The following is a 144179-nucleotide window of genomic DNA, read 5'->3' as shown; positions in this document are numbered from 1 at the left end:
CTTGCTCTCTTGCTCTTTCATTCTTTTTTCTTTCTCTTGCTTTCTTTCTTTCTCTTGCTTTCTCTCCTTCCTTCCCTCCTTCCATTTCTTTCATTCCCCCTCTCTATTTTTATTTCTCTTTCATTTTCTTTCTCTCTTTCTTGCTTTCTTTCTTGCTCTTTTTCTTTCTCTCTTTTACCTTCCCTTCCTCTATTTCTTCTTTTCTTTCTCCTTCCTACCTTCTTCCCTCCCTCCCTCCCTTCAGTCCTTCCTCTCTTACTCTCCCCTTTCATAAGTTTCCTTGCTTCCTTCCTCTGTTCCTGTTCCTTCCCTCTTTCTTTCTTTCTTTCTTTCTTTCTTTCTTTCCTTCCTTCCTTTCCTCCCTCCATTTCTTGCTTTCCTTTTCCTTCCTCCCTTCTTTCCTCCCTCACTCCCTTCTTTCACTCCTTCCTCTCTTCCTCTCCCCTTTTTGGCTCAAAATATTTTTTTTCTATTTTCCTCCTCTAAAATCTAGGTGCGTCTTATCAGCAGGTGCGTCTTATAGAGCGAAAAATACGGTACATACCAACATTGTCCAGGTAAGTGCTACCTGGTTACCTCATTTCAATATCTTAATGTAACAAAATAAGTCTAATATAGTTTTACTTGTGGCATGCCAGATTTGCTTTTGGTCATTAGCATTTTATCTTTGCACAGATACCTAACTCTAGGTATCTCTTATGTTGGATCATCTTCCAGAGGAGATGATCCACAATCACAGAGTTCACATTGGTGGAATCTCAGTGGATCTCAGTTAAATTGGATACAGAGATTTAAGAATAACAGCTATCCTTCTGAAAATCCATTGGTTTTATAAATTGCCCGAGATAAACCAGATCCCTGCAATGTTCTGATTACAACTTCAGGACCATGGAAAGAAATGAATTAACATTATCCAACCACATTGTCACTGTACCAAAATGAAAATCATATCTAGGGATGTGACCTCTGCTGTCAAATGGACCCCCAATAAGTTATACTAAATCCAGCACTGCCATGGTGCTCATATATTCTGTTTCTGGGATATAAGATAAAATGAAATAAAATTTGGATGCAACTTTTCAAATTAATGTTTTTTCTCCCAAATTTTTACCATGTATATCTGTAATCAAATGCAAGAAATGGATTATGGATTTCAAAGATAGAACATTACACATCCAAGACAAACAAGCAAAGTAAATATGTGGTAACAAAGTTCTTCTAAAACAGAATATTAAAAAGGTCAACTTACAGCAGAACAAGAGGTATCATCACTGACATTATGGAAGCCGCAGCAGTTTAGATTCCGCTGAACATCCTGCCTTGCATTGTTTGTGTTGTTCCACCCAACCTCTAGAAGTTTGCTCTATAAACACAAGAAAATTATGTAGTAGCCAAGAACCAAACTTTGCCATTAGTTTGATATAGACTTCTGCATAAAGACTCTGGTTTGCTAATTATATCTGAACTGTGAATGCAAACAGAATAATTTTCCACCATTTTCCATCATTGACCTCTCCAGATTCCTAAGAGGTCAGTAAGGGGCGTGCATAAGTTCACCAGCGTGCCTTCTGTCCCCTGTCCTATTGTCTCTCTTATTTTTCTACTACCTACGTGCATATGTATATGAACTCTATTATTCCCAAGGATTATTTCTCTCATATTATTCCTATATCTTTTCTTCTATTCTTCCATTAATATATTTTACTATTTTACTATGATTACATCCTCTGTAATCTTCATTATGTATTGGACAAAATAAATAAATAAATAAACAAACGAATAAACAAACAAACAAACAAACAAACAAATAAATAAATAAAACTTTGCTCATAGTTTTAAAGCTTTCACTGTCTTGGATTTGTCATTAGTGAATAATATCAGTATTTTTAAAAATGTAAAAATTTTACCCTGTTTCTTGCTCATAATATTTCTTGTATCTTAGATGCATTCTGCAATCCCCTTCTCCCCGATTTTTGCTTGCTCACACACAAAAAAAATGCTTACACTGCTTCTGCTTCATTTCTTTTACCACATTGGGGGAAATGAGGGAAAATGCCAGTGCAATGGTACCTCTACTTAATTAAGAACGCCTCTACTTAAGAACTTTTCTAGATAAGAACCGGGTGTTCAAGATTTTTTTGCCTCTTCTTAAGAACCATTTTCTACTTAAGAACCCAAGCCCCAAAAAATTTCCCAGGAAATTTGAGGGTGGCATGAAGGCCCAGCCAGTTTCCTGCAATTACCCCTGGGTTTCTCTTTCTGGCGCAGTGTATGGGAGGAAGCCTCGTGCCGGCTGTATTGGAGGCGTGTGCATTTTTTTAAGCTTTAAAGTTTTGGATTTTTTTGATTCCTCTCACCTCACCTTCTTCCTTCAGCAGTGACTGTCCTCCTCCTCTTCTTCCTCCTCCTCCTCCCACCCAAATTCAGAGCTTTCATTTCTTTCCTAATGGATTTGCACGCATTATTTGCTTTTACATCGATTCCTATGGGAAAAATTGCTTCTACTTACAAACTTTTCTACTTAAGAACCTGGTCAGGTACCACTGTATTTTGGTTTATGTTTGCTCATAGGCTTATTTGGCAATTTTAAGGTATATGGATTTTAGCTCTCATAATTCCTTACCCAACGTGCTTGTTTACTCCCAGCCATGAACTATAGATGTGAAGAGATTGGGGTTGCTTTAAATGTGTTAAAAGATGCTAATCAAAAGTCTGTGCAATCTGCAGCTAAATTAAAGTTGTTTACAGTATCTATTTAACTGGTATTTCTGTCACATTAAGGTGAAAGACTTCAGGCAGCAGATAATTGGTTTTTTCTATTTGGTTAATTTGTCCTTTTCCTTTTGTTTTATTTTTGGCTAACTGGAACAAGCAAAGTTTCACAAAATGGATTAACATTAGTACTTAATGTTAAAGGTATTTATGAGAGAGGGAATCAATTCCAGGGCTAACCTCCTCATTTCTCCATTATTTTTTATCAGGAAAAAAACTTAAGAGGAAAAGAACTTTACTAGCAGTACTAGTAGATTCTAGACTCCAACCATGGCTGTCAACAACCAGCTTCAATGGATCCAAAGCATAAAATGTATCCTTCATTTTTATAGCAGTATCATTTCAACCCTTCAGAACGCAATTCTATTCCAGAATGTCTCAAGTTAGGTCTTTTATATATTCAAAAAGAGTATTTAGAGTCTTTGGTCTTTTTTTAATATAAATCCTTCTTACCCTTGTTTAGCTTTGAAATGCTTCTGGGCCTGAGTATCTTGAACTGGGAACTGAATTTAAGATTGCTGGATGACCATTCGCAGCATAATTCTCTTAACCTAATTAAATATAGACCTATCCTCTGTCTCCTGTTCAACTGAGGCTTAACTGCTCTGATTTCTCCATCTAGTTTGGGTATACATGCTACATTTAGCCGCTCCGAGTCATCGGAGAGGGGTGACATACAAATCTAATAAATAAATAAATAAATAAATAAATAAATAAATAAATAAATAAATAAATAAATAAATAAATAAATAAATAAATAAATAAATAAATAAATAAATAAATAAATAAATAAATAAATAAATAAATAAATAAATAAATAAATAAATAAATTTTTATAATTGCTATTTTTTCTAATTAAAAAACAGATGCTCTTCAGTGGGCCCATCATAACTTGACTATGAATATTTTCTTTATGATCCTACTGATAAACATAATAGCTATTTGATAATGCCTCAACATTTTGACATTTTATACCCTAATTTTAAAAATCAATAAATACCTTGCATATATACTTTAATAATTTTTAGGTCCTAGGTTTGGACTTGAATTATTAAATTTTCATCAGTCTTTTATTGTGGATTTAATTGTACATCATCTGTATAATAATAATATATTTTAAATAAAGATATCTTAAGAAATGTCTTACCTGCTGCTCTTTATTCAATGTCAGACAAGCACATGAGACGGAGAACTGTATAACAAACACTAGCAAGAGTATAATCATATACTGAAATAGTTCAGTTAAAGTCATCAAAACAGCACTTACAGAAATGATACAAATTTGACATATTTGTTTAATTGATTATTCATTCATTTTATTTGTTTGTTTGACTTGCATGCCACCCAACTCAACCAAGTGACTGTGTTTCCTTTATCTTTATGTATACACTTCAAATTTAAGATTTACTCCTCCACCCTTCCCTATCCCCTCATCGTTTTAAAGTTTACATCTGGGTTTCATCATTCACTTATATTCAAACTTCTTTATATTCATTTTCTAATAATCCGTAAAACTTCCCCCTAGTCTTGTAATACAATTAATCCTCTTTATCTTCCAATTTTGATGTTAATTTGTTTATTTCAGCACTGTACAATATTTTCTTTATTATCTGCTCATTTCTAGGAATGATATCTGATTTCCAATTTTTCGCAAATAAAATCCTAGCTGCTGTTAATATATGTGTGTATCTTCATTTTTGTATTTTTCTGGTAAAATTCCTAAAAGAAAGATTTCTGATTTTAGGTCTGGCTTTTGTTGACAAGTGCAGAGTCTTTAACCACTGAATCATTGCACCCCTTTCTGAATTTAATGTACCGGTAGTTTAATTTGCATAAAATATTCTGCAGTCAAATTACATAAGATACATTAACATTTACACCTGAGTTAGCTCCTCTTTTCCTTACAGGTAATCCTCACTTTACAACAGCGGTGGGTTCCTACCGGTGTGATATGCAACTCTGTTTTGGTAGCAACTGCCGGATTGCACAATTTCCATGCAGCAACTCTGGTGCTGGTCCATCCGGCGGCACTATCTTTTTCCCTGAATTTTTTGGTGCATTTTTGCTTCCTGCACATGTGCAGAAGCAAAATTTTGTGAGCACATCCAAATCAAGAGGATGTACACATAGGAGATAGGTTTGCAGATAAGTGCAACCTGCCGCCGCTTTACAACAATTAGTTAATGATGGTACAAAATTACAAAATCCTTGGAAAAAAGTGATTTACAGTATCAGTCCCCATACTTATGACTGTTGTGCACAAACACACCTACAGTCACATGATTGCAATTTGGGAACTTTTCAGCTGGCTCACATTTATGACTGGCTGCTGCTTCCTGAGGTCATATAATTGCAATCTACAACCTTTCCAACCAGTTTCCAACAATAAATATCAATTGCAGAAAGTCATGTATATACCCCAATTTACTAGGGATAACTGTTTAGATTAGATTAGATTTATTGGATTTATATGCCGCCCCTCTCCGCAAACTCGGGGCGGCTCACAACAATAATAAAAACAGTACATAATAACAAATCCAATGCCCACCAATCTAATTACAGTTTAAAATTAATAAATTCATAAAACAATCCCAATGTATATAAAAACAGACACACAGTCAATCAATCAATGGCAAAACAACATGGGCAAGGGGGAGATGTTTAGTTCCCCCATGCCTGACGGCAGAGGTGGGTCTTAAGGAGTTTACGAAAGGCAGGGAGGGTGGGGGCAATCCTAATCTCAGGGGGGAGCTGGTTCCAGAGGGTCGGGGCCCCCACAGAGAAGGCTCTTCCCCTGGGTCCCACCAGACGGCATTGTTTGGTTGACGGGACCCGGAGAAGGCCGACTCTGTGGGACCTAACCGGTCGCTGGGATTCGTGCGGCAGGAGGCGGTCCCGAAGATATTCTGGTCCGGTGCCATGAAGGGCTTTGTAGATCATAACCAATTGTGATCATATGTCAAATACTATGCTGGAGTTTTAAATAATCCACATATGCTTTAAAAACTAGTGTTTGACTCCAAATGATGTTTTTAAAAAACACAATTCTGCCACCTAATAATACAATAAGGTTATAGTCCAGTGACGGCGAACCTATGGCGGAGCCTTATCTGCCGGCACGTGAGCCATTGCCTTGGCTCCGCTCCAGCATGCATGTGTGCATAGGCTAGCTGATTTTCAGCTTCTGCAGAGGCTCTGGGAGGGCATTTTCAGCTTCCAGAGGGCCTCTGGGAGAATGAGGAAGAGTGTTTTTACCCTCCCCCAGCTCCAGGGAGCCTGGAGAAGGTGAAAAACGGGCCTACCAGGTCCACCAGAAATTGCGAAACAGGCTCTTTCTGGCCTACAGAGGGCTTCTGGGAGGGCAGAGAAGGCAATTTTCGCCCTCCCCGGGCATTGAATTATGAGTGTGGGCACTCACACAGGCATGATAGTGCGTGTGCATATGCTTTTGGCACCCGAGGGGAAAAAGATTCGCCATCACTGTTATAGTCAATAATGTTATAGTCATTATTAGCATTTTCCCACTTTTATCTTAAAAAAAGATTTTGTGTCTATCTAAAGTCAATGCTTTTTCCCATTAAATTGACCACTATTTTATTTATTTATGTATTAGCCATTCAATTCCAATGGACTCTTATTAATTGGCTGTCAAAATAGTTTTCTCTCTTTAAATTCTGGGAGCTCAATGAACAAACAAACTCAAGATTTAATCTACAGCCATTTGAAAGAAACCAGTTATGCTACTGTAGAAAAATGTTACTATACAGTATAGCTTTAAGTGTCGTAAGAAGATAGAAGTTGAGTTGGTTAAAAAAAAGAAAAGAAACACTGCACTTAAATGATTTTAATAAAATATTATCTTCCATGAAGTAGAAGAAACTGTGAAGGTGTTATTCAAAAGCGTTACAAGGAAATAGGCAAAATGTGTTAGATTACTTTCAAGTCAAAGGATACAAAGAAAAGCAAAACCTGGTGGTGTTTGATGGCCCCAATCAGTCCCACCAAAGCAATCAGGAACAGAAAGATTCCAACTGCCACTGCTACTCCAACCACCCGGAAACTGGAGATGAGGCCAAAGCCAATGCCCCAAGCTGCAATTCCAATCAGCAACAGGCTGACCAACTGTTAAGAAAGAGAAAAAGTGAAGAAAAGTTTTGCCCATACGTTAGAGCAGTGTAGTGTTCCTTGTCTAGCCAAGTGAAAGATGAACATATCCAAATCAGTACAATAATCTTAGTCCAAATATTCCCATAAACATTTATCCTGGGTACAAAAATATATTCACAATCACTTAAAGAGTTAAATCTAGCTTAATTTTCACGATCTTAAAAATATCCTGTTCGATGTGCTACTTTAACTCTCTAAAATGCTTATGCAGTTTTTTAATTATGAAAGTTCCTTTGTGAACCAAAGACAATCATAAAGGAAATCAGTAAATGCAGGTTGGAAGTTGTCATTCCTTAATTTAAAATGTTACTTTTAATTGTTCCTTAAAAATATTGTAATATACTGTAATTCATGTTCACAAGTTTGATGAGTTTATAGCTTTTTTAAAAAAAATCAAAAGAAAAAATCAAAGAAAAAAACAATATTTTATGTTGTTTTCTACATTTTGTGGAAAACGGTATGGCAGTGGGTTTTTTTATTATTTTCTTTTCTGAAATATTTTTAGGTTATTTTTAACGCCCTGTCTAGCTTAAAGTTTTGCAGTTTTCTGGCAATCTCCCATGTGCTCATCTGGTTTGACCTGATTAGTTGCTTTTTTTTTCTTAAGATCATTCAAGGTCAGTTAGTTTCTGCCATCTAGTTCATAATTTTGAATTAATCTTTGTAACAGCAGCTCATAATCAACCTTTGGAAAAAATGCATAAAACCATGTATTCTTTAATTAATTAATAATATTCTGACATCTATGAACTGAAAGTTAATGTTTTAATCCACAATGCTAAAGCCACCCTGGAAATTAAATGGCAATTCAGCTTCAGAAAGAATACCAGAAATCTCACACTCTTGTGGCAGATGGCAGACAATAAATATATATACCATTTGCGATAGAGGAAGAGATTTATTTACTTACTTACTTACTTACTTACTTACTTACTTACTTACTTACTTACATACTTACTTACATACTTACTTACTTACTTATTTACTTATCTATCTATCTATCTATCTATCTATCTATCTATCTATCTATCTATCTATCTATCTATCTATCTATCTATTTATTTATAGAGTTGAAAGGGACCATGAAGGCCATCGAGTTCAACCCCCTGCCCAAGCAGGAACCCTATAGTACACCAGTCAAGTGGCAGTTCAATCTTCTCTTAAAAATGTCCAGAGTGTTGGAGTTCACAACATCCACTGGTAGGTTGTTCCATTGGTTGATCGCTCTGACTGTAAGGAAGTTCCTCCTTATCTCCATGTTGAATCTCTCCTTGGTCAGCTTCCAGCCGTTGTTCCTCGTCCGGCCCTCTGGTGCCCTGAAGAATAAAGTGATCCCCTCCTCTCTGTGACATCCCCTCGTATACTTGTAGACTGCTATCATGTCCGCTCTGGCCCTCCTTTTCTTTAGGCTATCCATGCCCAGTTCCCTCAGTCTCTTTTCGTAAGTCTTGGTTTCCAATCCCTTAATCATCTTGGTCGCTCTTTTTTGCACCTTCTCCAGAGTTTCAATGTCTCTTTTGAAGTGTGGTGACCAGAACTGAATACAGTACTCCAGGTGTGGTCGGACCAGGGCGTAGTAGAGTGGTATTAAGACTTCCCTGGTCTTGGAGTGTATTCCCCTGTTGATGCAGCTTAGGATTGTGTTGGCTTTTTTAGCTGCTGCTGCACATTGTTGGCTTATGTTTAATTGATTGTCCACCAAGACTCCGAGGTCTCTTTCGCAGTCGCTACTGCTAAGAGGGGTTTCTCCCAGGTTGTAGATTACCCTGTGTCATTTGTATGATGTCATATTAACATTTTTGAATGGAATACAGGTAATCTGGTTTAGTGATTGCAATTACAACAATCACAACAAAGTACCTTAAATTTAACCTAAACATAAATTCTCACATTTTTTACCTTTGCAGATCATAATGTATAAAACAAAGGAAAGTTAAAGTAGGATTACAAGCACAATTGTAATTTCATTTAGCTTTGCTTAACAACCAAGTTGCTAGTCTCACTAAACCAAAACTACTTTTAAAGGTTTTTTACTTTTGTCCAGTATTTAATTAAAATTAAGTCTGCATAGCACTTTACCTCCCTAGCACCACATTCCAAAATGAACAGCTTTGGCACAAAGAAATATGTGACAAGCCTTGTTTTAAGTGGAAGAAATAACTTTTTAAATGCAGGAAGACCCCACCTTTCCTGTTTCTGTAAAAAAGAAACATAGTGAAAAACAAAACTAAATGTAATACAGAATAGCATGTACAATCTAGTGCCATTCAGAAAATACCAAAAATAAAAACTAACATAGTTATTGGCTATACTGTGAAGAAATTCGGAAAGTTGCAATCCTAATAAATGTAGAAACTTCTAGATTGGGCAGCCTTTTGACCTTTAGGACATCACATGACAGAGTTTCCCAAAACAATGCTTCCATTCTATTTGGTATACATACTAAACAGTTAGACCACTTGTGCGCACAAGTAGTTTAAACAATTATATCACCTACTTCCAAAAAGCTGGTAAATTCATGCAATATTTAGTAATGCTTTATTTTGAGTGATCCAGAATAAAAGGGCACAAACTTTGTTGTAAATATCTGACTTTTTAAATTTTACACATTCAAAAATCCCAGGACTGTGTGAAGTTTACAAACAGCCAAATGGGATGAATTTGATATATTCACCCAACTACTATGTCTTCTCTAGTACTACAGACCCAGCCCAAAAAATTGTTGCAATCTCCATGTTTTGAGAAGTTTCAAAATTATGCCTTAATCCGGTTAGATTTATTGTGGTTAAGTATTACTTTCATTTTTTTGTATTGTAGTTTTATTAATCTAATTTAGTGTACAATTTAAGTTGTTGAAATGTATTCAATGAATTCAAAACCCAGACCAGGAAAAAAGTCTTTGATAAGCTGATAAGAAGGAAAGTAATTCAGTAACAGTTTAAACTCATTTACAACTAGCTATATGCAGTAAAAACTCAAGCACAAGATGTCAATAACAAATATTTATTTTAAAAGTTGATTCGCTGGACCATTACGGAGGAATGTGATAACACTGCTGCACAATACTGCAATTATAATAAAAGGTAAGGTATACTTTATGCAAATTAAAATACTCATTCTCAAATTCTGGAATTTTATTCAATGTAAATGTTTAGTTTCAACAGGATCCAGTAATCATTTGCAAGCTCCAATAATTGTTTGCAAGCCCTAGTAACCTTCATCACTGTAATTCCTTGTCGTCTTGCCAACTTAATCTTGTTTCCTAGGTTCTATGTTTTTTAAATATGAAGGCCTATATTGAAACTAATCTGGAACACAGGCTTTCAGTAATTAAACTTCAACCACACATGCATTATTCAGAATCCAGTATGCTTCACACATGATGTGGCAAGATACATACTTTTCCATTACTTCCCTGTTTGGGACCTGAATCACATGATTTGACTAGACATGATGTTTTTTCACTTATGTGCTGTTGTCAGAAGTTGTAATGCTTTCCAATTTATTGCAGAAATGACATGACTTAACTTTCTACTTTTAGAAACTTTATAAGTCAATGGAAACTTAAAGTATAGTAACCATGTTTCTAATGTCTGAAAATGAGAATTCTAACTTTTTAAAGTTAATTTAGGACAAAAAACATAATAAGCAAAATAAGATTGCAATAGCTGTTTGTGGGATAGTCTGTAGTTCAAAAGTCATGGATAAAATGATATCATGTAGAACAGTGGTTCTCAACCTGGGGGTCAGGATCCCTTTGAGGGTCGAATGACCATTTCACAGGGGTTCCCTAAGACCATGGGGAAAGACAAATTTCTCATGGTGTTAGGAACTAAAGCTTCTATTCTGGTGTCTTGGAACATATTTTTACAATCCGACCAATCAGGTGTTTACACTGGGGATGTCCCTCTGACCTTCCTGCCAATCAGCTTAATGGTCTGTTGGGAGAATTGGCACTAGACTTATGGTTGGGGGTCACTACAACATGAGGAACTATATTAAGGGATTGCGGCATTTAAAAGGTTGAGAACCACTGATAGAGAGCATGATCCTGAAAAATCTAGTTCCATTTCAGACTGCTTCAATGTCAACATAACTTAACTGTAGCCTTACCAAAGGGGATGTGCATGGAAAGGGATTGTCATGAAAGATATTTCCTGACATCAGAATTTACTGCTTTTAAAAAGTTTCAAACGCATCCAGAATAGATGATAAATGTTGTTTTGGTAGAACAAATCTATTACCTTGATCTACAATCTAGATTTCTGTGATACTCATCCAGCTGCTTTCATAAAAACTATAGATATAACAAGGCGAAATAGTAGTGGTAATAAATAAAGTAATCATTAGTAGTAAATAAACAATGTTCATATATGTATTAAATAAGTTTAAAATGTGAAGTGTAGATTCATCCATTTGCTTGTAAATCATGATTCAGGAACTAATGTAGAGGTGTGCATAACATTTGGTCTCACCATAGTGTATGGAAATTCTGCTTCCCAGTATTAAAAAAAATATTTCCATGTAATAGTAATTAAAATGAATTATAGTTAATAGGATTTCTTATGTATTTAAGGAAATTTGAGGCATATCCAAGGTTTTTGGGTGCAGCTGATCAGGGACTTCAGTTGTCTACATTTTGGCTTAACATATGATTTATTTAGGAAAGTGCTTAAGCAAATCTTTGCTGAGCATATTGTGTGAATTTTCTCATAGCTTCCCAATGTAAACTATTAAAAAGTGGAAATAGTAGTTCCTCTACACTTGCTCTTAAAATGTGTGAGAAGCTTTTGAGCAGTCTAAATCTGCGAAAGCAAAGAATATTATCCTATAAGATAACATAGTTAGAAATTTCAAATCCCTCTAAATATTGTGGAATTCCAGCTTCCATCAGTCTAAGCCTATAACCAGGAATATGGGAATATAGTCAGAGTTGCTTAATAGTGAAATGGACAGAGAATAAATTTAATAACAAACAAGCAAACAAAACAATTTACGTTTTCTCTAGTGGGAGAAGAGGAGTTTAAAAAAAGATAACAACCTCAACTATGCAATTGTGCAATCTTGGTTATTTGACCTCTTGTTTCAGTAAATGTCAGATGTAAGATTGTGTGGCTTCCTACTCAGTAACAGGTTATTTCCAAGTGCAAATGCACAAATGGATGTCTGAGTTTTGTAGAGTTGTAGAAGCTAAAACCTTTATGGATAATTACTCCACAATTTAAACAAATGTCATTTAAAGTTAGAATGGACATACAGGGGCTTGGATATAAAATAAAAACTCAAATTTTTAAAGATGAAAATTAATAATTATTCCAGCTAATTAGTCTTATTAGTCAAATTATTTAACTTTGCTTTTTCTACAAACAATAATCTATGGCTAACTAATACCGAATTGGAAGACGCTCCACAGGTGAAGATTTCCCCATATCTCTGTTAGGAGAGGAAGATAAGCTAAATGATCGACCTCTGGATAGTTGCTCGAGACAGATATGTCACTCCAAAGTACACACCGGTGGAGCTCCCAGCGCGTAATGAGGGGTTTAACAGAACAGCCCGTTGCCTAGGCACCGAAGAAAGCCTGCAGGAAAGGGGCTTCTACTCGATTCGAGTTCCCGCAGTCCCTCCACTTTATCACCGCGGCAGGTGCATCGCCTTTGCCAATGGGCTACAGGAGCATGCGAGAAGCGTTTTTAGCGAAGGCGACTCGCTCCGGGATATCTGGCGGTCACTACTGCCTCTCACTTCCTGCGGGGGTTCCCACAGGCCTGCCACCCTCCGCAGGAAGAAAAGATCAGTCACTTCGGGGCGGCGGCAAGATCTCCCACGCCCCCCCCCCACGCCAACTGCAGGAAGCTTCCATTCAATCGCCACCTGATTCGAGAATACGGGCGGCGGCTGGACTTACCGTGTAAAGCAGGTTGAGCGCACAGAGGCAATTCTTGGAACAAGAGAAGCCACCGCAAACCATCTCGCCCGTGATTGTGGTCGCTGCCGCAGCGTCCCCTGATCTGGATAATTCCCCTCTTCCTTCAAAGGAGGGAAAACAAACCTTTGCCTCCCGTGCCAGAAGTGTAAAAGGGCAGGTAGAACCAGAGTGACCACTGCAGGAACAGCAGTCACAAAACCTCGTTTTCCAGTTAGCTGCCAGCGCTAGCTCAGAAATCTCCGGGGGGTGGGAGGAGGACCGCAGGCAGCCAGGGCCCTCATTGGCTGATCTTCGGAAACAAAGGTAAAAATATGCAAATGCACCCGGCCCGGCGACCTGGTTTTGAACGAAGTCGTAGAAGAGTGCGTGGCGATTAGCACTTTCCAGTTGTCAGTTTACAATATTTTATGTTAGCTTTTAGAGCAAGATTTCTGCTTCCTGGGGAGACATTGGTTACCTTGAAAGCAAAATATCACTGAAGTAGTTCCATGCCCACCTAACATTGGGTTGATTTTGAGTTAAAATAAATTTAGAAAAGCTCTTTGCCCTCCACATGAGTTAAATACCATTATTCATTATTTCTTTTCATGTCTGAGTCAAAGATTGATAGGTATCGAAGTACATACAATATGTCTTTGAAGTTATCTCTTTTATACTTTCACTTTTATATACACTATGTACACTTTTCATTATCATTATACCTTTTCATTATTAGCAAAAAGATGTTACACATACAGAATATAGTTAGTTGGCTATGAAAAAAATTAATTCACTGCCTTGGATATGGTCCTGAGTTGGGCAGGGAAACATTAAGCTCCTCCCCTATTTGGGTATGCCAGAGTGATTCGACAGAAAACATATAACATGTAACATATATATATATTTGAAAAAGCAAATTTGTATGTGTGTGTGTGTGTGTGTTTGTATGAAAAAGCATATGAATATATATATGTACTGTATATGTATGTCTTGGCATATTCTGGTTTCTTCCTGTGTAAATTTTGATGAGGTCCCACTCAGCTTCAGGCTGATGCTTTCAGCTTTGTGCTTGGACGAACAAAGCGTGATCTGAGCTGCCATCCTTCTATAAATACTGGTGGATGAGTGTGGAGGGTTGGCTATAACCTTACTTTTTTTCACCATTGAGTTTCATTTTGTTAGATAGCGCCCAATGTTAAAAGTCTGTCAAGATCCTTCTATATTTTGAGCCTATCTTTTGGAGTATTGGCTATTCCTGCGAGTTTGGTGTCATCTGCAAATCTGATGAGTTTCCCATCTCTCCGCTCCTCCAATTTATTGATGAAGATGTTAAAGAGTATTGGGCCAAAAACAATGCCTGTATATTGCATGCATCCCTCCATATAGAAGCAGTTCTATTGAGCACTACATGGAAGAGCCAGGGTGGCGCAGCAGGTAGAGTGCTGTACTGCAGGCCACTGAAGCTGACTATAGATCTGCAGGTCAGAGGTTCAGATCTCATCACCGGCTCAAGGTTGACTCAGCCTTCCATCCTTCTGAGGTGGGGTAAAATGAGGACCTGGATTGTGGGGGCAATAGGCTGGCTCTGTTAAAAAGTGCTATTGCTAACATGTTGTAAGCTGCCCTAAGTCTAAGGAAAAGGGCGGCATAAAAGTCGAATGAATGAATGAATGAATGAATCAATGAATGAATCAATGAATAAATAAATAAATAAATAAAAGTTGAATGCAGTTGGTTAGCTGTCCACCCCACATTTTTCTACTTTATCTAGTAGTAGGTTATGATCCAATTTGTCAAATGCCTTACTAAAGTCCAAGTACTGTAAACTACGTTGACAGCATTCCTCTGATCTACTGATTTATGTAATTTATGCAATGATGCAAAATTGTATGATGGATATCTACTTGGGTGAGGTGAAAGGATTCCAACGACTGTATTTCAATGGTTTTATATTGTTTCTTGGTTGACAGGAAGCATTATGTTTCAAAAATCAGTTGATATTGGAAGGATGAAATGGCTGCAAGACTGCATTTGCTTTTTGCTTTCTGAATATACGATCAATATCTGATAACAGAGTGAAGCCTCCCAAGTTTTTAGCTCCAGTTTTTTTTATCTTTGAACTCTTAAGACTGCAACATTTTAGCCTTACACAAAAAAGAAAGAAAGCGTCAGGCACTAAAGATGAAAAGGTGTTATTTACACACAGAGGTTTATATGGCATCCTCTTCCTCTCATTCTCCCCATGCATGAAAATGTGACCTTTTTGGTCAGATTCAATGCCAGCACTGCCAATAGGCATAAAGCCTCAATGTGGAAAAAATAGCAAGTGCTATATACAGTGATCCCTCGAGTATCGCGAGGGTTACGTTCCAAGACCCCTCGCGATACTCGATTTTTCGCAATATAGTGGTGCGGAAGTAAAAACACCATCTGCGCATGCGCGCCCTTTTTCCATGGCCGCGCATGCGCAGATGGTGTTTTTACTTCCGCACCTGGGAAGACCCAGGGAAGGTTCCTTCCGCCGCCCAGCAGCTGATCTGCTCAGCAGCGCCGCAGCAGCGAGGAGCCAAAGATCGGGGTTTCCCCGCCGCCCACGCAAAGGGGAAACCCCGATCTTCGGCTCCTCGCTGCTGCTGCGCCTGCCGCTTGTCTGCCCGCCGCTTGTCCGCCGCCTGCCTGCCCGCCTGCTCGCCGCTTGTCCGCCCGCCGCTTGTCCGCCGCCTGCCTGCCGCTTGTCCGCCCGCCGCTTGTCCGCCGCCTGCCTGCCCGCCTGCCCGCCACTTGGTGCACGAGAGAGGGAAAGTGAGAAAAAGAGGGAGAGCAAGAGGGGGAGAGATAGAGAAAGAGAGAGAAGGAAAGAAAGAAAGAGATGAGAAAGGAAGGAAGAGAGTGAGAGAGAGGAAGAAAGAGAGAGAGAGAAGAGTGGAGTATTTTTTAATTAATATTTTCTGAAAAATCGCGATATAGCGTTTCGTGAAGATCGAGATCGCGAAACTCGAGGGATCACTGTATTGCAAGGTGAACCTTATCACTGTTGATTCACACGAAGGAAAGATGGCAGATAGTACATATGGAATGCAGAACTGGAAGAATTTTCTGAAATGGATTCCAGCCAATGGTATGCTTTTGCAGCTATATTCAGTCACAGAAGCACAGCATAAATATCTTGATTTCTGGTCCAACCATCCAGGGAAGGAGGGAACAATAAAAATAAAATGAATGAATTAGATTAATTTTTTTTAGTCCTCTCTCCATTCCTGACAAGTCTTTGCTTATTCCAAAATACACCATTCAGTAATCTAAAAGTGGGTATCTTAAATGAAATGGATTGGCTGGATCTTTCTTGGTAGACATTTTATGATGTAACTCCCATATATTTTTAAGATTCCTTGGCCAAACAATGAACAAGATTCCTTGGCCAAACAATGAATTAAAGCTTAGATCACATATGCTTATTTGATGATTTGATGTTTCTAACTATTGGAATGAATGGAGTGGAATAAATGGGGGTGGATGGGAGGGTGGTGACTGATGGAATGGAGTGGGTGGGTGGGATTATAATATGTATGAGGTGAATGGATATGGTACAAATGAAATTCTTGGCACACCTGATGCTGGAGAGGCAGGAGGGGAGGGGGCCCCTATCCCTGGGGTCATAGAGGGTCAGAATCATAGTTCCCTCTAAGCTGAGCAGTGAGCAATCGTTCACTTAAAAATCATCATCAACTCAGAGTTTTCCAAACCTGCCCAGAAGCCAATAGGGAAAGAGTGAGAGGGAAGGAGAGAGAGAGGAAGAGAGGAAGAGAGAGAAACAGATAGAAAAAAGAGAGGAAGGAAAAGAGAAAGAAAAAGAATGGGAGTGAGGAAGGGAGAAAGAAAATCAAAATCTAGTTTGAAACTAGCTCAACTATTTAAGTGGCTTTTTGATATTGATAGAGTTGCCCTATTATGAGTTCACTGTTATAGACACACAGTACAGTATTTTATTTTGAAATTCTCTGAGGCAAAAGAGGGTGGGTTTTTTATTTGTTTGTTTGTTTGTTTGTTTATTTATTATTTCTGTGCCGCCCAGTCCCAAAGGGACTGCCGCTCAGACACTATACTTTTCCGCCCACCCCCCAAAAAAATTAGAGGGAACACTGGTCAGAATATCCCGGTCCTTGCTGGGGAGAGGCAGATATGGTGGGAGCCATGGAGCTAGCCGTTCCAGGGGAAGGAGGGATCGCTGCTTAGTAGCACTTTCTTCTTCCGGCTCCATTAGCTCAACTCAAGGCACTGGTGATGAGTGTAATTCTAGCCCTGGGCTCAGGCTGCAGCTACTCAATGCCAGGTCGGTGGTAAATAAAGCTCTCCTTATCCGGGATTTGATCCTGGATGAAGAGGCCAACCTGGCATGTGTGACCGAAACCTGGCTGGGCCCAGAGGGAGGAGTTCCTCTCTCTGGTGAAGTTGGACTTAGGGGTTCAGGTGGGCTTGTTACTCACGTAGCTGCCTCCCAGCTGCGTGTCAACAGCCCTGCCTGTGCTGCTCGAGGAGGTATCCGGGCTGGCAGTAGGGTTCCCCAGATTTATTATCTTGGGGGACTTTAACCTACCATCGCTCAGTGAAACCTCTGGACAAGCGCAGGAAGAAGAGGAGGACAGTCGCTGCCGAAGGAAGAAGGTGAGGTGAGCGGCCCCTTTTGCCTTTCCGCGCCCAAATACTCCAGGAGGCAATCTCGTGTCGGGTATTTGCGAGGCAGCGTGAGGGAGTCACCATAGTGAAATGGTTTATTCCCTCTCCAAGAGCCCAGAGAAAGGAAAATGCTCTGTTTGCTGTGGGCTACCAAAGCCTCCTCAAGCACCACCAAAAGGCTCCTCTGGCAGCCCAGAAAAGCCCGAGATGGCCAGGATTAAAGGGGGAATGGCATGAAACTGGCTGCTCTCAAATTTCCTTGGAAATTTTTCCAGGCTCGGGTTCGTAAGTAGAAAATGGTTCTTAAATAGAGGCAAAGAAATCTTGAGCACTCATTTCTTATCTAGAAAAATTCTTAAGTAGAGGCGTTCTTAAGTAGAGGTACCAGTGTATATGTATTCACTGTTTTTATACTGTATCCTTTGAGCCGCCCTGAGTCTTAGGAGAGGGGTGGCATACAAATCTAATAAATTAATAACAGCAACAACAACAACAACAATAATAATAATAATAATAATAATACACATCTATACACATGCTACACACACACAATTATGCACACACACACACACAAGTATTAATCATTGTCCATTTTAAAAACTTAGTGGATAAAAGGAAACTTGAGAGTTCACAAGGTTGATGCTATATGGAACAAAATCTGTGACTGAATCCCAGCGACCGGTTAGGTCCCACAGAATTGGCCTTCTCTGGGTCCCGTCGACTAAACAATGTCATCTGGCGGGACCCAGGAGAAGAGCCTTCTCTGTGGCGGCCCCAACCCTCTGGAACTAGCTCCCCCCAGGGATCAGGACTGCCCCCACTCTCCTTGCCTTTCGTAAACTTCTTAAAACCCACCTCTGCCGTCAGGCATGGGGAACTGAGACATCCCTCCTTGCCTATGTAGCTGTATGTATGATATGTTTGTATGCATGCTTTTTTAATATACTGGGGGTTTTAGGCTTTTTAATGTAAAATTGTTATTTTAAACTTTATATTAGATTTGTTACTGTATATTGTTTTTATCATTGCTGTGAGCTGCCCCGAGTCTGCAGAGAGGGGCGGCATACAAATCTAATAAATGATGATGATGATGATGATGATGATGATGATGATGATGATGATGCATTTCTTACTCCTGAGTATCTTTAATTGTTGTTTCCACTGTGCAGGTGTTTTAAGCCCTCCCAAAAAACTCGGAAAACATTTAGATAAGGAGAAAGATTTTTAGTAACCTGGACCTAAATTATTCAATGGGGACAAAGTTAAAGGGAACATTAGTAGCCAGCATTACTAGATTTTTCTAAGCATTAGCTGGTGTCGAGTTGCAACCGACTACATTTAATATCCTTATGAACTCTGTACACTCTTCTATAAAAGATTGCGATAAGATGGCCAATGTTCATTATTTGCATACGCAAAGTGCTTTCTTGCACTAAAATAGCCAGTTTGCTATTGATGGCAAATATAAATATTTACTGCAGCAAGTACACAATTTAAAGAGCAAGCTACTGATAATAATATGTATGTCAGGAGCAAGCCATTTGTTATATATAAATATAGAAATAAAAATGCAGTAGGTATGAAAAATAGGTCAATCAAATGCAAAGGAAGGAATGCTTTTAAAGTACCCTGACATTTTTGTGGTGCTAATGTAATGTGTGAATCCAGCGGGGGCGGGGGTGAAGTATTCTCTTTCGTTTTTCCAATTTTTTTCTCCTCTACATCACAGACATATTAATATGCATATACCTTGAAATATTAAAAATAACATACATAGTTACACATTTTTATCAAATGTTCAAAAATCCATATCTTATTCTGCCCTTAGATCAACAATCATCAGTCTGGCCCTTTCCCCCCCTTTCCCTCCCCTCCCCTCCCTCCCTCCCTCTCTCTATTTATTTATTTATTTATTTATTTATTTAGTCCAATACACAATGAGGGTTTTAGTGAGTATATATCAATATACACATAGTAAAATACATGATTGAGGTTATAGAGGAGATACTCATAGTAAAATATATCTAAGAAATAATAGAAAAGAAGATATAGGAATAGAATATATAGGAATAGAATATATAGAATATATATATATAGGAAGAGAATATATCAATGAAAGAATAGAAGAAGAGATATAGGAGATATAGGAGAGTAATAGGACAGGGGACGGAAGGCACTCTAGTGCACTTGTACTCGCCCCTTACTGACCTCTTAGGAATCTGGATAGGTCAACCGTAGATAATCTAAGGGTACAGTGTTGGGGGTTTGGGGATGACACTATGGAGTCCGGTAATGAGTTCCACGCTTCGACAACTCGGTTACTGAAGTCATATTTTTTACAGTCCTCCCCCTTCTACTTCCTCTTCCATCTTCTTTACCTTTTCCAGTGTATTTTTTATTCTAACTCGTCTCATAATTACCAGACTGATAGTATATTCTCAAATTTAAGACTAACAATGGCTCTTCCGAAAATTCTTATTATTATAACTTTTATTTATTTTTAAAAAGGCTCTTTAGTCTAGGTATATGTCACCACAACAAAAAAAGCGACCTCCCAAAAATAGGCTGATTTTGTCTTCTGGGTTCTCCATCAATTAAATCTAAATTTTAACTCCAAGTTTTAATCTCTGTTGGCTTAACTTTCCAAAATAGTTATTTCTTGTGCCTCTAAATTGTAAGCCTTTTGTTTTCTTCCCTTCCTTAATCTCTTTACTCAATGTTTATTTTTCTTGTCCCCTCTTTTATCATAACTAAGTACCTCTAAAATGCATTTTGACTTATAGTTAATCATGTTATCTTATACTCATATTAATTATATATTTCAACTCTTTTAATTAATCATCAGAATTCATGTTATACCAGATCAATTAATTAATATTTCAAACTTCCATACAGTAAATTTCAAATTTTCCATTTAAACAGATCTCATATATAACTTTTACTTATATTAGATAATTAGATAATATATAATTTCTACTTCAGAAGTTATTAAATAAAAAATGCTCAACCATTATAGTCTATTCCTTCCTCTGTTATACAGTATATGTTATACTCAAGGAACAAAACTCTTAACAAAGTAATTACATTAATTATCTATATCAGGTAATTGTCATAAAAATCATTATATTATTATGTTATATTATTACCGGTATATTCATTATGTTACTTCAAATTAGTTAGTTATTTAAAATTTCAGTAAATTTTCAAATTTTTCATTTAAACAAATCTTTTATATAAAAATAACTTCTACTTGCATATTTATTTAATCAAAAAAGAGAAAAGAAAAATACTCTAATATTATCTATTTATCTCTCTAATATGCAATGTTTTATAAAAAAAATACAAAAACTCTTGATCCAATGAGTATATTAATTATGTGTAGCAAGTTCTAAGCAGATTCATCTTCTTATTGTTATTAAATCTAATAAATATGGTAAAGAAAAAACGAGAACAGTTCTATAATATTCTAACACCCATCACCCATTTCCTTTTAACTTCTCAACTCTTTCTTTTTTATATATGTATTTTCTCCATCCCCATTTCCTTAGCTTCTTTTTTTTCCTTTTACTTTCATATCGGTATCTACTCTTTTCTCCAGTTCTCTTTCTCCTTCTTAAGTGTGTTATTTGGTCATTATTAATCTCGATATAATTATCAACCCATTCATTTTTATGTCTTTTTCTTATTATAGCTGTCAATGTAATTATAATTATTAAAGTAACAGTCATAATATTCATGGTAATTTTCAATATATTCATCAGCATAGTTAAAAGTTAAAAGACCTTGGAATACTCATATCAAATGACCTACATGCCAAAGTCCACTGCAACAACATCATCAAAAAAGCTTCAAGAGTTGTTAACCTAATCCTATATAGCTTCTGCTCTGGTAGTCTCACACTACTAACCAGAGCATACAAAACTTTTGCCAGACCAATCCTTGAATACAGCTCATCTGTCTGGAACCCCACCACATTTTGGACATAAACATTCTAAAAAATATCCAGAGATACTTTACTAGAAGAGCCCTCCACTCCTCCACTCCTCCACTCAGGGCCGCCGATAGACCGGTATTACTGGGAGTGGCGTCACGGGCCCGGCCAAATTGGAAAATGGGGGGAGGGTCGGCACCCGCCAAAAACTCTCCAACCCCGATTGAGACAAACTCTGCCTCTGCGGAGCTTCTCCGACTGCGGCCCGCACCTTCTTCCCACCCCCGCGAGGAAAGAAGGCAGGGAGGCCGGCAGACAGGCAGGGAGCCCCGATGGCAGCCGCGGAAGGAGGAATGACCACAGGGTTGGCTCGGCCCTCCGGAAGCCAAGCCGTGCTGCTGGGGAAGCGGAATTGGGGAAGCCGGGAGAGGGCTGAGCCCGGCCGGCTTCTCCGCCGGCCTTGTGTCCCCCCGAGGATTGCAAGGGCAAGAGAGCCGTGCCTTTCGGCCTCCGGAAGTGCTGGGCCGGGGGTTCGGGGGGGCCATGAACATCGCCCGCTGCCCGGAGCCAATGGCTTCTTTGGGGCTTACTCGAATTCCTGCTGCTGGCGCTGGGAGCAGGTAAGCGTGCGCGGGTGGCCGGGTGGGAAGGGCGAGGGGGAGGCAAGTGGAGAAGCGGAGAGAGAGAGAAGTGGACCAAAAGAAAGAAAAGAGAAAGAGAGGGAGAGAAAGAGAAATGGAGAGGAAGGAAGGAGGGAGGGGAGAGAGAGAGAGAGGAGAGAAAGGAAGAGGAGAGATAGAAAGGAAGAGAGAGAAAGAAAGAGGGATAGAAAGAGAGAGAGAGTGAGAGATGCTCAGTGAGCCTTTCTTTGAAGTTGTCTTTCTTTCTTTCTTTCTCTCTTTCTTTCTCTTTCTCTCTTGCTCTCTTGCTCTTTCATTCTTTTTTCTTTCTCTTGCTTTCTTTCTTTCTCTTTCTTTCTCTCCTTCCTTCCCTCCTTCCATTTCTTTCATTCCCCCTCTCTATTTTTATTTCTCTTTCATTCTCTTTCTTTCTTTCTCTCTTTCTTGCTTTCTTTCTTGCTCTTTTTCTTTCTCTCTTTTACCTTCCCTTCCTCTATTTCTTCTTTTCTTTCTCCTTCCTACCTTCTTCCCTCCCTCCCTTCCTTCAGTCCTTCCTCTCTTACTCTCCCCTTTCATAAGTTTCCTTGGTTCCTTCCTCTGTTCCTGTCCCTTCCCCCTTTCTTTCTTTCTTTCTTTCCTTCCTTCCCTCCCTCCATTTCTTGCTTTCCTTCTCCTTCCTCCCTTCTTTCCTCCCTCATTCCCTTCTTTCACTCCTTCCTTTCTTACTCTCCCCTTTCACACCTTTCCTTGCTTTCTTTGCACCCTTCCTCTGTTCCTGTCCCTTCCCCCTTTCCTTCCTTCCTTCCCACCCTCCGTCCATTCATTCACCCATTCCTCTCTTGATCGCCCCTTTTACCATTCCTTCCTTCCTCCCTCCCTCCCTCCTTCCTTCATAGCTCGCCCTCGCCTTTCTTCCCTTCCTTCCAGATGGGAGTGCCCCCTCAAGACACCCGCCTGACTGCTGGTACCCTGCTTTTTCTCTCCCCTCGTCCTTTCCAGCTCCTCGCCAGTGGCTTCTCGGTGTGGGATCCCCCTCCCCTCTCCCCTCGCTAGAAAGCACATGGTTTTGTCAACAAGGCGTCTTCCAAGAAGGGAGAAGTGCCAAGGAGCCGTAAATAAGCCTCGCTCCGCCTGACCGATGCCAGGAGGATCTTTCTTTCCCTCGTCGCTCCCGCTTCTTTCTTTCTCCTGGACGAGTCCACACAATCGGCTTAACCCAGTTCCTGAAATAGCCTATGGCAGTGCTTCCCAACCTTGACAACTTGAAGATATCTGGACTTCAACTCCCAGAATTCCCCAGCCAGCGTTTGCTGGCTGGGGAATTCTGGGAGTTGAAGTCCAGATATCTTCAAGTTGCCAAGGTTGGGAAACACTGGCCTATGGGACCGCCTCGCTTGGCGTGAAGCAGGAAATGATCCCCGGGGGATGGAGTGGCTTGGTGACTTAAAATAGTTTTAAAATGGCGGGGGGGGCAGACACTTAGGCTGTATGGGGCCCCAAAATTCCTGATGGTGGCCCTGCCTCCACTCGCAACAAAATACCCCAAGCAACTAGACTTACAATCCTAGATTTAGAAAGCTTAGAACTACGTTGCCTTAAACATGACCTAAGCATAGCCCATGAATTCATCTGCCACAATGTCCTTCCTGTCAACAACTACTTCAGCTTCAACCATAACAACACACAAACACACAGCAGATACAAACTTAAAGTAAACTGCTCTAACTCAACTGCAGGAAATACAACTCTAGTAACCAACTAGTTGATGCATGGAACTCACTACCAGACCCTGTAGTATCATCACCTAACCACCTTAGACTATCCACTGTTGATCTCTCCCGATTCCTAAGAGGTCAATAAGGGACGTGCATAAGTGCACCAGAGTGCTTTCTGGCCTCTGTCCTAATGTTTCTCTTTTACTAGTATTATGTATATAAATATTATTATATCTTTGTATACCATCAATACGTACTTGACAAAACAAAACAAAACAAATAAAATAAATAAATATAAAAATATCAACTGTAGCCTTCTTGATATGCCTGAGTTTAATGAAAGAAGATTTCTACGTAATGTGGAAATAAATATCACTGGCAATTGCTCAGAGTTTGAATTTGGCATAGTTGGGAAGAACTGCAAGGAAAGAAAATGCATTGTATTGGAAATTTGATCCTATACTTCTTATAAATGAGTACAATTGATTTGGTTTTCTGGGAAACCATAGTGATTTGGTCTGCCTTAACAGATAAAAACACTTACTCTAGTGGGTTAAACTGCTAGATTGAACAACACCAAACAATGCCAGTCAGATTATATTGTACAAAGAATGTCCATGGGCCTTCTATAAATTTGCTGATTTTTTTTTCTTCATTAGAGCTTCAATGGTTTTATTCATTCTGAAGCTGGTGTCTGATCATTGATATTTTGCCAGCATTCTGTGTTCATAATAATATTTTCTGAGCTCAATTGTCATTGTAGGGCTACCTCTATTGTTAGGTACAATTTCTAAATCTGCACTGGTCATTCATGTAAAGATTAGTTTTATTAATATTTACCATTATCATAGATGTTTGACTTTTCATTTTTACTTTCCAGATGAATTCAGTCTTCTTTACTTAAGTCAATGTAATGTTGTGTACATATCTCATTTTTTTTTTAGTCTGTGTACTCCAGTTTTGATTTCACTTGATAGCATATGATTAAAACATTATTACAATTTATTTATTAACTACACTGGGGTCCTCAAACTTTTTAAACAGGGGGCCACTTCATGGTCCCTCAGACTGTTGGGGGGCTGGACTGGGTGGGTGTGATTAGGTAGTCATGTGACTGGGTGGGCATAGCTAGGTGGGCATGGCCAAGTTAGAAGTCCATTAAATAATACACAAATAAAACTTTGTTTTGTCTTTTATTTGCTGGTGGTGAGATTTGAACTGCTGAACTAAAGCTAGCAGTTAGCTGAAGTATCTTGCAGTGCTGCACTCTAACCACTGCACCACCCCGGCTCATATATTGCCTGCTATTCTTCTGTTTTTGGATTGAAGAACGCAGGAGTGGGAGATGTTTGAGTAGCAGGTTGGTGTTTGCTTCTAAGATGGCCATGGATGTCCAAGATGCCTTTGTCTTGTTGTCATTCTTCAATCACCTTCGTCGCCAAAGTTAGATTGCATGGGAATGAAGAGACGAGACGTAGGAACAGTTCGGCACCTTTGCTAAAGTTTGCTGGATTGCAAAACAACCTGCTGTATGGCTGCAGGGAAGCCGATTTTAAGGGCTTGCCTGTAACCAAGACATCTACTGACAGCAGTTTATTTCTCCTGCTCCTAGGTAAGCCAATCAGCAGTGGTTATTCAAATCCTTGCTACATATGGCCATATGTAACAGAGGAAACACACGGATGAAATGCTACCAGTTCAGATGTATTGGTAGCGGTGCCCACCAGTGGTTCAGAGAACCAGTAGCAGTATCAGCATGAGGCTCCACCCACCTGCCCAGAAGTCACCTGCCTGCATGCACAGAAGGTGAAAAAGTGTGCACTTCCGAATTGGTAGGGATGGCAAGTATATTTCACCACTGGGGAAACAGCTTTATCACTTAATAGTAAGGATTATAATCAAAAAATAGTAGCACAATTTGTAATTCCTTTCCCAAAACTTTATGTGTTGGTGGAGCCTATGCCAAAGCAAAGGTCAAATTACTGGGAGATGTTCTCTTTGTCACTGCCCTGAATTTTTCATCATTTGCCATTAGTGGTCCAGATCCTTTTACATTGTGCATTATTTAGAGGACTATTTTTTTCACCAGTGAATAGCAACATTTTTCTTTGTCCACTATGGAGGACAAAACAAGCTAATACAATAGTTTTAAACTATTGTAAATCCCATAAAGATCAAATGAAGGATTGAAGCTACTAAGAAAACATTGCCAATTTATGAATTTAAATCCACTATTAACCTGGAACTCTCTCCAGCTTTAATTGGAGATGTTATGCAACTACTACATGCATTGTAGAAACAAGAATAGAGATAATTGTTAACAAAAATGAAAAATATTTATCATAAAAGTAAGAGAAGCAGTCTTGAATAGTTATGCTTGAGACACATTTCCTCCAAGCTAATGTTCTTCAGATTTGTATTATGATTATGATAAAGTGTAGGTAGGGAATGTTATAAATAAGTCAATTATGTATCTGTCAGGCAAGTCTGAAAGGAAGGCTGTGAAAAGCTGAAACAGTATACAGTGGAACCCCGACATAAGAGCTGCTCTACTTAAGAGCAACTCGAGATAAGAGCTGGGAGGGGAGAGATATTTTTGTTCTACTTACAAGCCCAAATTCGAGATACAAGCGCCAAGGAGCTGTCTCCTGAAGCCAAACGCTAACTTCCGCGTTCGGCTTCAGGAGACAGCTGCGAAGCGGCGCGCGTGTTTTAAAAGGTTGCAGCCGGCCTGGGGGGCTCGGGGGGGTGCTTGCAGCTTTCTTTCTTGCTCTTTTTCTTTCTCTCTTTTACCTTCCCTTCCTCTATTTCTTCTTTTCCTTCTCCTTCCCACCTTCTTCCCTCCCTCCCTCCCTTCACTCATTCCTCTTACTCTCCCCTTTCATAAGTTTCCTTGCTTCCTTCCTCTGTTCCTGTCCCTTCCCCCTTTCTTTCTTTCTTTCTTTCTTTCTTTCTTTCTTTCTTGCTCTTTTTCTTTCTCTCTTTTACCTTCCCTTCCTCTATTTCTTCTTTTCTTTCTCCTTCCCACCTTCTTCCCTCCCTCCCTCCCTTCACTCATTCCTCTCTTACTCTCCCCTTTCATAAGTTTCCTTGCTTCCTTCCTCTGTTCCTGTCCCTTCCCTCTTTCCTTCCTTCCTTCCCACCCTCCGTCCATTCATTCACCCATTCCTCTCTTGATCGCTTAAAGCCGGTCCCTGGTGCAAAAAGGGTTGGGGACCTCTGTCCTACAGGATTGGGTGGCAGAGAAGTTGAACATATGTAAATTTAAAAGTTTAAGAAAGTTTACAAGTTAAGTGAAAGAAACATCATTATTCATTTATATGTACATGTACATTTCTTCATTAAAAACATGTCTTTCTGCATAATTTAGACTAACTTTGTGAGTTTTTTGAGGGCTGGAACCAATTAAAATTATTTACATTAATTCCTATGGGGAAAAGTCGTTCGAGATAAGAGCTGCTCGACTTAAGAGCCCAGGTCCGGAACGAATTAAACTCGTATCTCGAGGTACCACTGTATTGGAGAAAAAGTAGCCTCAAAGTGTAGGAATTCCTTCTGATTCCCTTAAGACACTGAAACTACAGTTCCTAGTCAGCATCACTACCGATGCATGCTGAAAAACTCTTAAAAATTGTCATCCCAACATATCTGGTGGCACCCTGCTAGAGAGGCCAAGTCAAACTTTGTGAATCTTGCTTCTACTTACAATTACAGCAATTGTACAGAATTCATTGTTTGTTGTTCCAAGTCATTTTGCAGTTATACACAGAGTTTTAGAGATGCAGATTTCAACACTTTTTATACAAAAGTGCTTTTTTTCAATGAGGGGATGTTGTGCACCAAAGGCAGTCCATTGCTTACCATCTGTTATCTGAGGTTAATGGTGTTAAAACTGGCGTACATCTATTATACCAGTGCAATGCTGTTGTTACAACTAGGCCCTTGCAGCATCTGTGGTGTTTCTGCTGCTTGTTTTGTTAGAGGCTTCACTCCATCCTCTCTGTATCCATTGTTTCTTTCAGACTATTTTATTCTTTTTCAATAGCATTGCTAGCAAGTGGCTAATGTCTAAAGACCATGGATTGTTTCTTCCATGGGAAAGGGCAGGAACTTTTCTTTTTCCATTCTGGGGTTTCTCTACATATTATTGAATAAATTGCATAATAAATGAAATGGTGAAAAGGGATTTGTCCATTCTGTAACCACTCTAGGCTTTGCCGTTTCAGTAGGAAACAATTAAATGGACAGCATCTTGAACTAGCATATTTCAGACTTTTGATAATTTTGATTAGCAAAATACAAAATCAATTGGGGGAACATTGCAAAGGGAGCCAGACACTATTCAGCTGGTTTCTGGAAAATTCTATTGCTGGTGCCTTAATATATGTTTTATCTGCAGTGCTTAGAGTTTTCTTTGGTCATGCGGCAGGCCCATCTGCAGGATACATGGCTGGGAAGGGTGATCTAGAGATTACTGAAGGGAAAATGCTGAATTACCGTATACCTGTAGATAATAGTAGCCCGAACTTTTTCCTCTCCCACCCCAGATTTAAACATTGCAAGCTTTTTACTAGCTTTCCTGACCCACTTCTTATTACATTAAATCAAAATGGACTACAAAACCGTTTTGTAGTTTGGGAAGACATAAAATTAGAACATTAAATCAAAATGGCAAAATATTCTATTACTAAATGACAAGAAATATAACAGTATATGTTAAATTAAAATATGAAGGGTTTTATAGTAATGTCACACACACACACACACACACCATTTTTAATAGAGTTAAAAATAATTATTGGTGTAGTGCTTCAAACCTTGTTTTTCTTTTCCTTTTCTTCATTATTTCTCCATTGGCTCCACTGTTATTTTGGCAATCACAAATGGCCTGTTAAATTCATCATTACTACTTATTTTGGGAGATACAAAATCTCACTATCATAGCCAATTGCACTGACTAATTGATTAAGATAGCTGTAATCATAATTTAAAGCTGGGCCTTTTTTAGTGGTAACAGCTAACATTATCTATAAATATAGCAACAGATGAGAGAAAATGAAACACGCCCAGTGTTAAATGAAACATCACAAATTGAAAACAAAGGTCGGTTAAATAAACTGACAAGCTGCTTAACAGCCCAACCAGCCACCTGCTCTGCTATCATGTTTTACAAAAACTCAGTGTCTCTGCCAATTCAAGGAAAAATGCTACCATACATAAGTGCTAGGAGAGTGTAGAATTATTGTTGAGTGCAAAAGTTTAGCACCCCTATCAATGTCCCCTCTAATTTTTTTTCGGTGTGGGTGGAAAAGCATAGTGTCTGAGCGGCAGTCCCCTTGGGACTGGGCGGCATAGAAAATAAATAAATAAATAAATAAGAAAAAATCCCTTCTTTTTTATTAAAAGAAATTAATAATTTTAAAAAACCAAAATCCATTACTATTGAAACTAAAACAGCCAGCAAAACCAAAAACATAACTATTAATAAAAACAGGTGAGGGCTGGGGTTTTTTTCTCTGTTATTATTTAAGTGCTTTTACCATATGCTTTAAATCAAGAGTCACTTCTCTCTCTGTTTCTCTCTCTTTCCTGTCATTCTCTGCCTCAATCATTTTCTCATTTCTCTTTTTTCTCCCCTTTTTTCTATCATTTCTCTCTCTCTCTCTTACTTCCACTTCTCTCTCTTGCTTTCTCTTTCTCTCTCGCTTTCTTCCTCTCTCTCACTCTCTTCCTTCTTCTCTCATCTCTCTCTCTTTTTCTTTCTCTCTCTCCCCCTCTTGCTCTCTCTCTTTTTCTCACTTTCTCTCTTGTTTGCTTTCTCTCTCTCTCTCTTGCTTTCTCTCTCTCTCTCACTCTTTCTCTCTTGTTTTCTTTCTCTCACTCTTTCTCTCTCTTGATCTCTCTCTCTTGCTATCTCTCTTTCTCTTCCCCCTCTTTCTCTCTCTCTCTCTCTTTCTCACTTTCTCTCTATCTTGCTCTGTCTGTTGCTCTCACTCTCTCTCGTTCTCTCTCCATTCTTCTCACAGTGGAGACCGGCGAAGATGATTTTCAATGTCGGGCACACGGCGCGTGCGCTCCCCACCCACTGCCAGCCCGCCCAGAACATTCAAAATAATAAAACCTTCGCCGGCGAAGGTTTTTCTTATTTTGAATGTTCCAAGTGGACTGGTAGGGGGATGGGGAGCGTGTGCGCCCGCGTGCCCTACATTGAAAATCATCTTCTCCGGTCTCCGCTGTGAGAACACCTGCCCCGCCTCTCCTGCAGCCTCCTCGCTGAGAGCACGGGATGACAAAGGGACTGCAAGATGGGTGGGGCAGGCATTCCTGCTGTGGGAGGAACCGTGCCCCAAGGCGGGAAGCAGAGGAAGAGAAAGAGAGGTGGATCGAGCGGGCAGGGGGCAGCAGTGAGAAGCCAGGGGCTCGAAGGGGCCAGAGGCATGGGGGGGCAGGGGCGGCCGTGGCTCATCGTGCACCCATGGGAAAGGGTGCGCGTGGGGGTATTTTGGGGTGTGTGCGCGCAGGCGTGTGCAGCTTACAGGGAACAGCGACCCCTAGTCAAATTATGTATTTCCCTAAGTTTCTAATTAAGGTAACCATTGTTTATCCAACACAAATGGGCATAGCAACATGTCCATTAAATGAAGATGTTGATAAGTGAAATCATGATAGTGTTTACGATTTTACTTCAGCTTTCTTTTGCATTGTGTTGTGGTTAGCTCTGGCCCAGCTCCTGCCCCAAGGAATGTGCAGGTGGATGTGGGGGAGACATCCACATACCGCAGGCCTGTTTTGTTCCCGATGGAATCTGCCGATGAAGCCTCCTCTGACCAAGGCAGCATGAGTGACAGGGAAGAGTGGAGTTTGGCAGACAGCCCAAGAGGAGATCAATCATCTGTATCATCTTTGGATTCTGAACAAGAATTAATGACACATCCATGCATGCGTAGAGTGATGCATAGGAGACAACAACCTTCTCCTTAGACTCAGGGCGGCTTACAATATGTTAGCAATAGCACTTTCCAATCTATTATAGACTACTAGAATGACGTCACATTTTGTAATGGTTTAGGGCAGTGATGGAGAACCTGCATGCATGCCACAGGTAGCATGTGGAGCCATATCTGCTGGCACACAAGCCATTATTATTATTATTATTATTATTATTATTATTATTATTATTATTAATTATTATTATTTATTAGATCTGTATGCTACCCCTCTCTGAAGACTTGGGGCGGCTCACAACCACAAAACAGTACAAATCCAATAATTAAAACAATTTAAAACCCTTAATATAAAAAACAATCATACATCTCATACAAACCATACATAAAACAAAAACGGCCCAGGGGAATCAATTTCCCCATGTCTGACAACAAAGATGGGTTTTAAGGAATTTACCAAAGGCAAGGAGGGTGGAGGCAATCTCCAGGGGAAGTTGATTCCAGAGGGTTGGGGCCGCCACAGAGAAGGCTCTTCCCCTACATCCTGCCAGACAACATTGTTTCATCGATGGGACCCAGAGAAGGCCAACTCTGTGGGACCCGGAGAAGGCCAACTCTGATTTTTTGCTTGCACAGAGGCACTGGGAGGGCGTTTTCAGCTTCCAGGGGACCTCTGGGGGGATGGGGGAGGGTATTTTTGCCCTCCTCAGGCTTCAGGAAAGCCTCTGGAACCTGGGAAGGGTGAAAAACGGGACTGACAGGCCCACCAGAAGTTGAGAAACAGGCCATTTCTGGTGCCTAGAAGGCCTCCAGAGTGGAAGGAAAGCCATTTTTGCCAAGTGTAGTGCTCAGTGGAACTGCATCTACATGGAGAGAAGTATGCACTGAAGTACCCCAAGGCTCTATTTTAGGACTAGTACGCTTCAACATCTTCATCAATGACTTGGATGAGGGAGTAGATGGGGAAGTCATCACAACTGCAGATGACACCAAACTGGCAGGAATAGCCAACTCTCCAGAAGATAGGTTCAAGATACAGAAGGATCTTGACAGACTTGAACATTTGGGTGCTATCAAACAAAATGAAATTCTACATTTAGGCAAGAAAAGCAAAATGCACAGGTACAGTATGTGTGGTTCCTTGCTCGACCGTAGTAACTGTGAGTGGGATCTAGGAGTCCTAATGCAAAAGCATTTAAATATGAGCCACAGTGTGCAGGAGCTTCCAAAAAGGCCAGCACAGTTCTAGGCTTCATTAACAGAGGAATAAAATCAAGATCACATGAAGTGTCAATACCACTTTATAATGCCTTGGTAAGGCTACACTTGGAAAATTGCATTCAGTTTTGGTTGCCACGATGCAAAAAGGATGTTGAGACTCTAGAAGAAGTGTAGAGAACAACAAAGATGATTACTGTTGCAGGAACTGGGTATGTCTAGTTAAATGAAAAGAAGGACTAGAGGAGATATAATAGCAGTGTTCCAATATCTCAGAGGTTGCCACAAAGAAGAGGGAATCAATCTATTCTCCAAAGCACCTGAGAGTGCTGGTGAGACCACATTTGGAATACTGTGTTCAGTTCTGGAGACCTCACCTACAAAAAGATATTGACAAAATTGAACGGGTCCAAAGATGGGCTACAAGAATGGTGGAAGGTCTTAAGCATAAAACCTATCAGGAAAGACTTAATGAACTCAACCTGTATAGTCTGGAGGACAGAAGGAAAAGGGGGGACATGATCGAAACATTTAAATATGTTAAAGGGTTAAATAAGGTCCAGGAGGGAAGTGTTTTTAATAGGAAAGTGAACACAAGAACAAGGGGACACAATCTGAAGTTAGTTGGGGGAAAGATCAAAAGCAACATGAGAAAATATTATTTTACTGAAAGAGTAGTAGATGCTTGGAACAAACTTCCAGCAGACGTGGTTGATAAATCCACATTCTGCCTAATCTGAAGTTTCTGAACACTTTTCAAAGGTAGCCCCATGTAGAGAGCATTGCAGTAGTCGAACCTCGAGGTGATGAGGAAAAGATGGTGCTCTAATGTTAGCTGTGGATTGAGGAGGATGCCCAAGTTGCGGACCCTCTCCGAGGGGGTCAATAATTCCCCCCCAGGGTAATCCAAATCCAAATACAGTGGCCTTTTGCAACTGACAGATTGTCATTTTGTCACAGCTTATTGTTTTGAAATGTCGGCTGATGTCTTTTTGCACTGCACCTAGTGTGCTGATTACCACTGCGACCACCTGTACTGGTTTCTGCCAGAGTCGTCATAGTTCGATTTTAAGATCCTGACATCGGTTAAGATATAATCTGTTGACATCCCCCAAGGGTGAAGTGAATCGTCATGAGTTTTCTTGTTTTTCTTTCCAAATGTCCAGTTTAGCCTGTCTCCAGTTTATTATGGCAGCAGTGTATCTTTTGACAGGTATAGCCCATATGTTTATGGCCTTGATGGTATTGCCTCCATTGAGCTTGCTTTCTAGAATTTTTCTGATTCTTTGTGTTTATTCTTTGCTGACTACATTTTTACATTTATATTATTACTATTATTGTTATTATTATTATTACTACTATTTTTAATAATATTATTAATATATTAATAATATTAATAATAATAATATATACTGTATATATTATTATTACTATTACTAATATTACTATTATTACAATAGAAACTGAGACTGATTTCTTTTGATTTTTTTAAAAATAATGTTTATTAAATATCAATATTAAAAAGAGAAAAACAAACACAACAGAGAGAATTCAATTCAATTTCAATTTATTAGATTTGTATGCCGCCCCTCTCCGAAGACTGGTATATTACACAGTATAAAGTAGTAATAATAATATATAATAACAAATATATATATAAGAAAGGTAGGATAACAAATATGGTTGGTGTGAGGTAAAAGAATAGAGAGAAGAAAAACAATAGAGGGAGAAATACGTAGAAAGATAGAAAAGAGGGGTAAAGGGTGTCTGCAATATAGCTGACACTTTGGAATTGTACGATTTCGGGGTGCAAAGGAGTATTAGGTGTACGTATACCTAGGTCTTATTTGTAGGGGTGAGCAGCTATAGTTGGTAAGAATTAATAAATATCAATGGGACTCAAGCGCTGCAAATGTTTTTTCTAATCAGAGTAAACTGAGATTTAGGTTGCAGGTTTTGATAGCTGTCTTTAAGTTGTCCTAGCCGATATCTTTTAATGCTAATCTGTTGAAGCGCATTATGTATTGTCATGTTGAACAGGGGAAGTGTTGTTGAGTTTTTTCTTCTTTTTGGAGAATAGTTAGGATTTGGGGGGGGGGGGTTGGATAACCAGTGGTATCACTTCTCTCAAGCCTCATAAAAGTCTGATTTGTCCTTATTTTGGATCTCCATTGTTATTTTAGACATCTAATTAAGACTAATTTCTGTTAGCCTATTCTATTCTGTGGATACACTAGGGGGCACTAAACCCAAAATTTAGATAAAATGTTTTCAAAAGTTTTATTTGTTGAAAACTTTGGCAAGCTGCGCAGTTTCTTAACTACCAGATTTTCTTCATATAAAACAGTTTTGCAGGTTTGTAAATGTTCAAACGCATAATGGGAAATATAAATTCATTCAACCTAATATAGAAGTGATAGCAAAACTGACGCTGCTTCTTTTGTTGATTGGTAGTAATTTGGATACATAGATGACTGTATGTGATGGGCCCTGAAAGGCCTCACCTTGATGGAAATACTGGGGTAAGATTACGAGTTTCAGGGAATTAAGAGGCAAAAGGGACACTGACCTGATAGTAAGAGACAGAGGGGCATATTAGACATGGTACAAGCTATACTGGCATAAATTTATCCAATAGTACAATTTAAGGCAAAAAACAACCTGCTTGGAATGTGATGAGCAAGATGATTTTCTTATAGATTGCTACTTCTTTGCTAGGCATTTGGCAAATTAACTCATTTATTCTCTCAGCATTAGAACTATGTTGATAGTCAATACAGATCATGAATGGACCAAGAATTGAAATCATACAAACCAATCATTTAGATCTATGCTTCTTATTTTTTATTATTATTATTATTATTATTATTATTATTATTATTATTATTATTATTATTATTATTTGGATTTATTACATTTGTATGCCGCCCTTCTCCGAAGCCTTATTCTCTAGATATTATTGGACTGTATTAAAGAAACTTCCATTAATTTCCTATCTCATTTAAACCTATTTATCTGGGTTAGTTCTGGATACAGTGTTCCCTCAATTTTCACGGGGGATGCATTCCGAGACCGCCCGCGAAAGTTGAATTTTCACGAAGTAGAGATGCGGAAGTAAATACACTATTTTTGGTTATGAATAGTATCACAAGCCTTCCATTAACACTTTAAACCCCTAAATTACAATTTCCCATTCCCTTAGCAACCATTTAGATTATTACTCACTATGTTTATTTATTAAAGTTTATTAAAAAAAACATTTATTAAAGACCGACGAAAGTTTGGCGATGACATAAGATGTCATCGGGCGGGAAAAACCGTGGTATAGGGGGGGGAAACGCAAAGCATTTTTTAATTAATATTTTTGAAAAACCGTGGTATAGACGTTTCGCGAAGTTGGAACCCGCGAAAATCGAGGGACCACTGTATTTCTAAATGCCTATTCTCCATCTTAGATAGCTATGGAAACTCTACAACCTCTATTTAATACAAATATGAAGGATAGATCTCCATTTACCTCACACCAATGGATTATTGGTACATATTTGTTGTTTCCAAGAATTTTTTTTTCTCATCAGCAGGACGTCCAAGCAATTTTAAAAATTCCTTTAATTTTTTTTCTATATACAGTATATTAAGTGGTCATTTAAAAAACATTTATCACATGTATTTTTTATTACCTTGCTAATTTAGACTTCATAGTTCAGAAACAAATTTAAAACTGATCTTAATTCTTCCTTTTGAGGTATAAAATTGAATTCATTATTTAGTTATAAATTCCAAAGGATAAACATCGTATTTCTGACACAAATCTGTTTTTATGTGGGTAACAGCATAATGCTAAAATGGTTAGGATAGCAGATTTGTTCTGTCCAATCTTTGTTCAATTTATATCAATCTAAACAGCATGTTTAACAAACAGGGATTATAGGATTAGAATCCAATAATATCTGGAGAATCAAGTTTTTCATTTTTACTTTAGAAAGAAATAATTCTTCTTACAAACAAGAAAAAGGGAATAACTTTAAAAAATATGCATTGAAATATAAAGGATTTCCTCTACTTGAGTGCAAAATATCAATTGCTAACCAGAACAGTTAAGTAAATTTTACCATTTTAAAAACTTTCTTGCTACACCTATGAAGTAAATCACTGCAGTTGTTAAACTGTTAACACGGTTGTTAAGTGAATCTGGATTCCCCTCTGACTTTGCTTGCAGAAGGTCACAAAAGATGCCCCGGAGAAGACCGAAGGCCCTGCCACCAGATTACCTTTCTCGGTATTGAATCGGATTCGGTTGCGCAGTCTTGTAGATTGCCATTAGAGAAGCTCCTTAAGATTCAATGTAGGATAGATCAGGTTCTATAGAGCCGTAAAGTCACCCTTTGCCAACTCCAGGAGTTGGACGGGTTGCTTAATTTTGCCTGTTGGGTGGTGGCCCCTGGCAGGACCTTTTCGTGTCGTTTATATACAGCGATGAAGGGGCTTCGCTTGCCCCATCATTGGACGCGTTTGTGTGCCGGGGTCAGGACATTGCATATGGCAAGGTTTTTTAGCCCACCTTAATGGTCTGTCTTTCTAGAGGCACAAGCTTCTTTTGGAAGCTGAGTTGCAATTGTGTTCGGACGCCGCAGGGACCCGCGAGTTTGGAGTTATTTTGGGTGACCAGTGGTGCTATTCTATGTGCCTCCTTAGTGGAGGGACTCTTCTATTGTTAAGGATCTTACATTTTTAGAATTCTTCCCCCTAGTGATGGCTTTAGAGCTCTGGGGGGAACAATTTCAGGACAAGACTGTGCACTTCTGGTGTGACAACCTTGCTGTTGTCCATGTTGTGAATGCCCTGTCTTCTAAGAACGACAGGGTTATGCGGCTTGTCTGCCATTTTGTGCACAGGTCTTTGTCCCTGAATGCTTTGTTTTTGGCCTGTCATGTCCCCGGGCTTGAAAACAAGATAGCTGATGCCTTGTCCCGTGGTCAGTTGTCCAGGTTCCGGATGCTGGCACCAGGGGCTTGCGCGGCACTAGAGGCTTTCACTCGCCATCTGTGGAGCCTGGGCGGGCTCCAGAGCAGTGGAGGATCGAGGCAGGCAGGGCCATGGCCTCTCAGTAGCACCCAGTACACAGAGGTCATACTAAAACTCAGGTAAGGAGTTTTGGGAATTTCGCCAGTCTAAGGGCTATTTACACATTGGGCCCATCCCTGTCAATCACCTGATAGAGTTCTGCGTCCTTCTTAAGCAGTGCAATCTATCGGTCAAAACTATTAGGAGCAGGCTCGCGGGCTTGGCATTTCTCTCCAAGGTCTCTTATTTTCCTGATTTCTCCGGAGATTTTTGCATTCAAAAAATGCTAGAAGGGTGGGTTAGAGAACAACCCGAGCCCTCAGTAGACTGCAGACAGGCACTGATTTTACAACAGCTCTTTGACATTAACAGAACTTGGATTAAGCTGTGTGCCTTTGTCTATGATGCCCGCCTTTTTCAGGCAGTGGCTAGTGTGATGTTTTTTGAGGCTTTCCAGGTTAGCGAGGCTTTGGCCTCCTCCCACGGAGATGGGTCACTTCATGCCTTACAGTTTGCGGACCTCCAGTTCGAAGGCACCGCTGTCTCTCTTTTAGAAAGGCAGTCTAAAACAAACCAATTAGGTAGGGGGTCTAGGGTAGTCTTAGCAGCTGCTGCTGACAGGTATGTCTGTCCAGTGGCTGCCCTTTCCTCATTTTGTAATCGGTGAGGAATGGGACAAGGGTATCTTTTTAGCCATCAGGATAGCTCTCCACTCACTCGGTATCAGTTTTGGGCAATTATGTCCAGGGCATTGGTTGCGATAGGCCTTGACCCTGCCTGGTACGGAATGCACTCATTCCGAATAGGGGCTGCCATTAGTGCAGCAGTTTCTGGCTTTCCGGTTTCTCAAATCCAGGAGATTGGTCACTGGAGGTCCACGGTCTATTTGACTTATGTTCGGCATGCTGGTTCTGATGAACAGGACTCCACGCACGTTTAACCTTTCTCTGCCCTCTTTTAGATAGCCCTCATGGGGAGAAATCAACGGTGTTTATGTTTTGGGCTGGCTGCTCTGCAGCAAGATCCGCCGTGGGGACCCAGCTGTCTTTGGGCTGTTGGGTTAACATCACCTGGCTCAGACAAAAAGGCCTGCGGTGGGAGGGGCTCCTCCCTTTGCTCCTGGGCTGGCGCCACAACATGGTTGCACCCAGGTGGTTGGTCTTGCACCTTGGGGGTAATGACCTTTCTGTTCTAGGAGGCCTGGCAGTGATCTGTCAGGCCCGTGAGGACCTGCAGGCTCTTTGTCTTGCTTGGCCGGCCACACAAGTGGTCTGGTCCAAAATCCTTCCTCAGATTTTTTGGAGGAATGCCATCTCCCCGAGGGCCATTCATAGGGTTAGACGTAAGGTCAATAAGGCCATTGGCAAGTTGGTTAGAGAGTTGGGTGAGGTAGTCATTTCCCATCCCACTATTACCATTGATCAGCCATAGCTTTATCATGCCGACAGCGTTCACCTGTCAGAACAGGGAAATGCAATCTTTTTACAGGACCTGCAGAGGTCCCTGCGTGAGCTGGCGCAGGTAGGGGGGGAATCAGGGGGCCAAGATAGAGATCTGGCCCCCCTCCTTGGCAGGTTAGGGGCGGAAATTGGGAGGTGGCTAGTAACTGCGTGTTCTCCGTTGGGCATCTTTGGGGATGATTGGCAGACTCTCTCCAAGGGCTCATGGTGGCTTTTAAACCGGCCTGAGAAATCGGGGAGAGGTTGCCTCTGGGTCTTGCCCATTTCAATTGCCTTTCAGGGATTGGACGGCAAGACCTCCCACATGTATTGCATGGCTGGGATCCAGGTGGGGGCGAGGTCCCCTTCACCTGGATCAGTATGGAACTACGCCCAGAGTTGCCCAGGAAGTTTTTGTTATGTCATTTCTGCCCCAAATGTTCTTAGTTGACCTCTGCGGGTCCCATTTTAGTTTTGAATTAAATAAAGTTTTATTTAATTAATAAAAATGACCCAGTTTAAATCCAGCTCTGTGTCCGCGTTGTTACTCTGCTTCCGTTGCAAAACAGGATCAAGCTTAATGTAAATATCTTAGGGCTGGATAGGTGTTACCTATACACATGGCATGCTGATTCTCCTTTGGTTTGTTTCAAGTTTTTATGTGGAATATCTCATTGGCCCAGGACATTTCTGCCCAGCATCAAATATTCCTGGAGGCATCGAATTCAAATTTGGAAACTTTTCACGTTGGTAGTATACAGAGTGAGTTATACTGAGGAAAAAGCTTGCTATATGGACAAGGTAATATTCTTTGAATAATTCTGTTGTAAAATTTCAGCAATAGTTTATTTCCATACTAACCACTTCTAAACAAAAAGTCTGGAAACATGAATATAAAAAATCCATTTAATTAAAAAAAACCCTTTAGTGATGTTGACTCACATACACAAGAAAATACCAAACTAAATATAGAAATTAAAAAAAACACCTCACCCTTATCGGCAGAAAACGAAGTACCTGAAAATATGCTAATGGAAAGTTCTTAAGCTTTTAATCACAATTTCCCTAATTGTCTCCTTACTGAATGCCATTGTTAACATGGCATACAGCTTGTAAAAGCAATAATGCTTTTTATTTATTTCCTTTATTTTTCTAAACAAACTAACAAAAAAAATCTAACCTAAAGTTTCAATATTACACTGAGGGAAGAATCTTGCTTGGATAGTACAAAATTATGAAAGAGCAGCCATCTGAAATCTTGTCTTGTTTGTGCTTTGTTTAGTTATCTTGATTTTCATCCCCTTCAGATTCAGATTCTAAAAAAAGAAAGAAAAATAATAACTTTCTTATAGCTTTAAAAATATTATATACGCACACATATATATGCTGCTCAAAAAAATAAATAAAGGGAACACTCAAATAACACATCCCAGATCTGAATGAATACTTTGATCTGAACAAAGTTGAATGTGCACAACAGCATGTGAAATTGATTGTCAATTAGTGTTGCTTCCTAAGAGGACAGTTTGATTTCACAGAAGTTTGATTTACTAGGAGTTATATTGTGTTGTTTAGGTGTTCCCTCTATTTTTTGAGCAGTGTATATACAATTCCATAAATAAATTAGCCACAAGCCAAAAGGAAGAGGTTGAAAATGAAAACATTTATTTTAATAGAGGGTAAATACCCTCTATTGTCAAGAATATGCTTCTCCAACCTGGATATTTCGTATGTTCCTCTCTTTAAGTTGTGATAATGGACATGTTGAATTTAACATCCAATGTATGTGGTTAGAATCTGGCATGGTAAAACAGACCTGCAAATACACTGATGAAGTCTGGACCATAAATTAATCATTCACAAAGATTAAAAATAAACTTCATAATAGGCATTTCCTTGAAATTATAATAGGAAAAACTGGGAAGGAGATACTACAACTGCTACATCTCATGATATACAAAGTGTACTCTCTCCTTCTCAATTTTTCCTATTAAAATGTTTTATAATTGTATCATGAGATGTAACAGTTACTATTGCTAGTGCTGCCAATCATCTCCCAAAATAAAAATAGTAATAACCCACTATACCCATTAAATATCTTTCATATTCTTTCAGGCCACAAAAATCTCCCTGTCCTTGAAAAACAAAATTGACAAGGCCATATCTCCTACTATCAACCACATAGTGCCAATGTCTGAATGTTTTACCAACCTTTCTTGAAGGAATGGGCTGTGAGCCCTATTTGTCTTTCCATAATTCTGCAATAGACCAAGGCAAGGTTTACCCAATGTGAATGACATGGACAGGTTACAACTATCTTTGGGACTCAGCTTTAAAACCTATTCCCCTTCACTAAGCCAATCCTATCTCCCTGCCTGCCACTGCTTTTCCCTTGGCATAAGGAAGGACAAAGGCTGCTGCTTCTTTCATGGCATAAATCCATCTGCTGTTGTAAAGAAACAAGGCTGTCATGAAACATAGCTTTCTTTTCGTTCATATTTCTTCTTACTTTTCAAGATCATTTTCCTTGATTTTCAGTTAAAAGACTACCTAAAATGGTGCAATTAAAGACATACAAACAAGGCAACAATAAAAAACAGGAATGCTGCTTTTCATTTGTGAAAAGCTCAACATGTGAAGTTTAGACAGTTTTACTTTAATAGCTTTTTCCATGGCTCACTTACAGTTTATCAGATTATTATATTATGTGTGAGTATATTTGTTTTAAAATTTTTATGTGATTCTTTTTGGGGATGTTACTTCAGTCAACTATTTTTTTAAAAAAATCAAGATGGAAGAATTACTAAACTGAAGAATTTATAGTAACTGAATAAAGCAGATAAATATTTTAATTCTGAAGGCAAAATAGGAATTCATGATTACAACCTATCACTCATGTGTAGATTATTGAATTAGACTTCAAGGGGATTTGTTTTAGGACTTTTCAACAGGATACAAAAACCCTTTTCTATGAGAAGCCACTATATGGAGCTGGAGAATGAAATCAACCACAATAAAAAATAATAATCTCTTATTAACTATTGGTAGAATATATATGACATCAAACATCTGTTCTTTCATTTATGGCTGTATGTAGAATGGAACTAGCCATAGCTTTTGATTTAAAAGCAGAAGTTGGCAATCTTGAAATTTTTACCACAAAATATGCAGCATTACAGCTCAAATAATATTCAGTAAATAAGGTGATAAACACTCAGTTCCGGGAAGTGATAGTGAAATAATGAAATATTATGCCGAATTTAAGCTGTCCCGTCTTCAAAAGAATTATCTAAACAAGATAAAACACTATATTATGCTTCTCCATCTTGTCACGTTGATGTACCATCTTCTTCTTCTCTCTCTCTCTCTCTCTCTCTCTCTCTCTCTCTCTGTATGTGTGTATTCACAAATACTTATAAATATGCTGTATATATTTAAGTGGATGTGCACATATGAAACACCTCTTTTAAAAAAAAATTAAGTAGCCATTCCCCCCCCCTCCGCCCCAGTTTATAGGGCAGTTTCAAAACTAATGTAAGCTGTATCCATTTGCCACTAAAATGATATGGCTGTGTATGGGTGTACATGATATGAAGATAGACAGGAACATCCTTGGAAAAGGAAATATAAATCTATAAAAAGATATCGTTGCGCAGTATGCATTTCAAATCACTTTTTGTGAAAAATTTCAGAACTCTAATATATATGCTAAAAATTCCAGTAAAGAGCATGGACAGTGTGTATTTATGTGTGAGTATATGAGAATGAGAGCGAGACAGTGAGAGTCAAAAAAGACAAATAATATCTATAAAATAAGATACACTGGCTCTCTGAACTGCAAAGAACAGCTGTCATTTTCACTTTCACAATTATCACATACAGGTTCTTACTCTTTTCTTTCACTGACTTCAGAAACTAGAAAAGGAAAAAAATAAAAGTATGGAAATGAGAAAAGTGGAAAGTAAATATTCAGGCAAGCCAAGGCAATATGAGAATAGAAAAAAATAAAAGAGAATTAAAAAAAAATCTCCTTTAGAATTCATAGGACTATGAGTAATCTATTTGCTGATCATTTGGAGGAAGAACAATAGCATGTACATCTTCTATAACAACAGTTCACCTAAACTGAACAACAACTAAATATTTTAAAATGTATTATATAATGCCACAGCAGTTATTTAAACATCTTTGGAAATGAGACTAAACTATGCCAAATATATTATAGGAAGCTCGATTCTTTTGAATTAAATTATTAATCTGACTTGCTGATATTGCTAGACAAAACTTTCTAACCCAACCCAGCAGTGAAAGAGACTGAACCCAAAATCTCCTATGTGCAAAGCAAGAGTGTCTCCCTGGATTCAATTCTCACCCAGGGACTAGCTAATGCAAAATCCAACTAGCCAATGCACAGGCCAGTGATGTCGAACCTATGGCACAGGTGCCACAGGTGGCATGCGGAGCCATATCTGCTGGCACGGTAGCCATTGCCCTAGCTCAGCTCCAACATGCATGTGTGTGCTGGCCAGCTGATTTTTGGCTCGCACAGAGGTTCTGGGACAGTGTTTTTGGCTTCCAGAGAGCCTCCAGGGGGAAGGGCATTTTTATGGCTCCAGTGAAACCTTTGAAACCTGGGGAGGGTGAAACATGAGCCTACTGGGCCCATCAGAAGTTGGGAAACAGGCTGTTTCTGGCCTCCAGAGGGCGGTAGGGGTAGAGGAAGCTGTTTTCGCCCTCTCCAGGTATTGAATTATGGGTGTGGGCACTCAGGCATGCGCGATAGTGTGCGTGCACGCACTTTCAGCACCTGAGGCAAAAAAGCTTCACCATCCCAGGCTATTTAAACCTATTCAGTTTGGGCAATGGACAATCCAAAAGATTTTGTTCTGTGGACCAAAGAATCCCAGCGCATCAAGTTAAGAACATCTCATATCATTCAAAATTTAATTAAACTTTTAATTTAAAAATTACCTTCTTCAGCATTTTGCAGCCATTCCACAAACTTCTTCATTTGATCAAGAAACACACTTTTGCCTTTAGAAAGATGTGCCTCTTTGAACCATTTCAAAATGGCTTCTTCACTTAAGACATCAGCTAAAATTCAAATTCAGAAAAATAACCATTGGTAAATATTTCTGGCCAACGGGTTGAGCTATACAAGAAATCCTCCACTAACTATGAAAATTGAACACAAAATTTCTATTGCTAAGCAAGGCATTTGTTAAATGAATTGCATACCATTTTATAATCCTTTTTCCCCCACAGTTCTTAACTGTGATTAAATGAATTATGCATTTGTTAATGAATCTGGCTAGGAAAGTTACAAATGACAATGACATGACTCTGGGACACTGCAACTGTCATAAATATGCACCCAAATTTTGATCATGTGACCATGGAGATGATGCATCAATCATAATGTGAAAAACAGTGGTAAGTTAGCTTTTTTGTACCGTTATAAGATCAAATGTTCAATAAACAAATGGTTGTAAGTCACTGACTATCTGTAAATATTATTTCTGCTTTAAAAAAATACATCCTGAAATAATTTTACTACTGGGGACAGAGACAAATAACAAGATTTCAGTTGCATATTAAGACATGAAGGAAACAAAGATTCAGATGTACAGTACTCCAGAGGAGAAAAATGAACTAGAGGGAAATATGTCTAATTAAAAGAGCATTGGAAAGATCTGTTTACAGTATATTATGTATTATTTGCTTAGAAATGAAGAGAACGGAGAGATCTTAATAGACCATAAAGGAGAACAAAAGTGAAACATGCCACCTAGAGGAATTCAAAGGCCAATTGATTTCTCTTTTTATTTGGAAAAAAAAAATCTGATTGTAACTTTTGTATGCTTTTCATACATTCCTTTTTGCAAGATAAATATTTTGTCTCAATTAAGGAATCATCTTCGAACAACTTGCCTTTTGGAATAGTAATTTAAAGATGATTACACAGATACTTTAAATGCTGCCAAATTTTTTGATGAAGTTTAACAGGACATGATGCTTCCCCAATAACTTGAGAGAGTTATCACTTGGAACAAAGTACACAAACTGATCCACTGAGAGAATGAAATTTTATAGATTACTACCGGTATATTTCCAAGGAAAAGCTAGATATGTAAGAAAAGACATATAGAAAACTAAGTTGTGAAAAATTAGCATGATTTCTGATTTGCAAATCTAAAGTGAAAGTCAACATAAATTACCGTATTTTTTGGTGTAAGACGCACCGGTATATAAGACACACCCAGATTTTAGAGGAAAACAAGGAAAAAAGTATTCTGAACCAAATGGTGTAGTATTATATTGTTTAATAAAGTATCAGTGTAGCAGAATACTTTTTATAAACTTCAAACTTGACAGCTTCAAGACTCCCAGAATTCTTCCACCAGTCATGCTACCTTATGAATGGGAGTTGAAGCCCACAAACCTTAAACTTGCCAGGTTTGAAGACCAAAGTAAAAGTTTCACCCAAACCCAGCTTATTTGACCCCTATGACAATCATTGTGTTGTACCTCATGATTCTTGACAAGTGTATCTTTTCTTTTATGGACACTGAGAGCATCTGTACCAAAGACAAATTCCTTGTATGTCCAACTACACTTGGCCAATAAAAGAATTCTATTCTATTCTATTTATTCTATCCTATTCTAAACAATGTCCCACAAAGCAGAGAAAGAAAGTAGTAAGCCTAATAAATAAAGGAAAAGAAGCACTGTTTATATGTTTCTGTCCTTAGAACAATATGTCTATCATCCAAAAGGATACTAAAACATCTAGATGAAATGCTTTACTATTAGGCAGTGAATACAGATAACAGAACACTAAAAATCAAACTTAAGAAATAGGGGGAAAATACTGCATTAATTAATAAAAATATTTTTTGCACAGAAATTGAAGTGTCAGCAGAATACTCTGGCTATTTTTATTTTTGACCCTTTTTGCAATTTGTATTAAGAATACATTTTTAGAAATAAATGTTGAAAAAATGGAACAGCTTTTAGAATGTTTCATGTAAAAGTTCATATTCTTTGTGAATCTTATCTATACGTCTTCTGATAGTATTTTTGTTCATTGGTGCATCTGAGGGGAGATCTGCTAGTAGGTCATCTTCATTTGTGTTTATTGAAATTTAGAGGGGGATGTTGAAGTGAAAGAGACCCCCAAACGCACAAAATTTCTGGTTCCTGAGGAAAACACTACAGTATATGCAAATGCTTAGGTGAAGAAACCTTGCAAACAAAATTGTAGGCCCTCAACTTCTTATTGGATATGTACATTGCGAATGGATTTTTTCAAATTTAAATTTTTATTGTTATCCATTATGTAGTCAAATGGGTCAGAAAAAGCTAGCAAAAACTATGTCCATTCTAGCAAAAATATTAGGAATTGGAACACATCTAACTAAACTGTAATGTATTTTTCCATATTGCCATTTTGTTGCTTCAAAAATAATCGTTAGATTGGCAAACGGGAGGAAGAATTTTACAATAGGTTTCTACCTTATTTTGCTCCAACTGTCACCGCCTTTCCCCTCCACTCCCTCGTCTGTGCGTGTGTGTGTGTGTGCGAGAGAGAGAGCGCTGGACGGGTGCAACTACCCGGACACAAGTGCCATCTGCACCACTTTCAAAGCCTCCTGCATGATCGATTCTCTCTCTGGGAGTCCCATTTCTCCCACTGCCCCCCCCCCGTTTCAGCCTGCGCTCCAAAAGCGCTTTTCCCACCATTTAGGACCTGACGCTCTTCTCTCGGGGTGGTGAGAATGGAGCCACAAGCGCTGCCTTCAAGCTCCATGCAGGGCGGCCACAGGCGCTTCTGGTATTCTTTGGCCAGGTAAAAGACACAGCGGTGGTGGTTCTCAGGCATCCTCCGCCGCCACTGCGTCTTTTGCCTGGCCAAAGAATACTGGAAGCACCTGTGGCCGCCCTGCATGGAGCTTGAAGGCAGCACTTGTGGCTCTGTTCTCACCACCACGAGAGAAGAGAGCCAGGTCCTAAACAGAGGGGAAAGCACTTTTGGAGTGCAGGCTAAAATGGGGGGAACACGGGGGGGGGAAATGGGGCATCCAGAGAGAGAATCGGTCATACATGAGGCTTTGAAAGTGGCGTAGACGCCACTTGTGTTCTCCCTGATGCCGAAGTGAAGGACAGAGGGAATTCCTCAGCCAGGGAGAGGTGGCCCCTGCCCAGCCACAGCCGCTTGCCCAAGCCACTTTTTGGCCTGCCAGGAGGGCTCCTTGGCCAATGCCTACTGGTCTCCCGCGGAGAGGGAAGCAAGGGAATCCCCCGTTTCCTGCAGGGAGGGAAGTGAGGCTATCCAGCAGCCAAGGGCTGCCAGACGGCCTGGGGAACAGCCGGCAAAGCATGGGAAGGCTGCTGCTGCTGACCACTACCCAACTCCCCCCACAGCATTCGATGTATAAGACGCACCCAGTTTTTGATGCACTTTTTTGAAGTAAAAAGATGCGTCTTGTACACTGAAAAATACGGTATGTTTGCTTCCATATGCCTGTAGGAAAAGAACAAATTAGTTGGCAGGATTTATCTTTTAAAATTGAATATGCAATAGTTGTGAATGAAGGACAGTAGAGAACATATTGTGGCCAAACTATAATTTACAGAAATTAGAGATCTGATGAAATTATTGAAGTCAGACTTTCAGTTAAAAAATGTGCAAGGATTTGATTTATAAAGAATAGAAATCAATAAAAATGTTTAATTTAATAGTTTAAAAAGTAATATATTCCACAAATAAATGTTTCCAATTAAGCTAATTGGAAAGAGATTTAGAAATCACATCTTCACATAGCACCATAATTTATCTGTAGAATTCATTAGTACAAGACATGTTAAGAGCTATTAACTTAATGGATTTGAAAGAACAGTGAATATATTATACGAAGGTCTGTGAAAGCCCACCAGTTTTTTAATCAGCACATTTCAATATGCATTAAAAGGGAAAATGATGAAAGAAATACATTTCTTCCTTTCCTGCTAATAAGCACCTCAGAGGTCGCCAGTTGGCCACTATGAACACAAAATGGCCAAATAAGATGGGTCTTGACTTGGCTATTATTATATTCTGAACTTCTTTCATTCTTAAGAGATTTGGGTAAAATGGGGAAGGAATATATATTAGAAGAAATGGTTTCACACTGAGTTAAATAATAAGATACTGGCTTAATAAAATATATTTTTCCAGTAAAGGAAGAATAGTCTTATTGACAACAAACAAAATATCCTTCCATTTAGTGATCATTATTCAAAACAATATAAACGCAACTACTGTATTATTAAATTGTTCTACTGAAATGGTTTTTCCCTTTCAAGTATTTATAGAAGCAATCCCAATAAGATCCAAGCATAGAATTTTGGTTTCCATGACAACTAATCTGAGATCAATGTGAACACAATCCTTAAATAAAATTGAAAATGGGGAAAGGAAAAAACCCAATAATTTAGCCAAAGAATTGACAGCTTTCATATAAGCATTTTGAACAAAAAATAAACAGCATGTTCCTTTTGGAAATTTCTTCCCCTCAATTATGTAGACTGTTTAATATTTCTAACACTTATGTTCAACTTTTAAATCTTTTTAGTTGTGCCTGAATGAAAGTTCAGATCAGCTAGCAGAAAAACAACCAAAACCGCCCACCCTGTTTTGATTTCAGTTCTAGAAACATACAACATAGAAGATTGACGGCAGAAAAAGACCTCATGGTCCATCTAGTCTGCCCTTATACTATTTCCTGTATTTTATCTTAGGATGGATATATCTTTGTCCCAGACATGTTTAAATTCAGTTACTGTGGATTTACCAACCACATCTGCTGGAAGTTTGTTCCAAGCATCTACTACTCTTTCAGTAAAATAATATTTTCTCAAGTTACTTCTAATCTTTCCCCCAACTAACCTCAGATTGTGCCCCCTTGTTCTTGTGTTCACTTTCCTATTAAAAACACTTCCCTCCTGAACCTTATTTAACCCTTTAACATATTTAAATGTTTTGATCATGTCCCCACTTTTCCTTCTGTCCTCCAGACTATACAGATTGAGTTCATTAAGTCTTCCCTCATAAGTTTTACGCTTAAGACTTTCCACCATTTTTGTAGCCCGTCTTTGGACCCGTTCAATTTTATCAATATCTTCTACACCTTCTACTAAAAAGTTCTACACCTTTTACTTCTGGGAACAAGTGATGGAAAGCATGCATAGTGCTACTTTTAATCAAATTAATAGGGAGACCATCTCGTTGAAGATGATCATGTTCTGGGCACTTCAGTTTAAGTTTTATTAACTACTTGAGGCCTAAAATATATCAACTGCAGTCTCTTTTATTTTTTAATTTGATGAATCACCCACAACCATTTAAAACCCTGGTATGACCTCTTGCTTTTCTTGGGTCAGCAGCAAGATGATGATGATGATGATGATGATGATGATGATGATGATGATGATGATGATTATTATTATTATTATTATTATTATTATTATTATTATTATTATTATTATTATTATTATTATATTTGTATGCCACCCCTCTCCGGAGACTCGGAGCGGCTTACAACAATACATAGTACAAATCTAATGGTTAAAAAAGGACAGTTTAAACCCCTTATTATAAAAACAGTCATGCATCCCAAACAAACCATACATAAAATGAAACGGCCCAGGGGAATCAATTTCCCCATGCCTGACGGCAGAGATGCGTTTTTAGGAGTTTGCGAAAGGCAAGGAGAGTGGGGGCAGTTCTGATCTCCGGAGGGAGTCAAAAAGAGCAATGTGAAGATAAATCTTATTCATCTGCTGTTCTCTCACAACACTGAACAGATATATTGGTGGAAGAAGATATAATAATATTTTTAAAATGAATATACACACACTTATACAAAAACACTTTTATGGACTTATGTTATAACCATGACTCTTCATTAGCTTTGTCTTTGTTTTAGGATATTTTGCATTGTTTTTTATATGTTCTAAGCCACCCTGAGTCCTTGGAGAAGAGTGGCATATAAATCCAATAAATAAATAAAAATAACTCTGAAATAAAAAAAATATTAAAAAATAAAAGAAAGTACCTTTATAAAAGAGTACCACAATCTTCTGAAAGGCTTTCATAAAGTGGATGTTATCATAACAATATTCCTGAACTTTCTGAAGAAGAATCAACTCTGACTGGCCTTGGGTACTGAACACAGCCAGTAAAGGTGCATATTGCTAAAACAATCAAAAAAGAAATTGGATTAGTCATTTATAGATAAATACCAAGGAGAATATTATCCAAATGTTTCAAAAGCTATAGAAGTTTAAACCCTGCAATATAGGTACTTCTTTCCTTACAACTTGGTTGTTCAAAGTTACAATGGCACTGAAAAAAGTGACTAATAATCATTTTTCACATTTATGACCTTTGTAGCACCCCCCCCCCCATGATCAGGTGATCAAAAATTGCCTGGCAACAGATTCATACTTATGATAATTGTTGTGTCCCAAGGTCATATGATCCCTGTTTGGGATCTTTTGACAAGAACATCTATAAGGAAGCTGGATTCCTTTAACAACTGTGTTATTAACTTATCAACTGCAGAGATTCACTTAACAACTGTGACAACAAAGTTCCTAAAATGGGGAAAAACTCACTTAATGAATATCTCATTTAACAACAGAAATAGTGGACACAATTAGGATTAAGTTAAGGAATACCTACATTGCAGGATTTAATTTTTTTTGTTTATTCTTAATCTCTTTTACAGCGTAAGAATTCCACTGAAATTGAAATAGTATAGTATAGTGTAGTAAAGTATAGTAAAATTATCAACTATCAGTTATTTATTCACTCATGCCCTCATCACCTCGAGGCTCAACTACTGTAATGCTCTCTACATGGGGCTACCTTTGAAAAGTGTTCGGAAACTTCAGATCGTGCAGAATGCAGCTGCAAGAGCAATCATGGGCTTCCCCAAATATGCCCATGTCACACCAACACTCCGCAGTCTGCATTGGTTGCCGATCAGTTTCCGGTCACAATTCAAAGTGTTGGTTATGACCTATAAAGCCCTTCATGGCACCGGACCAGATTATCTCCGGGACCACCTTCTGCCGCACGGATCCCAGCGACCAGTTAGGTCCCACAGAGTTGGCCTTCTCCGGGTCCCGTCAACTAAGCAATGTCGTTTGGTGCGACCCAGTGGAAGAGCCTTCTCTGTGGCGGCCCCGGTCCTCTGGAACCAACTCCCCCCAGAGATTAGAATTGCCCCCATCCTCCTCGCCTTTCGTAAGCTCCTTAAAACCCACTTCTGCCGTCAGGCATGGGGGAACTGAGATATTCTTTCCCGCTACGCCTCTACAATTTATGCATGGCATGTTTGCATGTATGTTTTGTTTTATAAAATAAGGGTTTTTTAGTTGTTTTAGTATTGGATTGTTACATGCTGTTTTTATCACTGTTGTTAGCCGCCCCGAGTCCACGGAGATGGGTGGCATACAAATCCAATCAATCAATCAATCAATCAATCAATCAATCAATCAATCAATCAATCAATAAAGTAAGTAAGAAAGTAAGTAAGTAAGTAAGTAAGTAAGTAAGTAAGTAAGTAAGTAAGTAAGTAAATAAATAAATAAATAAATAAATAAATAAATAAATAAAGTAAAAAAATATTTAGCTTGAATAGTGTACAGAACATCCCCAACGCCCCCAGGCAATAGAACTGCAAAATTATTATTTTTTTGGGGGGGGGGTGTATACATGCATAAATACACACACACACTCCATATCTCCCATTAGCAATAATCAATAAAAAGGTAAAGGTTTTCCTTGGCCCTTAATGGCTGACTCTAGGAGCTGTGGGATCACTGTTTCCCAGCTGAAGGAGCCAGTGTAGCTTGATGGATGCTTCTGTGGTCATGTAATTGGCAAAGGCACACATAATACCTTTCCACAGAAGTAGTACCTATTTTTCTGCTTGCATCTGCTTTCTTTCAAACTGCTAGGTGGCAGGAGATGGGGCTAGAATAGGAGCTCACCCCACCACGGAGTACTTCGATCTCAAACTGTCAATCTTCAGGTTGATAAGCCCAACATCTTAACTGCTAGACTACTGTGCCTCTTTATTAGCAGTCATACTTCTATTCAAACAGCTGCTTACATAGCTAGCTTTAGAATCCAAACATGTGTTTTCAATCTACTAACATTTCCGACAGGCATACCTTCAGATGCTTAAGTGCTTGTTCTGCAACCAGTTCTTCTTTCTTGTTCCATTCAACAGCATTCATTATACAAGTCCACAGGAGTCCAATCACTGCTGGCTCTGGCAGATCATTTCTTTTCATTTCTTCTTTTACATAAAGCACCATCTGGAATGGGAAGTTTAAAGCAGAGAAAGCATGATATTTTTCAAGCTATTACTTTATAGAACACTGCCCTATGTGCCACCAATGCCTTTCAACAATGGTATTTTCACATTTTTCTTTTTGAGCCAATTCTCAGTGGTAGAAAAACTGGAGAAAATAGAAATTGAAAATAAGAAATCAGAAAATATTTAAAAAGAAGGAAGCATCATACATATTCCTATATGACTTTGATTTGGTTTCGTAGGATTGTGTTCACACACCAGAGTCACATCACAAGAAATGTTCAACTACACAAATTAAAAGAAAATTCACTGTATTTTTATCCTCACATAATGAGTGAGAATACTTACAGTTGCAAAAAACCCGTAGGAGGAAGCAACTTTGTTTCCTTGATAATCACTAAAGGGATTTTCTTCATATGATACAATAAGCTCTTTGATGACAATCATTAAGTGTTGCACCACATGATTCTTGACAAATGTATATTTTATTTTATGTACGCTAAGAGCATATGCACCAAGACAGATTCCTTGTGTGTCCAATCACACTTGGCCAATAAAAATTCTATTCTATTCTATTCTAGCACTATAAACAGTGACTCAGTTTTGTTTAGAGCAGGGGTAATGCGATGGTTAGAGTGCAGCACTGCAGCCTACTTCAGCTAACTGCTAGCTGTAGTTCCAGCAGTTCAAATCTCACTACTGGCTCATGCTTGACTCAACCTTCTATTCTTCCGAGGTGGATAAAATCAGGACCCAGATTGTTGAAGGCAATATGCAGATTCTGTAAACCACTTAAGAGAGGGCTGTAAAAGCACTATGAAGTCTAAATGCTATTGCTATTGTTAATGTCACAAGTCAAAAATTGCAGCAGTAGATAACATTGGCAATATCTTACAAGAGATTCTCTAGGTCAGTGATGACGAACCTATGGCATGTGTGGAAACAACTGTGTCCAGCCTCCGGAGGGAGTGGAGAAGGCCCATTTTTTTGCTCTCCCCTAGACTTTCTAGGAGGCTGGGGAGGGTGTGTGTGAAAACAGCCTTCACCACCTCTATGGAGGTCCTCTGGATGCTGGAAACAGCCCATTTGCCGACTTACAATTGAACCGAAGTCCCATTTTTTTTGCTCTCCCCTGGCTTCAGTGTTTTACAGGAGCTTGGAGAGAGTGAAAACAGCCTCTCCCACACCTGAGGCCCTCTGGAGGCCAAAAATGGAATTATGAGTGTGGGCATGCATGCCCGCAAGCACACTATGTCCCCTGCTTTTGGCACACAAAGCAAAAAAGGTTTCCCATCACTGCTCTAGATCCAAATCTGGAAGGAAGAACAACCTAGAGCAACCTCGACTATTCTGAGATATGCTTAGTTGTCTCTCCACAGATTAGCCTCTTTATACAGCTGAAAATGAGAGAAAAACTATTTTATCCACCTCTTTAATTGGACATTCTTGAGAAAGACGTTCCTGGAGTTCTCTTTGTAGTTCTTTTCGGGTCCCCAGTGACTGTTGGACTCTAAGGAAGTCTGAAAGCTCTTTTAGGCCAGCATCTGTGAAATATTTGGCAAAATGGTCCACATTCTGCCGGTTGGGTGGAAACAGTTCCTAAAATAGAGTAATAAAAATAATATTACTTACCGTATTTTGGGGATTATAAAACATCCCCCCCCCCGAGGGCGGAAACATTGGTGCGTCTTATACACCAAATACAGACATTTTTACTATCCTGAAGTCCTGCTCCACATCCCATTTTTAGACAGAGGTTCTGGGAAACCTGCAGAGAGCATCTGAGTGCTGGGGGATGGCCAAAATGGCCCCCATTTTGTGAAAAACAGGCCATTTCCCTCCTCACTGTTTTTTCACAAAATGGAGGCATTTTTGCTTTCCCCCAGTCCCCAGGAGCTCTCTGCAGGCTCCCCAGACCTTTTATCTACCCCATTTTGGTGAAAAAGGGCAAAAAAATGCCCTGTTTTTTACAAAATCTGGACCATTTTTGCCATCCCCCAGCACCCAAGAGCTCCCCTGCAGGCTTGTTTTTTTAAAAAAGGGTGAAAAATAGCCTGTTTTTTGCAAAAACTGGTCTGTTTTTGCCTTCTAATTACCACATCTAGCATCACTGGAAGAGGAATTCTGGGAGTTGAAGTCCACAAGTCTTAAAGCTGTCCTGTTTAAAGTTGGTAAAAAGTGTACATAGTTGTAAAAAAGTTGTAAAAAAGTGTACATAGTTGTAAAAAAGTTGCATGGGGAAACTGAACATATCCCACTGGGCCCGCTGAATTTATGCATGGTATGCTTGTGTGTGTGTATGTTAGTATAGGGTTTTTTAAAACTTTTCATATTTTAATTAATTGGATTATGTATTGGATTGTTTTTTTCACTTGTTGTGAGCCGCCCCGAGTCTTCGGAGAGGGGCGGCATACAAATCCAAATAATAAATAAAAATAAATAAATAAATAAATAAAAAGTAAACATGTTTGTAAAAATTATTCTGCTATCCTGTTTTTTTTAATTAAATAATATATAACTACACCAATGGGTTCAGAATTCTTTTTTCCTTGTTTTCCACCTCTAAAATCTAGGTGTGTTTTATAATCTGAAAAATATGGTATTTTTACAAAATTATTTTAAATCTTATTCAGAATCATAAATAATCCGAGAATTGGGGAAGACTGTATGCCGTATACATTCTTATACCCTCGCATATAAAATCCTTCATTAACATGCAAAAAGAGGCAAGAGAGTATACATTAATCGTGAAGAACCTAGTTGGCTTACCCAAATTGCCATAGTTCAAAAATACTGTGTTGCAATCACTGAAACTAGAGAGTTAAATGGCTGAACATAACTGCTAGCTATTTGGATAATGCTCAATAGTTTATCTGGAGGATTAAAGAACTTAAACAGCAGAAGGGATTAAAGAAAGGAAATTGACATATGGGTCAGCACCCAGTTCTGGCCAGAAACCATTTGAATAATCCAAGCTGTTTTCCAGATTAATATGATGGAATGTAGTAGGTGGATTCTCATAGGGAGGGACTGTATTCCAATAACCAATACTTCAGACTGAGAGAAAGGGGTGAAGACAGCTTTCCCTAATGGTTCTCAAAGTACATGCCTATTACTTGGTCATATAATGGATTATCTATGTAGCCAATATTTAGTGGTGGCCAGTAAGCAAATGGCACAATTGTAAAGCAACCAACATGACCATTAAGCGAATGCCTCAGTCATTAAGGAAACCAATGGTTTCCTATGGGCTGATTTTGCCAAAAATTTGAATAAAATGCCAGCTTTCTGCAAAAAACAAAACATTGTCATGTGACTGTGGAATGCTGCAAATGGTCATAAATATAGTCCTGTTTGCTGATCACCCATCATGTAGTCACATGACTATGGGGAGAATATGACATCATTAGAACTGGATTGTAAGTACACTTGGAAGATCTATTATAACAGTGAATGGTCACTAAATAACTGATAATAAATCAAGAAATATTTGCATGCTTGCTTTAGAATAAATCCAAGAAGCTATTTATTTTGAAGTAAGTATTAACCAGCCCTAGAATCAAGAATGACTAGTACATATGTGTGAGGGGAACTCTTACCTTTACCTTATTAATAAGATCAGTTTGCATTGCTATTTATGTGAATCTTTCCTTATATTTCAGATTTTGAACAACTGGAACGATCTATTTGAATTTTTAACTTGCCATTCTTCTCCTGAAAGCTAAAAATTTACTGAACGGAACCCAATCCAGATTTTTTTCATAAATAAATTCTTGTATTTCTTTATATGATTAATCTTAAATTGAAATTAATTAATTAACTCCTTAAATCGGAAATGTAGTGAATGATTAACAGAAGAAAGAATCTTTTCCTACTAGTCACACTAGAATGGTTTTTTTTTAATTGAGAATTTAAATGCCCTAATTAAAGGCCCTCCAGAAGTCGAAAATGCCCTCCAAGAGCTTCTATGCAAGCCGAAAATCAGCTGGCCAGTGTGCACATACATGTTGGAGCTGAGCTAGGGCAATGTCTTGCATACCTGTGGCACCCATGCCATAGCTTCGCCATCACTGTTCTAGTCCAACCCCCTGCTTAGGCAGGAAACCCTACATCACTTCAGACAAATAGTTAGCTAACATCGTCTTAAAAACTTCCAATGTTGGAGCAGTTACAACTGATTAATTGTTCTGTCAGAAAATTTCTTCTTAGTTCTAAGTTGCTTCTTTCCTTGATTAGCTTCCACCCATTGCTTCTTGTTCTAACATCAGGTGCTCTGGAGGACAGACTGATTCCCTCTTTTTGTCGCAACCTGTGAGATATTGGAACACTGCTATCATGTCTTCCCTAGTCCTTATTTTCATTCAACTGGACATACCCAGATCCTGCAATGGTTCTTCATATGTTTTAGCCTTCAGTCCCCTAATCATCCTTGTTGTTCTTTCTTTCTTTTCTTTCTTTCTTTCTTTCTTTCTTTCTTTCTTTCTTTCTTTCTCTTAATTAGATTTGTATGCCACCCCTCTCCGAGGACTCGGGGTGGCTCACAATATAACAAATCCAATACATTAAAACAACATCTAAAACCCATAAGATTAAAACCATACAGCTCAGTCATACCATACACAAAACTATAATAGCCTAGGGGTAGACAGGTGGACAAAGACGGGCCTCAGTCACCTCAACTGTCAGTCGACACTGCTGTCCAATTGGAGTCAAGGTCTGTCCGAATCTGAGTGATTTTATTAGCGAAAAATGTGTTAAACTCCTCGGCACTACCCTGCAAGGGCTCCCCAACTCCCCCCCGATTAAGAAGGGAGCAGATTACCCAAAACAAGGCGGCCGGGCAGGATTCCGTTGATGCAATCAAGGCAGCATGATACACGCATCTTGCCTCCTTGAGCGCCACTTTATAAGTCTTAATATGAGCTCTTACAAGTGTTCAATCAGATTTAGATTTATTTTTCCTCCACCGCTTCTCTTCCGGTGTTTCAACACCTGGAGTTCCTCAGTAAACCAAGGAGCTCTCCAGGGTCTAGTGCCAGAGAGAGGTCGCGACGGCGCAATTTGGTCAAGAGCTTCCGTCGCAGCCTTATTCCAGGCCACAGCAAGAGACTCCACCGAACTGTGGATGAATGAATCTGGTAAAACCCCAAGCACCCTCTGAAAGCCCTCTGGGTCCAACATACGCCTGGGGTGGAACCACGTTGTCAGTTCCACCTCCCTGCAGGAGAGGATTGGAGCCTTAAAGTCTAGCCGTAGCAGAAAATGATCTGACCATGTCAAAGGCAGAACATCTAAGCCCCTTAGTCTCAGACCATTGCTCAGCTCCTCCGAGAGAAATATCATGTCGGGCACATGCCCCCCCCTTCATGAGTTGGACCCTCAACTACTTGGGTCAGGTCCATGGCTGTCATGGTGGCCATGAACTCCTGTGCTTGCCCAGAGATGGTAAATTCAAATCCACCAATACAATGAGTCTGGGGAACTCCACCTCCAGCCCGGCTACCTCCTCGAGCAGCACAGACAGGGCTGTTGACACGCAGCTCGGAGGCAGGTATGTGAGCAACAAGCCCACCTGGATCCCTAGGTCTAGCTTCACAAAGAGGGACTTACAACCCGCAATCTCAGGAGCAGCGAGTCTGGGTAGGCTAATAGTCTCCTTGGCTACAATAGCCACATTTCCTCCCCTTCCCTGGGGTCGCAGCTGATGCCATACCTGAAACCTGTCTGGGCAGATTTCAGAGAGAGGAACTCCTCCCTCTGGGCCCTGCCAGGTTTCAGTCACACATATCAGGCCGGCCTCCTCCTCCAGGATCAAATCCCAGATTAGGAGAGCTTTATTTACCACCGATCTGGCATTGAGTAGCAGCCGCCTGAGTCCATGGTCCGGATTACACTCATCACCAGTACCCCGGGTTGAGCTCGTGGGGCCGGAACAAGGGATCGCTTTCAAGCAGTGATCTCTTCTTCCCCCAGAACGGCTTGGCCCACGGCTCCTGCCATATCTGCTTCTCCCCAGCAGCACTGGAATATTCTGGCCCTCTGCCACCCCATCCCTTCTGCCTCTCCATCGCCAGGTGAGCTAAATTCCCCATTCACACTATTCCCATTCATCTTATACAAACCACCCCACCCACCCCAATCATTTATCTCATGCGTACCATACCATCCACCCCAATTATCCATCATTAAAAAACCCCCATAAATTAGCTAAAAAACCATTAATAAAACATCAATAATAAAACCCATTAATAATTAATACTAATTGTTGCTAACTTACCATAGATTAATACTTTAAAGAAAACCCTACATATAAAAATTAATTAGAAATTATTTAAAACCATATTTTCAGATGGTAATGGAATAGACCCCCTGCATCCAATGCCCGATATTCTCTCAGCCAGTCAAATATAATCAAGCACAGCCACATAGCGTTGTTTAAAGATTCAGAAATTCAAAAGTTTATAGCTCTCCCGGTAATGTCTCCCTTCCTCAGCCGCCATCTTCTTCACATGGGACTCAACGGTCTCTAAAAGACGGTTGCAATGCCAGGGTTCCCTCATCCTGTCGGATGAAATTAAAATGCTAAATAGGCAGAGGATTCCAATTGGCACACTGGTGTACAATTACTGAAGTAGAAACCTTGCTTAAAAAGTCCCAATTAAATCACACCATTGTTACCAGTTGCGGACGATCGTTTCTTCCTTCCTACAGCCGCCGAACCGGAACCGTCTCTATACTTTTTCTAGAGTCTCAACATCCTTTTTACATTGTGGTCACCAAAACAGAATGCAGTATTCTAAATGTGGCCTTACCAAGGCATTATAAACTGGTATTAACAGTTCCTGTGATCTTGATTCTCTCCCTCTGTAAATGCAACCTAGAACTGTGTTGGCTTTTTTGGCTGCTGTGGCACACTGCTGGATCACATTTAAATGATTTTATACTAGGACTTCTAGATTTTATTTATTTTATTTATTTATTAATCAGATTTGTATGCCGCCCCTCTCCGCAGACTCGGGGCGGCTAACAGCAGTAATAATACAATGTAAACAAATCTAATATTTAAGTTAATCTAAAAAACCCAATTTAGAAACCAATCATACATACTGACATATAATGCATAAATTTTATAAGCCTAGGGGGAGGGAAAGTCTCAATTCCCCCATGCCTGACAACAGAGGTGGGTTTTAAGGAGCTTACGAAAGGCAAGGAGGGTGGGGGCAACTCTGATATCTGGGGGGAATTGGTTCCAAAGGGTCGGGGCCGCCACAGAGAAGGCTCCTCCCCTGGGTCCCGCCAAACGACACTGTTTAGTTGACGGGACCTGGAAAAGGCCAACTCTGTGGGACCTAACTGGGATTCGTGCGGCAGAAGGTGGTCCCTCTCACAGTTACTATTGTTAAGCAACGTACCACATATACTGTACCTATGCATTTTGTTTTTCTTGCCGAAATGTAAAACCTTACTTTTTTCACCATTGAATTTAATTTTGTTTAGATAGCATCCAATGTTCAAGTCTGTCAAGATCCTTCTGTATTTTGAGTCTATCTTCTGGAGTGTTGGCTATTCCTGCCAGTTTGGTGTCATCTGCAAATTTGATGAGTTCACCATCTAATCCCTTGTCCGAGTCATTGATGAAGATGTTGAAGTGTAGTGGGCCTAAAACAGAGCCTTAGGGTACTCCACTACATACTTCCCTCCCTGTTCCATTGAGCACTACATGTTGAGTGCTGTTATTCAGCCAATTTTGAATCCATCCATGTTAATTCCTTACTGATGATCCCCCCCCCCAGATTTTATGCTTTTGCCATTTTAAAATTCATATTTATATTTTATTTTATCTACAGTTTTAAATTTTTACTTCAGAATTTCTAGAGAAATTTGCACATTGGGCACATTGGTCGTATCAATTATAAGAATAGGGAAACTTACAAGCAGTCTCTTGTCTATGTTAGCCTTTCTTAAAGAAGAGGTAACAGAGTTGGCATCTTTCTCAAGCATCCATGCTTTAAAAAGTTTGACAGCAAAAGAGGCTGCTATACCTACAGAAAATAAAACATCATAAGCAAAGATGTTGAGGTGTTTATTTAATTCAGTCTTTTATTTAATATAATACTTCTAGACATGTTTAAATTAGTATTTCTTAATCTCACCAATGTTAAGATGTATAGACTGGCTGGGGAACTCCAGGAGTTGAAGTCCATACATTTTAAAGTTGCAGAGGTTAAAACCTCTGTATTAAACTATTTTCTATTAACTATTTTCTATTAACTCTTAAACTAAACTATTAGATTTTGTTGGCACAACTATCTCTGGCTCTAAGAGGAATTGTAATCCAAAATCTCTATAGCAGGGGTCTCCAACCTTGGCAACTTGAAGCATGGCGGACTTCAACTCCCAGAATTCACCTCTGCAAAGGTCCACCACCTCTGATAGCTTTGCTGGCTAGGGAATTCTGGGAGTTGAAGTCCACTAAAGTTGCCAAGGTTGCAGGCAGATCCCTGCTCTATAGGATAACAAATTGGTGAGGTCTGATGTGATTCTAGGATTCAATATTGGTCAGCCATAAAAGACTGCTGGCAGTTTCTCATGTACCGCAATATAATGGCTTTCACTGAAACCCATTCTTTGGTCTTTCTAAAACTGTAATGCTTCCACTATCTGCAGTAATATAAATTATAATTATACACAGAATCTAAGCAGCTGAATTATCATAGTTATCATCTGCTGAGAAGAACTAGAAATATACCTAACCATACCATATTTATAACATTTTTTAAACAAAAGAAAAACTCATCTGAATTCAAAACAGGTTATTTAATTGTGCCTGAGCCGTGTTTCTGACATTTAGCAACTTTAAGATATGTGGAGTTCAACTTTCAATACTCCCTTAGCCAGCGTAATGGCTGGGATGATTCTCGGAATTGAATTCCATACATCTTGGAGTTGCTGAGATTATGAAACACTTCCATAGAGGAATTTCATCAATGAACAAGTAGAATCCTCCCCTTTTTTCCTGACAAGTTGTTGCATCTTGAAAGGGATTAAAATATTGCAGGCATCCCAAAAATGTAACAAAGTGAAAGAAAACATGATTATCTTTTTCTTTGTAATAGGTTCCAGTTGTTGGTTTGTTTGTTTTTGATAGGAGAAAAGTACCAGTGGTTCTTAAGCACACTCAGTTTTATAAATACAATTGCCCAAACATTTTACTTGGTCATTAGATTCAAGGTCACTTCTTGGAAATACCAATTTCCTGATTTCCTGTAACCTCTCCTCAGCCTTTTTCTTGGAAGGTAATTATTTCCTTTTAAAGTACTAAGCCCTGCAAAGATATTACCCAATAAACAAAACAAAATCTATTAAATTCACAAGATGACATCCAAGATTCTCAATCAAATCTTTGTCATATTTACCTGATGAAATAACAAAATTATCAATAAACAATTTATACATGAACAGCATGTAAGGTTTACAATTCATTAATGTCTAAGAGGAGGGAATGGAAAATACAAAAGATCTCAAGGGAATGATCCTAATTCTAAAGCCAAATGTCAAAGATCCTGCCTTTTCATCCTGCCTTTTCAAAATAAAGATAACAAAGCTATCCTGTGGGAGAAGATAAGGTACATTCCTTGGGGAAGGGGGAATCTCTAATTACCTTCTTTGACAATGCTGTCAGTGAAAAGGCTTGTTAAAATGATAGCAGATAGTGTTCCATTAGCTAGTAAGATTCCAGTGAGGATTGCCAATTTTGCTTGCTCAGTTTCAGAAAAGGCTTTAAGAAATAACAAGAGCTGTGAAGCAAACAAAAAAGAGGAACATGTTTTTGGAAGTATATAAACACAGAAAACAACCTGAAGTGCGCAGAGTTGCCCAAAATAGTGATGGTAATGCAATAAATCCAACTTTGGAATTACCAAAAACTATATTTAAAGTTAAAATGTTTATCAGTTTATGAGAAAGAGAAGCATTTACATTAACTTAGCTGAATTTAATTTAAAGTCAATCCAATTAATCTTTGTTGTGAAAGTAAGTCGTCATATGGTAATGAAGAATAAGCAGGATATATTTATTTTGTTTCAGAACAGGTAGAATACAGAGTACAAAACAGAATATCCGTTACATTTTGATCCACAGCTTGAATTAAAGTTCATAATTGCATAATTATACATTGCTGACAACAAAATGCAGTACCTGGACATAATGAGAATAGAGAAAAAGAATGAATATTTGTCTTAATTCCTGGAAAATTTATTTAACTGCCCTCTAATTTTAACATACAATTCTGACCTTTTGACAAATTAATATGTAAACTCTATGATTAAAAATATTTGCTTTTTATACACATAATTTTCAATAATCATTAACTCTGCTTATAAAATATTAAAGGTAAAGTTGTATAAGAGTTTTGCATGTACAGTGACACCTCGTCTTACAAATCTCTCGTCATACAAACCTTTCGAGATACAAACCTGGAGATTAAGATTTTTTTGCCTCTTCTTCCAAACTATTTTCACATTATAAACCCAAGCCGCCGCCACTGGGATGCCCCGCCTCCGGACTTCTGTTGCCAGCGAAGCACCCGTTTTTGCGCTTCTGGGATTCCCCTGGGGCTCCCCTCCATGGGAAACACCACCTCTGGACTTCCGCGTTTTTGCGATGCTGCAAGGGAATCTCAGCAGTGCAAAAACGGGCACTTCACTGGCAACGGAAGTCCGGAGGTGGGGTTTCCCAGCGAGGGGAGCCTCAATGAAATCGCAGCATCACAAAAACACGGAAGTCTGGAGGTGGGATTTCAAGGACTTCCATGTTTTTGTGATGCTGCAATTTCGCTGAGGCTCCCCTCACTGGGAAACCCCACCTCCGGACTTCCATTGCCAGCGAAGCACCCATTTTTGCACTGCTGGGATTCCCCTGCTGGGATCCCCCTGCAGCATCACAAAAACACGGAAGTCCGGAGGTGGGGTTTCCCATGGAGGGGAGCCTCAGGGGCATCCCAGCAGCACAAAAACGGGTGCTTCGGCTGGCAAAAGGGGTGAGTTTTGGGCTTGCACGGATTCATCACTTTCCCATTGATTCCTACAGGAAACATTGTTTCGTCTTACAAACCTTTCACCTTACAAACCTCGTCCCGGAACCAATTAAGTTCGTAAGACGAGGTATCACTGTATCTAAAAAGACCTTGATGTTTTCCTCTAAATATAAAGCTTATATTCAGAATTTAAATTTTATCCATATTATTTTCATCCATTTCTGTAATATTTTATAAATATACATATAAAGGTGATGTTTTAGTATCTATATTTATTTATTTAGAGCAACATCACTTCAAATAGTGCAATCAAGAGCTAAAATGTTTCTTAATGGTCAAGATACCAAGCTAGAATTTAGGAGACTGTACGTTCTACTCCTGCCTTAGGCATGAAAGATGTCTGGGTGACTTTGGGATATTTACTCTCTCTCAAGCCCAGGAGAGTTTGAGAGAGCTGTCCTTGTTGTTGTGGGGAAAATAGGAAGAGGAAAATGTATTAAGTATGTTTGCCACCTTGATGTATTTATAAAAATAATAAACATGGTCATAAATAAATTTGAATAATGAGACTATTTTGTAGAATGTATTAATTTATAGTCAAATCCTATCTGTATTATTGCCCAATATAACCTAAAATGCATCCTCAAATCCTACCGAATAGAAATTTTTGGACTTGATGGCTGACTCACTAAAAGGGAATAAATTTAAGGAAGTTGAATTTATAGATGTAAGCAAAATACCTTTTAGTTATCTTTGCTATGAAACCCTGAAAAATCTTTGCAAATAAGAAGCTATGGCAATAACCAATATTTCAGTAGTCAAAAGAGTGTCTTATTCTATTTGAATTAAATTAAAAGTTTCTACATGTTAGAGTAAAACTACCTTTTTAATTTCATCTTCAAATGCTTTTTCCAAATATTTGTATCTTCTGATCAGCTTATTAAAGACCTAAACATGAAAACAAAAATAAACATTTAACACAAATACAAACCAATTATACAACTATCATATATAAAATGCTTATAAATACTAAATGATAAAACTAAAATGTAAATTAAATAGAATCCATTAATTTATTTATTTAATAAATCATTTCAACACACAGGCAGATGTATAATGCTATCCTTACTGTTCTCCAGTTCACCATTAACATGATGGTGTGTATATTTAATGCAGTGGTTAAAGGAGAAAGCAGGAACATAAATTTCCATTGTTAAATGTGTTAAGTAAATTATTTCTCTACTGATTATGATTTAGCCTAATATTCTTCATTGATATCCTTCAGTCTGGACAGACTATGGTATCATGCTCGGGAAAGACCTTCTAAAATGCCATATGCAAAGCTGGAGTAACCTCTACAGTGCATAAATATATAAAATATGCTCTATCAGATATTATCAAAAATAAACCACTAAAGTAATTAAATTCATTCATAGTTATTTATTAATTTAAACTGAATCTTGAGGGAGGATTCAAATAGAATTATCAGTCAATTTACTGTTTAAAAAAGGTTGGAATTTCAAAGGAAGGGATAACTCACATTACCAGCTGGTAATCTAGCCATACAGACCAAGCCCAGACCAAGCCATATAGTCTTAGCATCTTGAATTAAATAATTTCACACTAAATGTAGGACTACCAAAATAATTAAAATGCTTTAATTAATAAAAATGTAACATTCAGAGTCCTAGCTGAACTAGCTGAATGGAATTACAGGTTATCCTAATCGTTCATTTAGATAACCATTCAAAGTTATGACCCCCCCCCCCAATAGGTACTTATTATAAAAGTTAAGTGCCCTTGCAGTAGTTTATCCTAAAAGAGACTTCAAGGAAACTGCAACATCCTAATCTCTCCCATCCATTCCACAGGATTCCTCCAGGCATTGGCCTATTTCCAAGCCAGACTCTCTATGAAATTTATATAGCTGTATCTGTCTGTCAATCTAATCTAATCTAATCTAATCTAATCTAATCTAGCAGTCCACTTGGTTTCAGTTTGAAAACAGGACCATTACAGCCAGGAAACTTTTGCAGAATTATAACTGATTTACCAGTTATAACCTTTCCTAGACTAAGAAACCCTGCTTGTTGTAAAATGCCTAGAGTTGCTTAAGATGGGCAGCCACATAAACCTTTTAAGTGATTATATCTTTGTCATCTCGTTTGACGACTACAATCCTTTCTATTTGTATCTTTCTCTGAATAGCATCCATAAGCTTCAATTACATTTCCAGTTTGCCTTTGGATTCAAGATACTTTGCGATCCTTATAGCCTTTGGTAACTTAGGACAGTTATCTATGGCAGTGTTTCCCAACCTTGGCAACTTGAAGATATCTGGACTTCAACTTCCAAAATTCCCCAGCCAGCATTCGAATGCTGACTGGGGAATTCTCATTCGAATGCTGACTGGGGAATTCTGGAAGTTGAAATCCAGATATCTTCAAGTTGCCAAGGTTGGGAAACACTGATCTATGTAACCCTCTGCTCACAATGGTTTCTATTCAACGAACAAGATTGAGAAGGATAGATAAAACTCTGTGGTCTCTTCTCTTAGGAATTTTCATTTGTAGGGAACACAGAATGCAGGCTTTAGGAAAGCTAATAAAAATGGATTAGAAGAATAGAATAGAATAGAATAGAATAGAATAGAATTCTTTATTGGCCAAGTGTGATTGGACACACAAGGAATTTGTGGTATATATGCTCTCTGTGTACATAAAAGAAAATATACATTTGTCAAGGATCATGATTTACAACCCTTAATGATTGGACAGCAGGATGGGAAGCAAACTCCCTTTATGGATTGTGCTTTGATATATCTGAGTGCTTTACAGATGTTGATTTTTTATAAATTTCAGTTGTAATACTAATAGACTTTTAGCTGTGGTGATGACGATGACATTTGGACTGGAATGCACATTAAGTCCTAATAAAAAATTAAATAAATAGTTTGATCACATCAGTAGTATTTTTGCTGAGTATCTATGCATGTATTAAAAGATAAAGCTTCAGAATAATTTAAAAATAAAAACAACTATGATCTATTTGTCATCTGTCTCAACATTTCACTGAACCTGAGCATGGTGTCGTAGAGTATCATGATCTCCAACTGCACAAAACACACACTGGTTTGTTGTTTTGGTCTTGTCGTCATCTATTTTGGTCCCACCTGGAGCTGAAAAGGCACATTGAAAATAATCACATAACTAAATCTTATATTATCCACCTGGGAAAAATGGATAGAGTTTATTATAGTATGTGTGCAGACACACAGACATGCACGCACACACGCACCCCCCCCCCCACATTTTTCAGATTATAAGACACACCAGCAGATGACATGGCTTCCCAAATCAACACAGACTGTGGACACTTTTCCATCTCATTTGGACAGCAAGGACCCAGAGTATGGAGTAAAAATAGAGATGCTTGAAGTCCAGTTTGAAGTTTCCATGTCTGTGTTGATTTCGGAAGCCCTGCCATTGGCTGGTGTTGGTCCACTGTGCTTAAGTCCAAGGTCAACACAGCCATCCCCAAAGAGATTTTGGAGCACTTTGGCACTTCTTTCCACAGATGATCTTTATGGGGATGCTGACTTCATTTTCCAGCAGGACTTGGCATCTTGCCACACTCCCAAAAGCCCCAAAACATGGTTCAATGACTTTGGGATTACTGTGCCTTATTGGCCAGCAAACTCGCCTGACCTGAACCCCATAGAGAATTTATGAGGCATTGCCAAAAGAGACATGAACCTGAAGGCTGCTACTGCAAAAGAGGCCCAAACCAAGTACTAAGTATATATGCAGGCTTATACGCTTCACAGGTCCAATACTGTTCTATGTACAATCCTTGTTTTATTGATTGCATGTAGTATTCTAATTTTCTGAGATTTTTGATTTGGGATTTTCATGAGCTGTATGCAATAATCATCACAATTATGACAAATTGCGGCTTGAACTATCTTGCCTCACATCAGTGGTCCTCAACTTTTCTAATGCCATGACCCCTTAATACAGTTCCTCATGTTATGGTGACAACCAATCATAAGTCTAGCAGCAATTCTCCCAACAGAGCTTTAAGCTGATTGGCAGGAAGTTCAGAGGGACACTGCCACTGTAAACACCTTATTGGTTAGAATGTAAAAATATGTTCTAAGATGCCAGAATAGAAGCTTTAGTTCCTAACACTATGTCTTTTCCCATGGTCTAAGGCGACACCTGTGAAAGTCGTTCAACCCCAAAAGGAGTCCTGATCCCCAGGTTGAGAACCACTGCCTTACATGTAATGAGCCTCTCTCATATATTACATTTCACCTTTTAAATTGCATTACTGAAATAAATGAACTTTTGCATGATATTCTAATTTTTTGAGTTTTACCTGTGCACCACATACAAAAAGGAGAATCAAGATAGGAACAGTTCTTTAACCTTATGGCTAATAGAATCAAGGAAACATGTTGCTAGAGCTAACTTTGATGAAAGTGTTGAAGCTTTCTATGTGACATACATACCTAGCATGCTGCCAGCTATCAAAATGTCAAACAGAGTGTCAGCATAGCGTCGGTAATCTAGCCTTGAGCCCGTAACATCCAGAAATTTGGATACTGCTTCGAGGTCATCACCAGCTTCATTAAGACCTTGGACAATTGCATCCCGGAAGACAGTGGGTTCAAATTTCTCCTTTTCATCTGTAATAGAAAACTAGTACTAATAAGTGCCAACGTTACGAATAATATCTGAGAAATAAATCAGCATCCAAACCTTGGCCTTCTTCCAAGTTCCAATTTATTGACAGAGCTATGTTGGTTACGAAATGTTGTCAACCTGATATTAACTTGCCCTATAGTTCTTCAGTCCCAGGTTAAGATTCATCCCTCGTCCCACACGTCCCTCAGTTCCCTCAATGTCCATTATCCTCCCATGTACTTCCGGCTTGGGTTGAACAAAGGATAACTTTGTTGTGGCTAGTATCTTTCCCTATCATGCAACCACCTCTCCCCAATTCCCATAGTACTATTCTACTTGTGGCAGGCCAAAGTCCCTGACTCAAGATAATGGCTTTCACCTGACAATAAGTTTATACAATTTATTGAAAAGCTAAACGTAAAGCTTACTCTTGCACATATGTGCTAGTTGTTCCCGGCTTTAGGGAGCCGGGCTTATCTCCATTTCAAAGCTAAAAGCCAGCGCTGTCTGAAGACATCTCCATGGTCATGATGCAGGCATGACTAAATGCCAAAGGTGCATGGAACACTGTTACCTGAGAATGCTACATCCATTGTGTTCCATTTTCCTGATATTTGTGTTATTAATAATCAGTTTTAACTCAAGTACTTTTAAATTTATCTCTTTATAAAATTCCAAAGCAGTATTTTTAATACTGATTTCCCATACTTTCAAATTAATAACACACACAGAAACTCTGTGGGTTTTTTTTTAATTGAATCAATTTCTTAAGATTGACAAGAAGGCAATTAATATTTCAGATGACAGCATTCTTCTCTCTGTGCAAGTGTAAATTTCATGTTAATAATAGCAATAAACTCAGCAATTACTATAAAACCTCTCAAATGGTCAGGTGATACCAATTTTATATCTGCACTTTTCTTTCTTCATGTCAAGTACATAACAGATTAGGAACATACCCTTCTGGTTTCTATGTAAGCGACATATAGTCTTTTTTGTTTCAAAGGAATTATATTTATGATTAACAGTTTATTGAAACAGGACAATATTACTAAAATTTGAAATTAGCTTATTTTAATGTGTAATCATTGATATAGTTTGGCATAGGATGGGCAGTTATATAAATAAATAAATTTATATAAATGTAAAGTAAATGTAAAGTTTTAAATAAATAAATAAATGTGTTACAGTAAATCATAATGCACTTTGTTGTAACCAAATATGATACATAAGCAAACTTCCATGGTTTAAACCTCATTCAGGGCTGTGTGATCCCAGCAGTAGTTTCCAAAATTACCTTTAAAGCAAATCATTACTTCATTATTTTGTGTTTTATTTGAGAGATGAAATAAAATATAAATACTACTGCAGTACTACTACAACAAATTGAAAATCCTACCCCTCTTCCTTGTTTTGAACCGCTGGCCGGTTAGAACTGGCTTCGGGAGCTTATTCATAAAATTTCTGGAATACAAATTTTAATTATTATTTTAAAAGAAATATTTTAGACTATTAAATAATGCTAAACTGCAAGTAGAAAAAAATTACATCGCTGCATCTCTCAGCTCAATCCACCTCACAGGGTTGAAAATAGGAGGAAGATGTCTTATTGAATATGTTCCCGCTGTGGATTGTTTATAAAAAATAATAAAAGTGAAATACAAACTACTAAAATAAATAAACATTGATTTAGGAAACCGACCCACAAAAGGCCACAACTGTTGCAGCAGAGAAGTTAAATTACTTCCATGTAAAGCTTTCACATTGTTTGTGGACAGCCACATAGATTCTACATGGAGTTTAATGGGGATAATCCTAAATCCAACTTAGGTTTTTGCATTCCATAAACATACGCTGCCTTCTTCTCATAACCAGAGTCAGGGTAAAAGGAAGCACTAAAAATAATCCATAGAAATGAATTTTAAAAGTGAAATGGAAACAAAAACCTTAAAAACAACAACAGAGAATAGAAGCCAAATTTATCACTTGAAGTGCATCTAACAAACTCTTTCACTGCATAGCAGAAGTGTAAATCCAGAGATTATTTTTATTTAACGTCTATATTTAGCTGTAAAATGCATTACACTATAATCTGCTTTAAACCAGGCTTTATAAGGTAGTCACTAAAACGCTAGTCACCAATCTCGCTGAGAGAGCAGCCAGAACAGCCAAATGCATTGGATTATAGCTGGAGATCAAAGGAATTGTAAAACACTAGTCATTGCTGGACTGACGGAGTTTCACTTCGCTGTGAAGATCACATTATGAAAAAGACACATTCAGTTCATTGCAGGAATAAAATGAAGAGCATTAGTAAGTCAGATTCATCAATCTGAAAAGTTTGAAAAATCAAAACAGGAGGAAGGCAAATACATCTTGTAATCACCTCTTCCACACTCCCCCGCCGCCCCCAGCCTCCCTCCGGCTGTCATCTTGCAAAGAAGCGAGAAGAGGAGGAGGAGCTGGATGCTGGTGGCGGCGGAGGAAGGCGAATGTGGCCCAGAGGGAGGCGGAATACAGGAGAAGGAGGAGGAAGAGGAGAAGGAGGGAGGCAGCCTCCATGCTTTTCTTTCGGCGGAGGAGCTAAGCGACCGGAGACCTTAAATGTACAAAGGAATCAATGTAAAAGCGCCGCTGGGCTGGCAACGTCTCTGGCTGCTTAGCTTTTCCTGTCTGGCCCAAAGCCGAAAGAAAAGGCTGGCAGATGAAGTTGAGGTGAACAGAGTGGGGACAGAGGCGAAACAAGGAAGCAGTGGCAAAATTTGTCTGTGGGAGCCCCGGTCATCCATCGCCCACCGCCCCTTCCTGCCAGAAGCCTGCCAGGTGTGTGGAAGGGTGGAACTTCCGGCTTTGGGCTGGACAGGAGGAGCTAAGTGGCTGGAGATGTTGCCAGGCCAGCGGCGCTTTTACATTGATTCCTTTGTTCTGGAAGGGTTCCAGAAAGAGCTTGGGGAGATATCTGACTCTCTTGTCCACAATCCGGCACAACCCTGGTTAGTGCCTGGAATAAGGCATCTTTAGGGGTACTAGACAAGATTGTGCCTTTGCAACTTTCTGAGGATACACAGGAGGGCTCCTTGGTTCACCGAAGAGCTCCGGGAGATGAAATGCCAGAATAGGCATCTAGAGTGTTGCTGGAGAGCCAGTAAGTCCGAATCTGACCGAACACTGTAGAGAGCCTTTATTAGGACTTATCTAGTGGCGATATGGATGAAAAAATGCCCACATTTTTCCTCACTTATTGTGTCTGCGGATTCTCGCCCAGCCATCATTTTTAGAATGACCTGCTCTCTTCTTAATATGGAAGAGAGGAGGATTCTTTAGAGGAATTCCTTACTGTTATTATTACTTTAAGCTGTATTTTTACATTGCTTTTTAACTGTTACTATTATAGTAAGCCCCCAGAGTCTAATTTGGAGTTGTACAGCATATAAATTTTACAAACAAACAAATAAATCTTGATATGTCGTGCCTCTCCATTCTTCCTCCATACTCTGGATCATTGGTTTCCAAATGAGATACAAGTTTCCACAGGCTGTGTTGATTTGAGGAGCCATGTCATCTGCTGGTGTTGGTCCACTGTGCTTCATTAAGTCCAGAGTCAACGCATCAGTCTACTGGAAGATTTGGGGAGCAATTCATTCTTCCTTCCACAGCCAAGCTTTATGGGGATGCTGACTTCAATTTTCCACCAAGACTTGACACCTGCCCACACTGCCAAAAGCACCAAAACCTGGTTCAATGATTACGAGGTTACTGTGACTTATTGGCCAGCAAATTTGCCTGACCTGAATCCCAAAGACAATCTATGAGGCATTGCCAAGATGGGAAACATGAACAATGCAGAAGTGCTGAAGGCCACTATTGAAGCATTCTGGTCTTCCAAAATACCCCAGCAGTACCACAGGCTGATAGCTTCCATACCATGCCGCATTGAGGCAATAATTGCTGAAGAAGGGGTCCAAACCAATTTTCTGGAGATGGTGGTTTTGGGGTTTTTGTGAGCTGTACCCCATAACTATAGCAGCTGTGGTAAGGGCAGTCAGCATTATGGAGGCAGGGCAGTCCTCTCAGTCCTCCCCTGCAGCTGTAGGCCTCAACAGCAGCAAAACTCCAGCGGTTCCAGTGGTAATAGTAAGGACCCAAAGGTAGCCTGTTCCCGCGGTCTATCTCCAAAGGCAGTCTGTCCCTGCGGTGGTGGTGAGGCCTCAAGCTTGCAAAGACCCGGCGCAAGGATCCTTTATCTCTGGTGCCATCCCCAATGTAAACCGCGATGTTCCCGATGTCTGGATATAATCCTTGGTGTCCCTAGCGTCCTCGGTAACCTCCAATGTTTCGCCATCAGCCTAGTTCCCTCTGCACCTGGTCATCGTCTCAAACATCCCAAACCTACCAGCGCTCCGCTGCCGACATTCACTGCTCACGGCATAACTGATCTCACTCTTCAACTCTGACATATCGACGGCTAGCCACCATTTCCCCTCATCTTTCCAGACTAGCTTGCTCCATCCCCCACTTCTGCAAGCCGCTTCTGGTTCAAGATTCTTGAAGTCTTGTGTGAAGTTTCCATAGTCTGTTTTGATTTCAGAAACCATGTCATCTGCTGGTATCAGTAGCGCCACAGGCTGATAGCATTCATGCCAAGCTGCATTGAGGCAGTAATGTCTAGATGAGTGGCCCAAACCAAGGTTTAAGTATATATGCATGCTTATACTTTTCAGAGGTCCAATATTGTTCTATGTACAACCCTTGTTTTATTGATTAAATGTAATACAGTATTCTAATTTTATAATACGGTAGATTCAGGGTTTTCATGATTTATACCCCATAACCATCATAATTATGACAAATCACAGTTTGAACTATCTTGCCTTGCATATAATGAGTCTCTCTCATACATTACGTTTCACCTTTTAAGTTACATTAATGAAGTAAATGAACATTACTGAAATAAATGAACTGTTCTAATTTTTTGAGTTTCACCTGTGTGTGTTTGTGTATGTCAGCATATATATTATACATACACACACACACAATGTATATGATACATATCAGTGATGGCGAACCTTTTTGTCCTCGGGTGCCAGAAGCCGAGTGCCCACACCCATAGTTCAATGCCTGGGGTGGGCTCTCTGGATGCTGGAAATGGCCTGTTTTACAAATTCTGGTGGGCCCAAATGCTGCCCTGGAGCCAGGGAAGGGTACAAATGCCCCCCCCCCCCCCCCGGAGGCTCTCCGGAAGCCAAAAACGCCCTCCCAGAGCCACTGTGCAAGCCAAAAATCAGCTGGCTGACACACACATGCAGGTTAGACTTGCGTGCCAGCAGATATAGCTCTGCGTGCCACCTCTGGCACCTGTTCCATAGGTTCGCCATCATTGATATGTATGTTTACAATGCACACATATACACACACAGATGAAATTCGAAAAATTAGGACATCTTGCAGAATATATGTGTGTGTGTGTGAGAGAGCGAGTATATACACACACACACACACACTCTCACACACACTCACATTTATGTAAATAGTACTGACATTTTATTATTATTATTATTTATTAGATGCCGCCCCTCTCTGAGAACTCAGGGGATTTTAATTCAGTATTTATCTTATTTCATGTATCATTTCAGTAACATGCAGTGGGCACTTACCTGAAACACCTTTTTACCAGTAAAGCTAATCAATAAATTAAATAAATTTTATTGATTTGATGAAGGCTAAGGGGAGGGGATTAACTGACATATTTCTTCATTTATACCAGTTATCTTTCTATGGCTTTATTCTGAACAGGAATAGTTATTTTAACACGTCTCTGTCAAGTCCACCAAAAATTTTATGTTTTTTAATGTAAAGCATACTTCATAAAGGAAAAAAAGAGGCATTAAATCTGTACTTTTGACTTAAGAAGCAAACTGTACTTCATTTAATATACTTTAAATAGAGCCTGGGGAGTCCTGAGTAGCTTAAGTCCTATTTATTGCAGTAGGCTTATTCCAAATGTGATTTGACATATAATTCATTATAGCTGAATCAATATAGACATATAATTCATTATACTATTCATTTGCTATAATTACCATATTTACCAAATCATACAGCGCTTGCCAAAAATAGATACCTATATTTTTAAAAACTATTTTGCCGCTTAATATTCAGTGGCATAATATTTTGTACTTCTTGAAAAGAAAGCACAATGAAAAGGAAACAGTACTGAAAAGACAAACCTATGCTTGTCCAATGTTGGACAATGGATAAAGATTAAAACAATAGCAGAAGTTGCATTTATCCGCAGGAACTACACTGTGTAGTTTAATATAGAATTTAAGGGAAGGATGATGCATTGCCTTTTTATATTAGAAAGAAAATAAAAGTTGACAACTTTAATCTATTTGTTCCAAATCAAACATGTTTATCAACTGATCTATGAATAATATTAACTTCACTGTATACCTAGTTTATAATCATACAATTATGATGTATTTTTCTTAAAAAGTGGTCCAAGAATTATAAGTACCAAGAATATAAAACATAATAAATTATTACCTGACAAATTTATCTGTAATAATATAGATCTTAATTGTTGTGGATTACAGATCTTAAATTATAGTTTAGATAAACATAGCCACAAAGTGGAAAAGACCCATAATCTCTTATTAAAAGGGATTGGTAACTTTCAGCTGAGAACAGTAAGATGCTCTAGCTCCTTTCCTTTGGGTCTGATAATCTTTGATCATAATTGCTAAAAACTGGTTGGTAGTGTAAACAAAGAATAAAAATTGAAGAACAAACTGGTAGATCCTTGCATGTATGTGGGTCCATTTCTGAAAATATAACTGACTTTCTTGGTCTCTACCCTGGTGACTAAATCACTACACAGACTGGATCTTAGCTTATTCAGAAAGCTTTCCACAGGTTTTCTTTGAGAGAATTACATCCAAACACACCTATTTGCAAGGGTGATGGTTCTTTCCCTCATCTCTACCAACTTTTGCAACTCTCCATTGAGAGTACTTGATACATGATGCTGGATATTGGATGCAGAAATGTATCTACTTGAATATACTACTAACCTTGTGTAATTAGTCTATCAATCAATAGTATAAAACGCTGCTCAGAATTATTTTCAAGCTATAAAAAAAATCTCTAATAGCCAAGAAAGAATATTACAACTGAAAGATAAAATATATTAAAGCTTTATGTTTTACTATATTGTTTAATAAAACCAAATGTTAAATTATAATGTTTTAATATTGCATTAGTGACATTTTAAAAAGGAGTTCAAAGTCACATTCAGAAGGTATTCCACTAAATCACAATTGCAGAATGAAATTTCTACTAACCTTTAGGAAAAATAAAAGCAAGAAACTCTAATTTTATAAATAAATCTTAATTTATCTGGACCTCATCCTAGATTTGTTCAATCTTCTCAAATCTGATATCCCTGACTTTATATTACTGGTTGATTGCTACAGTATCTTTCAATGGAATGAATATTTTTAATGTTACATTTAAGCCATTCGTCTTATCCTACTCAGTTAAGATATAAGATAAACATGATAAACATAATAAACAAACCCATAGAAATCTAAACAGAGAATGCAACTTTATTTTTTTTAAAGCATTGTGAGAGATAAAAAGTGTGATTGGTACAAAGAATTTTCAAGACATTTATTACCCTCCCCTCCAAACTAACCCCTTTACCACAAATCTTAATCATTTGACTTAAATATTTTAAAACACCTGTTGTACATTAATGAATTACATTCCAAATTTCATACATTGTTTCCTTTTGACAGAGGTATGTAACCAAGTGGAATTTACTGTCAGATAAATCTAACATTTGAAGTTGTCATAAAATGCCACAAAATGAAATTTATACTTCTCTGTTTGAGATTTCTTGGATGTCAACGAGGCTTCTGTAATAATGCCCCGCTGAGAGACACAGGTTGGTTTTAAATACACCCAACCATCGGATCCATAGCACTGCACATCAGCAAACTTTCACTTCCTCAAGCAGCCCTACCTGCTTTTTGGGATATTACAAAATATCAAAATGCCTCCTTCTTTTATAAGTGCAGAGTCTCCCCAAAGAGATAAGGGGAAAAAATGGCACGTCTTTGATTTTCCTCCGGTGCTACTTCGGAGCCCAACGCGTATTGTAGCAAGCAGCTGGAAGCAATCTTGGGACCACGAATTGTGCTCCCCCGCCCCTTCCAAATCCCTATTACGAGGCCTTTAAATCCCCACGCAAAGGGAGTTTCTAGCCCGCCCTCCCTGTTGTACAAATGAACGCTTTAAAAGCTCCCACTACTGCTTCCAACCCAGCGTGATGTTCTTGTCCCGTGTCACCTTGTTAAAGTCACGCACGTACACCTCTTTCAACACAAAGTTGCTCTCGCCTCCAAAGATTTCCCACCGCTGCTGCTGCTGCCGCTCGAAAGCCTTTAGCCCAAAGCCTGGCTAACTAATTAACTAAGGAGTAAAACCTGTCGGAAAAGAGTCTTTCTATTTCTATGCCCTTTAAAGCCATGGTTAATTATGCCTTCTGTCCCACACTTTCTTTGTGCCTTGCAGCAGCCACAAACTCTTTTTGTTCAGCCTTTGCTCTTCTTTTGCCCTTTTCTTGTCGGTTTCCCACAACCCAACAATTGCTTACCTCTGCTGGGGGGAAACGCTCCGGTCTAAGGAGAAGCAGCAAAACACCCGCGTCCGCACACAATAGAGAAGCGCAGGGCGAGCACGTTGACACCTAAAAGCAGTCTTGAGCTCCGCCTACTTCACGGCTAGGCCGCACCATTTTTAACCAAACCGGGGGTGACTGATCATAGTCAGGACGGGTTGGTCAGTTAAGTATACTCTAAATCGCTACTTTTACTTTGTTCCTCGCATAGCTATGCGTAGCCGAGCAAGCCGCTCAGGTGCCGTAAAGAGATTCATTATTATTATTACTCTACTTGTCATTCTGCCTTTCAACCTCCCCTCTGTTTCAAGTTGGTACGGGCCATGAGGTTGGAGCGCGCGGGGAAAGGCTCTCGTAAAGCACCCAGAGGAAGCGGAGTTGCTCCAGTTGATCGGCTGTGGTTTCTAATGTGAATACGCTCCATTTTATGACTGTTAGCAAGAAGGGGAAAGGGGGGGAAGGAAGAATACACATAAAATAGGCGATGGCGCTTCCAAAGAGAGGTGACTTGAACGAGGAGGAGATAGCATTGCTTGAAATCATCAGCAGCGGTGAGTGGTTTGCAACACTCGGCTCTATTTCACTCCGCATTCGCTGGGTTGCTTCCTTGTTCAGGCCTAGACAGCAAAGGTTTTTGTTTCTCGCAATTGGAATAACTGGGGGCAGTTATTTTTGGTGGCTGCGGGAATTCGATATGCAAACCTAGTGGTTAGGCCCGATGGTTCCTAAAGCGGATTGTTTTCCGATCGTGAGTAGCATTTCACAAGGTGCCGCTTGTTCAAATACGAGATGACAATAATACTGCAGGTCAGTGGAGAGGTTTTAGTTCAGCTCTGAGTGTGTACTGTGCATTGAGCAGTGCTTGGTCGCTACTCAGGTGCCAGTATATGTAGGCCTGTTCATGTATAGATTTTTATGGTGTTATAGGACATTTACTTATTGCAGCAGAGTCCATTCTTATTTTAATTTTCCTAAACTTTACTAAACAGGCTAGTCAATGCTTGCTTTCAGGAATATTTTGCTGTAATTTGTGAAGAAGAAAGCTGTTGTGGTCAAAGTAAAGAAACAGCAATATAATTAATGCAGAGATCTAAATGAAAGTATAATATATACTATTTATTTATTTATTTATCTATCTATCTATCTATCTATCTATCTATCTATCTATCTATCTATCTATCTATCTATTTATTTATTAGATTTGTATGCCGCCCCTCTCCGTAGACTGGGGGCGGCTCACAGCAATAATAAACAATATATAACAAATCTAATAATTTAAGAGAAACACTAAAAACCCCATTATTAAAAGCAAACATACACACAAAAATATACCATACATAAACTGTATAGGCCCAGGGGAGATGTTCAATTCTCCCATGCCTGACTGCAGAGGTGGGTTTTAAGGAGTTTACGAAAGGTATTGGGCTAAGAACAAAAAATAAACTACAAAACATTCAAAGCCAGTCCCTTTTAACCATTACAGAACTGCAAATATTGAAGGGGGGGGGGGGAAACTCAGATTTTTCATCTTACAAAAAGCTATCAGGGCCACCTTAATTTGAGGATAATGCTGTTATATAATGCAGGAGTGGTAAAAGATGAGATACATCTTCTGGATCCCATTTGATATAGTTTCATAGAAAGAATCTGGAACATGTCTGCGTTGTCAAACTTTGTGGGGTTGGCAGAAATAATTGGTAATAGGCCAAAGATCGGCAACCTTAAATACTCAAAGAGCCATTTGAATCTGTTTCCCAGATAAAACAAAACAATGGGAGCCACAAAACCTGGGTGGGTGTGGCCATCTCTGTCACCCCCACCAAATCACATGACCTCCCAGCTATACCTACCCAGGTTTTGTGGCCCTGTTTCTATAGGGAAAAAGTATTTATTATTTATTTATTCGACTTCTATGCCGCCCAATCCCAGAGGATTCAGGGCAGCTTGCAACAATATAAAAAGATACAAATACAATAAAAAGAAGTCAAATATACCATATTTTTTGGTGTATAAGACATACATGTTTACCTTTTAAAAGTGTGTCAAAAACTGAGTGCGTCTTATATACCGAATGTTGCCAAGGGGGGGGGGAATTGAGCAGTAGTCAGCAGCAGTGGCAGCAACCTTCCAATAGTCCTGCGGTGGTGACTTTTCATGCAGACTTTTCCATGGAAAGCAATGGAAACTGCAGTTTAATGTTTCCAAATATAAAACAATACACTTGGGCAAAAGGAATCCTCAATCTGAGTATTATATTAGCAGTTCTGTGCTAGCAAAAACTTCAGAAGAGAAGATTTAGGAGTAGTGATTTCTGACAGTCTCAAAATGGGTGAACAGTGCAGTCAGGCGGTAGGGAAAGCAAGTAGAATGCTTGGCTGCATAGCTAGAGGTATAATAAGCAGGAAGAGGGAGATTGTGATCCTGCTGTATAGAGTGCTGGTGAGACCACATTTGGAATACTGTATTCAGTTCTGTAGACCTAACCGACAAAAAGATATTGATAAAATTGAATGGGTCCAAAGACGGGCTACAAAAATAGTGGAAAGTCTTAAACATAAAACTTATGAGGAAAGACTTAATGAACTCAATCTGAATAGTCTGGAGGACAGAAGGGAAGGGGGGGACATGATCAAAACATTTAAATATGTTAAAGGGTTAAATAAGGTTCAGGAGAGAATTGTTTTTAATAGGAAAGTGAACACAAGAACAAGGGGGCACAATCTGAGGTTAGTTGGGGGAAAGATTAGAAGCAATGTGAGAAAATATTTTACTGAAAGAGTAGTAGATGCTTGGAACAAACTTCCAGCAGATGTGGTTGGTAAATCCACAGTAACTGAATTTAAACATGCCTGGGATAAACATATATGCATCCTAAGATAAAATACAGGAAATAGTATAAGGGCAGACTAGATGAGGTCTTTTTCTGCCGTCAATCTTCTATGTTTCTACTATTACTATTTAATACTACACCATTTGATTCAGAATACCTAGGTGCTTTTTATACCCCAGTGCATCTTATACACCGAAAAATATGGTAAATATTTAAAACTATAAACTCTAATTAAAAACCCACAACTCAAACAATCCAATCAACACATACAGTATGCATACCATTTAGTATAATTCGGTAATGACAGATGTCAAATTCATGCCCCCCAGGCTTGCCAGCAAAGCCAGGTCTTTGCAGCCTTTCGGAGGGCCAGTTAGGATGGAAGCAGTACAGATATCGGGGGGAGGGGGAGTTGGTGTCATAGAGCCATGGCAGCCACAGAAAAGACCCACCCCCATGGCTCCGCCAACCTGCATTGCTTAGTCAACGGGATTCGACTCGGTACCTCTCGCTCTCTTTTCCCTCTCCCTCTCTCTCCCATCTTTCTCTCTCTGTCTCTTTCCCCATCTATATCTGTTTCTCCCTTTCTCCCAGCCTTCCATCTCTTTTCTCCCTTCTTCTCCTATCTCTCTTTCTCCCCCACCCTCTCTCATTGCTCTCTTTCTTTCTCCCACCCTCATCTCTCTCTTTTTCCCATCTCTCTCTTTCTCTCCTGAGGAATGATCCGTCACCCCTGAGGGAGGTTTCCCCTTTCACAACTCCCTGGATGGCTATGACGGGACCAGGAGAGTGTGCACGCGAGGGGAGACCCTCAAACAAGCTCCAAAGTGCAGCAAAAGCATGCGTGGAGGGTGGCCAGCCAGGTACCTAAGGAGAGGTTTTAGGTGCAGTTTTTCTTGCCATGTCCCCCCTCCCCACATAGCGCTTTGGCCAAGCAGAGAGGGCATAAGTTCCATCCTGAAGTGGCAAGAAGTGAAGGCTGCCTTATGTGCAAATGTGGCGTGAAAGCCGGTACAGGGCTGCTTCTCTCCTGCCCCCCCCTCCAAGAACAGAAGGAGGGAGAGGAGGTTGCCGGAGCCTTAGTGCAGGAGCAAAAGCAGCCTTCACTTCCTGCTGTTTTGGGTTTGAGCTTACCATCTTTACATTTACCCTGAAAAAATATAATCTGAAGCTCTTATTTTAATGGTGTTTTCAGATATGGCAATGGAGTTGCTATAATAGAGGGTGTTTTTAAGTAATGATGAAAAATAGAATATCTTCCCAAGAAAAAATGCTTGCTGCCAGAATTATAGTATTTTTAGCTCCAAATGTGGATCTAGCTTTGGAAACTCACATTAAATGTTTGAATGGGAAACTAAAATCATTTGGAATTAGGCTCCCCTTCACTAAGGGTTTTTTCTTAGTAAGCATTATTTAAAAAAAATTATTAAATTTTTTTTTTTGCATTAATTATTTTCTGACCTACCGGTTCTTATAAACAAATTCCACTTTATTCTTTTGTGCACAGGAAAACCTAGTAGTACTTAATAAGTTGTTTCAATACCAAATGGATCAAATAATTCTATATAATTTAGCAGACTGTGGCATCAAAATCTGCCATACCTCTAATTGAATACTGAAGTTAAACAAATCAGAAACACAACAGATCAGTTTTCACTAGTAAGAACTAAAGTTAAGCAAAGGCCAAATTCCCCAAAAGTTGGTTCTTGGCATAATTGTACTCTTCCAACAATAAGATGATGCAAGTGATGGGCATCTGAGTTTTATCATTGTGGTCTCAATCTGTGTTAAAAATTTGACAAAAGATCTAAGACTAAAAATCTTGAATTTTTTTTGTAGCCTAAATAATTTTGTAGTTTATTATTTCTTAATAAGCTATAAGATACAGTAACTTTAATTTATTATCTTATTTTTTATTAAACTGTAATAGCGCAGCATAATGATTAGAATATTGAACTAGAACTGGAAAAGACTTAAGGCTCAGTTATTAATTGTAAATGTAAACACTTTATAGCATTTATGGGTACTTGGGAAAAATATATAAATACATCGAACTATTTGGAAGAGAATGCAGGATGCCAGTATAATACACATTTTAAAATAATTTCTTCTCATAAACTTTTTCCATTTAGGAAATTCTGAAGAAGCTTCAAGACTCCTTGGCAGCAAGGCTGTCCGTGTGAATTGTTTAGATGAGGTAACATTTGGCAGAATTACATTTTTGATCTGATACTGATAGTTTCCTTAAGCTAAATGAAACGGAACAAAAATTTTCGCCACAAATTTAAGATCAAGAAAGTAGCAATCTCTGAATTGCATTTAAATTTGAGTAAGAATAATTACTTTAAGATGAGTGATAGCATTAATCAGTTCAAATAATAGTAAAGTAGTTAGGAAAAGTGGAAATGTGTAAAGAGATATTTTGTTGGAAATAAATCATATCTTTCAAATGTAATCCTATACATGTTTATTCAAACAGCCCTCTGTATTTGTAACCATAAAAAGATTGCAGCATAACTTCCAAACGTACTCACACATGCACCCTAACCCTAACCCTACCCCCTCACATTAAGCAAAAATGGAACTCCACCCCAGAGCACCCGATTTGCACTGAAAGATGTTGAAAGAAAATGCAGGGTGTCCTGCATAAGCGCTTTGGCCAAGCAGAGAGGGCATAAGTTCCATCCCGAAGTGGCAAGAAGTGAAGGCTGCCTTATGTGCAAATGTGGCATGAAAGCAGGAACAGGGCTGCTTCTCTCCTGCCTACCCCCTCCAAGAAGAGAAGGAGGGAGAGGAGGTTGCCGGAGCCTTAGGTTGCTGGAGCCTTCTTTCTTTTGTTAATGTTAATCATCTTCTGAAATCATTTTTAAAGCTTCTACCTTTTTAAGCTATAAAGTCCAAATTCTCTTCAACCTGACTTTAATTCAAAATATGTATACTCAAAGCTAAATATATTTATTTTCAATTCATATTTTCATATGACTTGAAAATGAAATTATCATATTCTTTCATATTTAATGCTTTTGTGCTCATTAGAGCCCAGAGAATTTGATTTAATTCATCCAGAGATCAAATTCTACTAAAGGCAAGTCATTCTAGTAGACCATACCTGCCTTCTGATTCAAATTTGGATCTGATTTTAGGAATATATTTTGTTTTCAGTATTTACTTAAGTTTGAGAAAAGTTAAACAGTTTTTCCTGGGATTATCAGAAGACTTTATCAGAACTCGTAAGGCTATGTTCTAATTATTTATTCATACTAGTGCTTCCCTTAAAAATCTCAAACAGATTTGCAGTAAAATTCAAAATAATGAGACAATCGGCTAAATTAAGTGGACATAAAACAGACACTGTTGCATCATATACCCACAATAAAATGAACAGAAAATTTCTAAAAGGGAATAAAAATAGCAATTGTGAATTTAAAAATAGAAGAAAATGTTTTGCAATTAACAATTTGGTTATATTAAGGCAATGGAATTAAAATATTTTATTAAACTATATAGCAAGATAAATATTATATTGTTAAACCATTCACCTGCATTTTTACTGGGTCTTAGGACTTTGCTTCATTTTTGGCTTTAGGATTCTAACAATTAATACTTTTTTGCTAGTCCACCTAACATAGGTCTTGCTATGATTATATTGTATTAACTAAAGAACAAATGGAACTTGCATTTATATCTTGTCTCATCAGCATGGAATGACCCCTCTAATGCATGCAGCATATAAAGGTAAAACTGATATATGCAGACTATTGATGCAACATGGAGCTGATGTAAACTGCAACAATCATGAATATGGATATACTGCATTAATGTTTGCTGGACTCTCAGGTAAATAGTCTTTTCTTTTCTTTTGTTAAATATAGTTTCCTATTTATGTAAAGGGAAAAAAACTTCATTGTTAAGAAGATGTTAAGAAGATTTTTTGTTTTATGAATGTATAAAAATGTCAAATCTCCAATTTGATCTGGTGACATAAGAATCCCTTAATGAGCCATATATTTTTAAAGTTATATTTTCTTTTTATTTGAGTTGTGCTGATAAAAAAAAAAGACTAGATGGAAACAGAATTTGAGGAAATAAATGAGATGGGACATTTTAATTTGATAGAAGATTTTGTAGCTTGATTTAATATAAATAATTAAGTGATGGGTCTTAATCATGTTCATAGAACTGACGGCTTTCTCACCCATACGGTTGTGCTCAGGGTACAAGTTTATATACCCTGGCAGAATTTATGGTTTACTGGCCATGTTTCAAAGAATATGAATGATAACATAAAAACTATCCTTTCACTCATGGTTAGTGTTTGGTTGAAGCCATTTATTATATCAATCAATTGTGTTTACTTGTTTTCAATCGTAATGACAACAGAAATTATCCAAATGACCCTGATCACAAATTTACATATTCCAGTTCCTAACGTGGTGTGTTGCCACCTTTAACATTAATGGCAGTTTCAAGTCTTTTGTGGTAAGTGTGGATGAGGCTTTTTATCCTCTCCAATGGTAAATCTGCCCATTCTTCTTGGCAAAAAGCCTTTTGTAAATTCTTGGGCTGTCTTGATGAACTACATATTTGAAATCTCGCCACAGTGGCTCAATGATATGAGGTCAGGAGACTGAGATGGCCACTCCAGAACCTTCACTTTATTCTGCTGTAACCAATGACAGGTCAACTTGGCCTTGTGTTTAGGATCATTGTCATGTTGGAATGTCCAAGTATGTCCCATGAGCAGCTTCCGGGCTGATGAATGCAAATTGTCCTTCATTATCTTTTGATAAACTAATGAATTCATCACGCCATCAATTCTGACCAAAGGTCCTGTGCCTTTGTAGTTCATACATCCCCAAAACATCAGTGATCCACCTCCATATTTCACAGTAGGAATGGTGTTCTTTTCATCATAGACCTTGTTGACTGCTCTCTAAATGTAGCATTTATAATTGTGGCTGAAAAGCTCAATTTTGGTCTCATCGCTCCAAATAACTTGGGACCAGAAGGTTTGAAATTTGTCTCTGTGCTGTTTGGCATATTGTAACCAGGATACTTTGTGGCATTTGCTTACTAACGGCTTTCTTCTGGCGACTCAACCATCCAGCCCATCTTTCTTCAAGTGCCTTCTTATTGTGCATCTTGCAACACCCACACCACATGTTTTTGACCTGAAGTTATTTCTGTTTTTTTCTTTGCATCACAAACAATTTTCCTGATAGTCGTGGCTGAAAGTTTAGTTGGTCTACCTGACTATGGTTTAGTTTCAGAATTCCTCATTTTCCACTTCTTGATCAAAGTTTGAATACTGCTGATTGGCATTCTCAATTCTTTGGATATCTTTTTACCTATACCTATTTGATACAGTTCAACTACCTTTTCCCGTAGATTCTTTGATAATTCTTTTGCTTTCCCCATGACTTAGAAGCCAGACAGGTCGGTGCAGCACTTGATGATCTGTTAGGCAGCCAGAAACTCATTGGCCTTTTATATACACACACTGATTACATGCAAACAGATCACAGGTGAGGATGATCACCTTTAATAGCCATTCACACCCCTTTATGTCAACCTGCATACATATTACCAAGCCAAAATCACCAGGGTATGTAAACTTTTTATCAAATAGTTTCTTGTGTCATGATACACATTACAATCAAGGACCAGAGGACTAGTACCACTCCATAAAGCTTAGTCAGACTACATCTAGAGCACTGCATCCAGTTTTGGTCACCATGCTACAAAAAACACATTGAAATTCTAGAGAAAGTGCAAAACAGAGCAACCAGGTCTGGAAAATAAAACATACAAAGAGCAGTTGCAGTAACTGAGCTTGGCCAGTCTGGAAAGAGAAGGACTGAATTGACATGATAGCAGTGTTCCAATACTTGAAGGGGATGCCACAAAGAGGAGGGGATCAGGCTGCTTTCCAAGGCACCAGAACGCCAAAGAAGGCATAATGGAGGGAAGCTGACAAGGAGAGGTTCATCCTGGAAGTGAGGAAAAACTTTCTGATAGTGAGAGTGATCAACCAGTGGAACAGCTTGCCAACGGAGGTTGTGAGCTTCAAGGGGAGATTGGACTATCTGTTTCAAATGGTATAGGAACTCCTGCTTGGGCATGGGGTTGGACTAGATGACTTGCAAGGTCGCTTCCAACTCAAATAAATGATTGAAAAAGAGTAAGAGTTGATTGATAATAAATGGCTTTAGTCAAACACTAACCGTGAATGACAAGGTTTTCAAGTTAACATTCATATTCTCTGAAAAATGGCCAGGAAATCATAAATTTTGGCAGGGTATGTATGAGCACAACAATATTAGGATGCTATTTGGTGCAGTGTTTTTTTTTTCTTTTTCTCCTAATTGGAGAACATGCAGAATCAAATCTTTGGCATCAGTTGATCAGAATAATGGTGGATGGGAATAACAGCCAGTTAGAAAGCAAGAGTTGAAGATAGTTTGATACTTGTTTCATCTGTGAAAAGAATATGAACCTGTGTAATTGATTCTATTACATAGATAGAATCTTTGTAATAGAATCACCAAGTGTTTGATTTTTTTAAATTGTTAGTAGATGGGTTAATTTTAATATCTATCGGAAGGAAACCTATTTCATCTATAGGCTGTGAAAACAACTTTAAAAAGTCTAAAAAGAGTTTCTTCATTTAGGCAACAAAGAAATAACCCGGATGGTGTTGGAGGCTGGAGCAGAGATTGATGTCGTCAATTCTGTGGGGAGAACTGCAGCTCAGATGGCTGCTTTTGTGGGTAAAGACGAAGGATGTCTTGTCTATGTATTTTTCATTTATTTATTAGATTTATAATCTACTCCTCTGCTTGTCTAAATAGTTAAGATATCCTCTGCATTTTCTATTAAAAATGTAGCTTGATTTTCATTGTATGTTAAATTAAATCAGGATAAAGTGTAAAATATTTTGGTAGGAAAAACATTATCTATACATAATTTTGTTTCTGAATATGTGGGTACTTTGATATAAAGTTGTCAGATCTTTTTAGAAGTATTAAATCTTCGTATGATTATACTTTTTAGATTAGCTTGATACAGCACATTTTACTAAAGAAACACTGGTCTGAAAAATGAATGAGTTTAAAATTATATGTAAAAAATGAATCTACTGTATTTTTCAGAGTATAATACACACTTCCTCCCCCACTGCCCCCCATCCTTTAACCTCTGCCTCCCAGCAATATACCTCCTTCCAGCAAAAAAACTGTTTGTTTCAGCTTCAACACAGCTTCATTAGTACAATCAGTTGATTGTCGGTTCAGCCTATTCAGCCTTACACTGTATGTTCCATTTTTTGCCTTCACGTCCAATTTTTGGCCTACACACATCCCGTTTTCAGCCTCTGCACATCCCGTTTTCCTCCCATTCCAATCCCCACTGCCCACAGCAGGCGAAAAATGGGGCACGCAGAGGCTGAAAACTGGATGTGGAGGCCAAAAATGGGGCATGTGGAGGCAGCAGTAGGCTATAGCAATCCCTGCCAATCCAACCAACAATCAACTTCTTGTGCTAATCAGGCTGTACTGAAACAGAAACAGGCTGTTTGCTGCAAGGAGGAAAATTGCTGGGAGGCAGAACAGAGCTTATGCTAATCAGGTTATGCTGAAACTGTTAGGAAGCAAAATGCTGGGAGGCAGAGGCAGATTTCTGTAAAAAAAAAAACTTTGTTTTCTTCCCCAAAAGCTAGGTGCATCTTATACTTTGGAGCGTCTTAATACTCTGAAAAATATGGTATTTTACATCCTGAATTGTTGATTTTAATCTATCAGTTATTAGTAACATTATTTTCAATGTCTTCCTCAGTATTTTTTTTAGCAAACTATGCTTGATCCCCAAACCATCAGCTTTAGTTGTGAATTGATAATCATATAGTCTTTCAATTAATAAGGGAAAATTGTTTTCTCTCTTTAGGTCAGCATGATTGTGTAACAGTTATCAACAACTTCTTTCCACGTGAAAAGTTAAACTACTACACAAAACCACAAGGACTGGATAAAGAACCCAAGCTTCCTATTAAGCTAGCTGGACCTCTACATAAGATCATTACAACTACCAATTTGCATCCTGTTAAGGTACAATATGCTCTTATTTGGACGTGGATTTTTAACGTTTCCAGCTAGTAGGACCTGCAAAAATGAAATGAATCATGTGACTTGCCTAATTTGTATCTTAAGGCTGATTTCATATATAAGCCTGTTTATTACTATATATTCCCACCCTTTAATAGTGCTTTTAATGTCTAATTTTCACATAATATAAAAAATGTATAAAAAATGTTCGTCAATCATGTTTGAGGAAGACCTTGATATCTAATGAGTTGTGAGCGGTATACAATGTGTCCGCAAGTGGCTGGTAAGGTCCATGCAGGCACAAAATGTTTTGCCACATGTTGGGCAGACATGTATGGGCACCATTGTCACAGCATTTGCATTTGTAGTCCTGGCTTGAAATACCTGAAATTTTCTCTACTATAGTTTCCCAGATTTCTGTATAGACCAGTATTTCTCAATTTGGCAACTTTATGATGTATGGAGTTTTGTGCTTTAGTTCAGCATTCAGTGTTACAATTTAGTGGTACAATTCTCTCTATTTTTTTTTAATAAATTTTTTTAAATTGATTTTTAACAATTTTATATCACACAACATAAAACAGTGCATAGTGAATTGTGCCCACCACCCCGACACACACACATTCCCCACCACCAAATTGGGGGTGTTTCTTGTATAGTCCACTTAACCCAAGAGCAATATATCTGTTTACATATTATAGAGTGATTCCAATTTATTTCTTGTAGCTTGGTCTCGGATTCTGCTCGTCATATATCGTCTTACCTTGTCCCACCGTCCCATCAGCTGTCCCAACTCAGTTTCATTATCCGAATTTATCCTTTTTTCCATAATTTCAAATTGAATATGGTCCACCATGTACCTATACCAATTTTGCATTGTCCATTTTGTCGCATCCTTCCAACCCAAAACTATTACTGCCTGAGCGCTTTCTATTGCTGCTTTTTTTATTTCTCTAAATTCTCCCATCGCATTGCTTTTTACTAGTACAGTGATCCCTCGATTATCGCGAGGGTTCCGTTCCAAGACCCCTCGCGATAATCGATTTTTCGCGATGTAGGGTTGCGGAAGTAAAAACACCATCTGCGCATGCGCGCTCTTTTTTTCATGGCCGCGTATGCGCAGATGGTGGAGTTTGCGTGGGCGGCGGGGAAGACCCAGGGAAGGTTCCTTCGGCCACCCAGCAGCTGATCTGCTCGGTAGCGCAGCAGCAGTGAGCAGACGAAGATCGGGGTTTCCCCTTTGCGTGGGCGGCGGGGAAACCCCGATCTTCGTCTGCTCGCTGCTGCTGCGGCCGCCCAGCAGCTGATCTGCTCGGTAGCGCAGCAGCAGCGAGCAGGCGAAGATCGGGGTTTCCCCGCCGCCCACGCAAAGGGGAAACCCCGATTCGGCTCCTCGCTGCTACCGCGCTGCCGAGCAGATCAGCTGCTGGGCGGCCGAAGGAACCTTCCCTGGGTCTTCCTCGCTGATGCGCCCGCCCGCCCGCCCGCCGCCCGCCAGCAAGAGGGGGAGAGATAGAGAAAGAGAGAGAAGGAAAGAAAGAAAGAGATGAGAGAGGGAGGAAGAGAGTGTGAGAGAGGAAGAAGCAAGATAGAGAAAGAGAGAGAGAAAGAAAGATGAGAAAGGAAGGAGGAGAGTGACGTCATCGGGTGGGAAAAATCGCGATATAGCGTTTCACGAAGGACGAGATCGCGAAAATCAAGGGATCACTGTACTGCCATTTCCTTAGCATTCTATTGATATCCTCTTTCACTTTTTGCCAAAATTCCTGCACTATCGGGCATTCCCAAAACATATGCATAAACACTCCTTTGTCTTGACACCCATGCCAACAATTCCCCCTGACATTCTGCTGAAAATGTGCGAATTGAACGGGAGTAAAATACCATTTACGTAATATTTTCCTTCTCATTTCCCTGATTCTTGTATTTTTTAATTTTCCTTATATCTTCTACTATATTTTCCATCTTTTGTACCTCTACTTGTATCTCATTTTGCCACCATTTAGTCAATCCATCAATCGTATCCCCTTCTGACTGCACTAGCAATTTGTATATATTAGTTGCTTGTGCCTTTATCCCCTAGTGGTACAATTCTCAAAACTTATCTAATAGCCATGCTGGGTTGTAATTTTTACAGTTGTAGTCAGAACACATATGGAAGTTACTAGATTAGGTATACTCATGTTCTTCTGCTAAACAAAATCACATTAAAACAAAATACTTGTCAGTGTAAAGTTTATTTTAGTCATGAAACAGTTTTTATGAAATGCTTTATTTTCAGCAAAAATACCTTTTTACCTTTAAGAACATTGCTTTCAGGTATCAGATGTAGAGCCTTCTGGTCCAGGAATAGCACACAAAGCTTGAGCAAGAGCCATGAGTTCAGAAGAACGCCAATTGTGCCCTGGATCTTTCTTGGGAAGTAGAACTTACTGGGTATATAAATATTTTCTATAGGTTGTATTGCTGGTGAAAGAGAATCCTCTTTTGGCAGAAGTTGAAGCAATGCAGAAATGTCACAAAATATTGGATCTGTTCTGTGAGAAGTGCATGAAGCAGAGAGAAATGAATGAAGTCCTTGCAATTAAAATGCACTACATTAGCTTCATTTTCAAAAAATGTATCCTTTTCCTTGAGCAAGAAGACAAATTGGATGGATTAATCAAAAGGTACGTTATTTTTTCTGTAGATGGTTCTTTTCAATACAATATATTATCTGCACATGTATAGATTCTTGTATTTTTAATGTTAAACTCTAACTATGAAACTGAGGCTTCTCAATAAATCATTGGGATTGATGCATGATTTGAGACAAGATAATCATAATTTGAGAAATAATCATAAACATTTTGGCAGAAAAAAACAATTAGTGCCAATCTGCCTTCCATTGAGGACCTGCATACTGCATGAGTCAAAAAGACAGCCGTGAAAATATTTACTGACCCCTAGTATGCTGGATATAAATTGTTTCAATTCCTACCCTCAAAACGACGCTGTAGACCACTGCACACCAAGACAACTTGACACAAGAGCAGTTTTTTCCCAAATGCCATCATTCTGCTAAACAAATAATTCGCTCACCATTATCAAACTATTCACTAAGGCTGTATTACTATTACAATTATTTATTTTATTTATGTTTGGATGTCTATGCCACTCTTCTCCATAGACTCAGAGCGTCTTACAAAAATAGGAATAAAATACAAAATACAACAAAAGAAAACCCAAACATAAAACTAGTGCTAAAATCGCAAAGTTATTTAAAACCAAAATTCATGTTCATTCAATCACAATCCTACATTCAATACAATATCAGCCGGAGCAAGATGTTACTGCTCAACAGCTCCAGGCCTGCCAGCAAAGGTGAGTTTTCAGGACCTTGCGAAAGGCCAGGAGGGTGGAGGCGGTGTGAATAGAAACATAGAAACATAGAAGACTGACGGCAGAAAAAGACCTCATGGTCCATCTAGTCTGCCCTTATACTATTTCCTGTATTTTATCTTAGGATGGACAAATGTTTATCCCAGGCATGTTTAAATTCGGTTACTGTGGATTTACCAACCACGTCTGCTGGAAGTTTGTTCCAAGGATCTACTACTTTTCAGTAAAATAATATTTTCTCATGTTGCCTTTAATCTTTCCCCCAACTAACTTCAGATTGGGTCCCCTTGTTCTTGTGTTCACTTTCCTATTAAAAACACTTCCCTCCTGAACCCTGGAGAATCTCTGGAGAGAGTTGATTACAGAGGGTTGGGGCTCCCACAGAGAAGGCTCTTCCTCTAGGTTCCACCAGTCGGCATTGCTTAGGCAATGGGACTGGAGAAGGCTGACTTTGTGGGATCTGATCAGCCGCTGGGATTCATGAGGCAGAAGGTGGTCCTGTAAGTAACCTGGTCCTAAGCCATGTAGGGCTTTATAGGTCATAACCAACACTTTAAATTGCTTACGGAGACCCAATTGCCAACCAATGCAGCTTGCGGAGTGATGGAGAGAGATGTGCATGCCTTGGAAGGCCCAGGACAGGTTGTGTGGCTGCATTTTACACCAACTGTAATCTCTAAATGTTCTTTAAAGGTAGCCCCATGTAGAGGGCATTGCAGTAGTCAAACCTTGAGGTGCATGAACGACTGTGAGAAGAGACTCCCTGTCCAGATAGGGCCACAACTGGTACATTAAGTGAACCTGTGCAAATTCCCCCCTTGCCACAGCTGAAAGATGAAATTAGTCTTCTAAAGATGAAATTGGTCTTCTTATCATTCCTATCACCATCTCCTCCCACTTATTACTGTATGGCTGTAACTTGTTGCTTGTATCCTTATGATTTACCGTATTTTCCGGCGTATAAGACGACTTTTTAACCCCTGAAAATATTTTCCAAAGTGGGGGAGTCATCTTATAGGACGGATACTGCGCCCATTCCACAGCCGCGGGCGGGAGGAGGCCGGGAGCGGGATTGAGGGGGGGGAGCGGACCCGCGCTCACTTTCGGCTCCGGGGACTGCGGGTGGCTATGGCGCCGAAAGGAAAAAGCGCTGCTGTTGCTGCTGTTGCTGCTGTCGCTGCCGCCTGAGGCGGCGGCACTCGAATCTGGCGTGGTGGAAAATCTGGAGGCAGGCAAAGATTTTCCACCACGCCAGATTCGAGTGCCGCCGCCTCAGGCGGCAGCGACAGCAGCAACAGCAGCGCGTTGATGAAGCCGGCGAGGGAGCTCCGGAATCGGTTGGCGCTCGCCCGACGCCTTGTTTTTTTATTTCCCCCTTTGGTTTCTCTTCACAGGCGGGAGTTCGGGAGGCAAGGGAGCGCTCGAGGAGACAGGTCTTGCGGCATCGCTCAGCAACTTCTTTTTCCTTTCGGCGCCATAGCCATCCGCAGTCCCCGGAGCCGAAAGTGAGCGCGGGTCCGCTCCGCCCGCCCGGTTTGCAAGCGGCGGAGATCCCGGGCTGCTTGGCCGAGCGGGGCTTCCATTCAGGACGGGGGCAGGAGGGAGGGAGGGAAGGGAAACGCAGCCCTTTGCCTCAACCCGCCGGCTCCGGGGACTGCGGGTGGCTATGGCGCCGAAAGGAAAAAGAAGTTGCTGAGCGTCCCTTCATCGTAAACCAGACGGGAGGCGATGCCGCAAGACGCTGTCTCCTCGAGCGCTCCCTTGCCTCCCGAACTCCCGCCTGTGAAGAGAAACCAAAGGGGGAAATAAAAAAACAAGGCGCCTTGCCTCCGCTACTCCCGCCGCCGCCTTTGCCTCTTGCCCGGCGGGGAGAGCAAAGGCGGCGGCGGGAGTAGCGGAGGCGAGGCGGAGAAGAAAGAAGCGGCGGATAGCTGCGGCAAGGGCTCGTTAACCGGAGCGTACGCCGGCTACCCCCTGCAGTTCCTGCCGCCGGGAAGCAGCCCCTTTACATTAGCGGTGGCTGCAACGGCACTGGCGATGCGGCCGCTAGCCGCTCCGAGCGGTGTGGGAACGCCCACCCCTCTCACAGTCCGGTCCCGGGCTGACAGTAAAGGGGCTGCTTCCCATCCTCCTGCCAGCTTGCTCAGAAGGAAACCTGAGAAGGAGGATGGGAAGCAGCCCCTTTACTGTCAGCCCGGGACCGGACTGTGAGAGGGGTGGGCGTTCCCACAGCGCTCGGAGCGGCTAGCGGCCGGATCGCCAGCGCCGCTGTAGCCACCGTTGTGGGAGGAGCCTCAGAAAGAAAATAAGAGAGAACAAGAGAGAGAGAGAGAACAAGAGAGAGGGAGAGAGGTGATTCTTGAAGCATATGGTAAAAAGCACCCAAATAATAAGAAACACCCCCCCCAGCCCACACCTGTGTTTCAAAAGAATAAAAGAGAAAAAAACCCCAGCCCTCAACTGGTTTTGGAAATGGTTCGAGTGTGTATACACACACACACACACACACACACACACGTAATGGGGGGAGAGAGACAGGGATGGAAAAAGAGGAGAAGTGAGAGGGAGAAGGAATGAGGGAAAAAGGGAGGAAGAGAGAGAAATGAGAAACATGAGAGAGAAAAGGGGGAAAGACAGGAGAAGAACCCAGAAATGAGACAGTGGTATAAATTTGAGGAGGGATGATTGATGATTGACTGTATTTATAAGGGGATGTTACATGGGATTGTATATATGAGGGGGTTATTTGTGTGTGTGTGTGTGTGTGTATGTATGTATGTATGTATTTATTTATTTATTTATTAGATTTGTGTAATTTTGGTTGGTGGTGTGCCCCAGGATTTTGTAAATGTAAAAAATGTGCCGCGGCTCAAAAAAGGTTGAAAATCACTGCTCTAGCAGGTGGTAAATCAGCACTCCTTTTAACTGACAAGGGACCCATTTCCCAGACTTTGATCATTTCCCCAGGTATTTTTGTACCTACTTGACCAACATTATTAGTGGTTGCAAAATTGAATGTTAAACTGGATGCATTTATTTCTGCCTGTTTGTATTTGTTCTTATGTTTAACCATTGAAAATGTACTTTTCCTCCAAAAAGAATCATCTTTCCATATTTCTTAGGCAACATTTTAAAATAACTTTAAAAGCTGAGGTCATATTATTCACCCTGCTCTGTATCATAGCACACTGCACAGTACTGAAAATTGGCAGGGTCACTAATTAAACCCGACAAGTTAAAATCTGTTTAAGTGACATTGCAAGAGGATAAAGACAGAAAGTGCGGAAAGAGGAAAAAATGGATGGGCTGTTTGGATTGCCATATCATGATATCACATACAGATTCTCATTCCATAATAGATTCTCACATAGGTGTCAGCATGCTGCATGTTAGACTGAAAGATACCTGCAGAATAGATGGTAGGAGAAAGAAAAATAGCCAGGTTCACCTTTTTGTGTTGACAAATTATGATGAGTTATAATAATAAACTTAATTGTGGTGAGGAGAAATATGAGAGGCAGACAAGACAGATAGACAGAGACATATGGAGAGATAGACAGAAGAGTGCTCCCACTTGGCTCTCTCTCTCTAAATAATTCATTCATAATTTTAACAATAAGATCTTCATCATTAGTAATTAAAATATTGTGTTATCATGTTCAGAAATGATTTTTTTCTCAATGCAAGTACATCATAGACCTAGACTCAGTTTTTGACAGTCAGAAGAGGGGTAGTCTTATACGGCGAGTATATCTCAAATTCTATATTTTAACTGGAAAAGTTAGGGGGTCGTCTTATACGCCCAGTCGTCTTATACGCCGGAAAATACGGTATATTAATAGTTTCCTGATTATTTGCACCCTATGACAATCATAGTGTTGTACCGCATGATTCTTGATAAATATATTTTTTCTTTTATGTACACTGAGAGCATATGCACCAAACACAAATTTCTTGTGTGTCCAGTCACACTTGGCCAATAAATAATTCCATTCCATTCTATTCTCTTCTAAAGGTAACCATGCCTTATTTTTCAGTTTTGTAAGTTAGCTACAGTTGAAGGAAAAATTATATGATTATTGTTCTGTCTGGGTTCCCCCAGACGTCAACACCAACTAAAAAGAGTAGCCAGACACGCTGGTAAAAATCAAAGTCATTTTATATCTTTGAAAACAAACACAGATAACAAAAACTGTTCTTACAAACTGGAATGCTATGAAGCTTCACAGAAGAGTCACGACGGCCAGACACCACTGTCTGGCCGTCGTGCTGGCACACACACCACTGTAGATAATAAAACCCACGCCTCCCCCAAGTTTTCAGCCTTCGAGGCCACAAGCCAGAATCAGAGACGCCAAGGATCGAAGCAAGGTCACAGGACTCCCAAAAGATAACTCTCCACAATACAGGAAGGGCGGGCCTGCCTTTTCAACCTTTCTGAGGAGAACCACACCCAAACCCAGCTGTTGCCTATTAGGGATAGAAATACCTGGCTAATTGTCCCCTTCTTTGTGCTGCCCTTCTCTGCCTCATATCTATGATGGCTTGTGCGTTCTCATCTAATGACTCCAGGCTACTCGCTGGGGAGAGCTCCCCCCCCGGGGGTCTCAGGCTGTTCTCCCTCCTCGTCCTGACATTCCTCTTCCCCGTCTGCCTGGTCCTCGTCCTCCTCCTGTTCCTCGTCCTCCCCCTCTGAGCATGGAGCCGGCAGAGTTCCAGCCGTTCCCTGAGGAGCCTCAGACTGAATCACAACAATTATACATAACATATTCTTTAGAAATTAAAAGCCAATGCTGTTATCTTAGAAATAAAAGAATATATTGCCCTCACAAAACTCCTATATTAAACATTTGTATTGCAGCTTTTCTTTATGGTATGATCTTATGCTACAGATATAACATTTGCACGAGTAGGAAGAAAAAAACATGGGCAATGTATGTAACTTCAGCTGTATTCACCTTTAATTTCAGCCTGTTAAAAGGCAGAGAGAGAGATGGGTTTCCAGTTTATCAAGAGAAGATCATCAGGGAATCTATTCGAAAATTTCCTTACTGTGAAACTACCTTGCTGCAGCAGCTTGTCAGAAACATTTCTCCTGTTGAAATAGTGAGTATATCTTGATAAACAGTATGTCTGCTCTGTACAGACTGAATATTTAGAATCTATACCCTATTTTTTTTAATGTGCATTATTTATATATGTTCGCTGTAACCAAACTAATGGGTGGGGGAGGTAAGTTTGCTTCTTTGGGTGGTTATCTCAAACTGTTCTGATTATGCTTCCTCATGTGTGTGTGTGTGTGTCCCAAAAAATTATCCTTTGCCTTAGCTCACCTTTTGCTAGTCTTTTAAGTTTCTAAGACTCACATGGCAGTTATGAAAACCCTAGGTACCAGATATTATGGATTCTTCCAGTATTACCTAGCTAAACATTTGGAGGCAAAACAACCAGCGCTTAACACAAATATGAATCAATCTGGCAGTGGCTGCAGGGGGGAAAGCTATCTAAGCAGATGCTTCAGTGCATCCCTTAAAAGTTATTTAAGCCAGCTGAATAACTGACCTGAACACAACCAGGCAACAAAGATACAGAAGCAGCAACTGTGCTTCCAAGCTTTTTCTGCTTTGTCCTTGTATTCCCTTTCCAATTAGCACAGGGAGGAAATTTGGAATCATGCTTTACAAATTCTTACAGGTCTGCTAGAAGGCAGTGAGAAGCAGCAGTCTAGAAGAGAATGGCAGAACAGCACTATATATTTTCTTAATGAAACATAATAGAAAACAAGATGAGCAGTGATGTGCTTGTTGGCAGTCCAGCTCAGGATCAAGCCAATTTCCAGTAATTAATCAAAGATATAACTGCTCTAAAATGTTTACAAGGCAAACATATTTTGGGAATTTCTGGCAGTGCAGCTGACTGGTTCAACAGTGACATAATCCAGGAATTAGTAGTTATATCAATCCTTCCAACAGATTGTTTCCTGATTTAGACATCTGCGGGATAACACATAATGTTCCAAAGGATGTCAATATTCACTGCCAGAAACAAACAGCTAGATGCTTTTGGGACTGACTGGTTGATGAGTCTTCTGTGTACCTTTTCCTTACAAAAATTTCCAAATAATATAGAAGTTCTGACTAGCAGAGTTCATAGTTATTATGGTGATACTGTCAGAAATATAAATCCAATAAATCTAAAAATCCCTAGGTAATATAATAATGCAGAAAGTAGGCCTCAGTTAAGAATGTTGAGTCATTCAGAGGCAACCTAGCAATTATGTAAAAAGGATTTAACTAGGCAAAAGCTCCCTGCTCTTTCTCTCTGTCTGTTCGTTGTTAGCTGTGTGCTGTTGCTGTTCGTGGAAGTATGCTTTGAAGAAGCTGTAACAGTGTAAAAGTTGGTTCCTGTGAGTTATTGAACTAAGATAGTTGTAGCAAGGTACTAATAAGATACTAGTTTAATGTATGTATAGTATATAGACAGTAGTAGTAGTATAAAGAAGTAAATATATTTTTCCACAACTTCCTACTGCTGCTGTGTTTCATTGAAGACTTCAATTTCATTTCTACTGGTCTGTGGCTGGCTGGCTGGCTGGCTGGTTGGGTTGGTGGGCTGACTGGACTGGATTGCTGCTTGGGGACAAACAAGCTAGTTTCCGCAAATGCAAGCTCTGAGAGATACCTGATTGTTCTTAGTTTCCAGTTTGTATGTTGGTAATGACCTATAAAGCCTTACAAGGCATCGGACCAGAATACCTCCGGAACCGTCTTCTGCCTCATGAATCCCAGCGGCCAATAAGGTCCCACAGAGTTGGCCTTCTCTGGGTCCCTTCGACTAAACAATGTCATCTGGCAGGCCCCAGGGGGGAAGAACCTTCTCTGTGGCGGCCCCGGCCCTCTGGAATCAACTCCCCCCAGAGATCAGAACTGCCTCCACCCTCCTTGTCTTTTGTAAATTGCTTAAGACCAACCTGTATCGCCAGGCATGAGGGAATTGAGATATCTCCCCCTGGCTTATATAGTTTTATGTATGGTATGTTTGTGTTGTATGGTTTTAAATGACGGGCTTTTTAGATGTTTTTTTAAAATATTAGATTTGTTACATTGTCATATTGTTTTTATTATTGTTGTGAGCCGCCCCGAGTCAGTGGCATACGCTAACTCTGTTAGTTCATTCAATGAGAGCAGATTTTAGAAATTTTTCGCTAAATCATTTCATTCTCTTCTGGGTACCTCGAGTTAAGATAGAGGCATATCAGGTGCAAAAAAGCAAAGAGCCCCTTGGGATTGGACTTAGAATTGTTAAGAAAAACTAATATTTTATATCCCTTTGCCTTTCCAGGGTTCTGATCCCACAGCATTTTCTGTACTTACACAAGCTATTACTGGCCAAATAGGCTTTATAGATGCTGAATTTTGTACAACATGTGGAGAAAAGGGAGCAAACAAAAGATGTTCCACATGCAAAATGGTAAGAGTATGCAGATAAACTAATAAATCTACCCTCCATCACTTACAGTATATAAATAACCAACACTCCATTCTTCCCTAGGTTAAGCATTATGCCTATCACAAATGCACAGCACGCATCACGATAAAAATATATCACTCCATACTTTGTTATCCTTAGAAACAATTCATATTTCTGCCATACCTGTACTATTCATAATACTTTTCCTTCATATTTTCTCCTTGTCTTCAAGATTTTCACAACTGTATTATTTAGTTGTCTTCTTGACCCATTCTCTTTTACTTCACGTATATTTTATAATTCAGTCATCATTCAAATCTGTCTGCAATCTAAACATTTCATACTGGTCACTCATCAGGTCATTCTTGCCCTCTTTCATTTATCATACACACTTTATAATCTTCCCCATTGCATTCATCTTTTGTTTTTTTCTTGACATATCCCATTCACACTTTCATATATAAATGGACAGAAACCTATTCTTACAAACTATTATTTTTGCTTCTTTCAACTATGGTATTTTTTTCCAAATTATCTTCCTACCATTACTTCTATGTTCTTTTTTTAAATTTTCCCATCCTTTGTGATTATTTACCAAATAAGATTACTTAAAACTAAGTGACAAAAAGTAATTTTAACTTTTAAAATGAAAACAAGAAACAACATCTCAGAATTAGAATTCCAGGTTTGTGAGCAAACAAAAGGCAGATCTGAGTAATATTTTTGTTTTGTTGTAAAGGCATGCTTTTGATACTTGTTTTTAAACTCAAAATGGGAATATACTTTTATTGATTTTCAGGTTATTTACTGTGATCAGACTTGCCAGAAGATGCACTGGTTTACACACAAGAAATCATGCAGCATGCTAAAGAAGATTTATGAGAAGCAGACAGTAGAAGCGGCCAAAGAAAAAAATAAAGGTTGAGATGCCTTTTTTATTTCAAAAGAATTTAGGAATACAGTGTTCCCTCGATTTTCGCAGGGGATGCGTTCCGAGACTGCCCGCGAAAGTTGAATTTCCGCAAAGTAGAGATGCAGAAGTAAATAGTACACTATTTTTGGCTATGAACAGTATCACAAGCCTTCCCGTAACACTTTAAACCTCTAAAGTGCAATTTCCCATTCCCTTAGCAACCATTTAGATCATTACTCACCATATTTATTTATTAAAGTTTATTAAAAAATATTTATTAAAGTCGGATGAAAGTTTGGTGATGACATGTGATGTCATCGGGCGGGAAAAACCGTGGTATAGCGAAAAAACCCGCAAAGTATTTTTTAATTAATATTTTTGAAAAACTGTGGTATAGACTTTTCGCAAAGTTCGAACCCGCAAAAATCGAGGGAACACTGTATGTCCTTTATGGTGGGCAATACAGTATCTTCAAAATAAACTAATAATTAAAACAGATGTTCCAAAATAACAGGACATGACAATCTTTGCACTAGTGAACTATTATTATATTTTTATTTTTGTCAAAATTTATCCCTTTCCCTGCCACATTCAAACAAATTATCCTGAAACAGCATTTTATAATGTGGTCATGTGGTGGCAGTTTTTAATGAATCTTTTTCAGACAGACCTTTTGCAACCTTGGTAAAATAATATTTCCCAATCTTAGATCTTTTTCTTAGCATTTAATTTTTATCTAAAAATGTGGTTTTTGGTAATGTAAATATTTGTTAGTACAAATAGTCTGCAGGTTACAATCAAATTGTTTAGTGGCCATACAGTTTCAACATCCCTGGAAAAATAAACTTACAACTGAAATACAATCATTTATGACTTTTATAGTGTCCCTTGGTCACATGATCACCATTACACTTAGTATGGTTCAAAAAGTATAGCACACCAAAAGATTGCTGCATCCCATGATCATATGACTGGGATTCATGCTTCTGCTAAAGGGATTACGAGAAATAAGTAAGCAGGCACACAGTAGAGAATACACATCTGAAGCAATTTTCTAGCATTGGCATTGCAATAGTGCATGGTGAACAGACAGTGTGCCTTTCTATTTTCTTGTAATCAAGTTCTCTGCAGTTTCTCCTCTCCTCTCTTGCAGTATGGAGTACATCAGGCACAGGAAACATTGCCGATAGACATCTGTTTTCTTCTTTTCTTCCCCTCTCATAAAAACAAATTGTTCAGGCAGATAATACAAAAGTAAGACAGTGCCTTCCAGCCAGGGATTCACCTCCTGGCCATCGGTCCAGGGTTCCTTGCAACTCAGTGCTCTGTTGGGGATTGACCCAACAGTGTTCTGCCAAATCAGGCAGAGGATCAGCTCCATGGCTGCTCACCAAATCTTTACCTCTTTGTAGTCCCCTTCTTTTGTTCAAACTTTTCTTCACAACATCATCACAAGGCACTGTCTTTTTGCCAAGGCCAGCTAATTTCCCCCACAGATCCTGCCCCAATTTTAAAAAAAGCCAGCTGAAGTCTCAAGTTGATGTGATCTAAGCCAGCAAGTCAAACTGCCCATGGACACCTTTTCTTTGCAAGCACTCCAGGGCAGAGACTCTAGGAATGCACAACTCAGAATGTCAAATGGAGCCAAGAAGGCTCTCCTTTGAGTTGCTTCAGATTGAAGAATAGTTGGGAGTAGATATACAAGAGATGTCATGGGATCTTTTCATGGCAGACACCCAGTCATACATGTAGTAAAGCAAACATCTTGGACAGGAACATGAGCACTAGGAAACTGTTTCACCTCTCCAACAGGAACCTCAGGCAAGAAGAATCTTGTGGACACCCTATCCTTTACCACTTCCCCTTTCCAATACCTATATTGGATTAGTGATGCCACCCCCCATAGTAGGAAGACCTTCTTTTCCTCTTGTGGATCATCTTCCATCAAAATGTCTGGAAGTTGAATCATGTCAACCGAACTTTTTTGTTCGTTTGAAATGTTTTGCTGCTAATCAAAATAATTTCTTCAGTCAGACCAAGTTAGCCTATCACATTAGATAAAAAATTAAACTATCTAGGAGGACATATATGGGATTCCCTTAACCAATTTGATTAGATTGAACAAGCTACTGTAGACGTGATATTTTGCACAGACACGATATTTTTAGTGTTGAAAATATCAACACACAAGGCATCACATTTTAGCTAAGATTCTCCTTTTAATTAATTTTCAAATTATCAGAAATATTACAAGTAGCTTTTTGTATTAGTTGGAATTTAGGGAGGAGGGTGTCAATTTTCTGTATTACTTACCAAAATGTACATGATTCTATGCTTCACTTGACGCATGGTTATTTTTACTCTAGAAGGAGCACAACCTGCAGAATCTATTTTAACAAGCGAAGAACAGTCCTCTGAGTCTGAAACTAATAAAGACATGGAAATAAAAAGTACTGGAGACCAAAAGGAAGTGATTCCCAACATAAAAATGACTGTGTCATCTCCAGAAGTTCATAACTTTCCTGAAGAGGAAACTACTTCAGAAAACTTTGTTAGTGAAAAGGTTCAAGAATCTGAAGAATAAACAGTACTTTTTAAAGAATGTCATCTGGATCACAGTCTATTGACTGGATTTTACAATATGCTAAATGCTCAGTGAAATACTGTATTTTAATTTTTATATCAAGTATAACTCATGGAATTGTAGATTGTAATAAAGAGCTTAAATAGCTGGTTAAAATCAAGATTTTTGTTCCTGTATACTTTATGTATGTTTTTAAAAAATAGTTTAAAATAGATTCATGTTACAATACAAAAAAAGATTTCTATTTAATTTAAGCCAGTTTAATCAAGTTAATATCATAATGATATCTGAAATATAAACACTGATATTCCTTAACTTATGACTGATTGGTTAGTGACTTTGAAGTTATGGTGAATCCTCCCCCAGTTATTTAAATTCCTTTTTCAAAGTTACACCTGCTGCAGGACCACCAAGGACCTTTGTTCTTATGACCAATCAAAGGGACACTGCAACAGCATCTCTGCCTTTCTCCCCTGCAACCTGGGCTCCACATGCCTTGGGACTGCTTCCCACCAACAGAGCTCCATAACTACCTCTTTATCTTTAAAAGATATCTGATTAGGAAAGGAGGATAGGTCACTCTGTTCCTGGACCTCATGGCCAGTTATGGCTGCAATCCCATAACTGGCCACCATTTTGGGTAAGTAACCTATTGAATTGTGGCTACTCAGAAAACGGCATCTACTTTCAGGTTTGTACCAGCCAGTCGAGGAACAAGGATCCCTGTCATTTTCTAGTCCTAACTCCAGAGTTTGAAAGTAAATGCACAATGGATGAGAAGGGTGCATGTTCTTTTGGGATGGAAAAAAGCCCAAGGGTTTCAAAGACTTTGTCTTTTGGGCATTATTTTCTATTTTAACTGTCGTAAACAAAATAACATATAAAATTTCTAACCATAATGGACAGTCTCTAATGTGGTCATCAATCGAGGATTACCTGTACATTAAATTGCCTAGTTTTCATTTAGTACGCTATTTGCCTGTTTTGATGAAACAATATTGCTAATCTATAGTGGTTTAATTAACTTTAATTATAAATTTATAGTTATAGAGCTTTTTTTTCCAAAATATTAAGCATAGTGTTGACTATTTTAAGTATTAGTGATGCTTTAATAATGTAATCAAATTAATCTTTGAACAATAAGTTATGTGTAATCTGGAATAGAGAGGAATGTAACATCTTGAAGCTAGACTTTTTGGGAGGGGGGATAAAATTATCTTGTACACAGTTCGGCCGAGTCTCTTGCTGCAGCCTGGAATATGGCTGCAACGGAGGCTCTAAACCGAATTGCGCCTTTGTGACCTCTCTGTGGCAACAGACTCTGGAGTTCTCCTTGGTTCACCATTGAGATCCAGGGAATGAAACGCCAGAAGAGAAGTCTAGAGAAGCACTGGAGGAAAACTAGATCCGAATGTGACCGAACACTTGTAAAAGTTCATATTAAGATTTACAAAGTGGCAATCAGGTCGACAAGACATGCCTACAGTGTCAGACTGATTGCGTCTGCGGAATCCCAGCCAGCCGCCCTGTTTAGGGTGACTCCCTCCCTCCTTAATCAGTGGGGAGTTGGGGAGCCTTGCAAGGTAGTGCTGAGGCATTTAACATGTTTTTCGCAGATAAAATCGCTCAGATCCGCACTGGTCTTGACTCCAATTGGAAGCAGAATCGACTGACAACGAGTCAGTTGAGGTGACGGGCTCATCTTGGTCCACTTGTTTGGAGCGAGTTTGACCTGGTGACACCTGATGAAGTGGGCAAGGCCATTGGAGCTTTGAGTTCCGCCACCTGCTTGTTGGACCCGTGTCCCTCCTGGCTGGTCTCGGCCAGCAGGGAGATGACCCGGAGCTGGGTCCAGGAGATTACCAATACTTCTTTGAGGGAGGGGTCCTTTTCGGCTCCGTACAAGGAGGCACTTGTGTGCCCCCTCCTCAAGAAGCCTTCCCTGGACCCAGCCATATTTAACAACTATCGTCCTGTCTCCAACCTTCCCTTTATGGGGAAGTTGTTGAGAAGGTGATGTCACTCCAGCTCCAGCGGCCCTTGGAAGAAGCTGATTATCTAGGCCTTCCACAGTCAGGATTCAAACCCAGCTTCAGCACGGAAACTGCTTTGGTTGCACTGATGGATGATCTCTGATGGGTTCGTGACAGGGGTTTATTTATTTATTTATTTATTTATTTATTTATTTAATTTATTAGTTGGACTTGTATGCCGCCCCTCTCCGGAGACTCGGGGCGGCTCACAACAAGTAAAAACAGTCACAACAATCCAATTAATTAAAATATTTAACGATTTAAGAAAACCCCATGTAATAGCAAACACACACACAAGCATACCATGTATAATTAACATGCCCAGGGGAGATGTTTAGTTTCCCCATGCCTGACGGCAAAGGTGAGTCTTAAGGAGTTTTCGGAAGGCAGGAAGAGTAGGGGCAGTTCTAATCTCCGGGGGGAGTTGGTTCCAGAGAGCCGGCGCCGCCACAGAGAAGGCTCTTCCCCTGGGACCCGCCAACCGGCATTGTTTAGTTGACAGGACCCGGAGAAGGCCCACTCTGTGGGACCTAATCGGTCGCTGGGATTCGTGCGGCAGGAGGTGGTCTCGGAGATATTCTGGTCCGATGCCATGAAGGGCTTTAAAGGTCATAACCAACACTTTGAATTGTGACCGGAAATTGATCGGCAGCCAATGCAGACTGCGGAGTGATGGTGAAACATGGGCGTACCTAGGTAAGCCCATGACTGCTCTCACAGCTGCATTCTGCACGATCTGAAGTCTCCGAACACTTTTCAAAGGTAGCCCCATGTAGAGAGCATTACAGTAGTCGAACCTCGAGGTGATGAGGGCATGAGTGTGAGCAATGAGTCCCGGTCCAGATAGGGCCGCAACTGGTGCACCAGGCGAACCTGGGCAAACGCCCCCCTCGCCACAGCTGAGAGATGGTTTTCTAATGTGAGCTGTGGATATCGAGGAGGACGCCCAAGTTGCGGACCCTCTCTGAGGGGGTCAATAATTCCCCCCCCCCCCCAGGGTAATGGACGGACAGATGGAATTGTCCTTGGGAGGCAAAACCCACAGCCACTCCGTCTTATCCGGGTTGAGTTTGAGTCTGTTGACACCCATCCAGGCCCCAACAGCCTCCAGGCACCGGCACATCACTTCCACCGCTTCGTTGACTGGGCATGGGGTGGAGATGTAAAGCTGGGTATCATCGGCATATTGATGATACCTCACCCCATGTCCTTGGATGATCTCACCCAGCGGTTTCATGTAGATGTTAAATAGCAAGGGGGAGAGGACCGACCCCTGAGGCACCCCACAAGGGAGAGACCTCGGAGCCGACCTCTGACCCCCCACTAACACCGACTGCGACCGGCCAGAGAGGTAGGAGGAGAACCACTGAAGAACAGTGCCTCCCACCCCCAGCCCCTCCAACCGGCGCAGAAGGATACCATGGTCGATGGTATCGAAAGCCGCTGAGAGATCGAGGAGCACCAGGACAGAGGATAAACCCCTGTCCCGGGCCCGCCAGAGATCATCAACGCGACCAAAGCGGTTTCCGTGCTGTAACCGGGCCTGAAACCCGACTGCTGGGGACCTAGATAATCAGCTTCTTCCAAGGACCGCTGGAGCTGGAGTGCCACCACCTTCTCGACAACCTTCCCCATAAAGGGAAGGTTGGAGACTGGACGATAGTTGTTAAGTACGGCTGGGTCCAGGGAGGGCTTCTTGAGGAGGGGGCGCACAAGCGCTTCTTTATAGAGTGATGGAAAAACTCCCCTCCCCAAGGAAGTGTTGGTAATCTCCTGGGCCCAGCTCCGTGTCACCTCCCTGCTGGCCGAGACCAACCAGGAGGGACACGGATCCAGTAAGCAGGTGGCAGAACTCACAGCTCCGATGGCCTTGTCCACTTCATCAGGTGTCACCAGATCAAACTCTTCCCAGACAGGTGGACAAGTACGTGCCCCAGTCACCTCGACTGACTCGTCAGTCGACTCTGTTTTACAATTGGAGTCGAGGTCGGCCCGGATCTGAGCGACTTTATCAGCGAAAAACGTGTTAAACTCCTCGGCACTACTCTGCAAGGGCTCCCCAACTCCCCCCTGATTAAGAAGGGAGCGGGTCACCCTAAGCAGAGCAGCCGGGCGGGATTCCGCTGATGCAATCAAGGCGGCATGGTACGCGCATCTTGCCACCTTGAGCGCCACTTTGTAAGTCTTAATAAAAGCTCTTACAAGTGTTCGATCAGATTCGGACCTACTCTTCCTCCATCGCTTCTCTAGACGTCTCTTTTGGCGTTTCAACACCCGGAGCTCCTCGTTGAACCATGGGGCTCTATCCTCTGTTTTGGTGCTACTTGACCTCCTTTCAATACCATCAATCATGGTATCCTATACCGATTGGAGGGTTGGGAGTAGGAGGCACCGTTTTACAGTGGTTCTCCTACTTCTGGTCAGTCGCAGTCAGTCTTAGTGGGGGGTCAGAGGTTGACTCCTAGGTCCCTACCTTGTGGGGGTCAGTCCTCTCCCCCCTGCTTTTTAATATCTACATGAAACTGCTGGGTGAGATCCTCCAAGGGCACAGGGTGAGTTAACATCAGTACGCTGATGATACTCAGCTGTACATCTCCACCCCGTGTCCACTCAGTGAAGCAGTGGAAGTGATGTGCTGGAGGCTGTCAGGGTCTGGATGGATGCCAACAGGCTCAAACTCAATCCACATAAGACAGAGTGGCTGTGGATACTTCCCCCCAAGGACACTTCCATCTGTCCGTCCATTATTATCCCCTCAGAGAGGGTCCACAACTTGGGCATCCTCCTCGATCCACAGTTGACCTTAGAAAACCATTTTTCGGCTGTGGCAAGGGCGGCGTTTGCCCAGGTTCACCTGGTGAATCAGTTACGGCCCTATTTGGACAGGGAGTCTTTGCTCACGGTCACTCATGCCCTTATCACCTTGAGATTGGACTACTGCAGTGCTCTCTACATGGGGCTATTTTTGAAGAGTATTCGGAAACTTCAAATCGTCCAAAATACAGCCGCGTGAGCAGTATTGGGCCTCCTGAGGCATGCCCATATCTCAACATCACTCTGCGGACTGTACTGTCTGCTGATTGGTTTCCAGACACAATTCAAAGTGTTGGTTATGACCTATAAAGCCTTATATGGCATAGAACCAGATTCTTTCCGAAACCACCTTCTGCCACACGAATCCCAGCGTCCAGTGAGGTCCCACAGAGTTGGTCTTCTCAGGGTCCCATTGACCAGACAATGTCGGCTGGCGGGGCCTAGGGGAAGAGCCTTCTCTGGAGACCCCGGCCCTCTGGAACCAGCTTCCCCCAGAGATTCGCACTGCCCCCACCCTCCTTGATTTCTGAAAAAATTTGAAAACTCATATTTGCCACCAAGCCTGGGGCTATTAGATCTCTCCCCCTTTGACCAACGAATGTATTTAGAATGATCTATTGATTGAGTGAATGATAATTAAATGTTTTTTTAAATTTTTAGGATGTTTTTAAGTCTTTTAACTCTTATTAATTGGATCAAATTGTTTTATTATGTATTCTATGTTGTGAGCTGCCCCGAGTCCACTAAGGGGGCAGCATACAAATCCAATAAATAAATAAAAGAGCTGAATTCCACACATTTTCTTGAACTATAACTGACTTTCATTATGTTTCAAATACTCATTGTATTTTTAGAAAAAGTAGAAGCATAGACATTAGTGTTAAAAGTAGTCAGAAATGTCAATGTGTTGTCAATTTCTCTTCTTGCAATTGGAATGGAAGTACAAATTATGCAGGACAGCTTTTTATTTAGAAAGGAGCAAATTTAAATATATTACTAGCCATGTAACATTTACCTGTTCCCTGCAGTGCTTATGCTTTCAGTAAGATACAGGTTTTATGGAAGAGAAAGGATTATTCATTTACTACAACTGTGACTCTAATATATTCATATATAAAAATTTTTTTAACCTGTACAATAAATTAATGACCACTCATTCAGTGACTGCTCAAAGTTACAATGCTGCCGAACAAATGATATTTGCAGCCATTGCAATGCCTTCCTAGACACTTGACCAAAATTTGGGTAATTGGCAGCCTGCTCATTTAATATCACTTTTATTTTTATTTTATTTTTTATTATAAATTTTATTTACAAGAATATATACAATAAACACAAATATATATGTCACATGTTTTTTTGCTGAATTTGAAAATTAAGGGAGACTAGGATAGATTTATTTCGGCCTTATTTTGGCCTCATCAGCTAGCCATACCGACTGGGACTTGAACCTGTAACCTTTGCCTTGTAAGGCAGAGAATTATCCTCTAGGCCAGTGTTTTTCAACCAGTGTGCCGCGGCACACTAGTGTGCCGTGAGACATGGCCAGGTGTGCCGTGAAGCTCAGAGAGAGAGAAAGCAAGAGAGAGAAAGAGTGAGAGAGAGAAAGAACAAGAGAGAGAGAGAAAGCAAGAGAGAAAGAGAACAAGAGAAAGAAAGCAAGAGAGAGAGAAAGAGAACAAGAGAAAGAAAGCAAGAGAGAGAGAAAGAGAGAGAAAGAAAGCAATAGAGAGAAAGAGAGGGAGGGAAGGAGAGAGAGAAAAACATAGAGGGAGGGAGGGAGAGAGAAAGAGAGCAAAAAAGAGAGGAAGGAAGGAAGAGAAAGAAAGGGATGGAGAGAGAAAGAAGGAAGGGTGAGAAAGAGGGAGGGAGAGAGAAATAGAGCGAAAGAGAGGAAGAGAGAGAGAGAGAATTTTTTTGTCCAAACTTTTTTTAGCCCCCACCCTCCCCCCGCTCAATGTGCCCCAGGGTTTCGTAAATGTAAAAAATGTGCTGCGGCTCAAAAAAGGTTGAAAATCACTGCTCTAGGCTACAGTATCCAATCCCTTCAGCTCTGCACCAGGGAAGGGTTACATATTTTGTGTCGAATCACCCTGGTGTATTGAAGAAACATCACAGCTCCTTATTTGCCTCTCGGCCCAACCCAGGGCCATTTCCAAGTCAGTTAATTTTATTGATAGCCGACAATTCTATCTGTATGTGTCACATCTTTTTTTGCTGAATTTGAAAATTAATATATGTATATATATATTTTAATCATTCTTACAATTCATTTATTTTTCTGTAGCAGCAGAGTTGGTTATTCATTCCAATGCATAGTATATCAATATTCAGTATTGTAGGTGATGAGAAGAAATATAAGGGCTGAAGTGGACAGAAAGTAAAGCAAAGTTCCAGAAAGTTCCAGTAGAGTCTTGAATATTCTGGCTTATTTTAAAGTCTCATCAGGCTCTTATCTTCCATATGTCCTCTGTAAATCTAGCAATGTCCATAGATCTGCAAAACGCAATAGCAATCCACAAACTCACAAATCCACAAATCGCAGTAATAATCTGCAGTTCTCAATGACAAAATCTAGGAACTTCTCAGAAAGAATATAATCTACTCAGCACCGTTTCAGAGGGGAATATGGTAGTCTTTCTATGGTACTTCAATTTAACCCTTCTGCAGTTTCTGGCAGCAGTCACTTAGTCACGCTGCGTCTGCTACAAGGAAAGAAAGAAATAAGGAAAAAAAAAAGAATCTGGGATCTTCTTTAACGCTGTAATCCCACCGTCACAAGTTGAAAGGGGAAAAAGAAAGAAGTTGTTTTAAATCCTCTTATTTCTCCCTTAGGAAAGCGACGGTCTTCTTAGATGAAAGTTAAAAGACGCTTTTCCCCCCCTTCCAATCATCATTTCGGTGAAAGCTCGCCGCTAACGGAGGGGAAAGATGGTGATTTCTCCCTCCTCCCTCATAAGACCCTTGCAGCAATTCTGAGATTTGGAATAGCGCAATTTCCTAAAGGTTAACTCACTAGTTCGCTTTCAATGCCCATCAGCTCCTGGTGTGTTTTAAAGTCAGATCTGTCACCACGATCTCCCTCACTAGGTTATTGCTCAGTCTTCTCCAGCCGGGAGTACCCTAGGCCGCCATGACGCTCCTATTCTTAAGGCACACGATCTTTCCGGGGGAAAACCCGCTCCATCAGTCGAGCTGCTGCTCCAAAATCCAGACTGATCCTTTCCCGCAGGATCTGCAGCCCTCAAAGGCCCGATCGATGCCTATAGTGTGGTGGTGTTGGACGGAGCTCGACTCCACACCGACCACCCGACTCTGCAGTTGGCTCCCTTAATACTCTGGTTTCTCTTCAGATCATATAAATCCTTTGCCTTTTTAATATCACTTTTACTCCACCTGCCTATCTCCTACCATATTTAGTCTTTTAATCACCCTGCATCCCCATGGCCCCTGCCACCTGCATTTCACTGTCCTCAGCTGACTTTAACTGGCTTTTTCCTCCTCATGCTGTTGGGAAAGCATGCCAACACCAACCTTTCTTTCATAAGATGAATACAGCCCAATGAAGCCTTCTTCCCAAAGCTTTGGGAAGGCTTTCGCAGGCTTCAAAAAGACTACATGCAGTTTCAGAAAGAAGGTGTCAGAAAGGGCCAGGCCAGGGACACTTGTCAGCAGTGGGACAAAGAGTAAAAATCAGCAGGGTCATTGGAGTTCAAGGCAGTGGAGGTCAAGGCAAAGTGCAAGGAAGTCAAAGGACAGAAATAAGAGTAGATAGATAAGTGTGGAGAGCTGGAGGGATAGCAAGCACAACAGGATAAAAGAAACATAAATTTTGCCGATCAGCCATAACTGGGACTACTGAAACTGCTGTTGATAAACAGTACAGTCGTGAAAATTTTACTTAATGACTGCATTGTTTAGCAATAGAAATTCCACTCAAAATTAAATAGATTAAAATAAGGATCAACTCTACAGTTTCTGGAAATCCATATCTGCACATTAATCAAGGATAGTTGATCTAATATATAGCAGGAAATATAGCTGTACTCCCTTGGGAAAAATAGTTTGAAAAATATTTGGCAAGAAGATTGTACTGTGATTTCCTTTGACAAACTATTTTATTTAAATATTACCTATTTTTTTCCATTTGAACAATAAGCTTGCGTTAGGGGCTAACTGCACTATTATTGTTTTTAAAAGCAATATAGATTATAAAAATTGCAACCAATTTTTTATAAATTTACATTTTAATATCAAGGTGACATTGGTTTAATCTATGAATTTATCACTAAATCGAGGCATAGAGAAACTTTGTTCTTCATTTTTTGGAATATAAAAAATCTCTAAATAACAAACATCTTTAATTTAATTTTTTTGATTTATGCCCCCCCCCAATCCCATGTGATTTAGATGGCATATAAATCAAATAATCCACCCCTTATTATTTTTAGACATTTTTATATTTCTGTAATTTTATTGTAATAAAACCAAAGCTTTTCATAAAATGACAATGACATTATATTAGGAATATAATATTTATGTGCCTATCTTTCAACTTAAATTTCCTTCCAAAATAATTAATGTAAGCTGTGAGTCAAAACCAAAGAAGAGCTGTGGAAGGACTTAAACAAACCATATGAATTAAACAACTATCAATTTTTTCATAGTAACAATAAACCAGTAGTGGGCTACTGCCTGGACGGGGAGGGGGGAATGCAGTAGGATAGCAAAAATGGAGCTCCACCCCAGAGCACCCAATTTGCAATGAAAGATGTTGAAAGAAAATGCATAAGCCACACCCACAGTGTGGTAGTAAAAATTTTGGTAGCCCTTCACTGCAATAAACACAAAAAATGATTTGATACCCAGTCTTAAAAAATTGTTTGAGGGTTCTATAAATGTGAAACATATTTTACATTTCTTGGACCTGATTTTCTGAATGAACCAGGTCTCCAAACGGCGCAGATATCTGAATTCCCTTATGGAGTGAGGGGAAACTCCATGGCACCATGGCGTTGGTCACACCTTTTGTTTTCATTTAATTTCTACTTCATTTTAGTTTTGAAAATTTCATGTAAAATTGTTAATTTTACTTTAAGCATAGTTTCTTCTATAGATCATATCTGAAGTTGTTCTGGTACAAGCTCAACTTTTCCCAGTCAGATAACTCAGCACAACAAGGTATCACAGATAATTTTATTACAGGAATTCTCACAATAACTCACAGTTGTGATGCAATTCTTCTGCAGTATAATCTTTCCCATTGTGCAGGTAAAAAGAGGTTGAATTGACCCAGGCTCTAGGTAGAGCATCTACATGCTGGCTGGCTTAATGAAAGAGTGAAGACAAAGACCCTCTGGAATGTTCTCTCCAATTACCCATCATCCCGAGTCAGAGCCAATAGGAATACACAAATGTGGTCACATGTAGAACTACATTACCCAGAGTGCAATTTCACTACATTTCCCCTAATGCAATATCTTAAAGAGACATGCCTAAATACAGTCCAACTATCTATGTCTCGAGACAGCACAGAAGTTACTAAGGCATCTGGTCCATTTAGATATATTGCCCATTGTCTTCAAATTTGGATTGTTCAAGTCAGTTTCTTTATAGTTCTGGGTCAAATTTTCACCTTTTACCTGTTAGTAACAAAATATGTCTAACAATTGTTGTGAGTGCTCCTCGTTCACCTCTGGTAATGATAGATTCTGAGGAGGATGAGCCAGGGCCATTGAGTACCCTGGGCCAGTGATGTTGCCAGCTGATGCAGAGCATGAGAGTGAAGGAGAAATAGATCTGGATGAACCCAAGGAATCACAAGAGGTGGCAGATATGTCAATGAGGAATTGGTCCAAGTAAGAGGATGAAGGAGATATTAGAGATAATGAGCCACTCTTAGCTGCTGGATTTAGGAGATTACAAAGCAATAACACTTGAATGGTAAGAGGAAGTAGTTTGGAGTTTTAACTCTAGGGGGTTGCTGATCATTCCCAGCAAGTATATAAACCAAGCCTTCTAAGTAATTCTGGGTGGAGTTTCAATGTTTCTTTCATGGGTGGTATGTTAGTTCTGGGGTTCCAGAAATGTGCCCAGAAATACCTGATTTCTGCTCTGAAAAACCCATCTCTTAGAAGCTGCCTGCCTGCCAGAGTTTTGTGAGTTGAATTATATTACCTATGAATCATGTCTGGTTTATCTTGCTGGAATGCAATTAGCTCTGATTCTGGCATCATTCCCAGAGGCTTATCTGATAACTCTACAGCTGTGAAACCTATCTGGCTTGTAAATGTTGCTTTTTCATATAAAGAATTTAATCCAAAACTTAATTAGTGAGTATTGTTTCAATTTGAGTAGCCTGGGATAGAACAACAATCTTTAAGGCTAAAAATAAAAATCCTTGTTGTTATACCTTCATTCTAAAATTTGTTGAGATTTCAAAGGGGTAAACAATGTAATTGAGTCAAAAGATGGCAATACTCAGAAAGAAATATCATTGATATTTATGTTGAATATGTTGAAATGATAAAGCTGAAAATCTGATAGATCTCAGTTTTGTTAAAAGATATTGGGAGAGAGGTTTTGGCTGTTATAAATTTGTCAGTAATTTATCTGTATAAAATAATTATCTGAACTGATATTGTGATATTTTTTTAAAAAATCATTCTTTAAATATAATACTTTAATAACATTCAGTTCCATAGTACCATATTTTTCATAGTATAAGACATATCCTTTTCCCCCATAAAAGAGGGTGGAAATGTCAGTGCATCTTATACACTGAATACAGCCATTTTTGGCCTCCGGAAGCCCTGCCCCCATTCAATTTTTGTGAAAAATTGGCCTGTTTTTTGCAAAGATGGGGTGCAGAGGGTTTGGGAGGCCTGCAAAGTGCTCCTGGGGGTTGGGGGAGGAAAAATATCACCATTTTTGAAGAGAAATGGGCAAAATCCGGAGTGGTTTTTATAAAAATTGGAGAATTGTTTGCAAAAACCCGGGAGTTTTTGCCTTCGCCAGCCCAGGAGGAGTCTAGGTGCACTCTGCAGGCCTCCCAAGCCTCCTGCCCACCCCATTTTTTTGGGGGGGAAAGAGCCAAAACAGGCTTTTTTTAAAAAAAATGGGACATTTTTACCTTTCCCCAGCAGCACTCTACAGGCTTCCCAAACCCTCTGTGTGCTCCATTTTTCACAAAAACTGGTTTCAAAATATTTGTGTTGGAGGCTGTCATTCAAGATAAATAATGCTGCTAGTTGCTTTTAAAAGCTGAAACAAATTAGCAATGTTACACTCTCTCCATATATTGATTGATAACATATATGGTTTTCAAGATACAATTGTAATGGAGCCTACCTGAAGTAGACCCAGAGACAGGGTTTGGAGCAATCGGTACTTTTATTCAGCTCAGAGAATAAGTGACAGCTCAGCAAGGTAAAGTGACAATTCAGCGAGTACCGACTGACTCTGGCTGGAGAAACCGCTCCTTTTATATATTTGCGGTTCCCGCCAAAGCCAGAGCCGGCCGCGTCTGAGCCAATCAGGAGCGACTTCCTGCTTGGGCTCAGACAGCGCTGAAAGAGGAACAAACTATTTACAGAGTTACAAGGTAGCCATTACAGGATACAACACCCCTCCCCTCATAGTTGGACACATCCATCAAGAAAGCCATGTGACAAAGTCGTCCAATCGGTGGGGCCTCCGAGGAGCTCGCGCTGACCTGCGCAGTTCAATTTCTCCTTCGCCACCGACTGTGGAGGATGGCTCGCCGCTGTTCTCCCGGTGTTGCGGACTTGGCCTGGCGGGCCCAACGAAGGCTTCGGAGGACGAGGATGGTTCGGCGTCGCTGGATGGTTCCCCCTGGCCCGATAAGTCTCTTTGCGTGTCTCTTATTTCGGGCAATGTACTAAAGTCTGTTGAAGGGGGAGAGTCCATGTCAGCGGTTTGTGGCAATTGATTTTCTGTTCGCTTCCGAATGTGGTCTATGTGTCGTTTCCACAAACGACCATCCTCTAGTTTAACAACATAGGTCTTAGGTGCATTTTGTTTAACAATAATTCCCTTCATCCAGTTTACATTTCCATCAAAACTTTTTACATATACATTTTGTCCCAAATACATTTCTCTTTCAGGTTTTGTACACATTTGGTTATTATTAACACAGAACCTTGGGTTTAACCTGTCTAGTGGTGACCTCAACTTCCTTCCCATCAATAACTCTGCAGGGCTTACATGTGTGTGCGAGTTAGGGGTAATGTGTTGGGTGAGTAAGAATTGGTCCAAGTTCTGTTGCACATCCCCAGGGCCTGACCTGCGCAATGCCTCCTTTGCCACCCGTACGTAACGTTCTGCCAATCCGTTAGCCCAGGGCGAATAAGGCGAGATGAGGGCATGCCTGACCCCTAGGCCATCTAGGAACAATTCGAATTGCCTGGCTGTTAGCTGTGGCCCATTGTCAGACACTAAGAGATCTGGGCAACCATGGGATGCAAACAGTCTGCTCAATACCTTGATAGTGGCACTTGTGGTTATGTTGTTCATTGCTATTATTTCCAACCATTTGGAGAAAGCATCAACCACTATTAAAAAATACTGAGACCCCACTGGGCCAGCAAAATCAATGTGGATTCTAGACCAAGGACCAGCAGGCTGTTCCCACTCAGCCGGAGTTGTTTTGGGGGGACTGGGTCGTGACTCTTGGCACGGATCACACTTTGAAACCCAACTTTCAATATCAGCATCCAGCCCTGGCCACCATAAATGCCCCCTTGCCAGGCTCTTCATCCTGACAATCCCAGGATGACCCACATGTAACATTTTGAGTACCTTTCCCCTTAGGCTTTTGGGGATGATCACTCTATCCCCCCACAGTAAACAACCTTTTACATACGATAATTCAAGTCTTTTGTTTTTAAAATCACACAATTCAGGTTTCACAACATCATTATGCCATCCCTTTAGAACACAGTTCACCACTTGTTTAAGGATTTGATCTTGCTGCGTGTGTGCAGCTACCTCTTTTGCTGTGGTTAGTGGGTTTTCCTCGAGTTCTATCATTAACACATCTGTGGAAGGAACAGGGTCTTCCACTAAGTCTGCTATGGGGCATCTGCTTAGGCCGTCTGCATGATTGATTTCCTTCCCCCCCTTGTGGGTGAGCTCATACTGATACCCTGAGAGGAAAAGAGCCCATCTGATTAGTCTTGGAGACATAAAAGGTGGAGTGGGCTTGTTGGGGGCTAGCAGGCCTAGTAAGGGTTTGTGGTCAGTGACTAGCTCAAAGCTTCTTCCAAAAATGTAATTGTGAAACTTCTTTACCCCTGCCACTAATGCTAGAGCCTCCTTGTCTAACTGGCTATAATTCCTTTCTGTGCTGGTCATGGTTCTAGAAAAAAATGCTATTGGGGCCTCTGTCTTATTAGGTAGAACGTGAGCTAGGACTCCTCCTATGCCGTACGGCGAAGCGTCGCACGTGAGCCTAATGGGTAGTGAAGCACTATATTGGACTACTACACTTTTAGAGGTTAATAAATTTTTTATTTGAGAAAAAGCTTCACGTTCAGTTTTCCCCCATGTCCAGCGGGCTTCCTTCTGGAGTAAACGATGGAGAGGCTCTGCTACTGTTGCCTTCTGCTTTAAAAAAACGGAGTAAAAATTAAGGAGGCCCAAAAATGCCTGTAACTCATTCTTATCTCGTGGCTCTGGGGCTTCTCTAATTGCTCTCAGCTTCTCTGTTGTGGGGTGGATACCTTCCCTATCTATTTTATATCCTAGGAATTCTATACTGTTGGTTCCCCAGACACATTTATCAGGCTTGATTCTTAACCCTTTGTCCTGTAACCTCTTAAGCACTTCCCTTATCCTTTTGTTTACCTGTTCCTGGTTTTCCCCTGCAATTAAGATGTCATCAAAGTATGGAATGGCCCCATTTACCCCTGACAATAGGCGTTCCATAATGCTCTGGAATATTCCTGGGGCTATGCTTACCCCAAACTGTAACCTCGTGCATTTGAAAGCCCCCCTGTGCGTTACAATTGTTTGGGCGTTTGCTGTTTGTTCATCGACCGGAAGTTGCTGGTAAGCTTGCGCCAGGTCGATCTTTGCGAACCTTTTCCCCTCCCCCAGGGAGTGTAGCAGTTGTTGCACAACCGGGATGGGGTAGGGGTGGTGTTGGAGTGCCTTGTTCAGGGTCGATTTGTAATCAGCGCAAACTCTTAAAGAGCCATCTGGCTTCAGAGGGGTAACTATGGGAGTTTCCCATGGCCCCTGTTCTACAGGGACCAAAATACCTTGGCTAATGAGTTTGTCCAGCTGTATGTCTAGTTTGGGGAGGAGCGGCAGGGGGACCCTGCGAGGTTTTAGTCTGATCGGTGGGACCTTGGGGTCAATAGAGAAAGATATAGGGGGGCCCTTATACAATCCCAATGTGGGGCTGAACACTTCGGGGAACTCTTTCACAAAGTTAGGCATATCATAACAGTTTACATTACACACACCCGAAATCTCGATCCCCAGTGGTTCCATCCATGCTAAACCCAGAAGAGAGTGTTTGGCCCCTGTTACAATAAGCATGGGAAGGGTACATTTAACATTCTTGAATGCGATAGGTACATTCGCTGTTCCCAAAACCGAGATTACTCCCCCCTGAAAGTCTCTAATCACCAAAGAGGTTTGATTTAGGTCAGCCTTAGATACATTAGGCATATACAGTTTAAATTTTTCCCAGGGCATGATGGTATATCTAGAGCCCGTATCCAACTCCATTGAGCAAGGTTGGTTATTGAGTAACAGTGATATCACAATTTTAGCCCCCTTTTTGGTTGCCGTGTTATTCACGGAAAATTGAGAGTTACCTCTATAGTAGTCGCGGTTAGCGGTTGAGTAGTTCCTTTGACCCGCGTTGCGGAATGGTCTCCTTTCTCGCGATTGGGGGGTCTGGTTTGGAGGTCGCTGGTATTGTGGTGTGGCAAATGTTTCCTCTGGCACTGTTGCTCTGCATGCGATGGCGATGTGGCCTCTCCGGTTGCAACGGCGGCATGTAGCGTCTCGGAAGGGGCATCGATGGCGCTGATGATTTCCCCGGCAGCCCGCGCAGGGTGCTGGGTGAGTAGCTCTCAGGTGTCTCGGCTGGTCTTGCACCAGGAGGCAGTTGTCTCCGCTGGGACTTTGTTGGCTGGGGTTGTCTGTTTCCACGGCGCTGGGAGACGCGGAGTCGATTTTTGCAATGAATTCTCGCCTTCCGTGCTCTTTCAATTCTCTCGCCGCTGCGTCGGCTGCTTCTGCGGTTTGCGCCAGTTTAATTACGGTTTGTAGAGTTGGCTCTTCTTCGATGAGGAGTTTATTTCTCACCGTGTTGCTTTTCATGCCGAAAACCAGGGCGTCGGTGAGGCGAGCTTCCGGGTCTTTAAACTTGCATTGAGCAAGTACCGTTCGCAGCCGCGTTGTAAACTGGCTGATCGACTCGGTTTCCCTCTGAACCATCATGTGGAATTGATGCCGAAAAACCATGGCTGGTTTGGTCGGCTTGAAGTGGCTCGCCAGTTTTTGTTGTAGGACGTCCCACGCTGTGGCTCTTGCTTGTTCTGGTTCGGTGAGAGTTTGGGCTAGTCTGCGGATTTCTGCGCCGCAGTAGTTAAGGAAAATAGCCCGTCTGCGATCGGCTTCGGCGTCCTGCATTCCCGCCGCCTCGAGGAAGATCTCGAAGGTGGCCATGTACTCGTCCCATGTCGATTTCTCGGGATCGAAGAGTTCCGGAGCCTGGCCGATCTGGATTTTGTCCATGTTGCACGCGAATTTTCTTCCGTCCGTTCGTCGCCAGTGAAGTAGACCCAGAGACAGGGTTTGGAGCAATCGGTACTTTTATTCAGCTCAGAGAATAAGTGACAGCTCAGCAAGGTAAAGTGACAATTCAGCGAGTACCGACTGACTCTGGCTGGAGAAACCGCTCCTTTTATATATTTGCGGTTCCCGCCAAAGCCAGAGCCGGCCGCGTCTGAGCCAATCAGGAGCGACTTCCTGCTTGGGCTCAGACAGCGCTGAAAGAGGAACAAACTATTTACAGAGTTACAAGGTAGCCATTACAGGATACAACACTACCTATTATAATCGCATGTTCCAATGGCATCTCACATACTTACTCCCCAATACAACCAAGTTAAGTGGGACATGGGGTGCCTCAGTTGCACGGAAGCCCTTAGTGGGTTAGAATAGGCCCTGGTCTGCCTTCCCTCCCTTCCCCTTCCCATTTTCTTAAGACATTCTATGCGACACTTCCTGCCCCTGCTCTGACTCCCACTCTGTGCCCCTAGGTCTTAGGCCTGATTTCCACTCCACCAAACTGAACACCCTCTTCACATACTGTTTGGAAGTTCAAGGCCTTCTAGAGTGCTGGCACAGATTACTGTCACTACAGCATTCCGTGAGCTGCACTGGCTACCGATTAGTCTGCAAACACAATTCAAAGTGTTGGTTATGACATATAATAATAAAATAATGAAGAAGAAGAAGAAGAAGAAGAAGAAGAAGAAGAAGAAGAAGAAGAAGAAGAAGAAGAAGAAGAAGAATTATTTATTAGATTTGTATGCCGCCCTACATGGCATGAGACCAGATTACTTACAGGGCCGTCTGCTGACTCATACATCCCAGCAGATGGTCAGGTCCCACAGAGTCAGCCTTCTCCAGGTCCTGTCAACCAGACAATGTCACCTGGTGGGGCCTAGGGTAAGAGCCTTCTCTGTGACGGCCCCTGCCCTATGGAACAAGCTCCCGTCAGAGATCCGTATTCCCCCCTGCTTTTTGTAAACTTTTAAAGACTCACCTCTGTCTGCAGGCCTGGGGCCATTTAAATTTTAACACCTTGCCCCACCCAATGAATAATAGGGTGATAATTTGTACAAATAAAACATTAGATAAGTAATGATAAAAAGTAACAAAAGAAGACAATAGGACAGGGACGGTAGGCACAGTGGTGTGCTTATGCACGCCCCTTACAGACCTCTTAGAAAGGGGGAGAGGTCAATTGTAGATAGTCTAAGGTTAAAGGTTTTGGGGTTAGGAGTAGAAACCACAGAATCAGGTAGTACATTCCAGGCGTTGATTACTCTGTTGCTGAAGTCATATTTTTTGCAGTCAAGTTTGGAGCGGTTGACATTTAGTTTAAATCGATTTTGTGCTCGTGTGTTGTTGCGGTTGAAGGTGAAGTAGTCGTTAACAGGTAGGAAATTTTGGTATATGATTTTATGAACTATAATTAAGTCGGAATGGAGACGACCGAGTTGTAAGTTGCCTAAACCAAGAATTTCAAGTCTGGCGGAGTAAGGTATTTTGTTGTGAGAAGAGGAATGAAAGACTCTTCTTGTGAAATATTTCTGGACTCTCTCAATTGTGTTGATGTCAGATGTGCAATGTGGGTTCCATACAGGTGAGCTGTATTCTAGGATTGGTCTGACAAATGTCTTGTTAGCAGTTCAAAATTACCAGAGAAGAAGCTGCGAAGGATTAGGTTAACAACTATTAAAGCCTTTTTGGCAATGTTGTTGCAGTGGACTCTAGGACTTAGGTCATTGGACATGAGTACTCCAAGGTCTTTGACAGATTGAGAGTTATCAATAAGTTCAATTCCTCCAAGTTTATATTACCAATGTAGTTTGGGAATTTTAACATCCAACAGCCGTTAAGTAACTTTTATAGCTTGAAGAATTTCCTCTCGAAACCATAAAATAATCTCATCAACAGTACTTCCTCCTCATCTATATATTTTAAAGTTTCTTATGGGAAAAAATTAGAAACTCAGAATATTGTTGCATCTACTTTTATTATCTATATTAATTTGCAGTTAATTTCCAAACTAGCAAATAATACCTTTTCTCTCATTTTCAAACTAGCAAATGATACCCCCCCTTTCTTACATAAAATGCAAAATATTGAACTTGATAAGTCTATACTAGGAATGTACACAAAACAGAAATATTTTATTACAAATCCAAAATAAAGACAAACTGAATTGTTCTGGACTAGCTGTTTTTATGGAATAAGTAGGGCAATCCTTTAAACAGTTCAGTATTCTGACTGGTTTCCATATATTTTCAATCCATGCAAAGCACTGTCAGATTGAATATTTATCTCCAAAAGTTATTATAACAGGATATTTTTTTTAATCTTAAAACATCCCAGTCAGTTTAATTTGTCACACTTTTTACTTGCTACCCAATTAAAATGCCTAATAGATGTCATTTTAAATTAGCAAATTAAAAGTATTCATGGTAATGATTGCATCTAAAATCTTTGTAACAGAAAATCATATTTCAGCCTTCCACCAACATGTAAAATAAAATTTACTTAGTGTTTGTTACAAAGAAAGCAATATGATATTGGTTAGGTTGGCTGGCTGTGACTAATTTATGGCAGATATTTAGGGATATTTAGCATTCAGAAGTTGCTAAATTGTCTCACTGGTGGATATATTAGCTGGAACAGCTAACCCTGGAGTTCAGTAATGAGCCATACATGCCAGACTTTTCAAAAATTAATGCCAGATAATTTTTTAACTTACTGCATTATTTACAACTTGTGAATGAAATATAAATACTATATTTAGACTCAGTTCAATGGTCCTATAAATAATGATATTAACACTTATTTTAAATACTATGATGAAGCTTTATGGGATGAAATAACTAATCTCATACCTCTCATTTTTCCTACCAGTTCACAGTATTTCTTAACATAGAAGGCAATTAAGGTTTGAGATTTTTCAACAGTGATCTCATATCGATACTTCAAGCAATATAATTGTAAGACAGTCCTTATATCCTACTGTTGGGTGGTAAAAAATTGTATTTCAACTTTTATTACTTCAAAATATTCTAATTATTTTAAAAAATACTTTGAAACTCCAAGACTGATCTATATCAATGTAACATTATTGCCCTGGTCACTGAATTCTTGAATCATACTTATTTTAAAAAGTGTTCTACATTCAGTGTTAAAACAACTAAATTATATTTTTCCACTTAAAATATCTTCAATTAGCACTTGGAACATTTAATAGGAATGCAAAGCATAAAAGATAGTTTTCTGCAAGAAACAGGCTCTTATCTGAATTTAATGGTCAGTTTTTCTGGCCTTTTCTCTGGACAGCTGCCAAGGCGTTTTTCTTCACAGGTAGGCATTTTTCCCCAATCCATAGTTGAAAATTCCATCATGCCACGCTTCATTGCCCGTACAAAGACAGCATCTTCTGGATTTGCGAATGGGATTCTTTAATAGTAACCCCCACCCCAAAAATGTTACTAAATGACAATATTCTTATACAACCAATGTATATTCTTAAAATAATCACAAAAATGTACTACCATTTCTAAAATAAGCCCCTCCTTAAATTCTCCCTCTGCAATCTCAAAAACTGCTCCAAACTCATAACTAAATTCTGCTTAAATCTCAAGAACCCCAAGCCCAAAATTAAATCCTACTCTGCCCAAATTTATTTTTTTCCCAACAGTATTCTTTTTAACTTTGAGCCAAACCTGACTCCTGTTAATTGCCTGGACAAGTCTAGGAAGTTTTCTTGGCAACATTTTTAGAAGTACAGTGATCCCACGGTTATTGCGTCCCCGACCATTGCGAACAGGCTAATTTGCGATTTTTCAACCCGGAAGTCAAAACACCATCTGCGCATGCGTGAGCTTTTTTTTATGGGCACGCATGCGTAGATGGCGCCAGGCAGATCAGCTGCTGGGCGGCTTCCCTAGGTCTTCCCCCTCTTGGCGGGCATCAGCGAGGAGTTTCCCCACCACCCACGCAAACTCCTCGCTGCTGCCGCTTCGCTCGGCCGCTTCCCAGCTGAGTACTCAGCTGGGAAGCGGCCCGAGCGAACGGCTTGTCCGCAGCCTGCCTGCCCGCGTGCCCGCGGGCCCGCAGCTCGCACGCCCTTCTCCCGCCCATGCCGTTCGCTCGGGCCGCTTCCCAGCTGAGTACTCAGCTGGGAAGCGGCCCGAGCGAACGGCTTGTCCGCAGCCTGCCCACGCCGTTCGCTCCCCCTCTTGCTGGCGGGAGGGCGAGAAGCCCTCCCCAGCACCCGCTCGCCCGCCCTTCGCCGCTCGCCCGCCCTTCGCCCGGCCACCCGCCGTTCGCTCGCTGCTCGCCCGGCCACCCGGGTTCGGGGGGTGCTGGCAAGCCGCCCATGCCGGCGGCGACGTTTTAAAACAGCCGCGCCGCTTTCCAATGAGTCCCGAAGACAAACGCGGAAGTTTGACGTTTGTCTTCGGGACTCATTGGAAAGCGGCGTGGCTGTTTTAAAACGTCGCCGCCGGCATGGGCAGCTTCCTAGCAGCCCCCCAAACCTGGGTTGGGGGTCCGGGGGGGTGCTGGCAAGCCACCCATGCCGGCAGCGACGTTTTAAAACAGCCGCGCCGCTTTCCAATGAGTCCCGAAGACAAACGCGGAAGTTTGACGTTTGTCTTCGGGACTCATTGGAAAGCGGCGCGGCTGTTTTAAAACGTCGCTGCCGGCATGGGCGGCTTCCTAGCAGCCCCCCAAACCCGGGTTGGGGGTCCGGGGGGTGCTGGCAAGCCTCCCATGCCGGCGGCGACGTTTTAAAACAGCCGCGCCGCCCCCAATCTTCGGCTCCTCGCTAGCGGGCAGGCAGGCGGCGGACAAGCCGTTCGCTGGCGCTCGCTCTCGCCGCTTTCCAGCTGAGTCCTGAAACGAATGGTGTTTTTACTTCCGCAGAGCTACTTCGCGAAAGTTGCGGGGGGTCCTGGAATGGAACCCTCGCAACAATCGGGGGATCACTGTAGTTTCCATTGCTTTGATCTAGGGAGAGTTAGAACTGAGGTTTCCACATTTGTAGTTACTGCTTTAACCACTAGACCAAACTAGTTCTCAGAATATTTTGTAGCAAATAATTGTGCAAATGATATGTAAATTAAAGAGGAAACTATCAATGCTATACAAGTCAAATAGTATAGTCAATAGTCATACCAATTATATCTTTCATTGAAATGTTCTTTTGCAAATCACTTAAAATTCAAGATGGTGAATTTAGTAACAGTCATATTTATATAGTGATATATCTGTCCGGTTCCGGTGGGGCAGCAAGGAGGAGGGAGGAGATTGGTGCTCCGCTGAACTATGGTGGAAGATCACAAAAATTGAGAGAAAAATCGACCTAGCTCAGCAGCTTGTTAGCAGTTCCAGAGAGGTGAGAAGCCCCTGCCTCAGAAGATTCGTTGCGGCTTTTCCCCCGTGGCATTTTTACATCAATTTTCCCCATGGGATTGCCCTGAGCTGATCAGCTGAGGCTCAGAAAATGGCGGCCGTTATTAAAAGCTGAGCCACCTGCCGCACTGAGAGATCGAGAACTAAGAGACGGAGCCGAAAACAGCCAAATTAGCCTGGCCCACCAGACCAGATGGACCTGGGATGCTGAGGCGCTGAATGGTGGGGGCGCCCGGCATCGGAAGGACTCTCAAAAGGAGAGCCAGTGTGGGAAACCAAACGATCGTTTTCGAGAGGGACAAGGCCGCTGTGGGAGAGGAGGAGAAGGATATCAACAAGTCGTGCTGAGGCTGTTTGGAAGCTATCCGGAGATCGTGAGGGTCCACAGAGAACGTGGAGGGATAGAGATGTCACCCCATAAGAATGACAGATATTGGAGGGCAACCAGAATGATTGATGATGGGGGTGTTGCAGAGACAGAGGAGCCCAAGGTATACAAACAGAAATGGGGACTCGGGGAGTGCTGGCCGGTGGCAGCAGACGGCACCAAAGAGATCACATACTCAAGGACATGGACACTCTCACTGACTCTTGACTTTTCTGGAACTCATACGACTTAGAGTCCAGCGCCAGTTTGCTGCTGATTTTCTTAAAGAACTGCTAGTCAATCAATTATTCCCTGTATTTTTGTTATTTCAATAATTAGTATCTGTAGTTTTTTAGTAGTTATTTAGTAATTAAATAAGTCTATGGAGAGGGGCAGCATACAAATCTAATAAATATAATTATAGTGATAATTGTTGATAATTGTTTTTTTTAATGTTTCTACTGTTTTTAGCTAAATTATGGTTTTTTTAATGATGGATACATGTAACATTTGGAATGAACGGGATTGTATGTAGGGAATGGATGATTATGAAATGAATGTGTATAGATTGGATGCTTAGCTTACCTGGTGACAGAGGGGCAGGAGGGTTGGGGGCCACTACCTCTGGGGTGCAGAGGGCTAGAAGATGGGCAGATATCATGGGAGCCATGGGGCTAGCCATTCTGGGGGAAGAACGGATCGATGCCTGAAAGGTCAACCCGGGGTACTGGTGACAAGCGTAATCTGGGCCCTGGGCTCAAGCTGCTGCTACTTAATGCCAGGTCGGTGGTTAATAAAGCTCTCCTCATATGGGATTTGATCCTGGAGGAGGAGGCTGACCTGATATGTGTGACTGAAACCTGGCTGCACTCAGAGGGAGGAGTTTGCCCAGCTGGGTTTCAGGTATGACATCAGCCTCGACCCCAGGGAAGGGGGGAGGAGTGGCTATTATGGCCAAGAAGACTTTTTGCCTACGTAGACTCATTGCTCCTGAGATTGCGGGTTGTGAGTCTCTTCTTCTTCTTTTTCTTCTTCTTCTCCTCCTCCTCCTCTTTCTCCTCCTCCTCCTCCTCCTCATTATCATTATCATTATTATTTATTAGATCTGCATGCCACCCCTCTCCATAGAAAACGTTAGACCTCCATTATGAAGTTAGACCTAGGGGTCCGGTGGGCTTGTTGCTCACATACCTGCCTCCTAGCTGCATGTCAACAGCCCTGCCTGTGCTGCTCTAGGAGGTGGCCGGGTTGGCAGTGGAATTCCCAGACTCATTGTCTTGGGGAACTTTAATTTGCCGTCACTCAGAGAATCTGCTGGGTTGGCACAGGAGTTCATGGCCACCATGACAGCCATGGACCTGACTCAAGTAGTTCAGGGGCCGACTCATGAGGGGGGGACATGCACCCAAATGATATTTCTCTTGGAGCAATTGAGTGATGGTCTGAGATTAAGGGGCTTAGATGTTTTGCCTTTGTCATGGTCAGACCATTTTCTACTACGCCTTGACTTTGAGGCTCCAATCCTCCCCCACAGGGAGGCAGAACCGACTAGGTGGTTCCACCCCAAGCGTCTGATGGACCTAGAGGGCTTTCAGAGGGCACCTGGGGTTCTACCAGATTCACTTGTGCACAGTTCGGCAGAGTCTCTTGCTGTGGCCTGGAACAAGGCTGTGATGGAGGCTCTTGACCGGATTGCGCCGTTGCGACCTCTCTGTGGCACTAGACCCCAAAGTGCTCCTTGGTTCACCGAGGAACTACAGGTGTTGAAACACCAGAAGAGATGTCTGGAGAAGCGATGGAGGAAAAGTAAGTCTGAGTCTGATGGAACACTTGTAAGAGCTCATATTAAGACTTACAAAGTGGCGCTCAAGGCAGAAAGATGCACATATCATGCCGCCTTGATTGCATCAACGGAATCCTGCCTGGCCACTCTGTTCAGGGTGACCTGCTCCCTTCTCAATCAGAGGTGAGTAGGAGAACCCTTGCAGAGCAGTGCCAAGGGCTGCCTTCTGCTGCACGGATCCCAGCAACCGATTAGGTCCCACAGAGTTGGCCTTCTCCAGGCTCCGTTGATTAAACAATGCTATCTGGCGGGATCCAGGGGAAGAGCCTTTTCTGTGGCAGCCCCAGCCTTCTGGAATCAACTCCCCCCAGAGATCAGGACTGCCCCCACCCTCCTTGCCTTTCAAAAGCTCCTGAAAAGCCACCTATGTCGCCAGGCATGGGGAAGCTGATATACCCCCTAGCTACTATGGTTTTTTATGTATGGTCTGTTAGGTTGTGTGAATGTTTTTTATAATAAGGGTTTTAAATTGTTTTTTAACATTAGATTTGTACATTGTGTATTGTTGTTGTGAGCTGCTCCGAGTCCTCAAAGAGGGGCGGCATACAAATCTAATAAATATAATAATATTAATTTATTATATTGATATTTAACTTGTAATGCAGCATAAATCTTCATGAATTTTATAAAATGCCTATTAATTTTTACACAAGCACAATTATTTGTTTTTGGAGGAGATATGACTTGACTTATTCTTTTATTTGTATAGAACTTTTTTATTTAAAATATAATCTTAAAATATGGAGAAATTGTTTGAGCTACTTACTTAACTAAGTGATTTCCAAACTCGCAACCTAGAATAATTATTGAAAATATTGAATATTATATATTCCTCTTGTCAATATATATTACTATACAACTAATCACTTTAAATTACAATCATTTTTAAAAGTAAATGAATAAAATTTTCAATTTGTTCTAAAATATTTATTCAATAAAATGTATTGAATTTTAATTTTGAATGCTTATGGATAGGCTTTAGAAATTTACAATGTATACATCTTGAATAAGAAAGATTACTTTTTTCTCTTCAGATTAACTTTTATATGCCTTTAAAAATATATTAATTATACATATCTAAAGTTCTAGTTTTCATATCCAAAGTCTTCATTACTCAATCATTATTCTACTCAACAATCATTCTCCTTAACATCTAAAAGCAAAACAATTAATTTGAATATTGCTTTATATTCATGTAATATTCATACAATGAACAAATTAAAAAAATAAATTAATTTTTTAATTTATCAAAATTCAAAACCTCCAATAATTGATCCAGAAAAGGTAAAAATAGACCAAATGATTCAATACAACTGTTTTTACAAAAAAAGGTATATTGATATGAACATTTTGTACAATAAAATTACAAATAAAGATTTTTTGAGGTTGAGAGGGAATTTAAAAAGTTTAGATAATGTTGAAAATTATTAAGCATGTTAGGGAAAGAATGTTGATTGGTAATCTATGTCATTAAGAAGCATGGTGGCTCATGTGACACTGGTAGGAAGCAGGAAGCTCATGTTCAAGGCATGAGTCCTTTCCTGGGGCTGGGTGAACACTTTTTCTTTGCTCCTGCTGAAGATATTAAAAGAACCCCAACTGAGTGTACTCCAGGCAACAGTGATGTCACCAGTTAATCACTTCGTTGCCTCCAGAAGAGTGCAAAATATATGTTACTTTAGTAAATTATTATTGAAATACCTGGAGGCAAGTGTAACACTTTTATGGGTGTCAGTCTGAATGCTGCATTTGGCAACAAAGGTATATCTACTCTTTTCCCAAATCCTATGGACTGAACGACAAGAGTCTTCTCATGATTGTAGACATGTAGCGCTGATTCTCTTTCTTTTCTAGTTATTTCTGGAAAATATAAATTAAAGTTTTGTTAGATTATTAAATATCTTTGTACTTTTCATTAAATGCTCAAGTTCCTTTGGCTTTTTACTTAAGAGACTTAACATATTCCATAAAATGTTCCAGATATTCCTTTCCATTCTTCCTTTAGAATATTTCCTGAAACTTTCAGTGCCTATTGCCCTTTCAGAAGCATTTTGAAACCTTGCTTCCACAGTATATTTTTGTTAAATGGCGATTGATCCATAAAATTGAATAGTTTGAAATTTATGGTATGAATGAAGTGGTAGCTAGAACAGTAGCTATTTTCCCTTTTCAAAATATTATAGCCAGATGTAAGACAGTGAAATTGGATCTTAGAAAAATCAGGACAAACAAAAAGAAATATTTTTAGACAACACATAATTAAACTTAAGAATCTGTTGTGATGTCATGAGATGTGATGATGGCTGTCAGCTTGACTGGCTGCAAAAAAAGATTAGACTAATTTATAGAAACCATGGGATGAATGGCTATTAGACCTCATGGCGTGTGACTACCTATAATTTGCAACCTAGAGCCATTTGTTCAATGACAGTTCAAAATTACAAAAATTCAGAACATTAAGTTGGTTAGGACCAATGCTTGGAGTGATGGTCATCAAAGCATCCTTTTGATCATTTGTTTGTAATTTAGGTGCTTGGCAACTGATTTGCAGTTATTTATTTATTTATTACTTATTTATTATTTAGATTTGTATGCCGCCCCTCTCCGCAGACTCGTTGTTATGACCAGTTGCATCATCCTGCATAATGTGATTGCCACTTGCAATCTTCTCTTCTAGCTTCTTCAGAAATGAAAATAGGAAATCATCAGGGATGGTCACTGGTTGCTCTAGTGCACTCTCCATGACACTCATGTGATCCTTGGACAGTCCGGCAGCCTCCACGATCCATGTCTATTGAGCACCTGTGCAGTAATTCTCATGCACTTCCTAGCACTTTCAATGAATTGAAAGCCTTACATGCTCTCTGCACTCACTTCCCAAACCTTGATGCACTTCTCACATGTACTTACATATATCCCATTTGCACAACATACCCAATCTACATCTTTATGCACCTTCACATCCCTCTTCCACAGCACCTTCCACTCTCCACTTGCATGGCACACCTCTCATGCACACCCCTGCACCTTTCCAGACTTGCTCCTCTCATGAACCTCCTCACTCCTATTGCTTGACCTGCAGTGTGCCTTTAGCATAGACCTCACATTCTTACACATGCTGCCTCAATCTCTCCATGCTTTCCCAGGCACCATTGTTACCTCCTCCATCAGCAGCAGCCACTTACCTGCCCAGCAGTTAGTTAGTTAGTTAGTTAGTTAGTTAGTTAGTTAGTTAGTTAGTTAGTTAGTTAGTTTGTTTATTTGTTTATTTTTTATTGTTTGTTTGTTTGTTTGTTTGTTTGTTTATTTATTTATTTATTTATTTATTTATTTATTTATTTATTTATTTATTTATTTATTTATTTATTTATTTATTTATTTATTTATTTATTTATTTATTTATTTATTTATTTATTTATTTATTTATTTATTTATTTATTTATTTATTTATTTATTTATTTATTTATTTATTTATTTATTTATTTATTTATTTAACCTCTATGCTGCCCAATCCCAAAGGATTTGGGTTCTGGAAACCTGGCAAGAATACACTTCACCTAGCAACCATGGGATTTAGTTAAGAACAGCAACTAGGACTGCAAGAATTGCTGTTGCTATGCAATATGGAAATTCATCACTTAGCAATGAAAAGTCTCATCCCAACTCCTAGTGTAAGTCAAGGAGTACAGGTAATCTGAAAGTCAAGTGCTGGGCGACTAATGGACAGCCTGCTGCAGTTGACTGGACACTAGGAGAAAAGACTGTTAAACTAGACCACCCAAAAGGTTGATGCATAAGGGTACTGATTATATTCTTATTTATTTATCAAATCTATATAAACAGCCCTCTATTAGAAATAACTGCAGTAAGCAAAAGATTAAAAACAGAATTCACCAAAAAGATCATATTAATAAACAATGCTGAAGCCTCAACAAAAGTCATATTACTCCATCAACTATCCAGTACTATATCCATCAATAAAATATACAACCAGAAGATCCCTGCATATTGAACCTTATACAATTACTTTAATGATAAAAAATAATACTTTTTATCTTTGCAAAATATTTCTTTTGAAAAAAGAGATTTCTACCTTTTCTGTCGAGCAAAGTTACTGAGGGAAGGTGATATATTACATATAAGCGGTATCTGCATTCTTGTGACAGAGGATTGTTAAACAGGTCTGCAGAAGTTGAAACATAGAAAATTATTGAGCACAAATGTGACAATCTAATGCTAATTTCCACTTTGCCATATGCCATTTTGAATTCAGAAAGCATATCTTTCATATATCTTCTGACCCAATGTGAAATGCATTGTGAAAAAAATCACCCGTGCTTTTTGGCATATTTTATGTCATTATTTTCTAATGTACCTTATAATTAATTAGGAAAACTTAACACTTTAAGCAAGGAAGTAATCCACAAATTCCACATAATGTGTCTTTTTTTTTTTTACCCTTGCAAACAGACTTGCTAATGCATTTCAAGGAGAGAAAAACTACAACTGCAATAGAACTGAATCTTTCGTATGCGACTTACTAAGATCATAATTGGATTTCAGTAAAATAATATTCAATATACATCCAGGTTTGAAAGGTTGATGAAGTACACAAGCTCAGGAAACTGATGTATTGCATATCAAAATAGGCTATGATAACAGAATTTTGATGTCCTGATTATGTATTAGCATCCTCCCTTTTCTATTGTAGTGTATCGGGCAGGAACTAAACTTGTGTCTTCTAAATACAATCTTGTTTCCTAAGAATTAAGTCATGGTTCAACTCTCTTTGTTTATATAACAGTTTTTGCCTATTTCTATCAGGGCGATCTCCTAAAGCTCTATAAAAGCTAGAATTTGCATTAAAAATTTAGGATTTGAAGATAGATTTGTTTGTTTGTTGTCAAATATGTATAGGATAGTAGTAGTTTGTATAAACATAACTTAAGTAAAAAGTAATGATAAAGAAGACAATAGGACAGTAGAAAAAAAGGGATGGTAAGCACAATGGTGCGCTTATGCACGCCTCTTACAGACGTCTTAGAAACATTACCTACTTTACATTACATTGCTTTGGAAAAGCATTTTGGTTTAGTACATCTGAATAATATGAATATCTATACAATGGATAATGAGAATTTTTTCAAAAAAGCCCTTGTTTTAGAATGTTTTTGTCTTCCATATAAAAAGAAATCTAATTAAGTGCACTTAAAGAACCACTAGATGGCAGTAGGGGAAAGAACACCTACTTATACTGTTGTAATTTATGGTACAGTACTTAGAAATTATCTCAATATTAAGGAAAACATTTTTGCTATCACAGTATGGATTTTCATTTCAATAATTGGTACAGTTTGCTACTGTTGTATGTAATCTTTTGCACCTTTCAACAGGAAGAAAATTTAAAAATAATATTATACACAAATATATCAAGATTTAATAAGTAATTTTCCTGAACTAATTAATACTTTTTTTGCAAGATATAGTTATTTGTTTGTAATAATTGGAAAAATTACATTGGTTTACTGCACTATCAATTTGGAAGAATTATAAATAATGTATATAATGCTGTGTAACATTCTGGTTTTTTTAAATATATATAGGAAATAGATGGCACTTTTTATGTATCGGTTTCTTCAAGTCAGTCTTAACTTCTGGCAACTGCCTAAATGTATACAGCTTTCTTGGTAAGATTTTCAGAAGCAAGTTGCCTTTGTCACCTTTTTATGACTGGGAGAGCAACTGACTCAAAGTATTCAGTTGGTGTCAGGTAGCAATAGAAATATTCAGTTCTCTGGTTTCTAGCCTGATACCCAGTGAGAGGTCCTACAGGTACAGGTACGCAGAACCGGTAGAATTTTTTTTTCTTTTTTCCCCTTTCTGGGCATTTTTTCCTATCGCAGTAAATGAGGTAATGTGTATAATTTTAGAACTCTGTGTGTGTGTGTGTGTGTGTGTGTGTGTGTGTAATATGTATGTACACATATGGCATATAGACATAGAATTAAATAGTATATTTTGGATGTTCAGTAATAGTAAATAGATATGGAAATTGTATCTTTGAGGTGAGGAGAGGCCAGGCACCCTACCCTAACCCAAACCCTTGACGTGAGTGGCATCAAGTTGACCACCTTTAATCAGTCACATGACTTTCAAGACATCCCCAGTCACATGATTGTCAAGCCACTCCCACCTGGTCACCAGCAAGCCATACCCACAAAATAAGCCATGCCCACAGTGTGGTAGTAAATTTTTTTGCAGCCCTTCACTGCTGATATCTTTTACTATTATAATCAATGGCTCTTATTGATCAACTTAAATTATTTAAAATACGTATTCTAATCTAGGAAAACTGTTTGTTCTTCTAAACCAATCTCAACATAATTATTTTGGAAATGCCTATGCCCATCATAAACTTTTTTTCCTTTTCAATAACTGGTGTTTTCAATATATGGTGGCTATATCTTCCATAGTAGCTGGGATAATCTGACAATCATTAATGATCTTTTCAACTTTAGAATGATTCATGAAATGTTCAATATGCTAGTAATGATTTGGATGTTATTACACACCTCCAATAATTACTTTACCAAGGAAGAAGTTCTTACTTCTTAGAATTCTAAAAGCCTAGCAGGATGTATAAGTGCATTCCTTGGGATGTGGTGGTGGGGAGATTGCCTACACACTCACTTTCAAGGTTAACAGTTTATAATCCTATTTCCCTACAGGCAATTTCATACAGCAGAATTTAGTGGCGCCAGTACTGTCTTGTTTATCTTAATATGGAGTTTCAGACTCAGGCATTTTCATATGTCCCTTGCTCTGCCCAATATAGTAAAAGAACACACACATCAATTAAAAAAATACACAGGTGTGCTGAATTACACAAAATGTTTCTCAATAAAAGAATCTATTTTTAAAAATTGAAGTATAGTATCCCATTACTTCGCCAAAGCTGCTTCTATGAAACAAATATATTTATATTTGTTATTCTATGTAAGAAATACAGACACACATACACACACACACACACACACACAAAATTACTTAAGGTATGTAAGGTTTGCAGTCCTTGTAGTTCTTTCACAGCCAATTTCAAATTTTTTAGCTGATTGTTGTGAAGCAACAAGATCTGTAGTGAGTGTAAATTTTTCAGAGCACCTAAAATGATAACCAAAATATAAGGCATTAACCAAAACAACTTGTACTTTAATACCTATTTTATTGCAAGGAAGGCAATAAAACAGTTAAAACATTCATGCTTTATAAGATTCTTGAAGGCGTTTGACTGGATGGTAAAAGCTGGTTGGATACATAGACTAAAGGATATCCAAACTCTTCAATTCATCTTCATTTTAATGAAGTTTCAGATTTCTCATCCACTTCCAAACATTTATTGCTGTATATGAAAATAGTGTAATCATCCGAGAGACTGACTATTAGATTCTAAGTAACATTCTCACTGCTAGGCCTTCACCTTCATGGTGAAACAACTAGCACACACTACAAAGATCTGAAAAAAATTAATTGATTCTATCATTTGTCAACCACCTACTGATTTCTAGCCATTTACCAATCTAATTTTTATTCTCAGTCATTTTTCTACCCCTGGAATAATCCCAGAACCCTTGGAGTTTATTTTTAATTACTTGGGGAACTCTGGCCTAGATAATGTTCTCATTGACTATTAAAGGACCCAGATTATGGAGGCAATATGCTGGCTCTGTTAAAAAGTGCTATTGCTAACATGTAAGCCACCCTGAGTCTAAGGTAGTGGTCCCCAACCTTTTTTCCACCAGGGATCAGTTTCAGCAAGACAATTTTTCTATGGCCCGGTGTGGGTGGAAAAGTATAATGTCTGAGCGGCAGCCCGTTCGGGACTGGGCAGCACAGAAGTCAAAAAAATATAAGTAAGTAAGTAAGTAAGTAAGTAAGTAAGTAAGTAAGTAAGTAAGTAAGTAAGTAAACAAACAAATAAATATTTCTCATTTCTCCTTTCTCTCCCCTTTTTGCTTTCATTTCTTTCTCTCTCTCCCTTCCTCTCCTTTTCTCTCTTCTCTCTCTTGTTTTCTTTCTTTCTCTCTCACTCACTCTCTTTCTCTCTCTTTCTTTCTTTCTCTGTCTCTTGCTATCTCTCTCTCTCCCCTCTTGCTCTCTCTCTTTCTCACTCTCTCTCCTCTCTCTTTCTCTCTTGCTCTGTCTCTTGCTCTCTGTCTCTCTTGCTTTCTCTCTCCTCCTTTCTTCTCTCTCTCTCTTCCTCTTCTTTTCTCTCTCTTGCTTTCTTTCTCTCACACTCTTTCTCTCTCTCTCTTGCTTTCTCTCTCTCTCACTTTCTCTCTCTCTCTCTTGCTTTCTTTCTATCTCTTTCTCCCCTCCTTTCTTCTCTCTCTCTTTCTCTCTCGTACACCACACTGGCAACAGAGAGAGAAAGAGAGAGAGAGAGCGGAGAGAGCGCGGAGGGTGGCTTGCTGGTCCGTGGCCCCCTGGATGAGCAGCCCCGCATGGCCCCAGCGCTGGACTCCACTGTCGCCACCCCCCGGTCCGGCTTTCCAGCTAAGAGGCAACAGCCACATCTACCCCTTCACCCTCCCCGGCGTCCCTGGTGCCCAGCACCTGGCCCCATGCCACCTCCGCCTCTCAGTAGAGCGCCTGACCTCTACTTGCAGGAACGAGTGGTGGGGTGCCGCAAAGGGCCATGCTTGAAGGCCCCCATGGCGCCATTGTTGTTGTCGTCGCGGCACAATACCACACAGTCCCAGATCGCTCGCTTCTCTGGCCAGAAAAGCCAGCTGCCCAGGAAAGCGCTGCACTTTTTAAATGCATGCTTTTAAAATGTGCTGCTTTCCTGGGCAGCCAGCTTTGCTGGCCAGTGCAGGAAAGTGGCACATTTGAAAAGCGTGCATTTAAAAAGCACACCGCTTTCCCGGGCAGCCAGTTTGCTGACCGGCGCAGGGCACTGCTTACCGTAGCGATCTTAGGCAAGAAGAAGCGAGTGATCCAGGACTGCGTGGCTTTGCGCCAATTTCAAAAGTTTCTGTGTGGGGGGCTCCTTGGGTGAGATGGAAAAAAGGGAGGGGGCAGGTGTGGAAGTGCTGACTCTGCAGACCAGTGCAAAATGCCCCACAGCCCAGTACTGGTCCACAGCCCGGCGGTTGGGGACCCCTGGTCTAAGAAGGGTGGCATAAAATCGAATAAATAAATAAATGAAATTAGGAAAATGGCTGGCCTATTATTGAAAACAATTATTTTGAGAGCCATGCTAACACAGTGGTTAGAGCACAATATTGCAGGTTGACTCTGTCCATTGCCAGGAGTTTGATCCTGACGGGCTCATGGTTGACTCAGACTTCCATTCTTCCATTCTTCCAAGATCAGTAAAATGAGGATCCAGAGTGTTTGTGGGCAATATGCTGATTTTGTAAAATATTTAAAGAGGCTGTAAAGCACTATGGAGTAGTTATAAGTATAGTGCTAGTGTTATGGCTATTTAACCGAAATTATAATGAAATTAGAATTTCATTATAATCATAATCCCCAACCAGGAGAAGGACATGTCTATTATTAGCAGCTATCAATGAAATTGGTTGACTATGTGTTTATTTACAACATTTATGTGATTATGTCATTATGCAAATGACAATAGTTGATGAATTACATCAGTCACACAAGTGATACAAATCATTTGAAGTTTTGTCTATTGTATGTAAAACCTCTTTGATAATATCCACATAGAGATTTCACTGCCTTGGGACATTAATAAACTCAAGACGTACAGTACAAATATGTAACTAAGTCAATATAAGGCGTAAACTAAACATATGAATAAATTAATCTTTATTACATAAAAGTAACAATTGGGATTTTAATCAAATATTCTGTCTACCTCTGCTGAATTTACTAAGAGGATACTATGAAAATATTTTCTTTGTTTTAAACGTATATGTTCCACCTCTGAAAGAAACTTTGGAATTTCAGTAGTTTAAAATTACAATAAATATTTTTAAAGTAAAAGCAATTCATATTGCATTCCAAACAGATAAGGAAAATTAGGTAAAAGGCCCATTTCTACATAAAAATACAATACCTTATCCATACAATAATATATTTTCAAAAGAAAATAAATATAAGAACAAATATCCTTATCTGGTGCAAGAATGGTAGGTGGGTTGCTGCTGGTTCCAACTAGTTTGCCTGAACCAGTGGTGGAAATCTCCCCCCCTCGCTGAACCGGTAGTGATGGCTGACTGGCCATGCTCCTGAACCGATCCTCCGGTCGCTACTCCTTTAAATCAACTGGTAAAGAACCCTTCATTTGCATGAAGTTACTTCTGACACGATGCGAACCAGTAGGGAGGGTAAGTAGAACCCACCCCTGTTCAGGGCTATTACATAATTAAGAGAACATTCTTACTTTTGTCTTTTGCATATGTATCAAACTTATTTCTTACACATAAAATCAAATCAACTGAAATGTTTATACATTACCTGTTATATTTCTGATATCATTATTATGAAGATATAATTCTGTCAAGCAACAGTTATATTTCACGAAAGTTATATACTGAATCTAAACAATAAAAAATAGAACAGCATTGTTATTTTATTGGTACACACAGAGAGAGAGAGACATATATAAATTTAATCTAGGAATATATATATGCATTATTATTATATTACATATGGTTACAATATTAGGTATGATATAATGATACTTTGAGAAATTTATTCTAATCAGTATGTCAAATTAAAAGAGATTAGAAATATGCACAATTATATTCCTGGAACTGGAACCTTTTTGAGAAATCCAGAACATTCAATTGGTGTTTTTTGTTGCTGTTCTGGTAGAGTCTGGACAGTCTCCAAAAGGTAATCTGCAAATTGTTGCAATATTCCAGAAAATAGCTCATGAAATTTATACACAACTAGGTCTTATAGAATATTATAGTTTTATGAAGACTTATAAATATGCATATATATTTAGCTTAATATAAATTAATAGTCAATTATGCCTCATATTTCAAGGAGGCCACTATAGCTTTTACAATTTTCATTATAATTCTGAAATTTTGGCTTATTTTTAAATATATCAAAAGGTGCTTCTCTTGAAAGAATAATCTGAAATGGTTTATCAGAGATAAGTAATAATTGAGGTTATGAAAGTTCCAGTATTTGATACCTTATTGTGGTTTAGCCACAAAATTGTTAATTTCCCGAACCGTGATAAATGAGGAACATCTTTTAATCCACTGAAAGAGAAATTCATAACTTTAGTATAAAGTAACCAGTTAAATATTATTCTAGTTTCACAATATTCATGATTGAATAGTGTTAAACATACGGAAATAAACTTATCTTACAGAATTCCCACTGCTGAATGATGAGGTCATAAAGCACAAAACTTTCTGATTTGTGCCGTTTGACCACAGCATTTCCAACAGTCCTAAATTACTGTCATTGAACACATAACACATGCAACACAACTTTCTGCTGGCATCCCTCTTAACTTTGCTTTTGGGAAGTCACAAACTATGACCATGTGATTGCAAGAGTGCTGCAGCAGCCAGAACTTTGAGGACTGTTTGTAAATACCAGTCACTCAACTCTATTATATATTTGAACAATTGTTTATTGAATAGTTATTAACTAAGAACCTCCTATATTAATAATTACAGACAGTAGATATGATGCAAAGGATATCGAGAAGAAGCTAAAAAATTAATCACCAGCATGATTTGGATTTGCATCAGCTTTTCCATATCCATCCTTGATTCCCTTTAATTTATTTTAATGGAGACAAAAACATCACTTCAGATTTATTTATTTTTAATTAAACCAGTTGAAACTGAAATCAAAAACTGAAGTTTCAAATATTACTACTATTTTGTCATAATATAAAACAACTCTGATAGAAATGAAAACAACTTTGTCAAGTTAACATAGCATCTAGAATATATGATAACAAGTACATTTTTGATACAATGCCCCTAAATAATAATTTGTTTTATTTCTTTTTAGATTTTATGAATGCAGCTACAGGTTGAAGCATTGTTAGATTACCCAATTATTGTTTAGCCTACAGGTTATGATTTTGCAAGATATGTAAGTTTAAAGTTTAAGATTACTATAAGATTTTGCCCATAAAAATGACAAATAATAACAGTAACAGATTTGTATACAGCTTCAGAGTGCTCTATAGCCCTCTCTAAGCAGTTTACAGTCAGCATACTGGTCCCAACAATCTGGGTCTTCATTTCACTGACCTTGAAAGGATGGAAGGAAAGGATGGAAGGCTGAGTCAACTTTAAACAAGTGAGAATTGAATTGCTGAACTGCAGTCAGTTAGCAGAAGCAGCCTGCAATACTGCATTCTAACTGTTGTGAGTGCTCCTTGTCCACCTCATGTCATGTCAGATTCTGAGGAGGATAAGCCAGGTTCCTCTGGATACCTGAGGCCAGAGGGGGGTTGCCAGCTGAAGCAGAGAGAGAGTGTGAGGGAGAAAGTGACCTGAGCCTGTGGAACCACTAGAGGGGGCTGATATGACAATGGGGAAGTGGGTCCCATTGTGTCGGAGGATGAGGAAGACATTAGAGGAGAAAGTCAGTAGACAGACCCTTGCTATAGAAGATTGCTCAGAAGGTGAGAGGAGTTGCGTAGTAAAAAGAATTAGTGTATTGACTTAGCCTCTTTGTTGTGTCATGTCACTTCCAGGAGTGTAAAGGCAAAGGATCTTGGGAAATTCGGTATGGGGATTCAACATCATTCAATGGAAGAGATGTGAGACTGGGGGTGTGCTTGAACAAGGCTTTAAAACCATGATTTCTGCTACAATAAAACTCATTTCTCTGCTAGATGCTTGTTGCCAGGACTCCGGGGAGCAAAATTCATATGCTTAAATGATAAATGGACTGTGTTATCTAGGAATGCTGAATTAGGCCGAGTTTGGCACCTTTCCCAGACTTTATTGACATTTAGCTCTAAAGACAAAATACTCCCTTCTTCTTGGCCGTTTAAAAATTTGCTTTTCGTTATGTTTGCTTATATCAATAAATAATTTGATTTATTCATAAAATAAAGGATTTTTGAGTCGGGGGTTTCAATCCGAGTTTTTAATTTTTTAAAAATATTTTTATTGATTTTTTAAAAATATGAACACACAAACAACATAAAAAAGTGCTCTGTGAGTAGTGCCCACCACCAGACAAGCATTCACACCCCACCACCAAATCGGGGGTGTTTCTTGTATGTAACATTTTAACTCAGGAGCAAAATATCTGTTTACATATTATAGAGTGATTCCAATTTATTCATCTTTTTTACTTTGCATTACCACTAGATTTTTCTTTCCTTTCTTTTTTATTTTTTTAAAATTATTTTTCAAAAGACAAACATTACAGACACAACACATAACATGAAAAGGAGCTCCGCTCAAAATAGAAGTCTTCATAGTACAAAAAGGAAAAACTTATTATTGTTCCAATTTATTCCTTGTAACTTGGTCTCGGATTCTACTCGCCGTATATCGTCTTACCTTGTCCCATCGTCCCATCAGTTGTCGCAAGTAAGTTTCATTAACCGAATTCATCCTTTTATCCATAATCTCAAATTGAATATGGTCCACCATGTACTGGTACCAATTTTGCATTGTCCATTTTGCCGCATCCTTCCAACTCAAGACTATTACCGCCTGAGCGCTTTCTATCACTGTTTGTATTATTTCTCTAAATTCTCCCACGCATTGCTTTTAACTAATACTGCCATTTCCTTAGTAATTATCCATTGTATATTTAACATCCTATTAATATATTCTTGCACTTTTTGCCAAAAATTCTGCACTACCGGGCATTCCCAAAGCATATGCATGAACACACTATCTTGGCAACCATGCCAACAGATACCTTTAACATTCTGCTGAAAATATGCAAGTTGAACAGGTGTGTAATACCATGGCGGGACCCAGGGGAAGAGCCTTCTCTTTGGTGGCCCCGACCCTCTGGAACCAGCTCCCCCCGGAGATTAGAATTGCCCCCACCCTCCTTGCCTTTCGTAAACTCCTTAAAACCCACCTCTGCCGTCAGGCATGGGGGAATTGAGAAATCTCCCTCGGGCCTATACAGTTTATGCATGGTATGTTTGTGTGTATGTTTTTGCTTTTTAATAAGGGGTTTTCAGTGACTTTTAAATTATTAGATTTGTTGTATATTGTTTTATTGTTGTTGTGAGCCGCCCCGAGTCTATGGAGAGGGGCGGCATACAAATCTAATAAATAATAATAATAATATTTTTTCTGCATATTTTCAGCAGAATGAAGCATACAAATATTTCTTCTTTTTATTTGTTCTCTAAAACTATGAATTTACTTCTAAATATTTTCTTTATTTATCTTACAGCCTGTTCTTATTTCTTAAGTAATCAGGTTGCAAATCTCAAGCTGCTTATTCCTGAGACATTTCACTGAAATCTCTGACAAAAATCTGAAGGAACATATTTGAAGACTGAATCCAAAAGGATGTATTTTTTCCCAATAGATTTCCCAATAATTTCAATCTTTGTTCTTTTAATGCTCACAAATATTTACAAATATTCAAATCTATTCTTTGCTTTAACAAATCTAAGTTTTTGGACCTTAATTATCCAGATACAGAAATAAGGTAATCAATTTCCTTGTAGTTAAAATTTATAGTGCTTTTCTATAAAAATAAGAATCTTTTAAAATCTTTAAAACAATTGATCATCTCATAGAGAGAAAGGGGAGAGGTCATGAAGCAAAATGATCTCTTATTTATGATTCTTTATATTATGTCACTTCGAACATTTTCTAAATTCTGGTACTTTGACAATGCTAAAACAAATACTAATCCAATAAAATAAAGACTAAACAGACAATCTCATGCAATACTTTGATTTCAACAAATTCTGTTTGCTACTGAAATAGTCATTGGTCTTATTTGGTAACAGCTACAAACAACTTACTTTTCTCCAAGGTATAGATATGTGACTTCTTTATCATTCCTGTAGCCACAAATTTTTAGTTGCTTTTGTAAAATCTGAAAATAGATAGTTTCAGAAAAATGTATTGTATTTGAGTCCCTTCTTAAGGAACACTGGCAATTCAAAAATATAAAAATAATAAATAGTATAAATAAAAGTATCTAATTACACAAGTAGTTTCATGGCCATACTGTTCAGAACAATCATTTTTTGAGAATCCATTGTCTTTTATTTCAAGCTTGATAGTTAAAGCATGCAGGTACTATAACAGAGCCGAAACAGCTTGAGGAAATAGGACTTTATTAGTTTTTCTTTGAATGCATTTATTTCTCTATCCAAAAACCTGCTTTTCCAGAGCTGAAGAAGCTTGGGTGAGAAGTGAAACATCTTCAAGGAAAACACAAATAAAGTCCAGTTGCCTCTTGCAAAAAGTGCCATGATGTGGTTGACTAAGAATGATCCATAGACATCTTGGGGGGGGGGGGGGTCTGTCGCTTAAAAGCTCTGCAGCTGCTATTTTTTAAAATATACTTTTTCCTGTAGGAGAATGGAAAGAACACACACTTTTCCCATGTTAAAGTTCTGCTTGAATAAGCATAGCCCCTCAGTAAACACTTTGTTCCTATTGGTCCCTATATTGGCCTCTTGATAAAGAAATAGAGCTTCTCGGTGTTCATGTATTACCTTAATTCTACTTTACTTGATTTGCTGCCTAAATCACAATTGGCTGAAGTTGGATAGCACACTTTCACAAAGGAGTTTGAATGAAATCAAAGGCATCTTTTATAATCATAATTGTTGAATAAACTGCAATTGGCTGGGTGTACACCTTGCAGGAAGTCATCACCGTTGATTTACAAATCATAATTCCTATAATAATCTAAACTGCGCCAAATGTATCACATTTTATGTTAACCGCAATATAGGAATAGGAAGGGAAACACGCCCCCCTTCCCTCAAAACTTCTAGAACATTTTATTTATTTTTTTGTTTGTTTATTTATTTATTTATTTATTTATTTACTTACTTACGTACTTACTTACCTTACTTACTTACCTTACTTAACTTACTTACTTACTTACTTACTTACATTCATAGGCCACCTTTCTCCAGTGGACTTAGAAGGCTGTCTCCAATTTGGAGACAAGTTTTTGATATACAGTATATGTGTGAGGAGCAGAATGGTGAAGAGACTCACCTCATTAAAAATTTGGTGCTCATCCAAACCGATACTAGTTTTTCCTTTGCCGACTCCTGGACCACATTGATAAGCTTTTGAAGCCTGTCGGGCGTCAACGGATCTTTTCGGCATTTTTATTTGGGAGAGGGGGCGCACCCAACCCGGTGAAAGAGGGCTAGCCAGACGTGCCAGGTCAGCGCTGGGATCTCGTCCCGCTGCTCCGGTCTCAACCGTCACTCCTGTCTTCAGCTGGCAGGTCCTACAAGGCGAGCCAAGTGGCCAAGGCGTCGCGTGCTTGGAACGGTCGCTATGGTGACTGACTAGCGGGCCCCGCTGAAAACGGCCACTCTGAAGCCCGCTGAATTCAGCGCTTAGATCTGATGGTGCAGCCGCGGAGGGAAAACTCCCAAGAACTCAAACGTCACCATCTCTAATCGATGGTCTAATCGGAAATCAGGGAGAGGTAGGCGGCTCCTCCTACTGAGTAGCAATGCAGAAATGTCTTTTGAGCATCTCTCCTTCCAGACAAAACTTCTTTCTGGCTTATAAAGACCACTGATTTTTTATTTTTTATTTACAAAGCCCGTGGTTCATGTAGATCAAAAAACAAACCAAACCAAACTGGGATTGGTTCACTTACATATTCTCTGATGTTTTACCAGCTTTTCAGAATGGTCATACTGTATTGCAGGAGATTTCCTAATAGCATAAACAATTTGACAATTACTCCAAAGGTCACTCATCTCCTTATGATCATCTATCTGGAAGCTTTAATATGAATTCTTGCACTGATCAGAGGATTGAACTGAATGCTTGCAAGACATTATGATTTCATAAATGCCTTACTGGGGTTGAATCAGTGATGGGCTACCAATTTTTTTACTATCACACTGTGGGTGTGGCGTATGCATTTTGTTTCAACATCTTTCAGTGCAAATTGGATGTTCTTGGGTGGAGCTCCATTTTCACTACCCCACTGTGCTTGCCCCCACCTGGGCAGTAGCCCACCCCTGATTATCTACTATGTAAAGTGTATGTTCACACACATATAAACACACATACACACACACACACACACACACACACACACACAGCTCTTCTAAAATTTTACACATTCAACACCATTTACTGTGATAGGAAAAATATACCCAGAGCCCAGAAGGGGGAAAAAATATCAAACTTGAGCTACCCGTACTGTGTACCTGACCGTACCCGTAGGAGCCCACCACTGGGTTGAATCTAGCTTTCACAGTAGGATAAAATTAATTTTGCTAATTTAAGTTTCAATATATTATGCAAACACAGTTATATTCTATGCATAATGAAGTAAAGGTTCCAGTTGCCATCTTCTGGGGTCATTTCTTTATACTCTGTTATAATTACTTTTTTTTTCTTACCAGGAAAACTCTTCTGGGAGAAAATACCTTTTGGACTGTGGATTAATAAAAGAATTTTGTGATTTAAAAGTGGAAATTGTATTAATCATTAATAATACTGCTATGACTGAGATATGCATAAAGTTATTGAAGACCTATAGCACACAATTTATAAATGTTCAAATGAACATTCACTGTTAATCTGATCAAGAGTTGTATGGAAAAGCATATATTTTAGTAACATTTATTATTAGGCACTATCAGGATACTGACTTATTATTTTCTGTAGGAAGATTCGGTTTCTCATAAGTGTGCCTATGACAGCAACAGTCCCAAGAGCTATTAAAGAGTAGTCCCACTGACCACAAATGGATGTACATCTTGAACTCATTCTCATATCCTGCTTGCATGTCAAAAGATACTTCACTATTTTTGACATACATGTCCTCCATCCCATATCTAACATAGTTGTTCTAGTTTGAAAGTGGTGGCTTTGCCCTAAAATTCAAAATGTATGGAAAACAACTCAGAGATGGCTTACAGAAATTATAAAAGAGGAGATAGAATACATCTCAGAAATTATGCTCTTAGGAATCTGGAAAAGATATTACTCCAAGCAAACACTCGCTCTTATGACACACATAATCACTGCAGTTAGAATTTCACTGGCACAAATGTGGAAAAAGGAACAAACCCCATCCTGGGATGTATTCTAATTATTGATAAAATATATAGATGCATAGAGATGGATGAAATGACAAACTCAATTACGGGAACAACAAATAAAGAAACCAAAGAAACATGGCACAAATGGATTCAAAATAAAAAATAAAAAGTAACAATACAGAGTATCGTATATAT

At 39.6% G+C, this 144179-nt stretch overlaps 4 protein-coding genes across 4 annotated transcripts in view; 1 reads left to right on the top strand and 3 right to left on the bottom strand.

Moving 5' to 3' along the window:
* Positions 1–13104, bottom strand: part of TSPAN13 (tetraspanin 13) — a 17082-nt gene extending 3978 nt beyond the window's left edge. The window contains exons 1-4 of the mRNA XM_070767484.1: positions 12848–13104; positions 6727–6894; positions 3920–4000; positions 1250–1363 (exon numbers count right to left, since the gene is read on the bottom strand). Coding sequence (XP_070623585.1) covers positions 1250–1363; positions 3920–4000; positions 6727–6894; positions 12848–12910 — 426 coding nt within the window. The 5' untranslated portion in view covers positions 12911–13104. The remainder of the gene's footprint in view (positions 1–1249; positions 1364–3919; positions 4001–6726; positions 6895–12847) is intronic.
* A 26240-nt stretch (positions 13105–39344) lies between these two features.
* Positions 39345–76327, bottom strand: BZW2 (basic leucine zipper and W2 domains 2). The gene is made up of 12 exons (XM_070729082.1): positions 76205–76327; positions 68945–69009; positions 67371–67547; positions 65935–66035; positions 63740–63805; positions 61484–61619; positions 59755–59864; positions 53251–53421; positions 51677–51823; positions 49549–49687; positions 43424–43546; positions 39345–39768 (listed from the first exon to the last, which is right to left on the bottom strand). Exons 2-12 carry the CDS (start codon positions 69000–69002, stop codon positions 39731–39733), a joined length of 1266 nt encoding a protein of 421 aa, XP_070585183.1. The 5' UTR covers positions 69003–69009; positions 76205–76327; the 3' UTR covers positions 39345–39730.
* A 204-nt stretch (positions 76328–76531) lies between these two features.
* Positions 76532–101665, top strand: ANKMY2 (ankyrin repeat and MYND domain containing 2). Its single transcript, XM_070729081.1, has 10 exons — positions 76532–76779; positions 81191–81255; positions 82757–82895; positions 85730–85828; positions 87000–87160; positions 89615–89826; positions 95509–95644; positions 97880–98008; positions 98808–98928; positions 101288–101665. The coding sequence occupies exons 1-10, from the start codon at positions 76713–76715 to the stop codon at positions 101503–101505; spliced, it is 1347 nt and encodes a 448-aa protein (XP_070585182.1). The 5' UTR covers positions 76532–76712; the 3' UTR covers positions 101506–101665.
* Positions 101666–120140: 18475 nt separating this feature from the next.
* LRRC72 (leucine rich repeat containing 72) lies at positions 120141–142209 on the bottom strand. Its single transcript, XM_070767051.1, has 9 exons — positions 141961–142209; positions 140745–140818; positions 136950–137019; positions 136259–136340; positions 132821–132934; positions 129867–129956; positions 127475–127633; positions 126540–126567; positions 120141–121604 (listed from the first exon to the last, which is right to left on the bottom strand). The coding sequence occupies exons 1-9, from the start codon at positions 142072–142074 to the stop codon at positions 121439–121441; spliced, it is 897 nt and encodes a 298-aa protein (XP_070623152.1). The 5' UTR covers positions 142075–142209; the 3' UTR covers positions 120141–121438.
* Between the last annotated feature and the right edge of the window lie 1970 nt (positions 142210–144179).

This window comes from Erythrolamprus reginae, chromosome Z, assembly GCF_031021105.1.
Source record: "Erythrolamprus reginae isolate rEryReg1 chromosome Z, rEryReg1.hap1, whole genome shotgun sequence".
NCBI classification, from domain to species: domain Eukaryota; kingdom Metazoa; phylum Chordata; class Lepidosauria; order Squamata; family Dipsadidae; genus Erythrolamprus; species Erythrolamprus reginae.
Note: the sequence above shows the minus strand (reverse complement) of the source record. Positions and strands in the feature narration are given on the sequence as shown.

Coding starts and splice junctions, on each gene's coding strand:
- BZW2 (XM_070729082.1), bottom strand. CDS start 69,002: ATGAATAAGCTCCCGAAGCCAGTTCTAACCGGCCAGCGGTTCAAAACA. Junction 61,620..63,739: donor TTGAAGATGAAATTAAAAAG/GTAGTTTTACTC, acceptor TTTGCTTCACAG/CTCTTGTTATTTCTTAAAGC. Junction 59,865..61,483: donor TGACAGCATTGTCAAAGAAG/GTAATTAGAGAT, acceptor TATTTTCTGTAG/GTATAGCAGCCTCTTTTGCT.
- LRRC72 (XM_070767051.1), bottom strand. CDS start 142,074: ATGCCGAAAAGATCCGTTGACGCCCGACAGGCTTCAAAAGCTTATCAA. Junction 140,819..141,960: donor AGCACCAAATTTTTAATGAG/GTGAGTCTCTTC, acceptor ATCTATTTTCAG/ATTTTACAAAAGCAACTAAA. Junction 121,605..126,539: donor TTTGGAAATCACTTAGTTAA/GTAAGTAGCTCA, acceptor TTACTATTAAAG/AATCCCATTCGCAAATCCAG.
- ANKMY2 (XM_070729081.1), top strand. CDS start 76,713: ATGGCGCTTCCAAAGAGAGGTGACTTGAACGAGGAGGAGATAGCATTG. Junction 76,780..81,190: donor GCTTGAAATCATCAGCAGCG/GTGAGTGGTTTG, acceptor TTTTCCATTTAG/GAAATTCTGAAGAAGCTTCA. Junction 89,827..95,508: donor TTGGATGGATTAATCAAAAG/GTACGTTATTTT, acceptor CTTTAATTTCAG/CCTGTTAAAAGGCAGAGAGA.